The sequence below is a fragment of the Lytechinus variegatus genome, chromosome 8 (genome assembly GCF_018143015.1).
Source record: "Lytechinus variegatus isolate NC3 chromosome 8, Lvar_3.0, whole genome shotgun sequence".
Taxonomy (NCBI): domain Eukaryota; kingdom Metazoa; phylum Echinodermata; class Echinoidea; order Temnopleuroida; family Toxopneustidae; genus Lytechinus; species Lytechinus variegatus.
In genome coordinates, this window is record NC_054747.1 from 41,504,006 (window position 1) to 41,619,277 (window position 115,272).

Consider the following 115,272-nt stretch of genomic DNA (forward strand, 5'->3'; position numbering starts at 1 on the left):
ATGGGGTCTTCCTACATTAATAATGCGATATTTTTTATATTTTGATATTGTGATCTGAAACTGGATAACGATTTGAATTAGATAAAAAGTTGAGTATCTAAATAAACATGCGCTAGCCTGTTTCATATTTAAACCTAGAATCTATGCATTCTAAATACAACTTTAATCATGAAAATCATTAAACTTTGATATTCTGATCTGAAAAAAGAGTCAATTTCAGCTTTATATTTCAAGCACTTTGTAGAAAAATTGTAAGGTGGAGATGGATCGCACTTAAAAAAGAGCTTATATTATTATTACTGTGAGTTTTGACATAGAACCGGGACATGCATCCTTATGACATGTCATCATATGAAAATGATGACTATCTTCCTATTCCTCTTGCTAAGCGCGACATGAAACAAAAGGGACAATCTAATTATTAAATTAATATCACATTTATTAATGCCTAATGAGGGCGCGAAGTCTGATGATATCATGGCATAACTGGACATGTCACTTTTGCAATGAATAGGATGCATCATCGCGAGCTAAATTTTTTGATAAACTGTCATGAAAAGGGAATTTTGAGTAGTTAGTTGTATAATCAATATTTAAACATTTATCATTATAACTCGCCAATCAAAAGCGTGCAGCTCGCTAGCTGATACGTCTTGACAATCAGACCTGAAAAGATATATTTTGAAAACTTTATGGAATACACAAAAATAATAGGTACCTGATAAATCATAATTTGCGAGCGCGCAGCGCAAGCAGCAAACATTTAGACCATAAAACTGAAATTTTTACAGAGCACTTTTTAAAAGCCAATTTGTAAATTACACAAAATAATAATAGTTCGATTTCCGAGGTTAAATATGTTTTGTATATTTAATTCCAAACTTGATATTCAAACTCCATATTGAACAAGATATGTAAATCGCCTAAACACGCAATGCGAACGCGAGCGAAAATTTTATACAGTGGCACGAAAGATTCTCTTTATTTTCCAAGTAACCAAAGTAAGGTCATCTCGTCCCAAAATACATGTTTCATTTCGATGAAGAATAATATTTTTCTTAACATCATAAGAGACCTAAAATAGTAGGGGGACATTTGATATTGTGTCCCCCTACTATTTTGAGTAGGGGGGACACGTCCCCCCTGGGATTTCCGCCCATGAGCGCGTGTGAAGTGATTTGTGTATTGATATAATGAAGATAAAATAAAAACTATTTTCAATTTTCTGAGAAAATTACATCATTGATTTTTTACCATACAATATGAAGGAAAACTGCTCGCATATGACATCACAAATCAAATAATTAGAATTATAAGGACTCTTTTTTTCTATGAAGGTTTTTCTTAAACCTCTATTTTTTCTGCTATTTTTACGATAAACTTTTTGTCAAGTTGAAGTTCCTGTTGAACAGATCAGTGAGTGATGACTTCTTCTAAGACAGGTCTACTTTTATTTTCTTTATTCTACCCCCCCCCCCCATCCTTTTTCCTCTTCATCTTCTTTTATCTTCATATTTTCAACTTTCTCTTTTTTTTCATCTCCAAGCTTCATTTCCTCCTCTACATTCTCATCTACCTCCCTCTTTCTATTTCTTATTCCATTTTATTCTCTTTTCTGTCTTTATCATCTTCCTCTCCTTGGTAACAAGTCTTTCACAGAATCATTCCTATAAGCTGATAGTGCTTTATAATGTTTATGTCCCCAAATGGCAACAAAATCACACATACAAGAGAGAATAATTAAACATCTGTGTTCATTTGATCTTCTTTATATACCAAAGATACAAAAATATCAGGAATATGTTCTACACATTCATAATTCATAGCAAGAGCAAAGGATTATATCCTGAACTCTGGTTGGATTCTAAAGTTGGAATATAACTATGGCCAGCCTATTTTGAAGCAAATCAGCTTAAACTGAAACGTCACCCTGACAGAAAGTTTATTGTAAAAATTGCAGAAAAAAATATAATGGTCAAGGTTTGAGGAAAATTCATTATTAGAATGTTAATTTTTTGATTAGTGACATCATATGTGAGCAGTTTTCCAACTTATCATAAAAAATCATTATGTCATTTTCTCAGAAAACTGAGAACAGTTTTATTACGCCTCAATATATTGATGGACAAATCATTTCACACCAGCTCCTGAAATAAAAATCTAAGTCATCACAAACCATTAAAAATTGATATTAATGTACATTATTTTATATCATATAACACATGGGGCAGCTGCTTGTTTATGATGTCACAACTCAAAAAAAATTACATTTTTTAATAACTTTCTTAATCTGATGGATTTTCCTAAAAACCTTCACCACTATTTTTCATTACTTTTTTTCTGCTATTTTTATAACAATCATTCAATTTGGTTGGCTAATAGTGAAATTGTTACAGAAATTTTGCATTCGTATTTACACCGTATAGCAAGTGTTCTTGAAACAAGACCTAGCATGCTACACTGCAAAAACTCTGGTGTTAATTTAACACCAGCCTGGTATCTATATACGTCCACACCAGAGAAGTGTTAAACAACACCAGTTTAATTTTGGTTTAACCCTAAAAGCATCGGTTTGATACCAAACTGGTATTGTTTCAACACTTCTCTGGTGTGGACATATATAGATTCTGGGCTGGTGGTAAATTAACACCAGAGTTTTTGCAGTGTATGAATATATTTCTAACTGCTTAAGACATGATCAATATTCTTTCAACAGAGGTGGGATGGGGAGATGACATGATGTCCTTCCTCTCCTCTGCTAGATGATGTCCTTGCTAAACATCTAAATATGAACAAACCTATGTAGGGTCATTATTGACATAGATTGTATCTCACATCTCTGACTGAATTTGAAGAAACAAGCACAGTATCAAAATTATTTTATCAAATTCATACCACTCTATTCTTTAGAAGATGCTGTAAGTAAAAATACAAACAGAATATAAACATGATGAACAAAAAGTACTTAAACCACCTTTTCTGTTTACATTAATAATAACATCAATAATAATAAAGGGCAACATTTATATAGCACTTAATACAATGTTTCTGAACAAGGCATACTATTAACCTGGCTTTAGCATGGCTACCCTGATTCGGATTGCTCAAGCATTTACCAGTCTCAAAACCTGCTAATGTAACTTTTTCCCAGCATCGCTGTTCTCAAAAACTAATAGGACTTCTTGACTTTCCAATTTCATTTCTAGCTTTTGGCAGTTCTTTTGAAGAATTCTTCCCAAAAGCCCAGAGTCTGTGTCTCCCATACAGCTGTGTTTGGGCTATGCATAGCAAGACTCTGTCATATGGGTGCATATCTATTATAGGTGTCTTGGATACCAAATACCAATAAACTGTTAACTACAAAATATTCAATTCTGACCTTTTAAGGAAAGGCAGTTTTATGGCAAGAAATAAATGTCCAGTCACTCACATAAATTATATATTGGCTTATAACTTGTGGTTTTGAAACACTTGACATGTCAGGGAGGGGGGGGGGGTTAGCTTGAGAATGGAAATAACAACAAACTTGAAATCACAATTTTCCAAATCACAGAGGGTTGTTATTGGTGGGTGGGGATATTATGCATACCGGTAGATCATTAATTGGTTCAGCAGATGATATCTAACACCAGTGCTCAACACAAAGTACCAGAAATATGCCATAAATTTTCAAGGTCAATAGCAACATCGACCTCATTTCAAGTACAGTGCTGTGACTGGTGTTGGTGTTTTCACAACACCAGCAAAACATTTTACTTTTAAACACCCATTGTATGGGATCATATATGAAGTTTGTTTAGCTAGACCAACTTTGGCAATGTACTGTAAGGGACCATCTAAACAGTTCAATTAGCTGGAACCACAATATTCAGATATTCAGTTGGACATTTGAACATTTTACAGGATCACCTCAGAAGCTCAGTGAGCTGAAACCACAATGTTCAGTCAGTGACTCCACCATTGTAAGGGATCAACTAAACAAACTATTAAATCAGTCCAAATATTGTAAGGCATCATCTAAACACACTAATTTAGTTGGAACCACAATATTCACAAATTCAACTGGTCATTCCAGTATTGTAAAGGATCATCTAAGAGCGCTCAATGAACTGGAATCCCTTTGGCAGTATTAATAGTTCCTCTGATAAGCTCAATAAGCTGGTACAACAATGTAAGGTTGATAAGGGACCATCTTGAGTTTCTCATTACAAGCAAACAGCCATCTTGGTTTGACAAATGTAAGAGATGAGTTGTCTGATAGAGCCTGTACAAAAGATGCAAAGGAAAGACAGATAATGGTTGTGAATGGAAGGTTAGATATTATCAGAGTGAATAAGGTCTTGTTAAAGTTTAACAATTGATATACACAAATGACTACATATTGATACATCATTTGCAATAGACTGAGCAGAGGGGAGGGGAGGGGGTTAGGTAAGATACTGAACATACTCTTACTTTTTAAATAAAAATGTTATTCATGTTTCTCCAAAAATACCACAAGGGTACTGTAAAAGGGCAATTCCACAGGTTGGGACAAATCTGTAACGTGAGTAACCGACACATTCCAAAGATTTGCCAGGAGCATAATAGAATTTCCCAAGTTTTGTTTTTATACAAAGGATAGTCAGACTGTGTACTTTGTTGTGATACAGAGATGTTTAGTTCCTATCAATAATAATGGAGTTACAGCTCCAAGTATGAGTCAAGGTTTCTCAAATGTAACGTGAGTAACCGTGGAATAGCCCAAAAGCTGTTTTTTTAGCAAATTTCACGGAAAGAAGATCACCCACAAATTTAACAACATGCGAAAATTTCACCTTTATAAACACGCATCAGTACAAGAGCACATTAGCAATACAGTGCGCATTCAAATGGCCTAGGAATAATAGTGACATAAAGGCATTTCTCCCTCTTGCCTTGTGTATGCAGGGTTTCCGTCTTTGGTATCCAGGGTTCATAGCAGCAAGCATACAGGGCTGGCAGGGGTGTGAACATGATTGTATTTGGGGTTGGGCCGAGGGTGTATACTAATATGAAAATATGTGTGTATACTGCAATTTCGAGGGATACCAAATGAGTCAAAATGAGTGAGTAAAAATGTAGCAGGAGTTGTGTGTTTAATAACGAAGGTTTGAGCTTTTGTTGGCAATCAGCATAATCGCAAACTAGTTATGTCAGGGAATCCCCCTAGCTGTAGTGAGGCGTAGTGAACGCGAAGTTAGGACCACAGGAATATGAGACAGAGGCCGCCTTTCACAAAATACTAGCTTATACAGTAACACAGCATACAATTTATTTTTCACAGGAAATAATCTGACTACTCTTCTTCCAAGCAAAAGAGACAGGAGATTAAATAAAGTACGAAAATATTGACAATATGTTTTCTTATTATAACAACTTTGGGGGAAAACTGTGGACAAATTGATTACTCCAAACTTTATTACACGACATACAATTTAATGAGCTACTTCACTGTACAAATCCTATGGAATTCAGGAGTTAACCCATTTCCTACTGGTCCCTGTACAAAGCCTATAGGATTCACAGAATTCAGCAGTCAACTGGTTAACAAGGCTTAGCTAGTAACTTACCTCTTCAAAATTCTTATCCCAGCTTGAGTTAGTGATGACATAGTTGACTTTCTCATTCATATAGTTCTCAATAACCCTGTGAAAAGAAGGAAAAGCAATCAAAACTGAATGCAATTTGTGAAATCAAAATTTCATTTGACATTTTCATTCATATTGCTCTAAAAACCAAGTTGCTTTAAAATAACCTTGCAGTAGTCTATTCTTAACCATTAAATGCAATGAGGAATACATTCTCACCCATTAAATTTAATGATGAATACATTCTTACCCATTAAATGTCATGATGAATACATTCTCACCCACTAAATGTAACAATGAATACATTTTGACCCATTAAATGCAATGATGAATACATTCTTACCCATTAAATGTCATGATGAATACATTCTGACCCATTAAATGTAACAATGAATACATTCTGACCTATTAAATGTAACGATGAATACATTCTTACCCATTGAATGCAATGATGAATCTATTGATCTGCCTTCTTTCTTCTTTATCAAATTTGCCAAAGAGAAAGAATCGTTTGCTGCTGAAAAAATCAGGAAGGTCTGGGATATCTCCATCACTTGAACTTTGACCCTTCTTATCTGGGCTTCCTCCCTTCTGTTTTGGAGTTTTTAATTTTGATTGAACTCTGCAACAAGAAGAATCATATCAAACTTAGAACTAAGAATACAAAATGAATAGTGAATATACAAAATCTTACAATATTCAAAACTTAAAAAGGCACAACATATAAATGCAGAATTCAACTCTGCAAGCTGTCATGGGAGTTATTGCCAACATACAACATTGCATCTAACATCTGTTACACACTGTATTATTATATTGTGAGTTGATGGGACAGAATAGTTCTGAAACAGTGACACGACACCTGCTCCTGCAACAATTGCTCTGGGCTTAATTTCTTCTATAAAAGATGTAGGGTTAAGGTTGCAATTGGGTTTTATGGTAGATTTAGGGTATAGTGTTAAATCCAGGGTTGAAGTGGGTTAGTGTGTGGAATTGAGCAAATTTCGAGAAGAAATCGAAACATTCCCCCTTTATCTCTTGCCTCCACAATACAAGGACATTAAATATTGTGTTGAAGATTTGTACAAATTCTAAACACTTGACATTTGAGAATTGTTTCCATTTCCTACACAAAATTATAAAAATCTTCCAATGCAAAAAGATTAAAACATTTTATTGCTGATTTTATGATGCAAAATAAGCAATAACAAAAATGGTCAAGTTTCACCAATCTGGGCCCTGATATATAATGCTTAGCAATTGATAACAGGGCGATTCCTACAATTGAGTACATGGTGTATGATCAATGTACATGTAAAACTCAATCCTACAATCCATCACTAAGTTCAATGTAACAAGGCCCTGGATCATTAATTGCTTTTGTCACTCTTATTTTTTTTTATTTTCTACCGAAACAAATCCTAAGCATGCATAAGATAAAATAAATGCTTCTTTATCAATTTTTATATGAATTATGAAAAAGAATGACCTACTTTCTGATTTCATCTTCTGTATCATCCCCAGATGAACCTCCTGCTGACATCGGTTCTGTATCATTCCCTTCTTCATCCGTAGAACCACCATATTCATCATCTTCAGCAGGCTTCTAAAAAATACAGATACCGGTAATAATAAATAAAAGAGGTAAGGGTTTTTATCACTAATGTGAATCTCCTGCTGACATTGGTTCTGTGTCATTCCCTTCTTCATCAGTAGAACCTCTACACCAAGGTGCTTCCATAGGTATATTATTACCCCGGTCATCAGATACTTGCATGTATGTTTCTTGTGTTCACTGTGCTTTTTCACCATGCTATAATGGTGAAGAAAACTAATTTGGGTATTATTCCTGAAAAGTTATTAATGATGTGAGTGACATATGAGCTGATAAATCAAACTCTTATTAATTTTAGAGAATGGTGTCACAATTGGCTATCCATAATTAAACTACAACTTGAGACCACAATCGACTTCAACCTCAACTTTAGTCCAGAGTTTAAATCAAACCAGAATACAGACCAGTGCTACATAATTATGGTATCTCACCTTTAGTGTTGAGGCCTTTGTTTGAGGACTCTTAGACGGACTCTTTGATGGTGTTGCTTTTACTTGCGTCTTCTTTTCTTGTTCCTCTTCTTCTTCTTCTGATTCACTCTCATCACTAGAACTATCTTGTCCTCCTGATAATTTGTATCTATGGCAACAGAAATGTGTAAATCTTGAAAACATCAAAAGGCAATCGATGACCATGACTTTGGATGCCGAACTGATGGCCTATAAAATTTGTGAAATCACCTGCAACTCACCCAAAAGACTTGCACAGAACTTTGTGACAGAGGCTTAACGATAAATTAAACAGCATATGCTAGGTCACTTGAAAGAAGGTACCCGATTGGTCAGGTCACTTGATAAAAGAGTTGTGATTGGTCAAGCTAGCTCTTGTGGTAAATCAATTGTTTACATAAATAACACATGGTATGTGCTTTTGGTAATCAAATATACCACAAAATATGCAACCATAAATAGACAATTTATGTCGAAGATTATCATATGAGGTGAGATAACTCATTATCAATGGTATGATATATTCAACTTCAAAAAATACAGTTCACAAATACCATAAATACTCATCATTATTATTATTCATGACTTTCATCCAACAAATGAATATTGCATGCTTGATCTCAAAATAACCAAAGGACAAATGTCAATGGCAGTGCTCGTTGCTCAACCAAAAGAAAAATATTTCAGAATGAAGAGAAAATTGTTCTCGAGGCACTTCAATGACAAATTTGATCAACAGAAAAGTTCAGAAATTAATTTGTATTTCATATTTTATCTTATCAAGCATATTATTTTCATTTTCAATCAGAATTTTCTTTGCATATTCCTTTCTTTTCATTTGAAAATTTTCCAATACCAATATAAACTTACCGTCTCCATGGTAACAGGATACGTTTCCTGTAGCAATCTGTAATCCATTCTTTCTTGACAATCTTTCCTTTTCCCTTTACTTGGTTGTACTTGGGTGTGTTTGCAAAGGCACAGCTAAAACAAGTAAACAATTATTAAATCAAGGAAAAATAAGGATATGTAAAGCTGAGATCAGATTTTCAAATACGATCATTCCAACCAATAAAATCTTAAAAGATCAAAGTTGTGAATGGTGATATGAACACTAAAATCAAAATCTCTTTTGAGTCTCCCTGTAAGAACGAAATTCAATGCAATTTCAAATCATAATGGTGTCATCATCAACTGTGACTAAAACCAATTTGGACTTAACTCCGATCACATGGCTTGCAATAAAGCCAAATTCTAATAAAAGTATTCACAGCATCATGCCAAACTTCAAATGAAATAATTTAATTCTTGGAAAATTCAAATTAAATACAAAATGTGATCTGTTAAAAAAATTGGGTTGCAGTTGAATTGTTGAGTACATGTATGTGTCGGGCTTTAAAAAAAAACACACGACTAACGCAACTGCTACATGTTGATGTACTCCAATACCTTACAAATATACAATGACGCCATTGATCTGGCTAAAAATATTCACATCAAAGGAACATCAAATAGCGTTCTTCACGTGAGGGCCAATAGCCCAAGGGAGAAATGTACTATTGATGCTTCTGTACCAATAAATAAATACTCTTTATGATGGTAAAATCAGGTCAAAAAGATCAAATAAAAACAAAGTTAAAGAAACATTCTCCTAAAGAGCACTTTGGAAACTTGGTGATACTTACATGAGATGAGTAGCACCCGGGCCCCAATCTCCCTGGTATTTAGCCCCCATCTCCATAGCCTTCTGTCTTAGCTCACCCCGTAATGGATTCTGAAAACCACTCATCACAAACACAACCTTCTTCATCAGTTTCTCAAACACTTCTCCAGTGGCAGGTTGAGGCTTGGATTCTGTAATCATCACAAATGAAAAACAAGATGGATTCTTATTTGGAAGCATGTGAAATGGTTTACAAATCACAAAAACATCCTTCTTAATCAATTCTCAAATGCTTCTCAAGTGGCTGGTTGAGGCTTGGATTCTGTAATCATCACCAATATAGAACTAGATGGATTCTCATTTGAAAGCATGTGAAATGGTGTATATTTGCTTGGTCAAACAAACTATCAGCTTACTTGTCAGATAGGCATTACCTCATTTGGTCTCATTGCTGTTTGTATACTTGTTACACTAGCCTACCTTCGTCTATACTCACTCGGGGGGGGGGGGGGTTGCTGTTGCAATTTTACAATTTACCGGTAATAGATGAATGCCAGCTGAAGCAATTCAGATTCACTCCTTTTTTTAAGAAGCAGATTACCAATCGACCACAAATTTTAAATTAATTTCAAGAGATATGATTGATTTAGGGACTGGAAATAGACATACAATTGATCGCAAGTTCCTTGCAACACTCCATAATTCCTAGACGATCTTATTCACACTTCATCTTACTTTCTACTTGCTTTTAATTTACCAAAATAATGGCAAAATTTGTTTCATTATCTAATCATATAGACGTAGTGGTAGATATATAGACATAGTGGATATTAGACTAAATGTGTATAGCATAACTGGAAATTTGACACAATGGTATGGGCACAATGAAAATTAGATAAAATAGTTGGTAGACAAACTGGTTTTAGACGATCAAGAATCAGACCTTGTGGGATGAGACCAAACGGAAAGTAGGCAAGTGACAATTAGAGAAATAGTCTCTGCTATTTTAAGATCTACAATATATTGCATAGTTAATTTCCAATATTTTAGTACTGTCACAACCTCATCACAAATGATAATAACGCCCAAAGAACCTACAGTGGGTGGGTGGGTGGAGGCAGATAAAGTGAAAAATCTTAAGCAATAACGTGACTGCACCTCAAAGATTTCATTGCTAATGTGTAGTCACAACTGGATTGAATAGTGGCAGATCTAGGATATCAAATGAGAAGGGCGCACATGGCAAATAGAGGGGTAGAGATGACTTTTTCTAGATTCAGCATTAGGGCCTAATGTTAAATGGGCAGTTCTCAAAATATAAAGGAGGTATGCACCCTGCCTGGATCCGTCACTGGAATAAACTTGTACAAAGACAAAGAGGTCTGAAAAACAACTAGTTTAAGCAAGATTGTTTAGTAAATATCACACAGTCATATAAGGAAAGCTATACTGACCTTTCCTTGGGATAGATTGTTGCTTACATGGTTCTTCTTTCTTAGGCTCAACAGCTGGTTTCTTGTGGCTCTTCTCTCCCTCTTTTTTATCAGCATCAGATAAACGTCTCTTGGCTGATGGCTGGGATGTCTAGAAAAGGAAACATTTTAGCATGGAATTTTCCATGATTAATCCTGCAGTTATCAAGCTTTCAAGACAACATCTAGTCATTTTTTTCAATTAAAGGCCCATTGTCATGTTTTCCCAGTGAAGTTGACACTATTTGGATATACGTCACCCATAGTAGAACAAGATTTTCAATCAGCAGACATTATGTAATGCCCTGACCCAACCTTATCTCTTTGCTTTTCTATCTATATCTCCTTTTAATTCTCCTTTCCCCTTTACTCACGTTTTCTCTGTCTGTCTCCCTATGCCGTCTTTATCCTTCCCCATTTTCTCTTTTCTAATACTTTTCATTCATGTATGTACAATGTGCCTCATTGCAGTGGTTATAACTTGTGTACTTTAAATTTATAATGTTCAATACAATGTATGATTTTATTTTCAACAATTTATTTCCTTGTATTATAATAAGTACTATTTATATCATTTCATGTTTGTACTTCAGTGTTATTGTATTATTGTAAATTGTACACATATTCTTATTCAGCCTTTGGCTGCGAGGCATGTTTCAATAAACCATTATTGAATTGAATTGAATTAAAACTGGAAATTTCTTGCTGGTGCACCAAGCTCCCTTTCCCTGTTACAGGTATTTCCAAAGCTTTTTCACAAAGTCTGGGGTCAGGAAATAAAATTCCACTCCAAACGAAAGATGACTTTAATCACTAAATATCAATGCGGAACAAGATCAGAGTTGAATACACAATTTGTTCAAAAAAACATCAGCATTGTTGTTTGAAGGTTTGCATGATGATAACCGCACAGGCAATTTTTGGTATACAAAGTCTTCTCCTGCTCCTGTTATTCAACTCCATTCACCGACTAAAGCCAGCCTTTTCTCTTCTACTCAAGCCTGCCTACTACTCATCTTTCCACTATTTCTCGTTTACAGTCCTTTTTAAGGACTACACTCATTTTGAATAAGAATACTCTACTTCCCAACCTCTCCTATCTCCCCTTACAATTTAATTTCTATTTCTATCCACTTTCTATCTGTCCTTCCCGAGCTTCCCACATGGTGCACCATAAACCACTTCCACGATCTGCATCGTTCTTTCTCCTCTCTGATGACACTCCTTACTCTGTATTGAGAGCAGCTTTCACCAACTAACTTCACTGCTTTCATCCTTTACATCTTTGGTAAGTGTTTTATGGACCATCTATTTCTATTATGAAATTTACTCCAAACCAATCAGATGCAAGGATTTCAGTAGCTTATATCTCAAATAGTTAAGTGAAAGTCTTCATGAAATACTCTCTTGCTTATTCCTTATACTCTAAACCAGCCACCTCCAAAACCCTGCTGCACAAAATCTAACAGAAACTTAACTTTGCCATCTAATAGTAACTACCATGGTAACAATGCTCAACAGCCAATCAGAATCAAGGATTCCACGAGATACCTTTGGATGGCAATCTTAATCATTATATCAACTTTTAACAGAAAAGGGTCTGGATACAAGCTTCTTGCAAAATTTACATATAAAGAGATGACAATCAAAGTAACACATGTGTTCTAGTAGAACTGTTCCAAAGGTCTCTTGTGCATATAATTCTTACTATTGCCCCAAATGATGTGTATTATTTCATACTAATGCACCTGTTTAGGTGATGATGATGATGGAGCCTGATGAGTCTGTGGAATGCTGGATGCGGCCCTTACTGCTGCAGCTCCTGTAAAATGTAAAACATTTATCATTGAGATAGAGAGAGGATCTCTACTGGATCATAATAGAAAAAATGATAAACACTATACATTTTTTGTGAGGAATTAAACCAAGTTCATCTATGAATGAAATTTTCCGTTAACAAGTAAACACAAATGGAAAATCCCTTTAGGTTCTTTACTTCTCATGGCAAAATTCATTTAATTTACCACTACAAAGTGGAATCCATGTTTTAATTGTTCATTCTTCATGACAAAATCATAATTTCCATTAAAATCAAGTTTGAAATGGAGTTACAGGTTTCCAGAGACAGAAAGGCAATTATAAGAAAACAGTGTGCTTTGTTCCTTATTTTGTTTATCACTCAGTTGAATAAGCAAGATTAAAATGTAATAACTTTATTTACATCTGTCATCATTAGAGGAACTGTTATTGGCTCTTCAAACAAAATCATTTCATCAAAAAAAAATAATAATCCATCAAGATTACAACTGTTTAATATCACATATTTTGTAAATAATGAATAAATTTTAATTCCATAATTGAGGAAGACTGGCTGAAATACAGATTATTGTAGAAATTATTTTAAATATCAAGCAATATTGGCATGCACCATTACCTGTGAGTGGTTTCTGTGTAGGTTCAGTATCCTTGCTCTTGAAAAAACTTCCAACTGAGAGAGAAGACTTGCTTTCTTCCTTCAATCTGAACTTGCCCAGGGTAGTCTATGGAAAGAAATCACAGAGAATGCACTTAATTACACTTCATTGACAAGGTGTTAAAACATTTTAGGATGGGGTGTCTGGTGACCGGACACTTTATAATTTTGAAACCTTTTTTGTCTTTGTATTGCACATGAAAAAATATGAATTCCATTGTGGTAACTTTTCTCAGTTTTGTAGTTTTGTTTTCTATAACAGTGCCTAAGACTTTGCACAAAAATCGATGAAGCTTTGCTTGTTAACTTTTTCAAATGGCAGTTTGAAATCGATCGTCCGTACGAAACAACTGGCTATACCACAACATTTCACATAAAGGGCAAAATAATTACTTCTTAGGAAAAAATTATAGCCTTTCATTTTTTTTAATTGAACTTGGATTTTAAATGAATGCCTGTCTCTGTATTGCACAGTGAATGTTGAGTTTCATTTTAATTGAGGGGTACTGCATATGAGGGCTTTCTTTAACTAGTGCTGCTGATTACCTGCAGGGCTCACCCTACTCATTTGGATTAGACACTTTGTGCCCCACTTGTTCTTAATTTTAAGAAAGTAGCCCAACTGATTCTTGGTCCAAAATCCAATATCTGAAGTAACAAAATCATTAATTTCTTAATGAAATCAGGAAACCCGATTTTTTACAAGAGAAATTCCCTTCAATGAAAGAAAGATTTAACATTCAAGACTAGCTAGAGGCATCACTTTTCTTGATGGACTCTAGAAGACACTGGGAACATCGAATCATGCCCATAAAATTTCATATCTGCATACCAGTTTAAACCCATTTTTATGTGTCTTCTGATATTAGTGAGAGCCCTGTTGTGCAGACTTTGAGCATTCCACCACACTCCATACTAACCTGTCCTGTAGCGCCCTCTTGCTGCTCACCAGATCCAGGTGGACCGTGAAGCTTGATGAATGATAGTCCATATTTACAACGCTGTTAACAAAAAATCCATAAAGAAACTCAAGGCTATACACATTGATCTTTATAAACCACCTCAGTGTACGTTATTAGCCCTATACACCATTCATCAAGAGGATGAACTATGGTAGAAATATCAACTAATATTAACTTAGCTAAATATCTAACAAGTTGTGTATCACATGAAAGATAAAAGTATTTCCTTTGTTTTTCAATAAGATTAAAATTTTGATCAGTGATGTACGAATAATTATGAATCATCAAGTGCAATAATGTATGATTTCAGACCCTTTTATATTCATTAAAGTGCATTTTGCAATGCTCCAATTATGAGGACTCATTCTTATTATTTTTTCCTGAGAGATGAGATATGGTGTATGCTTTAAAATTCTGATACTTTTTGTTTGTTTTCTTCTTTTTGAAATAAAATTGATTTTATTGTACCCCTGATCAAAGTCAATGAGGCAACAGAAGCCTTTACCTTTATTACCTTTACAAAATATGTAATACAAATTGAAATACTACCCATCTAGATGTACATAGCCTCCCTTATAATTGATTAAAACAGATTCAAGAAATAAGTGATTAAAAAGCTTTACTAAAAGTATTTAAACTGTAAATGCAAAGCAAGCTGAGGAGTATTTCTGAAACAAATATTCAGATATTTTCACTGACAAATGTTATAAGCTACTAAAATCCTGGCATCTAATTGGCTCAGATTGAAATATTCAGTGAAAATCACTGACAAAATACTCCATGAAACACTCCCCAGATATATATACATTTTTGCAACAATGAATCATTTACCTTATTAAAAGGCTGAGTACAAACAATCTTGATGCGATCAAACTTCTTATCGGAGACAGCTTTAGAGAGACTCTCTGGTCCAAACATCCGAACACGATTCTGATTGGTATTATTCCTACTTTCTATTGGTGACATGAATGATGATGTTACTAAGATAACCTGTCATAAGAAAAACAAAATCCACTTTACAGTCTATAGCAGTAATTAATTTATGTTTGCATCTTAGCATTAAGTTAGGTTAATTGGTATATCTGGCAATGTACATGTAGCTGTTACATGTAGGTTAATTGGTACATTTGTTAATGTAGCTGCTATGAGTATTTTTGGACAATGTATCCTATCTATTCATCCACACCTAACAAAACTACAACACAAACAAATTACTAGTACGGCAACACTTTTGACCAGTGACCAGCCATGATTTTTGGGCAAAGACCAATAAAATAAAGAAATATCTGTACATGAGAAATTAAGTGTCACTGAAGACTATGAATATCCAGCATTGTAAGGCCTATTATTCATTTCGGCTGTCCACCAGACTAAAAAAAAAACACCAGTCGACAGAGACAGACAGTTATTGGTCAGTCACAGGTGGAAGACCTGCTTCGACTTAACCCTACTCTCAAAGCTAATATTTTTTTAAAATTTGTGCATTCAATTTGATGCTAGTAGTACAGTATATGTATCTTATTTTCAATTAAACTGTTTTTAATGCAGCTTATTTAATTGCTCTTTCTTTGAAATCAAAGACTGAACTCAAAATGATTTTGAAACATAATCTGCTATTACATAGATAGCCATACTGATAACATAAATGAGAGTTATTTTTTGTTTTCTGATACCTTGATTGAGCAATTACAAGAGTATCCTATGTATAAGAAACAGAATGATAACAAAGTGTTTTTAACAAAGAAACAAGATCCTCTATTAAAAAAAACCTTGCATAACCAAGGGATTCATTATTCCTGCCAGCAGCTATCTTTACTTTATCGAGGCAGAGTGTGACAATACAAATCTGTACACAACCACAAAAAGGCATGAATAGCTAACCACTTTCTTTGATAAGTCAATATTATAAAGCTATATAATTAACTGCATTATATTACAGTTTTTGAAGCAACTTAGTCATGTTTCATTTACTTAGAATTGAAAGAAAGTAAGAAGTAAAGGAAGGGGTCTATCTGACTCTGGGTAAGAAATAATTCATTTTCAGGGATTATATCTTTTTTACATTTGGGCGAATGCTGAATCCTTCTTTTGAAGGGGGACTTTTTTTGCTCAATACAGAAAATACATGATTAGTCTGCTGTACACAGAGTATTTTATTTACTCTTATATATTTTCTGGGGGCAGATCTTGGGGGTGACTCCAGAAAAGATCCCAAAGTATTTCTTACTTTAATTTAAGGGGAATCTAAGGGAAAATTTGGGCTGTGATGGTGGCAAATGTATTTCCTACGCTGAGTACCTGAAATTCATCTGAACCAGAGCTTGAATGTCCGCCGAGAATCTCAACAAATGCAGATGACTCATTGCCGACATCTATGGAATAAATGGAGGAAGCTTTCTCTAGTTGAAGGATGACAGAGACCTGTTTCTCTCCTTCTGATCCTCCTGTCCATTTCTTGTAAGAGTCTGCCTTTAAAAGATTCTCTGCCTTGTGCAACTATAATCAATAAAAGAGAAGAGGTTATTGCATTATCTGGTAAGTACAAGTGAAAATTATTGAGGGAGAAAAGGGATGGAAAGGAAGATGATGAGAACAACAGACAATAAATTGCCAACAGATAAATTCAATTTAAAAGGAGAATTTATTGATAAATATTGGCATAGTATTGCACTTTGAGCTTCCATGTCTCCTCACACAAGTCCATGAAGTAGCAGCTTTTCAGCAACACTAAGAAGCGACCAGGAGTTACATACAGGCTCCTGCCTTCATCCCGTTACCAGATGACGATGATGATAATGATGAAGATGATGATGATGATAATGATGGTGGTGATGATGATGATGATGATGATGATGAAGAGAAGGAGAGGAGGGGAAGATGAAGAGAAGAGAAAATCTAATTTTTTCATATACTCTGATATATTATGAATGTGAATTTATTTGATGAAGCAACCAAAAGAAAGCTATGCAGAGTCAGACTAAATTGTTGAATTCAAATTAATTACATTATTCGAGTTGAATATAGATCTATCTACTTCTTCTGCATTGGGTACACAGTGGGGAATGTACTTTTATGATAGTTATGTAACAAAAAAATACCTAGTACATGTATAGTCATGTATTGTATTTACCGGACACTATCATGATTCTGGACGCGCATATTACTGCGTACGAAAACAATTTTGTATCGTAAAACTTCCGCAGTTCAATTTCACAGAGCAATACATAGAACAAGATTCTAAAAACAAGGCTAAAATCTACTTTTTACCCTATTTATTTAAAAAATGACAGAAAATGCTTGAATTATCATCCAACATAGTTTGGCATTAACAATTGATAATTAAAATTGATTTTCTGACGGAAATATGGGCCTGATTTGCCGAATTTCATTCTCGTCTGCTCCTTCAATCGAATGTTCAGGTGTGGTGTATTGTGGGTGATCGTCGATGGCACCGGCTAGTTCAAGGTATACCGTGCGTGAGGTTTACTGTAATCACAGCCTGACATCAACGATCAACAGCGCATCGATAGAACTTGATACTAACAAGCATAATATTGGAAAGAGCCATGGAACATGCAGCTAAAAAGAAAAAATAAGATTAGTTAGCAAACATAAATTTATTACCAAAGCTGCTCAGATTCGATATGAAAAAGCAAGCGAAAATTTAGAATTTACTCATGATGATATGAACATGATGAAGAAAAAGAAATCATCCCAATTCTTAAATAAATCATTATTAATCAAGAATATCTTCACCTGTCCGGCGCGCGTCGAGAATCATAATGTAATTTGTCACACACGAAAATGTTTTTCGTGGAGCCTGGAACGGAGGGGTATGTGGCAAGCGCGATGCAAAGAAAATGGTTGGTATTAATTACGTAAACATAATCAGTAGAGGCGCTGGTCCAAAAATTGGGATTGTCCCAGAAAACAAGAATATAAACCAAGACAAATTATGTCTTGATAAATTGAGACCATCTTTGTTTATGGGGACGTTTTTTCTTCACTTCTCCCTACGGGACAAAGACAGCAATTAGGGCAATTGAGAGTGCTAAAAATAGATTCAGTGACCTCAATTCCCCCCAGTTCACCGTTTATTTATTATGACTTGCCATCTTCCAATAATCTTGTTATGAAACCCAATATGTTTACATTGACTAGCACTCTTGATTGGTGTCGGCAATCGACAGGTGAATGAACTTTCCTAGATTTCTTGTGTGAAGAAATCCTTATAAACTGAGACAGTCCCTGTAAACTGGGATGATCCCAATTTTCTGACCAGCGCCTCTGGCTCTACAGTACTGATATTGATAATAAAAAATATAAAATAATTTTTCCACATTCATAATTTTCATATTTCGAACAGCTAATCATAATGCGAATTTTTCTTGATTGTATTTCCTATAATTGTCATTTTTAGAGCAGTGAAATAAAGGTGTCCAGCAATAGCCTTAATTTTAGCAGGATACATAGTCATAGGCTATAGCTCAGTGCCCAATGTGAGTGAGCGTGTTCTTTTTTGGATACCCACCCCGCAGATACGGCAGAAAACAATTTCGTGTTGCGCTAGAACTTACCGTGTCTTCGCTGCTACAAGATACAACATGCTTTACTTGAACAATTGTCATCTTCACCGTTTCTTTCGTTATCTTGAAATACTAGTAAAGTCAAATATGCGAATTTGAGAGTGGAATTGACAAAACAATGACTCAATCCTCAATAATTCACGTCAAAAAATGATCGTGGCGATGGCGATCGCGAGGCTTTGTTTTTCCCGCAACATGCACCGACCTGATGATGACGTCATACTTCAAAAGGGGCGGGGATATGTACAGTATTTGATTGATTCGTGACTATGGATCCGACCATGCATGGACCTCACAGAAATACAACAATTCGTTGATGGACCTATTACAATCCGACCGATCCAAAATTATAGATGTCAGATGGAGGGGGGGGGGGTGTAGTCGGATTTCGGAAGGGTAGGAAGTCCTGTGGCTCAAAAATCTGAAACCATGCTTTTGAGAACTGAAATGAAAAAAAAATCGCTCCCAAACGCACTTGGCAGTCATTATAAATGGGGTATAGACCTAAGGCTATCAAAAACACAGATTTTTCATTTAGTAAAAAGGGGTAGTTTTGAAAAACTGGCCCGTGTTTGGAAATAATTTGGCCACGCGTGTGTACAGCAATACATTTTACTCCCCCCCCCACCCCCAGAGGGCCCTATCCATTTTTTTTAAACAAGTGCACACCTATTTACTGATAATGCATATAGCATTTCCATTTATTTGAAAGCAGGATAAAAAAGCATTTCATCAAAATCGGATGTAAAATAAAAAGTTTCGCTTAATTTCAAAAATCAAAATATGCAAATTCTGGTAGGTATGTAGGCCCAAAATGAGATGACTGATGCCATCACTCTCTCATGGCCATATACGCAACTTTGAAAACATGCATTTTTTTTATTGAAAAAATCACAAAATCCACCAAAAGTATGTACCAATTCCCATCATGATTTCACTTAAAAGGCAAAAACCCCAAATGACGTGCATGGTCGCTTCACTCCCTCGCTTTCGAGTTTTGTTCGACAAAGTTTATGCGCCCTGTCGTCGTCCCCCCCCCCCGTGAAAAATTCCTGCGAACAGCCTTGCACTCAAATTTTCTCCCTGTTGTCCTGTACAAAAACAAAAGTTTTATTTTATTCCCTCCTGAACATGCGGTATTACCAATATTTTAAAGGGATGCTCCGGGTTGAAGATATTTATATCTCACCGTATATAGAACAAAATTCACAAGGAAAATGCTGAAAATATCATCAAAATTGGATAACAAATAATGAAGTTATTGAATGTTAAAGATTTGCATTATTCCGGCGAAACAGGCTTGTCTTCATCAATATTCATTCGATGGGCTGATGATTATCCCCACTTGTTCTTTTGTATTTCATTGTATGAAAATAGGTTTATTTAACATTTTTCTACCAAGAACTAAAACGATGGGATTGATAACTGATTAAGTGCATTAGTTATTTCATCCTAATGGAGACACATCATTCACACATAAAAAAAACAATTATAATGATACCATGTCATAATGTAAGGAATATAAGTGGGGATAATATGACAACATCAGCCCGCCCAATGCATGTTCATGAAATTTTCCTGGGAAATTTTCAGCACTTTGCTCAGTGATGTGATTTTTGCTTTATTTAGTGACATATTAATATCTTTAGGCCTGAGCATGATCCCTTTAATATTTTATTCTTCAGTCAAGTTGGGCCTAAATGTCAAATTTGTAAAAATTGAAGTATTGTATAATTCGAACAATAAAAATCAAAGAAGAGTGAGTGAGGGCCATCACTGATTCTATGATTATATGTACATGTATGTCACTCAGTTGTACATGATGATAACTGTTGTGAGAACAATAAGCGATTTTGTTTTACTTTTTTTATTTTACATCCGATTATGATGAAATTTTCGGAGTTATGCTTGTTAGATTTTCTTTATTGATTAAAACTAACATTTTTCTGGAGCGGGCTTGATCTTTAGATAGCATGACTGTGGAGGCAAATTATAGACACAGTGATAAATAAAAGGTAGAATGGGCATCATCCCAATATATTGCATATTTCATATAAGCGTGCATATGCTTTTCTTGTTTTATATATACAATCTAAAATATAATTACTCCGTTATTGGTTATTAGATTAAGATGAATTTTCCAGCCCAAAGTACCATTTTAAAGGTCAAGTCCAGTCTATAGGGAAAAAAATTATCAAAACACATATAGAAAATATAATAACCCTGAAAGCTTCATGAAATCGAATGTAAAGAAAGTTATAGGGGCAGATCCAGGATTTTCCAAAAGGGGGCACATTTTCCCGACAAAAATTTGACAAGGAAACACAAAATTTTAGAAAAGTTTTCACAAAAATTTAAAGGTCAAAATTTCATTATGCCTCTCAAAGGGGGGGGGGCATAGGTCAGATATGCCCCCCCCCTGATGATCCGCCAGTGCTATGACCGTTTCACATTATTATTCACAAAACAGTAATGCACAACTCAATGTCATGAGAAGTCTATTATAACATCACCCCGTCACAGGGCCTAGCTATTTATTTTCTCTTTAGGGGTGCAAATTGCAATAAGCCTATTCAATTTTTATCGATTTGATAAATAAGGACCCTCTTGAATGAAACACAATGTTCAAATAATGGCCTTAAGACACGTCCAGGGAGAACCTTTTTTTGTGGGGGGGGGCGTTTGTTTTCTTTGTACAAAAATCCCCATCCCCTTTCATGCCCTTGAAAATCCTGGAACCGTCTCTGAACTGCCTTATTAGTCAATTAGTCAGTAAAAGCCATGATGTGCTTAAGGGGGTGGGCACTTTCAGGGGCCGCAAAAAAGGAAGGAGGAACGCACATAAAGAAAAGTAAAACAAAAACTGAAGTCTGTGAAAAGGCAAAGAAATAAAGGAGCTGATAAGAAACTTCAACTGAATGATTAATACCCCCGTCCTATATTAGCATCATGACCATGGTAATGCAGTTACCAACACATTCAGAAAATGAATTAGGCATGTCTACCCAGGGATGAAAATTCGTGCCAATATTTTATCAATGATATTCTTTATTCTCTTCAAGAATTTTAACAAAATTCCTTATAAAAGATTCCCCTTTCAACATGTTAAAATACATATTTTTTTCTGTTTTGATTGTCAAAGCCTTTCATCACGCGCTCATTTTATAAGGAGATACAAATCCTCTTCATACATTTTACAACGAATCACTATACCATGATTAAATGAATTTTTTTATATATAAAGAAATCAGCTCGCGCTTCGCACTCGCATTACGCCGATGAGATACGTATCCTTTTATACAAAATAGTCCTTACAATTTTCCCTTTTTCAGGGAATTGTATAGCTAAACTAGTGGCCATAATGTACAAACAATTTTTTTTAAAGTCAATCATGATTTGGCAGCCGAATTTTCTGTAAACACTGAGATAGATTTTCATTAAGGCGGCTGCTAAATCATGATTGACTTAAACGATAACCTTTCTTTGTTGTAGTAACCTTTTCTGTGTTGTCATATTCCGCAAATTTGTTATGGCCACCTGTTTCTCTTGTACTTCAACTGAAGTCAAGCTTGTGAGCGGGCGCCATTTGTTCCGACACTGGCAAGCAAAACGAAATTTATACCCCTTCTTCTGCTTGTAGGGTTAGGGTTAGCTGTTTTCCAAAGTTTAGTTCCACCTCCCCAGGATGCCCACCCCCCCCCCCCTTACCACTTTATTTCCAGTCCACCTCGGATGTGCACCTCCCATGGTCAACCCAGACTATATCTGTCATTTGGGTCTATGCACGCAGACTAGGTAGGTCTGACTTAGAATGTGAAGATTTATGACCATTTGGGATTTAGAGCTTACTTGGCCATGTTTGTGGAGTTGCCGTCCGATACGGACCACACCCAGAGTGCCACGCGATCTGTCTTTTGATTGACACTGTTCATGTCGTCACCGCGAAAGCAAGAGAATCCTTATCAAGGAGATGATATCACCTCTAACTTATCTCCTTATAGTTTCATCAAGGAAATCTCTCCCCACACCCCTCCTTCCAAAAAAATGATTCATTGAGGTCGTCGTTATTAGTTTTCATTCATATTGGCCCTATCGGACCATTACTAATCAAATCACTTTCCTTGGCTTGAATGGATGTTTCTTATTTATTTGTTTAAATCTAAAAATGTGATGAAAGCGGCCCATTCCTGGCCTATCTCTATAAAACCTATCACGATCGTTGCAGGAAAAGTTCTCAGCAAAAAAGATGGAAGCAAGTTACATACTTTTGAGTTGTTTCAAAGTTTTAATTCGGAGTGGCTCTCTTGGATATGGGGATTCGGTTGTGTATGACGCAGTCCCTCTACGACAACAAATCACGAGCGCGTGTGAACGACGCCAATCAATATGAATAAACATTAGTTCATTTGCATATGACTGATATCCACGCTCTGCATAGCCAGTGCGTTGTACTCTGTTGTGCTCAATGACACGCTTATTAATTACAAATACTAGCAAAACTTCTATAATGAGCATCTAATTATTACTAAATGCGTATTATTTTTTCTATATTAATATATATACACCTATACCAAGCAGCATAGAAGTATAATTTGCATGAGTTAGTTTAAAAATATGATATAGTGAGGTAGATTACTACTTACGGTCACTGGTAAATAGTGCTAAAAAACTTTGTATAGATGCTAATTTCGAACCCTTTCACACATCTTTGCGCAGAGGCAGTATCGTAGCCAATGAGGTTTATCCGAGGCGCGATTATTGCTAGTTGAAAACTTATCCCAATACCCCGCTCTGACGACGTGAAATACCGTCGGCTGTAGCAATTTTTCCAGATCTCTCAGGAGATCTCATAATTTAATTGAAAAGAAAGAACAACCTCCTTAGATGCAGCAGATTGTATAGTACGCGGAGGTCTATAGGTCTAGTATAGTAGCATGATGCCTTATTATCTATGATGAAACCAAAAGTTCCTTCTACCATAATCCCTTATTTTTGTTTTCTTTACTTCTATTTAATCAGCTGAATCAGAAATATGTTTTAATTCATTTATATTTCCAGTTGGATGTCTTCTTCATCCGTTTGAATCGTTTCAGTCATTAATTTATTTACAGACTCACATTTTCATTTGTGTTTCAGACATTATATAGCCTTATATAGTAATAATCCTTCTTCAGAGAATTGAATATTCAAATTGTAGGCTTATCATTCTCTTTCAGTAAAATATGCTGCATTGATTGAATTACGATGCTGATCATATTACATTAAGTTTAGTAAATCAATATAGGACTATTAATCTTTTTTCAGCTAAATGATATTGAATTACTTAGTAAATTGTTTATTTAGTCACTTTCGTATCTGTTTTTTTGTTGTTGTTAATTTTATGTTATATTACAAAGGTAAGGGTCATGCATTATAGAAAGGAAAAGGAAACAATGAGCAATAATTCTATAGGCCTAATAAACTCTGAAAAATAAAATGTGGTCTCACACCGAGGTGAAAGCTGAGCAGCTATCTAGATTAATTAGGACATATATACCGTTGGAAAAAAAACTATATAGGTACCTATAGAGGCCTATTATGCCATGGTCTCGATCTCATGGGAGGGGGGGGGGGGGGGGGGGTTGCGCTGGGAAATTTATACTCATTGGTGTTACTTGTATAGGGCCTATACGTTAGTGAGAAACACAAAGTATTTTAGATGCATAGGAAAATCTCGAAAACCAAATCATATGTCCTACAGAAACTGGTAGGCCTAAACAACAAATAATCATAATAATAATGATGATAATAATAATAATTCCAAATTATAATAATAAAGATAATGATAAAATAATAATAATTTAAGAATGATAAATGATAACTCGACGCGCACACCTTAAATTTAGGACTAATCGTACTTTACATGTATGGTTATTGGCACACATGGGAGTATTCCCTTGATTAACTAATATTTTGAAACATGATATGCCCCCAAAGCAACTGCGCCTCATCATACACAAGGGGCGCCTGGGGCTCTAAAAAACGTGCGAAACTCTTTGGCCTTTTTAGTGATCCGGCAAGTCACTCATCAATCACATAAATGTTTAATAATCAGAGATGCTCATAGAGATTGATTACGTATACTGGCAGAGTAGAGTGGAATAAAACAAAACAGAATGATGAAATTTATGAGGAAGTCATGATTTATTTATTAGGTGATGGGTTTGCGATGACGTGGATTTAGTAGCCCTTTTCACGTCCAATCGCAAACCGCCACTTTGCAATACGTAGAGGTCACTCAATGACCTTTTTGTACACGTTCATCTAACATGTGTTAGAGAAGAGAGCGAAAGAGAGGCGCCGGCAATTCAGGAATAGACAACTTTGATGCGAATAGATCATTTGAATTTACTTGAATCAAGGAATAGATTTCAGGGTAAGTGAATAAAGCCTGATTTAAGAGATCTGATGTGAGTATGATGGAATATGTTGGTGGGATTATGTGTGTGTTGAGTTTAATTGAATCTTGCAATCTGTGGGGATCAGTCCCATACGTTCATTCTTTTGTACCCAGAGTTTATCTTGTGCATAATGGATTGTCTACATTTTTGTGTGTGCTCGAATTGAAAGTCTTAGTTAAAAAGTATACCCAGTTGTTGTGTGTCCGGACGATCAATTTTAGAAATTCACTTGGAAAAAAATACAAGCAAAGTTTCATCAATTTTTATTACAAAATGTTAGAAAATATTATAGAGAACAAAATAGAAGATGATTGTAAGTAGTATTGAACATGTTGAATTCATATTTTAAGTGTAATCCAAAGACAAAAAAGAAGGCTTCAAAAATGTAGTGTCCGGACACCCGACCCCCCCATCCTACTTATTTTTTAATGAAAATCTGTACCTAATCGTCCCATACGTATGGTGTTTTTTTAAGATTATGCAAATGAGGAGTTTAGGCTAAAGTTCACCCGTTCTTGCATAAATTTGCATATTTTAAGTTAACATTTGCTTTTCTGATTCTGGAAAAGGAATTGGAAGAAATGAACTTTGAGTCTTGACTCTTGACTTTGGCTACAATCTAGGCCTGATAAAAATCATTTGTACATTAAATAAAAATGATTTTTGACAGCTGAGAGGACATTGCCTTAGAAGTTGGAGTTGGACTTGCCCTCCACCAAAATCATCAATTTCATATTTTGGAATTGGTGGTCCGCAATTAAAGCAAATTTGGTGGCCCTAGGCTAAAGTAAAGCAATAGAAAACATTACAATCCATCAAGACTTTAGTAGCCAAACCAGTCCACCAATTGTGGGATTTTACAGAATTTGGCTGCCCGTCTCTCATTTTTGGTTGCCCCGGGTCACTGCTTATGTTGAGCCTTGCAATTTATTCCTTTCATATAACAATCGACCCTACATGTATTTTGATATTTTATGATGCCAATATTGATTTCATCATTTTCATCAGTTGATTTATTTCAAGGAGCTCCAGATCATGGACCCACTTAAATGGTGATGACTCTGCAGGGGCAAATATCTCCATTTCTCACTCAAATATTTTGAGAAAGAAATCCCAAAGTGATCTTAAAAACATTACCCACTGGTTCATAATTCCAAGTTCTTTATCATGAAAAAAGGATAGAAACCAATTATTTCATGTTTAATTCCTTTTTTTTTGTTTTTAATGGAAAATAACTTTGAATTTAATCAATGGATTGGTTCTTAAGATGATGGATTAAGGATGAAAAATGCAAATTTTTTAATAGTTTCATTTCAAATTACTTAGAAATAAAATAAGAAAAGCATTGTGTTTGGAATGGTCGTGTTTTTCATGGAGGCTTATTTTGCATCATTGAGAAATGTTGAAAATCGAAAAAAGGCTTCAACAAAACGGTATGATAGTCAATTTTGACAAAATTTTGTCACAAGAATAGGCCAATTTTAATAAACAGGCATTATTATTATTTATTTGGCAAAATGAAGAGAACATAAAGAATACATACAATTCAGATATCAAAGAATGAACAATAAGATAGAAATTAACCACTGGATTGCCAGGGGTAGAAATAGTTAACTGAATAACTGTGGCAATACGCCTTCTGCTCCACTTCCAGTGGTTATAAACATATACATTAATTTAAAATATTAAAATCATACGAAATGTTAAGATCAGTTTAACTTAAGAAAAACCTGAAACTTCCCAACAATATTGTAAATGAATTAGTTATAAATTAATATGTAGCTATAATATGTATTAAGTGAAGAATAAACATCTAAATTAAATTAGAAATTCAGCCACTAATCTGTAGGCCTATATATTACTGGTAGACCTACTTATAAGGTGAATATTAAAAAAAAACACAGGTAAGAAAAAATCGTACCAAATTACACAGTGCTAAAATAATTCTTTAGCTGTGCCAGCCACGTCGACAGAGCGGTTACGGCCACTCCCGAGCGCAGGAACTCAGGCAACTCTTCCCAATAGCGGGGAAATGAGTTGATTGTAGAGCAATGTAGTCGCTGAGTCCTGGCCTGGAGGTGAACGAACCTTACAGTGTCGACATGTCTGGCATTTACAGCAATGAAACGTTTCACAGTGTTGCATAGTTGCAATCAATAATCCCAAACAAGGACTTTACAACATAGGACATCAAACAGAATTTTCTTCTTGAGTCGAGAGATTGCCAGCCTAAAACTCTCAGTCTATTTTCGTATGTCATTTGTTGGCGCCTTTGTTTCAAAATGGCACGAGTTGCCCGTCTCTGTACATTCTCTATTTTACTTGAAAGTGTTTTCGTGTGTAGATGCCATATGCAGGCTGACCATACTCCAGTAGTGGAATAACAATCGTCTTAAATAAAGAAACAGAATGGGCATATGGAAATGCTAAAATATTGATCATTGTATTCCTCCTTGTGGAAAATTTATCCATGATGGAAATGAAAAAAGAGACTAAGGGAACATATTTCTTCTTTCTCGGGCACTGTTGTTTTTTCCGATGAAAATTAAAACCTGAACAAATTTCTATCTCTTGCAGAGTTATGAAGTTGTCTGTAGCAAGTCTGGACTGGTCAAGCCCTACTGGTCAGTCATTGTCAGCTGGCCAATGGTCTGGCAGTAAAGTCTACAAGATCAATTTTTATTTTTGAGTAAGATCTATGTCTCTGTGCAGCATGAATTGACGTATTGGTATCTATGGTCACTCTGGCCTTACTGGTCTGCCATCCACAACTGACCAGTGGTTTAGCAGTGATGTCTTTCATTCATGTTTTTTTTCTAATAGATGAAAATAAAACCTTAAACCATTTCTATCTCTTGCAGAATAATGCAGTTGTCCAGCATGATTGGACTAGTATCTATGGTCACTCTGGCCCTAATGGTCAGTCATCCTCAGCTGACCAATGGTCTGGCAGTGATGTCTATTGATCTTGGAAGTGAATGGATCAAAGTGGCTGTGGTCAAACCAGGAATACCTATGGAAATTGTACTCAACAAGTAAGTATCAATAAAAATAATGATGATAATAATATTAAATTTTACATCTGAATGATGTCTCTATGAAGTAATATAACCTGGTCAAAGATAACTTTCCCTGAATTTAAAAATGTTTTGCAATCAGAGCAGCTTATAAGAATTTATTTTGGACTCATATTTTGAATCAGTTATCATGCTATATATTTTTATGAATTGTCTATTTCAATTAAATTCAATGATTCATTACATCAGATTTGTCATGAAAGAGGAATGCATTTCTCCCTGTATTTATAGCCAAATTTTGGTCCCGTTCCGACACCTCCATACCAACACCAAACCTAATTTCAGCACCGCAATGGATCTCTGCTTGACATCATTCCAGCATCCTGTGTCCGCTCGTAAAACGCTTACAATCGCTCCATCAGAGTTTGTGCAACGTTTCATCACCGCCCGTGCAAAGCTGGCCAAGCAGAGATGGTCCAGCTTTCAAGATTTCTGCGTGAGCCTAGCTGACCCAAGTGTCAACTAACTTGCGTCTAGTGGTTCCAAACTTTGACTGGGCATTGTTGGAGAGGTGGTGAACTTTTGCCGGAACGGATAATTGCCCACTCCTCACTTCTCGCAATATTTTTACAGCTCAAAACTTTCAGAGTTTTAGGAGGGACCATCAGCAGTGGCCTAGCTTATACGGCTTGCCCTGAACAGAGGCAACTTCTGTTAAACTGTGGTGAACAGTAAACAAGCAGTGATGATTTTGTTCATCACTTTAGGAATGCTGGACAGAAAAGTTCTGGGGGTGTGACCAGGCCTTCAGAACTTAACTATTTAATGTTCATGAGGAAAAGTAGCCTCATCACAGTCCTGTAATAACTTTGTCTCAAACCTTTGTTGGTTTTATCTTTGAACAGAGAGAGCCGGAGGAAAACACCTGTTACAATCGCTATTAGGGATGATGAGACGCTTTACGGAGACCCAGCATTATCTGTGGTAAGTGAAAATTCTACCTGATTTTAAAAAGTTAAATAGGAAAGCTCTTAAAATCAGTTCCTTTAGATCAGGATGGATATGGTCCACAAGTTACTATCTACAATGTGTGTAATGTTTGTTGTAACACAATCAGAACACTTTGTGCTGTGTTTTTCTTATAAAAAAAAGTTTGGGAAATGAATAAAGTATGATAAAAGAACAGAAATTTCATAGTGGAATTTCAAAATGGAATTTCAAAATGTAAATTAAGTACATATCAAATACATCTATGCCCTTCCAAGCTTTGCAGTAAGAATTTCTTGAATGTTCTCATAAGAAGTGAAATAAGGGGCAAATAATGGGAGGAAAGATTCATCCAAGCTGTACTGTAACATGTTATATACAATTGTGGTTAATACATTATGCTGCATGCTAACAAGATAGAAAACAGTTTGAAAGATTTTATCATCCTTACTCCTTTCCTTATGTGGTATACTGTACTGTCCTATCAAGTATGACATGCATTGTGGAATGTGGAGTTATTTATAATTCCTGATATATCAGTGTGTATTTTGCTTTTAAAGTGAAAACTATTTCCCCTGTTGTTAGCAAACAGTACAATCCTAATGAATAAATAATGCAATGCTTCTAGTAGTCATGTTTATAATTCAGTGATTATACCCCCCTCCCCCGGTATATCTATGGTAGTGTCATTGCTGAGAACGTTGAAGATTTTAAGTGCCATCTAATTGAAAAGATGACAAGATATTTTATCATGCTAGATGCCAACTTAGTAGCATTAAATAAAAAAAATGGCAAGGCAGGTTATCTTGCCTTGCCAATTTACATGTAATGCCTTCAGAAATGTTGAAATGGTAAAAGATGCGTTATATTGCCAAGTCAAATTAAATTCCTTATTGTTTTAACATGGTGAGATATGTTATCTTTTGAGACCTGTTGACTTTAATAAAAAGAGATATCGACATGATAGGATTCATTATCTCAACAAGTCTACTTTTAAATAAAATCATATGAACATGTTGTCATGGCAAGATTACATATTGGTAGCATCAACGTGTCAGTATTTTACTTTTTTATGAGTCATCTTGGCAAGGTAAAATCACCTTGTTGACATATTAAGGCTTTTAAGTTGGTGGGCAGGACTGAATTTCTAGCCATCTTCTTGCCAATACAGTCAATTAGATGGTACTGCTTCTGTAAGAGACTGAGTGGCTGTTTTCATGGGTAATTTGATGAAAGCAATAGTTCAGCATCTCCTGCCTGAGGCATGCACTCCATAATAACAGATTATGATTCATTGTTGCAGTCTGCCATGGCTTGATGATTTTCAGAATATGTTTAGATTATCGTAATATCGTAATATGGAGGAAGGGATGTAATGGTTTATACATGTACTTCATGATTGCTAGCAATTCAGGTTATTTTGTCTTCCATGGTGATGATTTTAGATGATCATTTTTTTGACAGTGATAAAAGTAATAATGGTTTGACTTGTATGTACAGGTAGATGATGGTGGTTAGCTTGCAGTGCAGTCGTGGTGATGTGATAATGATATCGATGGTGGTTCAGGTTGTGAAGTTGTGGTGATGATGATGATGATGATAATGATGATGGTGATGGTGATGATGATGATGATGGTTGTGGTGATGGTGATGAAGGTGATGATGATGATGATGATGGTGGTGATGATGACAATGATGATGACTAATGAAATAAAATGTTAGTGGTTTGTTATTACATGGTAAATGGCAATTAGGAGAAGAAGCTGGATGGCTATGCTGGTGGTGATTGTGTTGTTAACAATATTGATGGCAGTAGGGATCATACATAAACTCAAATTAAAGTAAACTATCAAATGAAGACTGAGATTTGACAATAAGTTTGGATCTTGAATAAGAACAATGCCTGAAGATGTGCCTACATGTTAGCAATGCTACCATATCCTTTATTTTTTTTTAAATATCTGTTTTTTAATTTTTTATTTTCAGTACTGTATTTTTTCATCTTTCTTTTGTTGCTAATTTAGCACTCTGCATAGTAGGAAAGTACATGTACATGTAAATTTGTGCATTATAAATCATATATATTATTATCATCATAGATAATGATCCTCAGGATTATGTAGCAAAGTTTGCTAAACACATAATAAAAATGTACATTTGTTGATTTTGTCAATACAGGGAGTGAGGTATCCTAAAAGTAACTATTACTACCTCCAAGATCTGTTGGCTAAACCTATAGAGAACCCTCTGGTAAAGTTACATCAGAAGAGATTTCTATTCTATGAACTGGGAGAAGATGAAGACAGAGGTAAGAAAAGATTTTTATCTTTGACCTGGTCTTTTTATGGATGTACGAACAGTATCAATTCATTTGCTATATACTTTATTGTGTGTAAGTGTCTTTTTTCCAAGCTTATGGTGATGTTATTTATGTTATGGCATTTATGTCATGTCATGTCTTGCTTTGTTTATAAAGATGTTCTGTGTTGCTGACATTTTGTTACATATGTAGCATTATGTATCAAGATGGGGTTGTTGGGGTTATGTATCATTATGTTATACTTTCATTTGTCATCCTGTATTGTAGGGTTTTCAACAAGATTAACAAGCAATTTGTTGTGCTACATGTATGTCATGTGACTAAGTGTTTTTACCTGGTATTTACATAATGTTACTTTGTAAAATTTCTATTCTTTTTTTCTAGGCACTGTGTACTTTAAGCACAGTGATGATGTCATCTTTCATCCAGAGGAGCTTCTTGCCATTGCTCTTAATAAATCAAGACAAAGTGCTGAAGGATTTGCAGGTAAACAGTTGGTGATTTTATTTTCATTGTTAATCTTCTGGTGTTGGCAATGTTGGGCTGATCAGCAGAGCTCCAAGATTAAAATAGGACTTGGCCGGTATTGAATTGATACCTCAGCTAGAACTTTATGTAGTTTACCCAGTATTTTCCTAAAGTAAAATACTTTCTATCTTTGATTTTCAATTGTCTTTTTGGGATCAGTATTTTGCTTAAATCAAAGTCAGCCACCTTTTGGGGGAAATGTCATACTTGTGTATTTCAAGTTCAATGTTGAAATTCTCTTTCTTAACTTTATAAATTTCCCACTGTAACCATAAGCCTCCCCAAATAAAAGCAGTTCAATATTGCTCAACTAATTGATTCACAATTGCAAAAGAAAATTATCCAAATTACATGTAGAGCATTGTTTGGGTGATTTTATCTGACAAGTACCATAGGAACTTTGGTTCTCAGCCAGTCAATATCAAGGAAAATCAGACGAAAAATGGTAATGAGACAATTTGATGTATTCTTCCATGACAGAGCAAATTATCAAAGATGCGGTGATCACAGTACCAGCGTTCTTCAACCAAGCAGAGAGGAGAGCTGTTCTGTACGCTGCTGAACTAGCTGGTCTAAGGGTACTCCAGTTAATGAATGACAATACTGCAGGTAAATCAACTGTTTACATGCTAATGTTGCAAAGGCACTAGTTGCAATTCTGCACATTTGCACAATAAATTCAACAATTGTAATAAGTATTTTTCTTTCTTACCTTCATTTAAGAAAAGCTTATTGTGTATTACACCAACATATGTTGTAGTGATTATCAGTTAGTATCAATTCAGAGCAAATATTATTAAAAAACAGTTAACATCATTTATTCAATGTGGAACACCATGTCCACCCCTAGGAAAAGTTTATTTGATTAAATAAAAAGTCAAACAAGTTTAATGCTGATTTTTATTCATATTCAGTTTATCTTTGGGTATGTACTGCCAATGGAGGGCAAATTTGATCAATAAATTAGTGTGTCAGAATCTAAATCTCTTAAGCTTGTATTGAATATCTGATGTAAATTACCCTTGTTTTCGGATATTTGCTCCCTGCACACAATGTATGCACTATCTCAACTCCCTGGGGCATTCCAACAAGAGGTTTACAGTGTGTGTGGAAAATTGACAGAACCGTTCCACATTTTTCGCTCAGAGTAACAACTTATATTTTCTACAAGCAAGTGTACCCTGTGTTAAATACTTATGTTAGATAGTTAATTTTGATCTTGATACATTATGTTATATGTTTGTTATGTATATTTGTTTTTAAAAGTGGAATAAATAAATAGACCAACGAAGGGAGTAGGTTATACTGATTACATGTAGAACTTCCTAGAAACACATTTAAAAAATGAAAATTTACCTCCTCTACAGTTGCTCTGAACTATGGCGCTTTCCGGCGTAGCGACTTCAACTCCACACCCCAGAACATTCTATTCTATGACATGGGAGCGGGCAGCACTACAGCTACCATCGTTAGTTATCAGCTGGTTAAGACTAAGGAGAAAGGTATACAAGAAACTAATCCACAGCTAGCCATCAAAGGAGTTGGGTAAGTTGGTCTATTATTCTAATTTATTACTGTATTATATGAATTACATGAAACTTTAAAGGTGTTGATAGACCCAGTGTTGAAGCTGACTGAAAGCCTGCCATACTTCTAATGGGTGGTTCTCTAGTATTGAATCAGTGTTCAGTTAGTTGAATCATCATGCACAGATTGAATGTCATGTAGTCTGTACTAGCATTATGTCAAACCTAATACTGATCTTTTTATGTCAATATGTTGTTATCAGGTTTGATCGTACCCTTGGTGGTTTGGAATGGGAGATCAGACTTCAGAAACACCTTGCTGAAATGTTCAACAAGCAAGGAAAGACAGCTAACAAGGTGGAGACGTCTAATAGAGCTATGGCCAAACTGCTCAAGGAAGCTAAGAGGGTGAAGAAAGTTTTAAGTGCCAACAATGATATCACTGCGCAGGTATGGAATTGATGATGTGAAGTAGGAATTGGTGGCAATAGGGATGTTGATAAGGAAGGGGAGGAGTAGCGGAGACATGGGGGGAGGGGAAAAAGGAGGAGGGGGAGGGTGGGGGAGAGGGGGATGACAATGAGGGTTATGATGATGATGGTGGTAGTGGTGATGATGATGGTGATGATTATGATGATATTCAGACTATATACTTATTATGTGGCAACCCTATTTTATTACAAGCTAACCAGAGAATCACTGCAGCATACCAAGTAGAGATATCAGAATTAAAAGAATCCCAGCCATATCGTTCTAACCTTTGAACTTCAACCTTTTCCCTATCAGATTGAAGGTCTCCTTGACGACAAGGACTTCAAGGGTCATGTGACCAGGGCGGAGCTTGAAGAAATGACCTCTGACCTTTTTGAGAGGGTTGGTGGACCAGTGGAAAGGGCATTGAAATCATCAGAGATGATTATGGTATGTATTCATATACAGTGTTTGTAGATCACATGCATATGATGTCCTATTCTCATAGCGCCCTACCTTAGAGGATAAGGAATATGTGTAAATTGAGTTGTTGGAGATGCACCAGTTGCAGATCACCCATACATGCAAGACGATGGCATCAGCCTGTTGAGATTTATTTATTTATTTATTTCAATATATTTAACCAGGGTAGCCCACTCAGCAATAAACTGGTCTCCCGTGGGGCCCTGGAATACATGATAAAAACAAGTATAAAACATTTAAATACATTCAAAATATACACAGAAATATTCTAAATAACATGACTCGTATCATAACAGAAAACATAGTAGCAAACATACGACATCGTTAAAAGCATGATACTAATTAACAAATTTACACACGAAGCAGTACATATAAATAAAATAAAGTAGATAGACATAAAAAGTTGATTTCAAATTTAAGAGGCAATAATAAAACTTAGAATTTAAAAAGATGCACTTTAAGTTTCTGTTTAAAGATTGATAAAGATTTTGACTGTTTCAAATTAAATGGCAAGTTGTTCCAAAGTAAAATCGCTGAGTAAAATAAAGAGTGTTTAAAAATTTCGGTATGAGTTTTTGGGGTGATCAAATTATCTTTTGCTGCATATCTAGTATTAAAACAATGAGAATCACTTGCAAAAGTAAACACATTACGATAATATTCCGATGACAGACCATTGATACATCTATACATAAAAATACACTTAAAATAGGTAACGCGGTCATTGAACGGGAGCCATTGGAGTTCACGAAACATTTCTTTGGAGGGGGTATAAAAATTACATTTCAGGATTAATCTAGCAGCTCTTTTTTGAAGCTTAATTATACGATCTGTGTGCATATTGAAACGCAGCCCCCAGATTTCACAGCAGTAATCAAGGTGTGATTGAACTAAACATAGGTATAGAGTCTTGAGGGTATTTTGGTCAACATAAGGCCTCACCCTTCTTAGCATACCTAAGCTGGCATACACCTTTTTACATACATTGTCAACTTGGTATGACCACGATAGGTGTTGATCAATGATGACTCCAAGACATTTAATCTTTGTACATCGTTCTATAACATCTCCATTAAATTTGATTATTACATTTTCCATAGAAAAATTAGATAGCTTTTGCGGTGTCCCTATAAACATGAACTTTGTTTTATCCGTGTTAAGTTTGAGTTTATTTACGTTTAACCATTCTTTTAAGTAATTCATATCATCTTGAAGCTTATGTTGAATATCTTGTGCAGACGTACTGTGAACGAATAATGTGGTGTCGTCTGCGTACATGGTAATACTACAATGTTTCAAGGCATGAACCAAATCATCGATGTATATTAAGAAAAGGAGCGGTCCAAGGACGGACCCTTGCGGTACTCCTAGCGAAACAAATTGCTCATCCGAAAGAGTGCCTCGTACAGCTACTCTTTGGGTTCTATCATTGAGATAAGAATTAAACCACGTAACCACTTTATCTGAACATCCAATACGACGTAATTTGACCAACATAACCTGAGTATCGACAGTGTCAAACGCACGCTTTAGATCAACGTAAATTGCACCTATTATTTCCCCAATGTCAATGAAGCGTAACCATTGATCTGTAAGATGATGGCACATTGACGTAAATGCACAAGGTTTATACAAACTGAGACTGATTTGAGTTTTTGAATTTCACTATTAGTAAATGAGCCTCATAAAAAAACAGGATTATAATCATAATTCAACTTCTTGTCATTGTCAGTAGAGTACAAAAAACAGTTTTTATTAACATTGTTTTGTATCTATAATGTGGAATTATATATGTAACTACATGTATTAAGAATAAAAACTGCTATATAAACATGGCTTATTTAGTTGGTGTTGAATAAGTATGTCCCCCCTTAGTTTATCTTTTAGTATTGTTTTCAATTTCATTCCATTTTCTTTTCAATAAGACAGAGTTTTCAAAGCAGTTGTGGCTAGCAATAGGGAGCCCTATTAAAACAAGTTTGTATTGGTTACATGATAATTATATGCAACATTTATACATGTAATGCTTAATACAATGTTTCTAAGAGCTGCTTACTATTACCCCTAGCTTTAGCATGGCTACCCTGAAAGGGTGCTTCAGCATTCAAAGAATTTCTTCCAACCAGGTACCCATTTACTACACCTGGTAGAGAGTGGCAAATATAGATAAACTTTCCAAAGGAAGTGAGTACTATTGTGAGATTTGAACCCCTGACCTTATGGGTTACCTACGTAATGAGCTGTAACACCTCTAATATATATATATGTATTCTGTTTAGGATGAGATTGATCAGGTTATCTTGGTTGGCGGTGGAACAAGAATTCCAAAAGTTCAGGAAACGCTGTTGAAAGTAACAGGAAAGTAAGTAATAACAATCAGCATCTATGAATTATCAGTGGTGTATTATTGTATGTTTTCATGGGAATTTTGATTGTGATTTGCTTTCTGCATTCACATCAGAGAAATACAATATAATTACACAGAGGTAGTAAATATATAACAATTCAGCAATACTCATACTCAATTCACATTTAGTCCAACTAAACCCAAATTGTATATGAACGAAATGGCTGAACTGATGGTTGTCTAAATGATAGTTGGTAATTGGACAAATTGGCATTAGACCAATTGAATATAAACCATAAATTTAACATGTAGAGTTAGAGAGGTTTGTCACAGATGGCTATTCATAATTTAAACCACATCTTTAGACCAGGAATTAATTTCAACTCAAGTTCAGAATATGGGCCAGTAAGTTTTGATTATTATCTTATACTATGAAACCAACTTCATCTTAGAATTAGAATGGCCCAATCTGTACCTGCTTTTAAAACATTATTGAAGACACATCTGTGTAGGGAAGCATTCAAGTAGATCATCATTTTTAGTGCGTAGTATAAGCAATAGGAGCAACCGAAGCTCAGTAGAGTATATTATCATATTATATTATACAACTCCCAAGAATGTTCTGTAATCTGATTGGTCCAAATCGGATCACATGATAAAATTCATTGAATTGCACTATTGCATCCAAAACACACTATCCTGCTCTCTGATGTCATACTAAATGCACTATCCTGCATCCTGACGTCAGAGTGCAGGATAGCGCGAGTTCTGGAATTATCTAAAATTATCTAGAATTTAGATCAAATTCGTGGCAACATAGCAACATGGGGGGCGGTGTATAAAACAACAATACAAGCATTCTTGTGCATAGAGGACCTAAAAAATGAACTCTGTGCTTGACTCGCCAAATGGATATACCGCACTCGGTTCTGTGTACCTCGGTGCGGTATATCCATTGGTTCTTCTTGCACGTTGTTCAGTATTTGGCCCTGCATGAACAAGCTTTATGTGCATTATTTGTATGCTATAGGAAGGAGCTTGGTAAGAGTATCAATGCTGATGAAGCGGCGGCGCTCGGGGCAGTCTACCATGCTGCTCATCTTAGCAAAGGTTTCAAAGTGAAGAAGTTCCTCATCAAGGATGCTAATGTATTCCCCATTCAGGTGAGAGAAGCGTTGCCATGGTATTTTAATAATGTGATTGTTTTTACAGCAATTTCCTCAGGGATGTCTCACAATATGTGTAATTTAAAGTAGGAAAAAAAGGAAACATTGATGGAAATAGATGAGTGGGGGGGGGGGGTTAAGAGGAAATAAAGGAGTGACAGAGAGAGCACTAGGGAGATTACATAATTCCAAAAATTGAAATAATAATAGATAGGTGGGGGGGGGTCTGTAATTACTCTTCATTTAGGAGGAGTTCATACTTTGAAGAAAAAAATGAGAATTGATACAGCAACTGTCAAAATATATGATAATGGCAAACTTATAACAAAACATTACCACTTAGCATGGCTTAAAGCAGTGATTTTGTTGTAATCTTTGTTAATAATAATAATATACAACATATAGTGCATAATACAATGTTTCTAAAGCAGTGCATACTTTCTTCTTTCTTCAGGTTGAGTTTGAGCGTGACATTGTTGATGATGACGGTCGTGAGGTGACCCGTAGTGTCAAGAGGACATTGTTCGGAATCGCTAATCCTTACCCTCAGAAGAAGGTCATGACCTTTAATAAACATTTCAATGACTTTGGTATTAAGGTCAACTATGGTGACCTTGAAAGGGTCATGAATGAGGACGATTTGGAGTAAGTGAAAGTTGGATTTTTTTTATTTTGATTTCATTTTATTTTGACCTGTAATGGTGTTAAAGAATAATAAATAAATTCAGGGGAATAAATTAAACAGGGGCTTGGAAAAATCTTAACCCCCCTTCCCCCCAAATAAAAAAAAGAGTGCTCAACACAGCCCTCGAAATGCAGAGATTTTTTTATTAAAAGATTTGTTTTATTTGAAAAAGATTACATGGTAATATATTTTGATTGATATCTTAAGTTCAGCAAGACTTTCCATCAGTCTTTCAGGGGACTTTGGTGACCACAAATTCCAGTGATCTTGGAGACTGCCGATAGAGCTTGCCAATTTTCAATCTTTCAGTGTTGTTTCAAGGGTCTTTCTTTCGTGGTATGGGCCTTAACCCAGAGTTAAATAAGATAGCCCTCAGTTTCTGAATGAAATTAGTATTGAATTAACAGAGGTTTCATAAATACCTGTTGACAAGTATTGTTTTTTACCCTGTTGTTTCAAACTGAATTGAGTGACATAAACTCATCTAATTGTGTTGAACTATTGATAATTGTCTGTTGCTCAGTAAATAACTAATTGATTTCATGTGTGTGTGTGTGTGTTTGAGTTTTGTCAGACGTGTATCAATCAGATATGATTATTTACGTCTGGGACCGACCTTTAACGTCATCATCCGAAAGACGTGACCAGGGCTCGAACCTCTGCATCAATTTGTAACTTCCCCACAGCTTGGATTACAGGCGCACGCCACAACGCCCAGTTCATGTTGAATGATAACTATATTAATGTGGTAGATTCTATAAAGTGGTGTCAGTGAATAGGGTGATATTCCCCGTTTCTAATTTCTGTGTCCTTTAGTATTCTGATATTTTCGTAAGCTACATGCAACATATGACAAACCAATGTTAAGTTTACATCTACCTAATCAGTATCTTGACTTATCTTTCAGTGCATTTGGAGCTCACAAGTTACTTGAGGTCAATCTTAAAGGAGTGAAAGAAGCGATTGATAAGAATTCTGACTCAGAAAACAAAGGAATCAAAGCTCATTTTAGGATTGATGAGAGTGGAATCTTCCATTTAGATACGGTAAGATTATAAAGTATATATTATTATTCTTTGTTTGGGTTCACCTTAGCCTATAATCTATGTTGAGGCTGCAGCTATTATCTTTGCTTTTTTTTTCATGTGATGATGTTCTGCGAAACGTCTGATGTGGAAGACTATGAACAGTGGGTGTCTGGTGGCAATATTTTTTTGTTTTACAATTAACTCACATTGTCATCGATAAAATGAAAGCAACTAACGCAAGACATACAATAAACCCATAACATGCAGTCAATAAAAAGAAAACAAAAATTAAAAAGCAAGACAGGGAGTATATAGCGGGTACTTACTCTGCAGCCAATATTTGTAGTCATATGCATACGATACATTGCTTTCATTTAGCGTAATAGCAATGACATATCTGTAGTCTCAGCCTTGATTACGTCCTAGTGTTATCTTTGCCTTTAAAGGGAAAGGTCAACTGAATTACAATGACCCATGGTCTGTCCTCATGATATAACTGATTGGGTTCAATTGGGATTTGCATTTATACAAAGGTTCCCTATATACTCGTACATGAATAGTGCAGTTGGATCTAAACATTGTGTGTAATATTGTTAGTGTATTATAATTATCTATTTGGCATCACCTATGCCTGGAAGGGAAAACAGTGAAATGAATAACTGATTGGGGTTGGACCACTTCATTACTATTAAGCACTGATAGAAGCTACAAGTTACAGGTTTTCTCCTTTTTTGCAATGGGACTTAGTTATAAACTAGGATCAAGGATTAGCCAACACAAACTTATCCACCATAAACACAGAATGGATTTTGTAGAAGTTCCTTACAAATTGATATTCCCTAGGAATCTTGGTCACGATGATGATACAAGTTAGCATGAATCTCAATATGTTTGATTCTAAATCTAGCTTACCAAGTCTGATCAGCCAAGACCAATAAAACAGATGCCATTACCCCCTCCCCCCAAAATGAAATGAATATAAAGAATGCCCGCTACTTTGGTTCTATACTTCTACTTACATGTTGGATAAAGAAAATGAAAATGAAATTTTTCATTTCCAATGTAAGTTTAGAAGGATGTACTATCAGAAATGTAGGTAAAAGTTGCTTGGTAATTCCAATACAAAAGAATTTGTGTGACATTCAAATAAGAAGAAGAAAGCTTCCAGTAATTTGAAGTTGAATATGTAATATTTTTTTTCACAGGTGGAATCAGTATTTGAAACAATGAAGAATGTAACAGATGAAACAGAAGAACAGTCTACCTTAGCAAGTAAGGGAATTATTTGAAATGAGAGTTTGATATTAACCACCGCAATCATTATCATCTTTATTATCACCACTATCATGGTCATCGCCATCGCTATCATCATCATTACCATCACCATCATCATCATCACCATCATCATCATCACCATCATCATCATCATCACCATCATCATCACCATCATCTTTCTTATCACCACTATCATGGTCATCGCTATCATTATCATCATCACCACCAACACCATCATCATCATCTTTATTACCACCACTATCTCCGTCATCATCATTATCACCATCACCATTATCATCTACATGTAGATGTTTCCATAGTCAGCATTGCTAGACATGTATATTGCATTGTGTATTGCAGGGGGTAACTGCCTGAGGTTTCCACTTTTACTCTAAGCAAACTTAATGCAATCAGCCTAAATCCTAAGACATGTTTCCGTAAGGAAGTATAAGAACCTGCAAAAAGAGATCATGAAATAATGAACCATGATTCTGTTCTTAATTTGATTTCAAAGTTGTGTGATTTATATGCCCCGGCAGGTAAAGTATGGAGGGGCATTCAGCATTAAGTTCGAATTTGGAATCTGCAGGTCAAAGCTTATTAAATATGTGAGTTGGTTTGAAATACATGTATTCAACAGATTAAAAAAAATTTTGGTGTGTAGGTAGATGACACTAAAATACAGGCTAAGTTTGAAATCGTAGCCCACAGGTGAATTGAGGGATTATTCACATCAAATGACCTCAATGTCATATCTTCTGTCAGAGATTATTATGGAAAGGGTGAGTCTTTAGGTCAAATGTCTAAATTTGTTCATCATGCATATTGGTTTCTGCACGATATTAAGTCCAATCATATTGAATGAATTTATGATCGCGTAAAGCAGGGGCATCTGTGTCCTTTTGACACGTGAAATTTCTAGTTAGTCATTTCTCTGTTATACATGTAGTGCTTCTATTCGTATTGCTCATATTTTTTTATTTTTTTAAGAATTGGGAAGTACTATAAGTCGTTTCTTCTCTGGTGGATCTACTACTGATGGAGATGATGATGATACCCAGACAGAGACGGAAGAACAAGGAGAAGGAGACAAAGATGCAGAGGAGGTAAATAACTTAATATTGTCAAAGGGATTTGGTTTAGTGGTTTGGTTTCTATCATAGTCTTTACAAGCTAAATATGATATAATCATCATCATACTTAAATTTTAATAGTTATGATTATTCATATTGTGCTTATTACACTTTGTAAGCACTTACCATTGTGATTACCCCGGTCATCGGTTCCTGGCATGCCTGCACACAATGTATGCACTTTCTCCACTCCCTGGGGAGCATTCCAACAAGAGTTCCAAGACTCAATTGCTAAGCATGCTATTAGGCTTTTGCATAATATTGGGTAGCCATTTACCACCTGAGTGGAGAGTGCCAAATCGTGGACTGACACTTAGTGCCACTGTGGGATTCAAGCACACGGCCCACTGATTGCATGGGGAGAATGTGAACCGCTACACCATGCCGCTTCCACATTATGGATTTTTGAATAAACTTGAATATCTGGTGAAGCATGAGAATATTTCCATGTCATGGAAAAGGCTTTAGATTCATTTTTCCTTGTTTTTAATTTGTTATTCATTTTATTATTTATTTTGTTACTAAATCATACCTAGTAGAGATAATGTTTTTCATACAAACGTATTTGAACTTCAGTGTCTGCAAGGTTGTTCAGGTTTATCACTTTGCATCTACATGTATGGATGAACTGTACATGGACAGTTAAATGCTTATATATGTTATGTATGCTGTTAAGCATTTGAAATGGCTGATTTTCTGTGTTTTCAAATCCTCTGGTGGCTTTTAATATATACCTTTTATAAAGAAATGTTGTTCATTTGTGCCTTTTATAATTTTTTTTCTATTTCCTATCATGCCCAACAGGAAGAGAAATCAGATGAAACAGCACCGGAGGGAAAGCAGGCAGAGGATGGAACAGCCCCTGAACAGCAAGAGGAGAACGGTGCAGAGGAAGAGCCTTCTGATGAACCCCCTCAGGAACAGGAAACACCAGAGGATGATGGGAAGGAAGAGGAGAAATCAGATGATGATACTGAGAATGTATGATGATTTTATTCAGAATACTTTCCACTTTTGGTACTTTAGCAAAAAATGAACATTTTCACCTGGGCCCGTATTCCATAAACGAGATAAGATTTTTGCTTAAGTCTTAGCAATTTGTCTTAGCATTTTGCTTGTCTAAGAAATCTTCCCTAGCGATATTCCATAAACTTAAGACATTTGTCTCAAGTCAGGCGATATGGCTAAGCCAAAGTCTCAAATTATATGACCTTCAGTGACCTTCTTAATGATAAATTGCTGCAGAGGTCACTGCAACAAACTTGCAAAAATGTGACTAAAGTTGTTTTTTCTTACAAATTTGGATTTTATTGAAACTAATTACAACTATTATATTAAGAGAAGAGCATTCATCACACATATATGGTAAGAATATTTAATTCAACTTATCTATATTTTTGTTAATTAACAAAACATTTCAATCCCAAACCGAGTGACTTGCAGTTTTTTGTGTATCAGTCCCATATATTACTTTTCATGTATTGTTTGTCAAAATATAAATTGAATATATTCCTCTCGACATCTTTACTCTAACTTCAGTTTAGACCTAGGCCCCCTAACTCCTAAGGGAAAACTTTTGTAACTTTTGAGACTAGTCTTGGGTCTAACATTAGGCCTAGATCTAGCCTAGGCCCAATTAGATCTATAATATTCGTCTGTTTGCAGGAGTATTAAACATTGTTTTTTACTTTTTTTTACTATTTCATGAAGGCTGCAAAACGTAACTTTGTTAGTCTAGTTGTGGCATGCCATAGTGGATCGAGCAACCGAGACTGAAGCTATATAGGCCTAATAGTATATCAATACATCATATAGACCTATATTAGTATTGGTCTAGGCCTAGAACAACATTCAGGACTTAGCCTGGCTTAGCCTTACTTAGGACAGGGATAGATTTACATGTAGGACTAGAATAGATCTGACTTAGAGTTAGAGTTAGGCCTAGAGTGATCTAGCCCAGGCCTAGACCAAAAGTTTAAAGCTTCTGTCTCCGACTGTATTTTGGTTTTTCTGCTAAACTACGAGTACGACACTTGACAGTCTAACAACATTACGTTGGACTAGACCCTAATCTTACCAAAAACTGATAGGCCTATGGCTATGACAAATTGACAGTAAATGTCAGAAACTTTTAAATAAATTCCCAGAAACGACGGTTAATCCTGTCTACACAGTGCTACTGCTAGGCCTATCGCTATGCATTGCTTGCCAACTACGCCTAAACTTAGATCTAGGCCTAGTCCTGACCTAGACATCTATGTAGGCCTAGATTCTAAGTAGATCTAGGCCTAGGCCTAGGTCTACTTCTCTTATAGGTCCATGTTTGTTTGGAGGAGTTCTTAATTTATACATTTTGGGGAGTTTGTTTAGATCTAGGCTAGGTTTCTAGAAAACAGGCCTAGTAAAGCCTAGACCAACAGCTCAGTCTAGACTGGGGCCTACAATACATTCATATAAAAATTTAGTTTAGGTCTAGGCGGCCTAGCCTATAGTATTATGGCTATACTTTCTTCTATTCATTCTAGATTCTATTTCTAGCCTAGCCGGTAGCCCTAACGTTAGGACTGGCTGATCTAGTCAGACTAGTCTACTGTTTGATCTAGAATCTCTAACGTAGGCCTAGATCTAGACGAAAAATAAGACTAAAAGCTAGACCCTATCTAGATCTAGTAGAAGTAGAACTATAACAATCTAGGTGTTAATAGTTATAGGTCGAGATCTAAAGTAGAGACTTGTAGACTCTATCAAAATAGAATCCAGCCAAATGTGAATTTCTTCTTTTTAGCCCCAAAGTACCGGTACATCTTAGTAAAATCCACATCGACTCAATCTCATTTTCTGGCCTCACTGTAAATCTGTCAAGTTCTTGTCGCAATCTCGGTATAGTTTTTGATTCTCACATGTCTAATCACATTTCTTTTATTTGTAGATCAGTTCGCTACCAATTGCGAAATATTGGTTTTATTAGAAAATACTTGTCTCGAAATTGGTTCACGTAACAAATTTTCCAATATAGACTATGTCTTGCAGATCTATACCTCAAAATCAATTTGTGAGCCAACTTTTATAAGAATTGGTTGAAAACTAAAAAGGGTTTCAGACCACAAGATTTTCACCTAATTTCATTATATAATATGTTGTTACCTTGGCAACACGATTTCTGATACAGACAAAAAATATTCTTGCACATTTTCAACTCAAGACTGATGTGTGTGCCAAATTTCATGAGCATCGGTTGAAAAAGATGAAGGAGTTTGAACTACAAGATTTTTGTTAAATAATATTTCGTTACCATGGCAACACGATTTTTGATACAGGCAAAAATATGTCTTAGACAGCTTCAACTCAAGACTAATGTGTATGCCAAGTTTTTAGGAGAATAGACCAGTTGAAAACTGATAAAGTAATTCAATCACAAGATTTTCATTTATTTTTGGTATTTTTTTTGTTACCATGGCAACACAATTTTTTATGTAGGCATAAAATATGTTTTGCACATCTTCACATCAAGACTAATGTTTGTGCCACATTTAATGAAAATTGGTTAAAAACTGAGGAAGTAGTTAGAACAGCAAGATTTATACATAATTTTTGCCAATATATACCGTTACCATGGCAACACAATTTCCGACACTTGCATTTATGTCTTGCATATCTTTTCCTCAAATCCAATGTGTGAGCCAACTTTCATGAGAATTGGTAGAAAATTAATGAAGTATTTTAAACGGCAAAATTTTGGCCATAATATATTGTTACCATGGCAACACAATTTCTGAAAAAGAAAAACATCTTCCACCTCCTTACCTTAAGACCAATGTGTGTTCAAAATTTCATGAAAATCGGTTTAAAAAATGAGGCAGGAGCTCGAAATGCAATATAGAGCTGGTCGGAAGCCTAGGTATAAATTCTAAAATTTTGTTGGCTGAATTACCTTGAAACTAATACAATTAAGACAACTCACAGCTGTCTTAAAGTTAGGGCTTAATTCTTAGCCATGTTGTATTTATGAAATACAGAATCTGCATTTTTAAGAAAACTTACTTAGCCATTCATCCTAAATCTGTCTTAGTCGCGCAAAAATTCTTAGCCAAATTCTTAGACAAAATTCTTAGCCAATTCTTTATGAAATACGCGTTTTGGCTAAGACTTTTGTCTTAGACAGAAAAATAAGACAAAATGCTTAGATTTTTGACTTAAGCATGCTTATCTCGTTTATGGAATACGGGCCCTGGTCAATATTTCAGTAATACAATATGGATTTTCTTTCTTCATTTTCAACATCCACTGTCTACTTTCCATTTGGTCTCATCCCACATACTTTAATCCTTGTTTGCCTACAACCATTTAGCCCATATACAATAGACCAAATTAAAAGAGGAAGAAGACCAAGTGGATTTAGCCATAAAAGTATTACATGATGTGATCACACCAAGTGATATAAACCTCAAGGCCTGTATTCTGAGCTAAAGTTTAAATTAAACCCTGGTTTGAAATTGTGGTTTAAGTATGGAGAGCCAATTGGGACACAAATCCTTAACGGTACACAACCAATTTATTAACTCATTTGATACTCAAATTGTTCATAATTGTCTGGGAATAATAATTGAAGTATTTTTTTTTCATTATGAAAGTAAAAGGAAACAAAATAGATGACATAAGAAATGTACAATATAAACATAATTTTTTAACTTTTGGCTCCCCATAATTTTAGCACAGAGTTAGACCATGGTCTAAGTTAAACCTGACTACAAATCAGAATACAGGCCAAAATGTCTTAGCCGTGTTTAGCATGGTGGAATGAAAGTTTGCTTCTTTCCCTTATGATTCCAAAATATCTCAAATGACAAATCGAACTTGGTTCAGGAATGCCACAAACCGTATATACATGTACTGTACTTTTTATGAACAGAAATCTGAGGAAGAAGGAGAGAAAGAAAGTACCAAGGATGAAGAAGAGAAGGATGGAGAGAAGAAAGAAGAATCAAAGGATGAAACACTGAAGGAAGATGTGAAGAAGGAGACCAAGCCTAAGATTGTTACCAAAAAGGAGAACATCACTGTTGAGATCCAGATCCTGGACCTGAATGAGCCGACGAGAGCCAGCAAGAAGGCATCCAGGAACAAGTTAGTAATCTTTAAAACAGTCATTTCCATGGTAATCAAAGAGCATTTCATATGAATGACACAAAAAGTGAGAAATCACTTCAGGATGATCCAAGGTATAAGAGATTAATACTTTCATGCATCCTGGAATTTCTGGTATGATGAAGCTAGTTGTTTGAGAAAGTTAAGAATAGGCTGGACTACTTGGGACATTTACAGGGGGAAGGGAGGTTGATTGATTCTAAAATTGATGATTCATTTTGTAATTAAGTCAGATATGCCAGATATTCAAGAAAATTCTATGAGAAATGTAATGTGTTGTTGAAAATGAAAAATTATGATGATGGTAGTGATGATGATGATGATGGTAGTGATGTTGATGGTGATGATGAATTTAATGATGAGGGTGAGGATTATGATGATGATGATCATGATCATGATTATCATGATGATGATGGTGATAACGATAGTGATGATGATGGTGATGATGATGAGGATGATGGTAGTGATGATGATATTAATGAGGATGAATTTGATGAGGAAGAATTTGATGATGATGAGGGTGATGATGTTGATGATGATGATGATGTATTACTTCTAACACTAAATCCTGACATACTTTTATCCACCACCACCTGTACAGATTAAAGGAACTCCAAAGAAAAGAGGAGGAGCGTGTCGAGAGAGAGCAGGCCCTCAATAGTCTGGAATCATTCATATTTGATGCCCAGGATAGGCTGTATAATGAGGATTATGAGAAATGCTCTACGGAGGAAAAGAGGGAAGATATTCGGTCAAAACTCAGCGAGGCATCGGATTGGCTGTATGATCAAGAACCTGATACACCCATACAGGTATGAGACTAAGGGGAGGGAGGGGGTCAACATACCCATACAGGTATGAGACTGAGGGGAGGGAGGGGGTCAACATACCCATACAGGTATGAGACTGAGGGTAGGGAGGGGGTCAACATACCCATACAGGTATGAGACTGAGGGTAGGGAGGGGGTCAACATACCCATACAGGTATGAGACTGAGGGTAGGGAGGGGTCAACATACCCATACAGGTATGAGACTGAGGGTAGGGAGGGGGTCAACATACCCATACAGGTATGAGACTGAGGGTAGGGAGGGGGTCAACATACCCATACAGGTATGAGACTGAGGGTAGGGAGGGGGTCAACATACCCATACAGGTATGAGACTGAGGGTAGGGAGGGGGTCAACATACCCATACAGGTATGAGACGAAGGGGAGGGAGGGGGTCAACATACCCATACAGGTATGCAGATTGGAATTAAAGGATGAATGAGGGGGGGTCGACATAACCTTTCAGGTATGGGGATTGGAATTAAAGGGTGAGGGGAAGGGGGGTACACACCCATCTTAATGCATCAATTACTTCATGATAGCATGAAAGGTCTACCAATTTTTCCAGATTTTGGTAATTTTGATTATAAACTTATCAATGTACGCAGGTACTTCGCCCAGCTGGGATAAACAACCTTTGTTACTATCTTGCTTTTGTTTACGAGAATGATATTCACTTTGTATTTGCTGTAGTCTCCCTCGCTCCCCACCTTACTGGGACTCGTTTACATCTGAATTTGAAAACTCCCATAAATTTTCTACTCCATCCTGTTTCATAAATGTTGAACAAAATGATGATTACAATCAAGGTTTCCATAATGGCAATGAATTATAAATGAGGTAATTAATTTCATATTTAGAAAAACAGTATAATGCTTCAACATTGTTTTTCATGGTCACTTGCGGCAAAATATGAAATGAAAGGAAACGGTTACTTCCTTTCACCATGACAGCTATTTGTTTGAATCATTTAGTAGTCTGCCATTCTAACTTTGTTACATTTATGAGTGCTTAATTTATTTTCCTCTTTTAAGCCATCTGTCAATTATAAGTGCTAGAGGCATTATGATGTTGGGTTGTCTGTCCGTCCGTCCGTCCCATTTTCGTCATCAATTTTGAAAGTCCATTGCAAGTGCATGAGAGATGATAGCATGACTGTGCTATACAATGACAGAAAATTTTATTTCAAAATCTTTCAGTTACTTTGCTGGAATGAAATTACATACTAAAAAATGACTTCCTTTCAAAATATAGGCATACAAAGACAAGCTCAAAGATCTGAAGAAATTGCTTAAGAACCTCGAGTACAGAGTAGATCAGCTGCGACGACGACCCGCTGCCATTGAGGCCGCCAAATCAGCACTCAACGCTTCATACCACTTCATGATAGTAGCCAAGAATGTCACTGGCGAGGACTTACTTTACACTGAAACAGAATTTGGTCTTCTAGAGAAAGCTTATAATGAAACCAATAATTTTTTTACCACTAAGTTGGAAGAGCAGGAAAGGACTGCATTGACAGAGAAACCTGCTTTAATAGTTTCAGAATTAGAGGAGAAACTTCTAAGCCTTGAGCGGGAAGTAAGATATCTCGTAGGCAAGGCAAAGTCAACACCGAAGTCAAAGCCAAAGCCAAAGAAAAAGACTGATAAAAAGAAAAATACAACAGAAACAGATGAAAGTAATGGAGATAATGGTGGTGATGAAGAAGCAGAAGAAAAAGAAAAAGGTACATTTTAGCTCTTTTCTCTTTCATTGTAAGCCACTTTTGCAAGTTGTAGCAATTATAGTTCCAAACTTGTCAAACCCCCTTACATTTTTTTAAATAATCTATTTTTTGTCTTGCCTGAAGGAAGTTCGGTGGAGACATACAGGGCTGTGAGAGTTCAGATTTTTGTTTTGATATTCAGCTTAATTTAAGCTTAGTTGTGACTTCCCTCTTTACAAAAAGTATGGGAGCTCTTTCTATTTCAGATTTTTTCAATACTCTTCAGCTTTTTTCAGATCTTTTTATTTGTGACCACTCACACCCCTGGACCTAGTAATCACTTTTCCTGCTGGTCTGTTAGTCCGTTAGTCTGTTAAAAAATGTTAAAGTTTTTGTTCAATGTGCTGTCGTGCTCTCATTTCTTTATTTCTGCATCAATTGTGTTTACACTTTGTACATATGATCCTTGGGTAATACCACATGTGTGTTCATGAGGATGATAAGGTCAAAAGATCATATGGCATATTTTATTGATCGCGATTTCAGGCTAGACCTGTGGTTTCGTGAACCACCTTCCTTAATCTGCTCTTTGTGGGAAAGTTGCAAGTTTGTCTGTTTTGCTAAATTTTTTTCACAAAGTGGGACTGAATTTTCTTAAACCTTGATCAAGAACAACAAATTATAAGTCTCAATTTTTTACATTTGGGTGATGGAAGTTATTAAAAATCTTATCAAGCACCAAAGAACATGTTTCAATGGTTTATAAAGTTGAATATAAGTTTTGAACAGCTTCATGCCCTCGCACCCCCCCCCCCCCCTGTTCAATCAAGGAAAGGTTTGATATATTGTTATGTTTTCTTCTTTCTCTTTCAACAGTTGTTATCCCTCCCCCTGAAGAAGGAGAGGAGACCACTGATAATGCACAGGATGAGGATCCTGCTGCAGTAGATGTGGAAGGGAGTGAGGAGCAGGATCAAGAAGAGCCAACTGAAGCCACACCTACCGGGGAGGAAGAACAAATACCAGAAGAGCCTTTACAATTAGAAGCACCTGAAGAAGGTAGAGTAAAGTCCAAATTTGTAAATAAAACTATTTTTGGTTTGATTTAGTAGGTTCATATACATTCTATTTTCTATAAGTTAAAAGCCCCTCTTTTAACCCTAAAACGACTGGGCTATTTGAGATGTATTGAGGATGGGGGAGGGGGCCTTTTGATCTTGGCCACTGTTCATGTGATCTCGCGAAAATTTGGCATGCACGTTCTTTACCCCATGAACTACAAGCCAGTATAAACAAATTTAGAAAGTATTATTTTTCATTGATTATGAATAAATTATCAAATTTATTCATCAAAAACATTTGCATATTAAATACCCAATGCCACTTCAAATTTACTTCTTTTTCCAGATGTCATCTTTGTAATCTAATTTAAAGGTTTCCTTAAAGGACAAGTCCACCCCAACAAAAAGTTGATCAAAATAAAAAAAGAAAAATCCAAAATTTCATCAAAGTCGGATGTAAAATAAGAAAGTTATGACATTCTAAATTTTTGCTTCATTGCACACAACAGCTATATGCACATCCTGGTCGGTATGCAGATGAAGAAGCTGATGACATCACTCACTCACTATTTCTTTTGTATTTTATTATATGAAATTTGAAATATTCTATTTTTCTCCTCATTGTCCCATGAAACAAAGTTTTATTCCTCCCTGAACTTGTGGCATTACCATTGTCATAACATTTTACGGTTAAGTTAAGTTGGTCCTTGATGTCAAATTGGTAAAAAATTATTGTATAAATTAAACAATAAAAACCAAAAGAAATAGTGAGTGATGGACATCATCGACTCTCTCATTTGCATGCCACTGAGTTGTGCATATAACTGTTTTGTGAAAAATAAGCGAAACTTTAAAATGTCATAACTTTCTTATTTTACATCCGATTTTGATCAAATTTTCAGCATTATGCTTGTTTGATTTTTCTCTATTGATTCAAGTCAACATTTCTCTGGGATGGACTTGACCTTTAAATAAGAATTGCGAAAGCCAATTATTTCCTTATGTATTTCTTTTTAGGGTTAAGTTAATCCCCTTGAAGTGTTGGTAGTTTCTGTCAAGATATACTCTTTGGTACTAATAAAAAAATATGAGTTTCATTATAATTTAGGGAACCATATTGATAAAATACTACCAGAGTTAATAAGTTTTACAAACACAGGCTCCAGTTATTAAAGCATTTATAGCCTCTTGAAGGAAGGAAAGACATTCTAATTTGATTTGTAAATTTTATACATTATTTGTTTTATTTCAGAGGTGACAGATACAGCACAAGAAGAGGCAGCACCAACAGAAGCCCCTACAGAAGAAGTAAAACGTCATGCCGAACATTCACATAAAAATGGGGATTTGTAACAGTATTTAAATTAAATGTATCTATGTTATGATGATTTACCATGAAGTGTGTTTACAAAGTGCAAGTGTGATATTATTTTTCTTGAAGCATTGTATGGTTTTACCATTTAGAATAACCACGCATGTATGTTGCAGAATAGCATTGGTCTTATTACACTCCCTTTGGTCATTCCAGATGTCGTTTGGTAGCATTCCACAAAGCACATGAAGTTTTATGAATCTTGAAACAAAGTGTATGTACCATTCACTATTTTGAATAAAACTGGTCCAGTTCACTTCCATGGGGTACTCCATTTTGCATGTACTTAGTGTGTTCACAAGTCCAAGTTTTGAAAACGTTATGGTTAGTCGTGTGGACTAATCAGTACATTCACAGACATTGGTTGTATTGCACTGTCTTGGTTGTATTTATTAAAATTGTACAGTATTGTCATACAGTATGTGGTTCATGTGGAACAGCTGCTGTATTCAAGAGTATTGGTAGTACTGCCCTTGAACATTGTTTTGTAATTTGTTTACAAAAATTTAAGGTCTTTGTTTCCTGAAAAGTTGTATTAAAGTAAGTTTATTGTTCCTTGCATTTCTGCACAGCATTACAAATGCTGATAATATTGAATATTGACAGGCAGTTGTTTGTAATTTACACAGTTTGTGGTGCCATTATTATGCCTACACTATTAAATTGTGAATTTTCCTTAATTTCTTATTGATACAATCGAAAGAAATTTGTGTTTAATACATAGGATATATCAAAAGTAAGAATAGGTATTTATTAATTTTTCATTTATCAATACTTGGTAATTTTGTACTTTCAACATTAGTTGATCAATATTTAAACAGTTTACCATTGAATATTTGCATTTGCAAAATTTTAAGATTTTACACAATTACAAATTACTAGTATATTGCTTGTGTAAAGGACTCCCAAATGCACCTTTGCCACCTAGATATTCTAATATACATGAAATGTAATCTTACAAATATCAGTTTCTTGATGATAGTAAAACCATACAGAACACACTTCATGGTAAAGAATAGTTGTAAATGTGGATTATTTTATTAGACTGATTCTTAAATTCAAATTACTAGGAACGTTTGACTCCCTCTACCTCTCTAAACTTATCACATTGGACTTGGTCTAATCCATTTGGTCTATTATCAGTTTGGTCTCATTGCCACAAAGTGGCCTAACCATTACTTGGACTGTCATTTAGTCTAATGCCTAGAACCTCAATGCATAAAAGTTGCTATCATATTAACTCTGCTATCCAATGGTAACTGCCATGGTAACGTACCTCAACAGTTAATCAAAATCAGGATTCTGTGAAAGTTACCATTGGATGGTATAGCCACTATTACAGTAACTTTCATGCAACGCGACACAGATAGACTACTATCCCTCTCGTGTATTTCCTGTTTTGCATTTTTTTTTCAAATGAAAATTTGCATCATAAACAGTTCATTTCATCAAAGATGGTGTAAAAATGGCTATAGTCTAAATGGGAGATAGACAAAATGGCAAATGGACTAGGAGGCATTTCTACTAAATGGTTAGTAGACAAAATCAAGATATGATCATGTGGGATGAGAAAAGCATAAATGAGTCAAAGTGGTTGTTAATATTACTGGATTTCCAAGGGCATTAAAATCATATATCATGTGAACCTTGCTTTGAAATTAAAAATCTTCTAAAATCCTCCACGCTTACAGCTAATAGTAGACGACCAAAAGATTACTAAAGTGCTAAAACTTGTGTTTTAAAACTCTGTTTTGTACATGTATGTGGCACATAACAAAATGAATTGTGTTGAAATTATGGATACTATTTATGAAAAGAGTTGTGCCATCGGAAAGATATACTATTCACTGTGAGTGAAGAATGTTATTAAATTAGAACATTGATAGATGCTCAGAAAATATAAATGTTTTGCACAATTTTTTTTTTCCTCTTTGAATGCTTTACTAAGTTATTATCAGTGTTCCATGAGGTATCATGTCAGAGATTACCACTTACAAATTTGTTCTGAGCCATTTAGATGCAAGAATTTCAGTAGCCTATAACAATATTCAGTGAACATCACTGATTAGTTGTTTTATGAAATGCTCCCCGGGTGTTTCATGAAAGCTGCCATCAGTAATTACAAATCTTCATTCTCTAATAGTTACCATAGCTATAGTCAGAGACCAGTGCTCAACTAATCAATACCAAGGATTGTACTGATATTGTCTGAGCAGGGAATAATTTCAGCGAAGACAGCTTTCATGTAATACCTCCCTGGGTAATGTAAGAAATCTGTTATCAGTAGATAATTATCAGTTACAGTAATAGCCTTATTAAAAGCACATAACACCTTGTAAGTCATCTTACCAAATGCATACTTCATGCAATATTTCTGCAAGCATCACTTCATCACTATTTCTCATTATAATACACTAAACAATTTGGAATACAGTAAATCACTGCGATAGAACCATTGGCCCGAATTCACAAAAGGTGGTTTTGAAAACCCATGGTTGAGTCCATGGATTATGCAGATTTCCTGGTTAAATTATGCTTATTTTACGACGTATATTAAAAATGTCCAATGCTGATGCGCACTTTTGTCACAGTGCACCAAATTGACGCCTGTTACCATGGTTAGATATGCAATTTTAATTCATGAGTCCACTGTTTTGAATTGATGCGCCTGATACACGCTAAATTAAGTGTAATTTATACAGGAAATCTGCATAAACCATGGATTCAACCGTGGGTTTTCAAAACCACCTTTGTGAATTCGGCCCATAGTGCCTCCAAAATTCTTGTTAAAAATAGGCTCTGAATTGTTACGTGCCTAATATTAAAGGCCAGAAGGTTATTTTGAAAATTATCTGGTGAACAAATGGTTTATGCAGATATCTTGTATAAATTATGCTTATTTACCACATAATATGATTTTAAAAAGTCCAATGCTGATGATATAAGATATTGTCAAAGTGCGACAAATTGATGCCTGTTGCCATGGATGAGCACGCTATTTTAGTCATGAGTCCTCTTTGTTGAATAAATGAATCTACTGTTCTGCAGTGAACTCGTGAATAAATAGTGTACTCAACCATGCCAACAGGCATCAGTTTCTTGCACTGTGACAAAAACATGCAACAGCATTGAACATTTTTCAAAATATGCAGTAAATTAAGCCTAATTTATACAGGAAATCTTTATAACCCATGGGTGTAACTCATAGTTTTCAAACCACTTTTGTGAATTCAGACCAAAGCGTATAATTATCCTCGCAATTGTTATCACTTGTAACCTGTTGCAAACTGTACCGAAGAACTTGATTGTAAAACTGTTGTCAGTAGCACTGGAATCTCCTCAGATAAAGTTTTAAGGAGTTAAATCATTATTTGCGCACAATAACTCTCCCCTCCTTTGATAAAAATGTTCTGACAACACTAATTGTTGCATTTTGTACATGGTTTTGTACATGGTTCACATTTCTTGTTTATGGTTTAAACTATTCCTTACTGAAACTGGCTGGTCCATGTACTAAGTCCTATAGGATTTTCAGAACCAGCAGTAACAGGGTTAAGCAATGATTCATGGTTTGTTTAGTACAAGTGGGTTTGTAAACTAGACGCAAGGTTTTTATTAAAGAAATCTGAAAGTTTATGGATTTTTATGTCAGTAAATCAATCTCTCTGATTATATGCACAGTGAATTTTACTAGTTTGATCATTAGTTGGTTTTATGCTCCCTGACAATTGCTATAATGGAAAATCTGCTTGTTAAGCCAAACATAAAACCTAACCTTCAAAACTCAATGAACCCTTATCCTTATATCTCCATTGTTCTGAACCAAAAACTCTATTATAATCCTAACCCTAACCCTATGCCCTCTGAGATATTAGACCGGAGCAGATGTTGTAGGAGCATATCATGTCACTCACTAGTTAATTTTTTGCCCCTTCCCCCATTTTTTTGTCACAGGAATGTTTGTGCCTACATTGATATTTATAGAACTTTCTCTGTGTATATTCCTAAAGGGCATGGCAATGATTTATTTTTTTTCAAGTTGTCTAATGAGGAAAAGTGCATGCAATCATTTGTGCTTTTGGAGCACATTGACTTTCCTTCAAATTTTTTTTTCTGTCTCTTTGTTGTTGTTTTTTGTACTTGCTTTTGCTCCAAGTTGTTTTGTTAACTGTGAAGTCTAGGAGCCCGTCTGACAAAGAGTTATGATTGATCCGATCAACAGCAACTATGGAAAGCCAGCAAAGTCAACATATAAAACACATGTTAAAAAAAATTCTAGATATGAATGCATATCCATAAATCCATTGATTTCTTGACAATTTGATGTGTTCTCCTTTGTTTACAAAGGAGATTTTGCAAATTTAATGTTGAAAAAATTTATGACCCTGATGGATTTCCATAGAGTTATGATTGATTGGATCAATTGTAACTCTTTGTAAGACAGGGCCCAGGTTTTGTGCAACTATAGTCCTTCATGTGATTCTTCAAAAAGATTTCCTCAAAAATTCACCATAAGATGAATTTGAAAACTAGTTCATGTATTGTGTGTGTTATTAATGCCTATGGTCTTGTGTGGTAGTAGCATGGACTTTATAACAGAGCGTTTGCTCCATGATACACCATGGATTCAAGAACATAGCAAATGTATTGTCAAACAACCTTCATGACGATGAACAACCAAGAAGTCTTTGTTGAATATTGGTAAATTCGAAAATTTGAATATTGGTAAATCCAAACTGCAGTTTCATCCTGAACTCTAGACAAATGATATATTGTAATTTATATCAGCTTCGAAAATTAGGGCAAAATTGCTGATCCCATTCACCATTTTACGACAATGACCTCCCAGCTGTTCTTTGTCATTGGATGGGTGTTTAAAATAAATTTACTGTGTTCTTGAATTTGTCCCCATTGCAGTTGCAAAAATTCATTGTTGGAATCGAGGAGAGAGATTTGAAGAAAGGGAACAAGAGGACTATAATAGATGGGGAAGAGAGAGGGGAAAGAAAGGGAGAGAGATAGGAGAAGGAGCTTCAGTAGGAGAGGGAAATAATATGGAAATATATGCAAATACATTATGTAAGGTGAGGTAAAATAGAATTATGAGAGAAAGAATGAGAGATTAAAAGAGATGAATGGAGAAGGGGGCATATGCAATGGGAGATCGGGAAAGAAATTTGGAAAAAATACAAATAGAGGGGGGAGGAGAGGGCGAAATCAAAGGTTATTATTGTGTTGAGAGAGAATAAAAACCGGTGGTAAGATCGATTAATTATTGAGAATAATACTTCAAATGAGACAAATCAAGATACGAGAGATGGATACAGGAGGAAAGATATGCGGAAGGTGGCCGGTTCTAGTGGAAAGATTATGAGAATTTGTAAGAGAATGAAAAACTAAAATGGAAAAAGAGACAGATCTTGGTTTCTTCGTCAGCAATGAAAGACCGGGTAAGAGATCAAAACAATAAAGAATTAGATAGGTCAGAAGATTGTGATTTAATCTTACATAAAGATATAAGCTATTTTATGTCTGATTCAACTGAAAAAGCAAAGAGAACTATTAACCGGCTTGTTCTCAGCTCTCCGATCTAGTTCCACCAAAATATCAACTTCTTTTACCACCGCAAAGTGGGCGTGTCCCGTAACTCCAGCTGTTGAGGGGGCGTGGTCTAGCGTTTACACATGTTCAACCTATGGCTATGTATAGGCCATAGAGATATACATCTCGTTCATCTCTCAAAAAGTATGGCGAGTAATTTGCCTCCACACGGTGAAATTCTCCGTTTGAGTGAAGTTCGTGAACGGGGACCTCTCATCATGGCAGGGAAATCCGTCAGAGTTATGGGAAAGTGAGTTTGACTGCTTGATATGATTGGATGATCAATATAAAATAATAGAATTTAGTTTTACTTTTAACGAAGCGATTCCCTGCCCCTGGCTGGACTGGCCTGACCTTAGTCCCACATATTGACACATGATGTTGGCCACTTCATTTACAAGTTTATGACTTGCTGTTTGCCTTGGCTTGGGAGTCCAAAGATTACTAGATCTGTCAGCCATGGCTTATGAATTTTTCTATCCATCTGATCATTTATTTTGTTTTTATTGTATGTCTGTTTTGTTTTATAAATCGAAATGGAACTTCAACTTGAATTAACTTTTATTTTTACTCAGTACTTACAATAGTGAACAGGTGAAGGGTTATTTTCTCTAAAATAAGCTGTTGTTATTCACACCAGGGTGACCAGATTTCACAAAATGAAATACGGGACAATCGACAAAGTACTCTGCATGAGCGGATCGACCGAGCCAGATCTTAATAAAAACAAATTCTACAAAGAAGGCTACACAGTGTTACCGGTGTTGGTGTTGCGAAGAAAAAAAATATACAGAATTGGAAGGGAGGAAGAACGAAAGAATGAAGGAGAGATTGAAAAGGTGAAAGAAAAGAGATGAAATGAGAATGGAAAGAAAGAAAAAAGGAATGTTAGAATAAAAAAAATGATGAAAGATAGAATAATAAAACGTTTTCCATCATTCTTTGAAATGAATTAAGAAGGAAAGAAAAAAAAGAAGTAAGGGAAGATGTGTGAAAGAAAAAAGGAGGAGGAAAAGAAAGTATGAATAAAAGAAAAATGTTCCCTTCATTCTTTGAAAGAAATACAACAAAAAAAGAACAACAGGAAGGGAGGAAGAAAGAAAGGAAGGGATGGAAAGAAAGAAAGAATAAAGGACGATATTAGAAGGAAAAAATAAAATGAAATAAAGAATGAAAGAGAGGGGGGAATTGAAGGGAAGAGAGAATGAAAAAATGACAAAATAATGGAAGGTGAGAAAGAACGAAAAGAAAAGGGAGAAGGAAGCAAAGAAAATTTTAAGGAAAGAAAAAATGAAGGGGAAATAATAGGAAATTTTAAAAAAGAAGGAAAGAAAGACAAAGAAGGAAAGGAAGAAAAATGAACAGAGATAAAGCATTAGGAAAGACATAAGGAATAAAGATAGATGGAACAAAAAGGGGGCAAAGATGAAGGATAGAATGATGAAGGAAAAAGGATATAAAAGATAGAAAGAAAAAAGTACAAATTTAAAACAAACAAAAAATCCCATAATCTAACAAATATATGTGGTGATTCTAAACTTTAATTTTATTCATTTCTAAAACATTCTAATTCTATTCGAAATTTAGAATAGAAATAGAATGTTTTTTAGAAATAGAATGTTTTAGAAATGAATAAAATAATAGAAATAGAAAGTTTAAGAAATGAATAAAATTTAATAGTGAACATTGTTAAACTTAAAAATTCAATGAAACATTGCTGCATCATACACAAGCATCCCTCCCATCCCATTTCAAGTTCGCACCGATCAAAATAAGACTAAAAAGGAAAGCTGAAACAACTACCGGCGGTAGATCTAACATTATTTATGAAAACTCAATAACTTGTTTCTCTGATAACATCACCAAATCAGTATGCCTAATCTGAGAATCTATAATTTACTTACAAATTTTTTACAAACATTACCCGCCGAGTTTGTGATTATTTTGGTGGAACTTAAAAACTGTTTATCACATGAGATTGTTTGCACCATTGAGGATCTGCTCCGTCCTATAGCTATAGAAGCCTGCCACACACAGAAAGGAGGCCAGTTTGTTTGCAATGTATTGGGTTAAGCAAGAAAATCACAGCAGCGGACTCAAACTTGCAAAAGTTTACAATTATCCATTTTATTGTTGTCTCTGCTTCATTATCTGTTGGTTATTTAATGAAAATGTGTCAATTTTCAAATGTTTTAACTATACTTTGTTCAAAATTCTGAAATACGGGACAAATAGGCGTCCCAGGAAGGGTTTGTCGGGACATAGGAGCAAAATACGGGACGATCCCGCGATATACGGGACGTCTGGTCACCCTGATTCACACCATACCATATTGATTATTTTTTAGATGTTACTGAAAAAACTATAGGCTAGCTATCACTTCCTCAGGTCTGCTGGTACAAAGATGAAGAAGAAAACTTATTATAAGTTGAATTTGATTGTAATGAATGTGCAGTTTTACAACATTCACATGCATGGAATTTCTTGATTTTATTTTCAACATTTTCTTGGGAACACTAATCAAATATCAATACTAGACCTATTCAAAATAGCTAGTTATGTGACATAGTATTTGATTGGAGAAATTTGAATAATTCAAAGTCTTCTTTTGAAACTCTGATCTTTGCCTTGTCTGGGCCTAGCTTGGAATTGAAGTCCACTCGTAAAGTAGAGAGGAAAACGGTATGCCCAATATCAACCAAATGATAATCTGTGATATCCCTGACTAGAAAGTAATGAAAAGTCTGAATGCAAAGACTATCACAAAGAACTGCATACATAATAGCCACGATTGTGTAACAGTAACGTTGTAATTGCAAACACACAAGTAAAGTTATGAAACTTATATTTCCAGCCTAGAACTGAGTTATTCAGTCACGTGAACTATGAAGTGGCATGTCTGAGGAATGACTGATTCGAAGCTCAGATGTTAAATGGCTTGATAATGTGGCTAATAATTTTTAATATAAATATTCTGATATGGGAAAAGGGAGAGTAGCAATAAGAGTAAGAATTGAGGTTTTTCTTTTTCTTTATTAAAGAATAGACTAGATCAATTCATGCACATTTCACTTGTTTATACATACAGGCTTACTCAGTATGATGCTGTCAAACAGTTAGCTGTCATACAAGCCTCAGAACGCAATGCAACCCATCGCCTTCATGTGAACACTCGTCTTATTGAACCATTCCAGTCAAGAATAGGTTCCATGTTCCAGTTTATTGGTGAGATGCCTTCAGAGATAAAGAGTGAATCAGACATGGTTCTTCTTGCAAGGGTCGTCCGATGTGTAGATGGTATTGACGTGACTATGTACTACAATGCTTGTGATGTCCAGAGGAACTACTTGGCTTCAAGAATATCGGCTGCATCAACATCTTCATCTTCTTGACATTGATTTTAGATGTTAGCTGTGACTTTCAAGCGCTCATCATGAGTTCTGTGCTGACGATGCAAAATGACATGAATGTTCTTACCAGGCTGGTCAGGGTGACAACATGCACTTGAGATGTTCAGAAGAACTTTTTCAGCATCATCAGTAACAGTAGAACGCATCATCATCTTCTGGAAAATTGATTCAAGTTGTTACTCTGTATCCAGTTAGAGCCTGACACTGTCAAGTGTTCATCATGAGTTTCATGGTGATTAGACATACATTATGTAAAAATTGTTGTTCTTGCCAGACTCATCAGGGTGACAACACTTGTGATGTATAGTCATAGAACATTCTTGGCAACATGAGACTCAGAAGGCATCATCAGCTTCTTGAAAACAATTGAAAACATTTGCGTACAGGTATACAATCAGTCTGTGATGGTCAAGATATATATCAATTATCTTAGCCCCTCTAACAGACAGCCATTCTTGCCATGGTCATCATTGTGATGTCACTTATACTCCAGAACAAGGGAAAATCACAGGGCCAGGGGGTGATTTTGTGCTAAGATAATTCAAGAGACCTGAAAACTCATAAAGGAGCCCTTGAAAATCCTTTAGCTTATCCATTGTTTTAGATTGAGGCAGTATGTCATGAAAAGTAGCCTCAGATGAGACTAATAATAATGATAATAATAATTATTAGACTTATATCGCACCAAATCCACTCTGTAGGGTGCTCAAAGCCGCTTTTTAGGAAATCATAAAAGAAATTAAGAAGAATTGAACAAATGTTTTTAGGTAATTTTTGAAAGTTTCAGAAGTCAAACACTGTTTGATGTTATGAGGGAGGCTATTCCATAGCTTAGAGGATGAGTAAACAAATGATCTTTCACCCCAGGTTTTAGAAACTTTGGGGGTTACAAGGCGCTGCTTTTCAGAATCTTCCGACACGGGGGCGGCGTCAACATCAAATTTTAACTGAAGGTTAGGTTTTTGAAATGACAGCATAACCTAGAAAGTAAATGGACCTAGTTCATGAAACTTGGACATAAGATTAATCAAATATTACTGAACATCCTGCCTGAGTTTTAGGCCACATGACCAAGGTCAAAAGTCATTTAGGGTCAATGAACTTAGACCATGTTGGGGAGTCAATATCGAAAAGAGCAGTCTCTGATTTTTTTTTATTCCCAGCTCCAGAAAGAATTCCTTCCTCATGACGATTGACAGCAGATTCATACATGTACCTGCATTAAAAAAACTATGAATTTTCTGCATGCTAAAAATTACTTAAGAAAAAGTGCAAGTCAAGCGCAAATGTGTTTCCATTGACAATTCAGGAATGTATCATGATACAGTGATATTGATCATCTAATCTACCAATGTCATCAAAGATTTCATAGGGAATGAAAGGGGGAAAAATATGAGATAAACGGATATGTTTTCATTTAATATAAGAAATGATAATAAAGTACTTAGTTTTGATAATTATTTTTATTTTTTTATTAAATTTCTAAAATCAAAGTCTTCAAGAGTTTGTAGACCATTTTTTTGTCTAAAGCGGTAAATTTGATGAATGAGAAGGTTTTAGTGGGTATACTGTCACAGACACAATCCTCTTACATGGACTAATAGGATGAAATATATAGGATCTTTTCCTTGCACCTTTTTATGTAACTCTTCATTCGCCCAGTCATGGCAAACAACAATTGTTTATGAATTTGTAAACAAGCTTTGTTATTGTATCCATCTTGATAGCAGTACCAGACCCCCCCCCATAGAAGAGGGTTGTACCATGCAGTTATAGCTGTTCTAAGTTAAGAGTGACTTCATTGGTGATTATTTTGCGCACAAGACAGGCATGATTAAAATCGGAATGAATGTCAATTTTTTTCAGATTTTTTTTTATTCATTTCTTTATGTTTTTATTTTTCCCTTTTTACCTGAAATCCTTTGCCCAAGAGCTCTCTCATGTTGTCTGTACTGCTTTTTAAATTCAAATGATAAAACTATCATGCTGACTCACCTTGAAAAAAATCAATTTTGATGTCTTTGCTATTCGCCTCGGATTTCGGCGGTTACTGAGCGACCCTTGGCTATTTTTCAGATTTTTTTTGTCAGAGGGGAATATCATGCCTGATAAGAAAGTACTACCATTGGAATGAAAGAAGGGTGTTTTCAGAACACTGGCAGATTCAAGAACACAAATAATGTATTGAAAATGAAGAGAACAGCTGAGGTCTTTGTTGAAAATTGGTGAACAAGAATAGTAGTTCCATCCTAAATTTATTAGCCGATGAACAATTGAAAATATGTTGTTTGTCCAGAGTTCATGATGAAACTATTGTTATGATTTACCAATGAGAGAGAGAGAAATAAAGAGAGGCCAAGAGCTCCGGAGGGAGGGACTTAAATTCAATCGATATGGAGATTTTGCTCCGTGACGCATGACATACCCAAGAACACAGTAAAGGTATTAAAAAAGTCTTTGTCGAAAATTGTTGAACCTGGGGCCTGTTTCATAAAGGACTTGCAACTGTTGTAACTTTGTCGATCATTATGGCAACTACCATGGAAACTTTGATTATGATTGACCGCTGAGCCCTTTTACCATGGTAGTTGCCATTATGGCAAAGTTACAACAGTTGCAAGTCCTTTATGTGAAACAGGGCCCAGAACAGCAGTTTCGTCCTAAGTTTCGGAGCTGACGAAAGATAGCAAATGTTTCGTTTGTCCAGAGTCAAGAATGAAACTGATGTTTTTATTCACCGATTAGACAAAGACTTTTTTATGTTTTGTCATGGAGATAGGGCATTTGACAATACATTCTATTTTCTTTTTAATCTGTCTGCATCAAAGAAGCAAAAACTCCTTAAAGGAGAATGAAACCTTTGGACCAAGATAGCTTGTGTGAAAACAGAAAAATCCAAGAAACAGATCAACGAAAGTTTGAGAAAAATCGGACAAGTAATGAGAAAGTTATGAGCTTTTGAATATTGATATCACTAATGCTATGGAGATTGGCACATTGGCAATGCGACAAAGATGTGTGATGTCACTCTTGAACAACCCTCCCCATTACTTTAGTATATATTTCACTTAAATTGCCTCTTTTATTACATCTATCAGTAGAACATGTATTCTTTCTATAGGAGGGCATGTAATACAGATTTTTAAAGAATACATCATGGATAAAGAGTTTGTATCACCATACGAAAAAGCAAAAAGACACATTTTCAGGGTATTTTATAGTCCATCAAAGGGAAAGTTGTTCATGTGTGACATCACACATCCTTGTCGCGTTGCCAATGGGAGGATCTCCATAGCATTAGAGATTGCAATATTCAAATGCTCATAACTTTCTCATTATTTGTCCGATTTTTCTCAAACTTTCTTTGTTCTTATTCTTTGATTTTTCTGTTTCGACACAAGCCTACTTGTTCCAAAGGTTTCATTTCCCTTTAATGATGACATTAAAAGGCCAGAAAGAGGAAAATGAGAGAGAGGCATTTTTTGTATTAAGATCAGGCAATGTCCTTCATATACACATCTCTGTACCACTATGCAAGTGTTCAAATTTTGGAGCACTTTGAACTATAGATAATAATATTCCACTTTTATACAGTGCTCAAAACATATCAACAATGTCTCTTAGCCATTTATTATTCTGGTTATGCCCATACACATGTATGCATCTTCTTTACACCCTAGGGAGCATTCTAATAAGAATTCCATGACTCAAATATTTGTATGACCTAAATCAGTTATGATATGGATGATATGAGATGAAAATGTGTATTATATGATGAAATGGTGATTTTTCATGATTTCTTTTGATTGGTTGTCCGATTAAAGCAAAATCTCAGATTTTTTCTTTTTTTGATACCAAAATCATTTCTGTACTGTAGTATTGAATGGTCTAAAAATGTCAGGATATGATATTTGCCTCTAAATTGCCTAATATGCTTCTGACATTCAATCACTTAATATGTAAGATAGAAGTGCTCGTAGCTAAAGGAAGATGTGATCATCACTGATAGAGGGCGCTAGATAAGTAATAAATCCAAATTTTCAATGACTATTAGTATGCATATTTGGATATTAGATGATGACTTGAGTATGATTCATACTGATGAACCTTTACCAAAGATTTAGACTGACTTTTAAGAAAACAAATTGAAAGTAATGTTTAATAGCCAATACAGAGATTCCTGATTGTGGTTAATTCATCCATATCTGTCATGCAAATGTCAAGTGGCTTTTCTCCTTTAAAAAAATTATATTGAGCTCATTTCCTTCTTTGTCATTTACTTCCCTCAAATTTTCTCCCTTTCTAATTGTTAAAATGCAAGTTGATGTCACTCAATTTCCCTCTTCTTCCCTTCTTTTTCTTTCCTGTTTTGACATTTTGTTTCCCCAGGACAGATTGTACTCTCTGGATTGAACCTTCCTTCCAGCTAGTCTCCATATCAGGCAAAGGTTCTAATTTATATTAATCAACTCTTGGTCTTGAAATGAATTGAGAAAGGGGAAGTGCCCACAGTTGTGCTTAAAAATTTGCTCCTTCATGCTCCATCTTGAATATAAACAGCAATCCTTCAATGTTAGGCCAGCCCAGAACAAAAAAAATGTCATATATTAACATAGCAGAACTTGGAACATTTTAAGTAAAATATGTTCATTTTTTGATGGGTTCACCAACTTTTTAGCAGCAGTGTATGCAATTGGAGTAACCCGGTACTCTGAGTGCACCATATATGTAGCTTTTATTTGATCAATATTAAAAAAAATAACGGGGTTCCCCACTCTACCCTCTGCTTAATGGCACGTAATATAAACTGCCCTGATAAACAGATAGTGTTATGTGGATGAGTGAATAGTAATTTTTATGACCTGATTATCAAGTTTCAGTTCCTGTTTAGTATCCCGGACAATGCATACGCATATATGATGACGTTCTAAATATAAGGTCTTTTTGTGATCTTTAGTTTGTTGCATCATTTATTCAAGACCTACTTGTGAATGAGAAATATTTCCCTATCATTGCTCCTAATTGCAGCTTCATTTTCATTTATTTATTTATTTATTTTCATTGTAGCTTGACCAGTATTGTGTGCGCCTCACAGGCGACTGACTGGAATACTCCCCAGGGAGTGGAGGATGTGCACACATTGTGTGCGGGAATGACTGATTGAATCCGATGACCGGGGTAATAATATATCTGTAAAGCGCTTAGAAACGTCGTTCCGATGGATTAAGCGCTATATAAAAGCGGATTATTATTATTATTATTTCCTTTTCTCTATCAATCTTTGTTTCTGTCTCATTTTATTCTACAGGTGACTCTGCCTGTAAAGTTGAGAATCATGGCTGCAAAACAAAATAGGCTAGATCTGTCTGTTTTTTCTCTCTTTCAAGCTCTTTTGTCTCTATAATTCGTTCTCTCCAGCTCTTTTGGTATCTCTCTCTCTCTCTCTCTGCCATGAAGCTGTTAATGATGCATGACTTTATAAAAATACTGGTATACGCTCTCGTACAAAATAAGATAACCAAAATTTTCTGTCTTTAAAGGACAAGTCCCCCCAACAAAATCTTGATTTGAATAAAGAGAAAAATTCAACAAGCATAACACTGAAAATTTCATCAAAATCGGATGTAAAATAAAGTTATGACATTTTAAAGTTTTGCTTCATTTTACAAAAGGGTGGTATGCACAGGTCGGTCGGTATTCAAATGACAGAACTGATGACATCAATCACTATTTCTTTTGTATTTTATTATGTGAAATATGAAATATTTTTATTTTCTTGTCATATGAATGAAGTTTCATTCCTCCCTGAACACGTGGAATTCCATTATTTTAACATCTTGTGCTTCAGGCAAGGAGATTTTAAACGTCATAACTTTCTTATTTTACATCCGATTTTGATGAAATTTTCAGCATTGTGCTTGTCTGATTTTTCTCTATTGATTCAAATCAACATTTTTCTGGGGTGGACTTGACCATTAAATCAATTTTTTTACCTGCAGCAAACTTTGCTTTGAATTGACTGTTCCAAGGATTTTCAATTCACAAAAAGATTGAGAATTCAGCATCCAAGAACATACTCCAGTCATACATAAAGACAAGCATCAAGCTTGTGTATTTGCTTCAGAATCTATTTTAAAATGTATTTTAAAATGTATGGTAGTATGAACATTGCAACAGTAATATATTAATATGCAACATTTATATATTTATTTTTTTATTTTATTGTTTCTAAGTGCTGCATTTTGTACCCCAACTTTAGCATGGCTACCACTATCAGGCGCTCAAGCATTCAAAGAATCCCTTCCTACCGTGTACCCATTTACTACACCTGGGTGGAGAGTGGCAAATGAATCCAAACACACACGTTTCATTTTTATGCCCTTTTAATTCACCAGTGATCACAAAAATATATGATAAAATTTGATACAATTACAGTGTTTGAAGCTACAATGAGATATAATCATCCTATGGAATGCCAAAATACAATGTTACTACAAATAGATTCATGAAGATTATATGGAAAGCAAGGCAGGCAGGGAATGAAATTAGAATCATTATATTTTACAATATAAAAGGGGAATATAATGCAGACATTTCATTCATATATTATCAATTAACTCGGAAATCATTCAGAAATCCCCAGATCACCAGAGGCAAATTTTGTATGTTTAAAACTAATTTATTTCTTTCAAACACAGCCAAAATTCAGGATTTTTTAACTTATATAGAATACTTTATTATTATCAGACTATACAGATGAAATGGAATGTAAACAATATACCTCGTGCTCTGTACAAAATAATATATCACTATTTAAGGGGTAGGAAGTTCATCTTGAAAAAGGGGGAAGGCCCTTTCCTGATTTGCTGGAATGTATATTACATTGGGCAATATGACTTGCAAATTTCAAAGGGGATTTTTTTTTCTCATTCTATGAAATTGAGTATAAATAAGCTCTTGAGACAAATATTTGATTGGCTTGACAAAAATTAAAATAATTCAAAGGCTGTAGTTTGAAATCAAACATACAGTCATTTTAGCAGATGTGAATTTACATATATCATGGTCAATTAAATTGGTAATAATATTTGATATAAATTTATCCAGCATCTCTATCAGCAATATTTTTGAGGATTGTATATCAACATAAGTTACAATCATGTTTTCTTCCATGTAGTTGTTTGAGAAAAGCCATCGGTCCATATTCTGAAGTCAGGTTTAACTTAGACCATGGTCTAACTCTCTGCTAAAATTTTGGGAAGCCAAGTGTCAATTTTTTTCATTAAGTTGTATGTTTACTGTGCTCTTTCCTGATTCATTGATGGTGAAGACAATCATATATTTATACTTCCTAGACAATTATGAATGATTTGAGAGCCAAATGATCTGAAATATGATATCTCTAGTGATTTATATAACAATTGGCTATCCATACTTAAACCACAACTTTAAACCTGAGTTTAATTTAAACCAGAGTTCAGAATACGGGCCTTATTGTCTAGACTTTACAGGATACAATCTCAAATCACCACTTTAATTTTAAAGATTCATGTGGTAGATATTTCAAACTGCCATGTTTTTTCTATATTTCTCATCAATTAAACCAAGTCTAAATATTCCATCTTTACTTTCAATTACAATGCTTCACATGACTTAATATTTGATTGCATAAGAAATTTGTAAAATGAATAATGAAATATAAAGGTGATCCCCTTATAATTATTTAGGATGAAATATGATCAAAATATTAAACTAATTGAGGGATGATTACATAGGTCATTCATAAACCTTTGGACAATGTTAATATGTTGGATTTTGGGATTATTATGATATTATATGGTGTGAAGCAGAGAGCATTATTATGAAAAGAATCTGTTCATCTGGGTTAAAATCTGTTTATTTAAAATCTATACATTCTAATTCAAATTACTACATAAGATAACCATAACCTACTATATTGTTCTTATAAGAAGGTCAAAATAAAATATTTACAATAAAGGCATAATTGAAACAAATCTATTCACTTTCTTTGCTTATTTACAGTGTTACTTAAATTAATACTCATTTATGATTGAAATCATCAAACTACAGAATATTGGTTTCTCCGTTAAAAAATATGTACATTATCTTATAAGATAATCAGGGATATCAAATATAAACATAATTCAAGGCAAGTTATAAACATCTTAAAGATCATACCTTAGGTCAAGCGGAATACATTTACAGAAATGGGGGAGGGGCTCAAAAATTAAGAGAGAGTTGTGAGTCAAGTTACACATTAGCCTACAAAATAGGGCAAGTTTAAGGAAAAATAGATCACAGATTATCATATGGGGAGGAACTTTCAATGCTTATACATCATAGTTTAGTTTCTTCGTTTGATTAAAAAAAAAGAATATTTAAAAATATGGATTTATTATCGATCTATTCTAGGATGTTGCGTATCAGAAGGCAGTTTCTGAATTTATACACAATTACAGATATGTATGCAGACAAGTTATACTTGTGACATCATGAGCATTACAATACACACAACAAAATAGGTTTTTATATACACACGAGTTATGCTTCACAACTTTAGTGATATCACACAATCACAAGTATTTTACATGATAAATTTTTTTGAAAAGAATATCCTTTAATTTTTGAAAAGGATGAAGAGTGATTGATGAGAGACCATAATTCAACAAACCCATTTGTAGATTGGAAGAATACAGCTCATATTTTTTCAACTTTTACACAGCATACAGATAGTATTCATGAAACAAGTTTTAATCATTCTTATTTGTTGAGAATTTTTTTAACACACCTATTGATTATAAAATCATCATTTAGGTTTTGAATCATAAATCACATTCTTTATGGCATGTACTTTGATACAATAATTGCAGTCAAATAATACCAAAATACATGTACTCTGTTAGATTTCCTGCTTACATGTAAGTTCAAAAGGGTAACAATTCTCTGGGTGACAGTACCCTTATCTTTGCTCTACTTCCTTATAGAAACCAGATAAAGTATGCATCAGAGAAGGTAATATAAGTGAAACCATTATCAATGGCTTTTGAAAGTAGATCTATTTCAGATAATTGGAGGAGTAATATGACTTTAATCTTGAAAAGCAAGACAAAAAGGACCAAAAAACTTACCATGATTTACAACTCTGTAAATAGAGTTCAATTTCGCTTTAGAATACATGTACCACAAATAGACTACCTTGAAAATATAAAAATCTTTCTCTCTAAAAGAAAAAAGCATGACGATGGAAATAACTTTTAGTGTTATCATTAAAGCATTTCCATGCATGCAGTCATATTGATAGAATTGCCCTTTCCTTGATAAAAATAGAAACATTCTGATTGAATAAAGGATGATAAAAATGTTGCAAAGAATTGACCTGATTTATTAAAGTGTATGAATTGTTATAAAAACATAAACCATGTACTTATTGTATGCAATACCAAAAGACCCTTCACATGTACTAGGACTGACTGGCATATAGGTGCCCCATATATACAAAACCTATAGATGCTTAAGAGAATCTAATAGTCAATTGGTTTAACCATGCCTCTCAGAAAGGCCTGAACGCTGTTGGTTCTCCAATATCTTGCTCCGGCCCGCCCCCCTCTTTTATTATTTCACAAAGATAGCTGTACATTGTTTTTAGTTCACAGGCATGATTTGAATGCATCACTATACAGTCGACAGACTACAATATAATAATACATCACTTAGTAGCGCATACATGTAATAAACAAACATAATGTTTCTCTATGCACAAATTGGTTTACTTTCAAGTGACACAACAAGCTGTACAATATATCTATATTTTCTGATAGCTATACAATGAATTCAGGCACCAGCAAAGACTACTGACTATGCAGTGCTGCAAGGCACTCACACACCCTCTATCTAGTCTGTAAGCGCAGACTCATATTTGACACTTAAACCAATAACAGGTATAGAGTAAAGACTAGAAGCCAAAGGCCCCTTGGTAGAGCCAGCTACAGTACATAGTGAATCTAGTCTCACTACTTCAGACTCTGTATTATACACTATGTGAATTGTGAAAGGGTCTGTGCCTTCAGACTAGGTACCCTCTATCTTTATAACCATCTCTAAATCTATAACTCTCATCTGCAATCTCTCCATTTTTGAAATCTTTGCGCCCCCTTTCATTTCAGTCTAGACATAGATATACCACTATTATCTGATTAATATTACACAAACATGAATAGAACTTAACCACTTCTTTACGCAGTATCAACAAGGAAATTACAGAATAGTCTACACAGAAGGATATATGAAGTATTTCAACACATTGGTCAATAAGTGCATGTTTTCAGACACGAAGTGATTGATTTTCTTCCCTTGATACTGTCTGTATATATGTACATATGCATAAAATATATATCTAGATAATTATTCATATCTCTGGGACATTTCAAAGTCAGTACCAAAGTATTGTTTTAAGCAACTGATAGCCTTGAGAGGCATAAAAGCAAATCAGTCCCTTCAATGTAAATCATTGTTTCTATGTAACACTCCTCTCAAAGTGGCATAAGACCTTGTCATCCAAAACAAGCATTGTTCAGTATGAGAGTAAGACAGCGAAATATAATTCTGCGATTGTTTTGTTTATATCAAGCAATATAACATGGCATACTTTTATCAAAAGTATTGGATCCTAACAAATGCCAGTATTTGAAGCCTTGGGACCATTTCATATATCTGTTTGTAAGTTAAGAGTGACTGGTGATCCTTTCTTGCTGTAAATGATGTTCACCATCAATTGTTCATTGGTGATTATCGAGCATGTACGAAAAGTTTGTAAAGTCGCTCTTAACTTACAAACAGCTTTTCTGAAACAGCCACCTTGGTCCTCATATATTAAACACATATAGGACTAATGAACATGTTCACAGACAGAGATACTGTTGAACTGAAACACACAGACTGAAAGCAAATTTGATCATGATGTTGCATTCATTGGCATATAAAAACTAATCCCCACATACCATAATCACACATTGTACACAAAGATAGGAAATAAAAACTTTGTGATCCATTCCTAATCATGCTGACAGATTGTCCTAAACTTAACTCTTTGCACGCTGAATTAGTTTTTGGGGATAATAATGGCAATTGTTTCCATGTTATTTTCTTTAATTCAAGATTTTCATATTGCATAAATGATACTTATTATCATTATACAGATGTAATCTAACAAGAGTATTGTCCTTTCTTAGCTTATCTTGTTTAAAGGTAGGGGGAAATACAAATTATTATGATTGTTGAAATTAACTGTATGAATGTGCAAGATTGCAACATCAGCGCGCAAAGTCAAATGAATAGAAAAAATAATAATAAAGACATGTTTTTCAATACCCCTCATCTATAATTCTAGTCTTCAATTGTCAAACTTCTATATGTCATGGTCCAATTTCATTCATATCCATACTCAGTCATTTCCAATTTTCATCAAGTTTAGGTTGTTTAATATTTAAGATACAAGGTGTGAAATATTAAAATGTTATCTCTCTAAAATATTGTCAACTGCTTAAATTTTTGGTTCCTCTTTATGCAATGCTAAATAACACTGGAAGCCAGGTCAAAACTGAATCTACACATGTATATTATACTGTATGTATATACATGTCAATTTCATTTTGACATTATAACACATAATTGATTCACTGTCAATTCAAATCGTTTAATATCTATAGTACATTATTTTAAAATAACAAATTCAAAATTCAAATTCATTAAAAGTATTCAGTCTAAGCCATAAAAAAACTTTCTTCAACATGATAAAGACATGCCTTGTCATTTAAATTCTCTGTTTATGTACAATTTTGAATATTCATCATTCTTTATTTATCTATATATTTTTTTCTAATTATTTTACTGGTAAATGACTATTAAAATTACAAGAAATTATCCTCTAAAATGTTCAATTTCATTTTACAGAGAGTAATCTTATTAATTAGATAAGAATCCTTCATGTTTACTTCCATAAGTTTAGGATTAATTCATGTTGAAGAACCATGATGGTTTAATATCGAAAGACAAACAATATATACAATAGGCTTTTATAAGGCCATATATTCAGATATCACCAAATATGGCATATATCAAACTATAAAAAGAAATTCAGGTTCCTTTTTCAATATTTCAAACATGCAATACATCCAGGAATCTCGGAGCATGCAGTTGAAACATGTGTCTGTATTCGGCACAAAGGATTTCATCTAATGAAACATCTCCTATGATTGGTCACTTGCTGCATTGTTAATGAAGGTTGATTTTTATCAAGGCCCCTGATTGGCTACTTCACTTTCCTTGAAGATGGTCTCCTGTCAACCTTGCAAAAACCTGGGGAAAAGTAAACACAGAATGGAAACAAGTTTGAAAATGCGTAAAATCATCATTGCAAAATTTCCTTATCCCAGGAAACCAAATGGAACTTACAAAGTACAATGTAAATGTACATGAAATCATGTCAGAAACTGCCCCTTTCTCTCCCATTATAAAAAAAACTAACTATTTCATATTCCTTATGACATTTGTTGTTGGTGTAAGAGCAAGTTCTAAGATTTAAAAAAATGCAGTGGTCAGAATTTGAAATTTCAGATCGCCTGACAATTTGGGCTAATATAGACTTGTTTCTGGGCTGTCAAGTAGAAAAAAGAATGTGCATTAAATTGGCCATCATTATGTTCAGACCTACACAATATATTCCTATAGCATGAATTGCCTTTTATGGTCACGATTGCATTTGAGTAGATGCCAGGAAAACAATATTAGGGGGTTCAAATTAGCAAAAATAAAAATCAGCTCACTGTTTTACAGCTTGCAGGTGAGGGTCCTTCTGGTCACCCCCCCCCCTGGAAAATCTAGATCCACCCCTGAAAGGGTCTGTGTCTATAGACTATTATGGGTCACTAGGCATCTCCCCTTCAATATGTTAGACAAGCCTAGAACTACAGCATGATCGAAACATGAAGTGTACTTGTTAAAGATCTCCAAATATGACAAGCTATAATTGGTTTGTAATAGTTGGGAAGTGTTTCTTTCGCATTAACAGGATCAAAGTCCAGAATTAAATGAAGCCTACTTGGTATTTTTCATCAAGCAGGTTCAATAATAAAAAGGAGAGCCTTGGGAGGGGAAATGGGAATGAGGGATGTAAAGAAGATAAAGTTCAAAGAATATTGAGAGTTATGGTCTTAAGCTTTAAATTTATGACATCATATAGTTCCATGTATTAACATTTCAAAACATCACTACAATACCTGTAATAGGAAGAATCAGCAAAATTGAGTACAACAAACATTTGCTTGGCAAGGCTTAAATGTTTTGATTTCATTGTTATTTAACCCAGCCCCCCCCCCAACATAAAACCAGCAATACTTCCCCTTTCATGTCCAGGCTGGTGGCTGTAGATCTATTTCATTTCTATTGTGTAGTCTCAAGGCTACACAACAATTCAAAACAACCCATAAATAGACTTTATGAAACTACCAGTATTAGAATGACATGGCAAAGCAAATAGGAATACATGCTCGCTTGATAAAAACTGGTCAAAAACAAACATGACTACTAGGGACCCCACCCTAATGCTTGTTTATTAAAGTAAACCTTGGCTTGTAGCCAAACAGGATGTTGGCTCAGAGAGGTGAAGTTGGATATTTCAACAAAAGGATGTGTTTACAAGAAGCTTACCTCTTTTTCATGACAGAGTGCTCCATTTCCCTCAGAGCTTTTCAGCCCCCCCCCCCCAACTTTTTTTTTACGAATTCAGATTACCGGTATACTTCTTGCAATCACAGAGATAACTCAATGTTTCCATTAAACGTAAGCATAATTACTGATTAGAGAGGGTAGAACAAGGGACATGTACTCTGTACAGATAATGGCATATCAAAGAAGTTGGGATACTTCTTCAATAGATAAATTTAATATAAGAAAGACATTCCATTTACATTTGCTGTTCAAGTACTGACTTGATGGATTAACAAATGACTTTCTCAAATATAGGCAAACTTTTAATGAAATTAGGTACTTCTCATTGACAATATTTTGATTAATCTTATTCAGTATACTCAAGGGCAGGAAAACTACACTTAACATGAATGATGGCTGATTGAATTAAGCCAGGAAAATGATTCATACATACAGTATGTGGCCAATTTGAAGTGGGTACTTCAACAAAGATTAATAAGTTACAAATTAACATGTTCAATAATAATATCCATTGAGGCATCCATAGTCCAGTTTGAAAAAAAAAATATTATTTTGAGAGGCATCATGTTCTTGATAAGAGCATTTAAGCTGTAAGATTTGGAAGAGGAGAAGCAGAAAAGAAAAAAGAGGAAGAAAAAGAGAAGGAGAATATTGTGGGGAAGAGAAATGAGAAAGAAAGAAGGAGGAGGAGAGGAAGAAGAAATCTAGAAGAGGAAGGAGAAGGAGAAAAAAGGGGTAGAGAAAGGGCGAAGAAAAATGAGAAGGAAAGAGAGGAAGAGGAGGAAAAAGAAAAGAAGAAACAGTATTAGAGGAAGGGGAGGAAATTTAGGCAAAAGAAAAGAGTGAGAAATAAGAAGATCTAAATGAGACAGGGCAAAGGGGGGTATGAAGATGAGGAGAAAGAAAAATAAAATATCCCATACCTTTGGTCTCTCCTTCTTCTTGACCGTTGCTAAATCACGAGGTAACTGCTTCTCTTGATTCTTCACATCGATGTCGGCACCAAAGCTGATCAGGTGATCGATCACGCTCACCACGTAATCCTCATCAAACTCCCTACCGGCGATGACGTGAAGCGGAGTGTTTCCGGCGTAGTTTTGCATCCTAAGGAGTTGTCTTGCATCAACACCCGGCCATTCTAGGATGATCTTGAGAATGTGAGTGTTTGGGGTTACATTGTTACAAGGTGGCAGCTCAACTGCATAATGGATGGCTGTGTAGCCACTCTTTCTGTCCTGTGGGGAAAAGGAGATAACAATCAGTGAAACATTCAAAGGCAGTCAACTGGTAGCGATAAATGAAATTTTATAAAATTTGATGCAAAAAATTGTATAATTGCATTTTTAAAGGGCTTTCATTTCTTTCAAGGTATTGCAAATTTAAGTCCTTGATGGTCATAAATCTGGTGCATTTTCTCAAACAATGCAACAATGTGCTATGGGATGTTTGAAGTGGGGTGAACTAGAAGTCGATGGTAATTTAAAGTTAATTTTCTGATTTACGTCCTCTTGGTATACTTCTAGGATAGTCTAATACACATTAGCTTACCAATATGGTCTACTTGTCACTCTTGGCCACATGGTCTAAACATTACTTGGTCTAATACTGTACTAGGACTAACTGACATTTAGTCAATGCTAGGATGGTCTGAACTCCAATTTGTCTACATAAATTTTATTTTCCCAATTTCTCTCATGAAAATTTAGTTCATAAACAATAGAGACTACATGTGGCATCAGACCAACAAGAGGGCTATACACAAAAAAAACATTTTCTCCTGCCACAATTGGCTCCATGATTGATTTTGTCTAAGATGTACAGTTAGGGTTTTATGTTTAGGTTTAGTGTAGGGTATAGTGTTGAACCAAGAGCTGAAGTTGGTTATTGTCTCCGGAGCAGATGTAATGGAACCATTTTAATTGGGCATTGCACCAAATGATTTTAGAGAAACTAGTTAAAGACGAACTAGGATTTGACCTACTGGGATTGGACCAAAGAGAATTTAGACACAATGTGGGTGAAGACCAAGTACCTGGTTGATGACAAAATGGAATTAGTCCATGTTGGATGAGACCAAACAGAAAGATCAAGGCCCCATCTTACAAAGAGTTACGATTGATCAGATCAACCTCAACTGTATGGAAATCCATTCATGTTTTAATTTTCTTTCTACTGGAATTCCAGACACTGTCCTTTGTAAATAAAGAGAAGCTCACTGGAACTCAAGAAAATTATGAATGTATGAATATACAGCATATAGAAAATATTTTTAATACACATATAATCTAGATGTTGGCGTTGCTGGCTTTCCAAAGTTGTAGTTAATCAGATCAATTGTAACTCCTCATAAGACAAGGCCCAGGTGATAAGACTTACTTGGAATGAAGGATCAGCCCCTAGGTAGAGGAGATTCTTGATAGTATCCAAACTATCAACCATCTTATCAACATACATGCATTGAGTACCATCATAGACACGGGCCAAGCGACCATGAGCTTGAATAGCACACTGCAGTGGGGACATGCCTGATAAAAGATAGAGAAAGAACAAGTGGTAGAGGGCAAATGTAACAAACAATGTAAGTACAGATCAGGAGGTATGATCACATGTGTCATCTACCCACTTCTCTTTTTCTTCTATCTTCTCCTACTCCTCCTTTTCTTTCTCCTTCTCCTACTTTTTATCTTTCATCTCCCTACTATTACTATTACTTCTCCTTTATCCTCTTCATTCTTCGCTCCTACGCATTTACAATAAGTCCATACATGTCCACAAATGACATCTGACTGCAAACATCAGAATATCACTTGTTTGGCACAGGCTTTCTACATTGAGGACCCTTGTTCAACTCTCTTTCTCAATCCTACATCACAGTCTATCAATGGCCATAACAGACTTTGGTATCTCTATGACTCTATCAGACATCTTGAACTAATATTGAGGGTACATCGATTTAAGCCCATCGCCTACTTGATCTGGGGCCGCTTAAAAATCACCAATGATCATTTAATGGTGAATATCATTTCCCGCAAGAAAGGATCACCAGTCATAAAGTAACTCTTAACTTAAATACAAAAAGCTTTATGAAACGGCCCCGTGGGTGATCTCTGTGCATTATCTATGTGAATCAAAGAGTTCAGTAGTCAACAGGTTATGAAATGCACAATTTGAGAAATCGGTAGACTCACCATTCTTATCTTCTATATCAATTTGGATGTTGGCAATCATCTTCTCACACAAACAGTGGAATATGGCAAGCAGAGCGTTAGAAAAACCTTTGGCTGCTGCATAGTGGAGAACAGTCACTTGTTCTTTGTTTCTCTTCATGATGTCTGCACCGGCTTTCAGAAGTTCAATAATGAGATTTGGTTGGTTTGTTACGATACAGATATGAAGAGGTGTCTGGAAGGGAGAATAATAATGAAACTTAATGAATACGAAGCTCCTGATTGATGATGGGAATGATGATGTAATCAGATTATAATGATGGTGGTATTCGTGATGAAAATATTGATCGTGAAGATGATGATGATGATGAAAATGATGAAGATGATAATATAATAATAATAGAACAGCTTTTGTATAGCGCATTACACCTTACAAAGGTCTAATTCGCTTTAGAAGAAAAGGAAAGATGAAGGGTAAGCTGCTGGTAATGCTTTGTTAATACTGTGTATTCTTTTCAGTTAAATAAATATGTTTTCAATGCAGTTTTAAATTGCCCAATTGTGTCAACTTGCCTTAAATTGTGTGGGATGCTATTCCGGAGTTCCGGCGTAGCATGCGCAAACCCCCGTTCACCATAAAACTTTGTCTTAACAATCGGTACGTTATATACAAGATTTTGAACAGGTTCATATTTTAAAAGTAACTCTGACAGATAAGATGGAGACATATGTTAAAAACACTGAAAAGAGAGTAGTAAGATCTTGAACTTAATACGTGACCTGACAGGCAACCAATGCAAGGATCTTTAAAACACAGACGATACAGATTCATATCTTTTTGTTCTGGTAACAACCCTAGCAGCCGAGTTTTGAATGACCTGAAGTTTCTGGAGTTGAGTGTCTGGTACTCCATACAATAGACTAAGTGGCACATGACAAAAGCATGCACCAGCCTTTCAGAGGTATCTCTATCAACATAAGGTCGAATTTTCCCAATCTTATGCAATGCATATGACGCAGATCGACATTTAGATTTTATATAATTTTGCATAGTAAAGATGATGATGATGATGAAGAAGATGATGGTGAAGATGGTTATTTTGATGATGATGATGATGAGGATCATATCAAATGATAATGATGATGATGAAGATGATGATGGTGATGATAACGATGATGATGATGATGATAACGATGATGATGGTGATGATGATGATGATGATAACGATGGTGATGATGATAATGATGGTGGTGATGATGAAGATGATGTTGATATCGAAGATGATGATGATGAGGTGCCTGAGTAAGTAATAATGATCACAATTCTGCCGACTCATACCTGTCCGATATTGTCCTGAAGGTTCAAGGCATCTCTTCTTCCACTCTTCAACAACCGATTGATGATCAGGCGTACAAGCTGTGTGTTCCCCTGGCTAATAGCTATGTGAAGAGCACTATGAAAACCAAAGAGAAATCAATTCCAATGATAATAATAATAATATATTCTGCCTTTATGTAGGGCTCAATACATCTCTTTGTGCTTTACAGAAAACCTGGTTATCAGATCTTGGCATGCCATCCCCCCCCCCCCTCTCACACAAAATGTACTTTCTCCACTCCCCGGGGAGCATTCCAACAAGAGTTTTGAAGACTCACTTGCTAGTTATACTACATGTATACGCGTAGGCTTTTGCACCCTACATGTACATGTACAGTAAAGGATACCCATTGAACAGCCAAGAGTGTGGCAAAGTGTAGATTGACGAAATGCCAAAGGATGCTAGGTCTCTGTGGAATACAAACACTTTACAAGAGGAGAGAGAGAACAGACAATCCAATTTGAAACACACACTAGGTACTTACACCAAGATTTGATGATCTTGGGTTACATCATTTCTAGGGAAGATATCAGAAAAAAATTGTTCTTTTTATCCAACTATTTGTTATAAGCTCCAGAACTTCTTGCATAGATCTGAAATTCATCTGTGAAAATTACTTATTATCTGTTTCATAAAATGCTGCAAAGTACTGACCTGTCTCCTTCCTCATCCAAAGAACACAAGACGTCCAGAGGCATATTGTTGACTAGATTCTCCAAGTTTCTATTATGATCTTGAGGGGTTGGTGGCGGTGTGACCATCTGCATTTGGTTTGATCCAGAGTACATGGTGTGCTGATAGGCAGGTTGCTGGCTGACCATTGGTTGGCTTACTTGGTTACGATTGTATGGGCTCTGAACATAGTGATAATTGTCAGGTGGAATATGACATTGTTGGCTTGGAAGCTCTGCAGTTGAGGCCATGAGATCCTCTTTGATTCGTTCAATGCTCTGCAGCGCCACTTCAGCCTGCGATGGCTGCTGTTGTTGCTTCTGATACGATGGCTGCTGCCGGTTTTGGATGATGTACCTCATTTTATCTGCAGGAATCTGATTTAAATTTACATTGGGTCGTTTGCTGTTGTCGATGACGACCCCGCTGTTGGTGCCATTTACCGAGGTGTAATTGTAGACACTGGGGTTGTGAGGCGGTGAGGCGATTCCAGAATCCTCGCTCTGGACACTGGGAGGGGAGTTGATAATCACCATGTTTTCTGGAGAATATGGCGAGTTTGGCGAGGTGGACATGCCTTGGTAGCTATCAGCTGGTGACATCATGGATTGGGGTGAGAGCTGAGGCTGTGCTGGGGAATACGCCGAGGAGTAAGCTGGAGATGGAGCCTGTTGCATTGTATGAGCAGGACTCAGAGAAGACACGCTACCAGGTGAGTTTGGGTCACAGCTATCTGTTGGAGATGGAGGCCAATATGATTCCACCGGTTCATTCCTGGTGACGGTGGTCTGCGGCCTGGATACGTTCTGCATGGTACGACCATCTGTGTGATGGGCTGGGGTCATACCAGGGGGCACAAACTTTGTATTGGGAATGACAATGATTTGTCGATTCTGTGGATGATGGGTAACTTGACCAACATGCACCTGCTGTGGCTGTTGAAATGGTTGAACACAAGTCATACTTGGTTGATTCCTAGAGTATGGTTGCATCCTAACCTGTGGAGGACTACTTCGAGTAGGACCCTTTGAAACCAGATTGTTCCTTTCCTGCACCTCCTCTTCCATCCTCTTCTCAAAGCCATCTTTCTTCTCACAACTCAAGTCCATTTGAGTCATCTTTGTGGCAAGTTTGTCAACGGATGACTCCTCTGACTGCTCTTCAGGAATCCTCTGATGCTTCTGGTAGTGGTAAGCTGCAGGAGAGCTCTTCCGTCTTCTCAGCTCACTCTCTGCACTCTGGTAGATACTCTGATCCAAGTGGCCCTGGTTGGGAATCCTGGCATTCTTCATCTTCTTTAGTCCAAGAATTTCAACGGAGCTTGCTTTTGGCTTCTCCTTATACTCCTTCCGCTTTACTTCGGCTGTCTTCTCCATCTGTTCCTCATTGGGTTTCCCATTGCATTGAGTGTCTCCCTCTGGATCTACTGTCTTCTCTGTCCCAGCAGACAGCTTCTTGTCTTGTTGTGTAACTTCTTTTCCAATAGAGGATGCTGTCTTGCACTCACTCTCCATCTGGCCATTCTTGTTTGGTGCCATGATGGTGGTAGATTCTGATGCGATCGGTTTGTCTAGATAATAAAAATAAAACAAACAGAAAGGCAATGTACATTGCAGGCTAAAATCATTATAAAGGGCTACTAATTTTGTTCAACAAGCAAGGTACATGTATTTCTTATTATTCTGCTGTGTGTAAGATATTGATTTTTAAAAACTTTCTTGATTCGTTTGTGGTAGATCTTGAAGGGCAATTCCATAAAATATGTACGTCCGATCATGTGGGATCTTCATTAAATTTTCTGTCTCTGATTTCTTGTTCTTTTGACAGTCTATAATGTACTCACATGGCCATGACTTGGTTAGTTTATGAAGTGAAGTAAGACTTGAGAAAAATGGGGGTCGGATGTACAAAAAGGTTTATCATATAATGGAATTTGCTGAAGCAACTTTTAATTAGAAATGATGGTCATCCCAAAGCATTCAATCTCTGAATTTTAAGAGCAATTTGGGTCGCAATTAGGGCGATTGTCAACCTCATCTATTTCCTTCACTTAAAGAAATATTACAAACCTCTTATCTGCAGATTAACAATACTGAAGCATTCTCAATTTCTTTGAAAATATAGATCTTTCAAGTTTTGATTGTATTGGTGTAATATGTTTGTAGGATAAAGAATACACTTTTCTGTCACCAGTTTCTGTTTCCATGATTTATTACCCAAAACTTCCTCGTTATCAATAAGGTTTGATCTCGGCCCATGAGGTCAAATCTGCTTTGAATTGCTGATGGATATAGAACATTCAATAGAAAGACACAGAAATGTCACAACTTTCTTATTTTACATGCGATTTTGATGGAGTTTTCTGTGAATTGTGCTTGTTTTATTTTTCTCTCACAGATTGATTCAAATCAACAATTTTCTGGGGTGAACTTGACCTTTATAAGTATTAGATCTACATGTATTTGATAAATTTTAAAACAAAACAAGATGAAAGATTCTCAATTTTTTCTAGAACATTTCATTGTTGAAAGAGAATTGCGCCACTTAAGATGAAAAAAAAAACAGAAATGTTATCTGATAGCACTAGAAAAAAGAACCTTTGTATGACCATGGACCTGAATGTACTACATGTACATGGTGTACAGTAGTACATCCATGTAGATACATGGTATGACTAGTTTTTTTTATATTTCAATAGTATTTTATTGATACTTTCCAATAAAACATATGATACAGATCAGTAAGGATACATTCATACATTTTGTGTTTACACATAGTACTGCAAATAACAAAGTAAGTACAGGTTTGTTACGTACAGTTATTGTTTAAAAGATACATGTAAGTATAGAAAAAAAATGACTAGTTAAATGCAAAGAACAGCCAGGAAAAGTCGAATCCCCTATGTATCATAAAGGGCAACTGTACCATGATTCTAGGGCTATGTTACACAGAGAAAGTCACTGGTGGATCAAGGGGGGGGGGACACAGCCATCCAATGCCCCCCCCCTGAGAGGCACAATTAAACTTTGTAATACATGTAACACCCCTGCCCCCCCCCCCCTCTTTGAAAGCGATAACCCTTTTTTTCTTTTTGCTTATCAAATTTTTCTTGGGGAAAATTCCTCCCCCCTACCCTTTGGAAAATCCTGGATCTGCCCCTGATGTAAGACTTATCAATCCATCCATGAGAACTGCATTTTAAAGATAAATTCCACTTCTGGTAATGATCTCAAAATGACTTTTTACATAATCTAATATAATGACCACCCAAGTGTCTGTTTGTATGAATAAAAAAATATGTGCCAAAGGATTCTGGAAGAAATTGTGTAATTGCTGAGAAGAAGCAAAATAAGCACGGATTCGGTCACTTCCGTCGGGTCTTTATTCCAGCAATATTAATACACTGTCCCACGTGCGCTTTTCTGTGTTGGTGATCTTCAGAGTGAACATTTTTCAGCGTAGATTTCAAGATTTCACAAAGTTCAGTTTATGTCACTGTACCAGATCTAGATCCTCGAAGATACTAAACTGACAATTAAGCCTGGTTTCACAGACTTTCTCATGAAATCTGTGTTTACTGCAACTACTGGCATTTCACTTTTATAAGCTACCAATAAAGTGAATGAGACAATGAGTGAACTAAAGAGGAAAGTATATTAGGGAAATTCAGTTCCCTTTTTTCTTTATTTCCATTCAACCATGGAGTATGGAGGGAAAAGGTCTATCAGAAAGAGAACTCAGATGGAAAAGACCTTGAAACAATTATTACTATTGCCAGGGTTATGACTGACTGCATGTTTTCAGTGATTTTATTCTAAAACCTCAGCTGGTCTCCAAATTTTGATTTTTTTTTAATTTTCATTCTCAAAACTTCACGCTTTGAAGGAAACTGGAGCAATTATAGTGCACATACAATATGTATTCCATCATTTGACAATTGGTCATATGCAGCTCGGGAGGGGTACATGTACATGTAAGTTACCTCCTCCCCCTAATAAAAGCACCCTACAAGCTTTATTCCAAGTCCTGCCCCCCCCCCCCCAAAAAAATGCATTTTATGAAAACAGTTTTATCCCACATTCCAATATTACAATTTAGTGGTCTTTTTTTTTGGAGGGGGGGGGCAACCAACACCATTAGAATTCATAATCTTGCACCCTCTTTTGGTAATGTTTATATTCTTTTAGTACTTTTAAAGCCTGTGTATAGCTTTGGTAAAGGGTCAATAATGTGATTGATAATCGAATATCATCTAATATGACAGTCTTACTGAAGCGTAGAGACCGTTAGATATTTTTCCAACTGCACTTCTCTGAGAAAATTTCAAATATTCAAATCTTGGATATATAGCGCCCTCTCTCGGCGATGCTTGTTTTAAATTTAAAAAATGGGCATTCAAGCACTTATCTTATAAATTTAGTGATCAGATATCCAAAAGTTACAAAGAACATATCTTGAAAGTTTCAGCCCATTCCATTATTAAGAATAGGATTTAATTGAAAGACAAAAATACGCAGATATTTTAATTTGATCGGGTGACCCGATCAAGTTAAATTTCCATGTAAAATCGCAAAATTTATCCTGTAAAACACATTTTCATTTCATATCCTCCACATCATATCTGTTATAGGGCATATCCATTCATATTAGCTAGCAATGAATTGGAATAGTGATAGGTGCATTTTGGTGGATTTACCAAAACTATACACAAGCTTTAAGTTTAGTCAAAATAACTAATATTAGAAAACTGCAAAGATAGTATGCTGGAAATTTTCATTTCATTCCATGAGCATTAAGATGGAGAAGATTTTCTTTAGATGTATACTGACCAAAATAAAATTTGGTTGTAAAAAAATATATACCCAATGTATATGAATCATATCCCTTTCCTGGATTGAAAAAGCTAGGAATAATTTTCCTGACCTTGCATCAATATTTTTTGTAGACTGCAACATGTACACAAAACATCTTTTGTGTCAAAGAAGAATTTTACTATGTAACATTCACAACTATACGAGTGACCACCAAAAATACTTTTCTTGGTAGAGACCTGGGCTTCAATTCTATTTTTTTTTAAATTTAAATGTTAACATTTTATTTCCATCTTTATTAAACCTACATGTATTTTGATGTGTTGTTTTTATGGTTTGTTTTATGACAAATGGCAAATAAAGATGAATTACAAATGTAGGCTATATGAGAGCTAATATATCTCTTCAGAAATATCTTTCAAAAACATGACAATCAAGAAACAAAATATAGACTAATGAAAGAAATGGCACATATACTCGACTTTTTTAATGAGGGTACAAAATTTTATTTGGGGAAATTAGGACACAAAAGATGAAATTTAGAGATATCTTCCACCTATCTCCACCACAGTGAGGTTTGCTGGTTACTGTTTCCGGAGTGTGAAAGAATATTTCTGATATACCATACTTTTGTTGCACCTCCTTCATAAATCCAGGGGACAGAGACCTTTAAGTTTTGTTGATTGCATTTGTAGGGATACAAATAATTTGTTTAATGATTTACCACTCCTCATGTCAGATCTCAAAGCCTGGTGTACCATTCATTCTCGGATGCATCCGATTTGTAGTACATGTTGAACAGTGTACATGTAATGACTAAAAATGATATCATGTACTGTATGTACATGTAAAGTATACAATTGTTATTAAAGCAAAATTATTCCTAAAGGGGATTTGCTTTTAAAGTTCAAGCTTTGTCCCTCGAAAACCATACACACTAGGTGGTTTCAAACCGCCTCGATCACAAGAATCCCCGTTAAATTACGAGAACTTTTTAAGGCTACAAAATACCTGTTAATTATTCCTGCATTCACACCGCCCCGAAACACATCCTTCGGGATAAGTTCCAGAAGTTACGAGCATGCGCAGTATGGTCTGATAAGCAGGCAAAGCGCGAGATTCAAAATCACTAGCCCAGCAGCCACCCACGCCGCCGCGCCCAACGACACGCTGGGCTAAAAGTTCCCGTAATTTGCTTTCACATCGCCAAAATACCTGCGACCTTGGAAAAATCCCCACAAAAGTTCTCGTAATTTCGCCAAGTACCTACTATTTAGCGGGTATTTTCTTTCGGGGAAATTACGCGTAGTTTGCTTTCACATTACCAAAATACCTGGTATTTTCTGATCGGGGTAAATTTCCCGATCAGAGAATACCTGGAACTGGTGAACTTCGAGGCGGTCTGAAACCACCTATAGGAAGATGAATCAGACAAGGCTAGTAGGTGTTACTACCTGGTAGGGAAATAGAGGTTATTGAGTTAAACCCCAGACATAGAACAAAAACAGGAACTTGATACACAGTCAAGGGAACACCAGCTTCACCACAAGCCAGTGTCCAATTGTTCCTTGGAAGTGGGAACAGGGAAATTATCCTCCAGCCAGTGTATGGAGGCAAAGACATGTAACTCTGTGTTACATGTAATAGCTCCATGGTCTGAGTTTCTACTGTAGAATGAAATCATGTTATTAAAGGGGTACTTCAGGCAGAACCTATGATTTTATCACACAAAAAATCTCTGATTTTCATAAAATTGGACAAGGAATAACAATGTTTAATGATACTACATGTACAATGTACACATATGTTTGCATCATATGCATATTTAGTCTGCTAATCGCAAATGCAAACTTATATTCTAAAGAATATAAGTTTGCATTATTTGATGGAACAGTTTTAGAGTGTACATGTCTCATTACTCTAATAGTAATTAGTAAGCTTCATCTCCCCACTATTATTTGGAACTCACTACATGAAATCATGTTAAATTAAAAAAAATTTATCTACAAATGTATTTTAAAACTTGATGTCTGATTTACTGCGTAATATTACCAATGCTACATGTATTTTACAGGGGAAACATACAGTACACAACAGATATACATTACATGTACATACACTGGAGGCCTACTTGTAATCTTAATTTCACATAAATTAAATAAAGGGAAAATACGTGTACATGTAAGAAATGACATCAGCTAACCTAAAAAAAATTAAATTTGCAGAATTTTGAAAATCAATACTTTTTATCTGATTTTGATGAGATTTTCAGCATTTTGCTGATTGATTTTTATTTTTAGCCTGGATTACCCCTATAACATGAATATAAAATAAGGTGAAGGGGGGCTGCGATGACAACATCAACTGGTTAACTGGTTCAAGGCACATTCCTGATAATATAACTGCGACTGTTTTATCCACCCCCCCCCCCCCCGGCCCCCCCAAAAAAAAAATATCAACAAAAAGCATTTTGTATACGTATGCTGGCATATGCTATAACTTTTATTGTATCAAATTTTTAAGCCAATTCAGTTCAATAGCTCCTATTCAACTTTTCTTGAATAACCTTTCCAATTCTTCCTTGGGATGAGCACTTGAGCTTTACAGTCATCCTGCTGTATTCATTTTCACAGAAAGAGGCATGGCATATATTACATTAGAACAAGTAAGTATGCCAGTGATCAAATTTGGAAATATTTGGGCTATTATTTGTTGTGCTGTATGTACACTTTTGGCACATCAACTAAATTTTTGAGTATTATACGGACTTGATTATGAACATTTTCAAGTTGTTTGAGATGAAAAATTTACATAACAAACCACAAATGATTAAAGTCAGTAAATTTGAAAACTAAGATCTCTGCAATCAGGAATTTGTTTTAATTTCCAGTATTTTGCTTGGTCGATTCTACTGTAGTCATCATATTATTTTTAGCATTTTTTAATACTTCAATTTTCTGAAAATTATATGATTGTCAATATCAACTTGTGAGTTGGCCTTTTTTTCTTCTAAAGAACAGAAATTCAGGCAGAACAGAGATGTAAATCTAATTTTCAGAAAGTTGAGGAGAATACTCCATGTACATGTAGGTGTTTCTACTTTCTTACATGCTAAATCATAACCAATGAACATTCAATGGTGAATATCATTTACCACAAGAAAGGATCACCAGTTGTTCTTTTTAAAGTCACTCTTAACTTACGAACAACTTTATGAAATGGCCCACAGGCTGAAAAAAATATGATTCAAGCCTAAATTTAGAAAAAAAATATCAAGCTAAACAATCATATATTTATCATTATGGATGAAAAATTGCAAAAGAAGTTATGGCACTTTAAACTGTTCATTAAATATGTACATGTACATGTATGTATCAGTTGTAGTAAAGAATGGTGGTATCAGTTGTAGTAAAGAATGGTGGTATCAGTTGTAGTAAAGAATGGTGGTATCAGTTGTAGTAAAGAATGGTGGTATCAGTTGTAGTAAAGAATGGTGGTATCAGTTGTAGTAAAGAATGGTGGTATCCGTTGTAGTAAAGAATGGTGGTATTAGTTGTAGTAAAGAATGGTGGTATCAGTTGTAGTAAAGAATGGAGGTATCAGTTGCAGTAAAGAATGGTGGTATCAGTTGTAGTAAAGAATGGTGGTATCCGTTGTAGTAAAGAATGGTGGTATCTGTTGTAGTAAAGAATGGTGGTATCCGTTGTAGTAAAGAATGGAGGTATCAGTTGTAGCAAAGAATGGAGGTATCAGTTGTAGTAAAGAATGGTGGTATCAGTTGTAGTAAAGAATGGTGGTATCAGTTGTAGTAAAGAATGGTGGTATCAGTTGTAGTAAAGAATGGTGGTATCAGTTGAAGTAAAGAATGGTGGTATCAGTTGTAGTAAAGAATGGTGGTATCCGTTGTAGTAAAGAATGGAGGTATCCGTCGTAGTAAAGAATGGTGGTATCAGTTGTAGTAAAGAATGGTGGTATCAGTTGTAGTAAAGAATGGTGGTATCAGTTGTAGTAAAGAATGGTGGTATCAGTTGTAGTAAAGAGTGGTAGTATCAGTTGTAGTAAAGAATGGTGGTATCCGTTGTAGTAAAGAATGGAGGTATCAGTTGTAGTAAAGAATGGAGGTATCAGTTGTAGTAAATGATGGTATCAGTTGTAGTAAAGAATGGTGGTATCAGTTGTAGTAAAGAATGGTGGTATCAGTTGTAGTAAAGAATGGTGGTATCAGTTGTAGTAAAGAATGGTGGTATCAGTTGTAGTAAAGAATGGTGGGTGGGTCCATGTTTGCTATAATACAGGCTATCCTCCACTTTTGTTTGTCATTACATTTGTAGATAACATATTGTATGATGTCATGCTATGATTGCTATCAATGCTTTTCACAATTTGGTTTACAGTTGACAGGAAATCCATGACCATGGCTTTGGCTGCCTTGAATTTATAACGCCCTACAAACATCTACCCTTCAAACAGTAAAACACAAGACTTCAGTCACAAACTCACAACCATGAAAGATATAAAAAAAATATTGAATATAACTAGTCATCAAACTTCCGTGCACTTTATATGTAATAGTCTTAACTTTCTCATGCTCCCTTCCAATTTCTTTCTTAAAGGGGAAGTTCACCCTGACAAAAAGATTATTGTTAAAAATAGCAGATAAAAATATAGTGCATTTTTGCAAGGAGTTTGTGAAAAATCCATCAAAGAATTAAAGTTATTAGAATTTTACAGTTGTAGTTACTTGATTTGTGAGGTGATATATGCGAGCAGCATTCCTACTTAACGAATGGTAAAAAAGTCAGTGAAATGTAATTTTTCTCAGAAAATTGAAAATGGTTTTTACTGTACCTTTTGTATGGATCTATATACAAATCATTTTAACACCTGATCATAGAAAGAAAACAAAAATAAGTCATCAGGAACCATTAAAAAAATGAAATTCATGCACATTATATTCCTTTAAATAGAATATGGGGCAGCTGCTCGTTTGTGATGTCACAAATCCAAAACTTAAGTTCTTTCTTAATCCTTTACAGATTCCCCTCAAACCTTCACCAATAGATTTTGTTTTTTCTGCTTTTTTACAACAAACCTTTCTACAGGGTGAACTTCCCCTTTTAACACCTGGGTCCTACGGCTACGATACCCAAAGAGTACACTGTATTGGATTGATTAATCTGCATGCTCATCAAATTGAATATAATCTCATCTTAAGTTGTTCTTCCCCTGATATACGAGGATAATGAATTGGTTACTAAGTATCTGCAGGTTGGTTGACTTGGAGTTCAATTGATTTTCTAAAAATTTATGTGATACCAACCAAATTTATGGCATTTGAACTAATCTGATTTTATCTTTGTCAGCTTGATTTTGTTTCTAAAGCTTTGCTAAACAATCGTGCGCAAATTAAGGTTACACTTTTTATGACACTTTTTCAGCCGAGCACACACTAGAATTAATTCTACATGTAGTTGATCACCATGGAATTTTAAGATCGCATTACCAGCAAAACCCTTGACCTATTCTTCTTTCCATCAAGCAAATTTGACTTTGGGATATTGCCTTCTATCTGGTATTCATGATTTTGGTTAATTATGTGCGAACTTTGAGAAATTTATTGAAAATCAACTTCATATTGTTCAAAATGTGTGCAAATAATGTTCACCCATCTATTCAAACCAGCTGAGATTTCAGATACCAGTGTAGCCACAGGCCTATATGCTCTACATGTAGGTCTAGATCTAGATCTAAAGTAGATCTAGTTTACCTTTTATATACAGCCTAGGAGGCAGCGTAGCTCAGTCGGTTAGAGCTCATGTTTCAGATAAGACCATAGACTTTCAACGTGGGGGATTGAGTCTTGCTCATGCCGAAACGCGTCTAACAAAATCTGATCATGTTTAATGTTAGCGTTACATTTAGCATGCCTCACCACTGTATTCAGTGCAGGTTTTAATGCAGTTGGAAATCACTCTGTCCATCGGAAAGGACACGATGTTGGTCCCGTGTATACAGAAAGTCACAATCTATGCTGTTCATCAAAGAGTAGGGTGTTCACATCATGTCGCCCAGTGTATTGCACCTGCCGAGTGCCGGTCCCAGGAAATATTCAGGCTAAGTCAATCTTGACTTCAGTTGACGTTCAATCATATGCCATGGTTGGCATAGACCTAGACCTATAGGTCTAGGGCTAGGCCCCTAAAATCATCATGATATTAATCTGTCGGCATTAAAAAGAAAGACGAGTCTAACTTTAGATCTACGATGGATTTTTATTCTGACGTTTTTTGCTTAATACTAGCTACCTAGGGCCAAGGCCTACACAGTAGACACAAACATGACACAACCACAGGAGTCGGGACAATGTAGATTGACAGATCATCATGCAACAAATTAACACACACCCTAGTTCATGCACGTACACAGTGAATACTGAATGCCGTATCGTACACATGATAGGCATGGCAATGATCGTACCTTTCTTCAGCTTCAACTCTGTGATGTTTTTCGATGTCGACGATGATTTTGATCCAACTAATTCCACTGATATGAGACTTGTTACATCCTCCAAATCACAATCTTTGGTCCGAGAATTATCATAGCCACCGATGGATGGCATGGTTGCGTCACACTGAGGACGAAAATAGCATCAAATTTCAGATATTTTTGAGAGGTCAGAGTTTTGAGCCTGCTTGTGTAGTAGTGAATGCGAGCCTATGCATTATGCATAAGCAGTTCTGGGATTCTCATCGCTGATTGGCTCGTTCTGAAGATAGGTGAAGAGACGGGAACGGGAAGGGAATTTCCCTTTTCTGTTACGCTGACGTAATGGCAAAGATGTGTGCCGCTTCGACCCCAAGATCGGTTGGCGAGAACTGCTTTCCCGGCTATTTTATAGTTGTTCCATCTCACTGGTGTACAGATAGGGCGGGGGAAGTGCCCGTTATCTTTTCAAAACTAAGGGAGAAAATGAGAAAAGTAAGGGGAAAAGCGAAATATGCTATAATTGTCTACGTTTTATCTCAAAATCTATCACAAAATTAGATTCAATTAAAATCTAATAAATTATTATTTTTGTCAGAAATAATTTTTTGGTCGGTTTGCTTATTTGCAGCTTGTTGGATTTTTTTCACATACGCCATGTCTGGTAACCTCTAATTATTTTACTCATTGTGCCACTGCACATCGCTTTTATTCCAATAATGAGTCACGCTGGATGATGATTGAAACTCTACTTATACTGCCCGACTCAATTAAAGAGACAGGTTACAAAACTATAATTTCCTGTGTAGACATGGTAATTTATAAGTGCACCTGTCATTCATAAACATACCGATAGCCAACCTAGTCTGGTAGCATGATCAGATTTTTCTATCAAATTTGGCCTGGAAGAAGAAATCAATCAAGATTAGTTTTGTTGTTCAACTGAGATCTATATCAAAATGATCTCAGAGTCCGCCTCATCTTCATGTCGTCTTGCCATTCTCCCAAACACTGACTACCAAGAAGCATCTCCAATAATATTTTTTTCTTTTAGAGGACCTCTGTTTATCAATATATAGCGCAATAATGAATACTCATGCATATAGGCCTATTAGATTCCAAATTTACTGGAATTCCGAGATTTAATTGGGCCAGCCGGTTTTAAGGATTTAAAGTCAATCTTTACGGAAAAAAAATCGAAACCGACAGTTAATACACAAAACAAATTAATAATGATGGTCTTTTATCATGTTTATCTCTCGGCACAGAGATGCGCTGTGCTAGATGATACCAAGATAACCGGTGCATCGATTTGAAACTTTCCTTTACAAAGTCTCTGGAAAACATCGATTTAAGATGTCGATGGGTTCAAGAAAGTCAGAAGATGGAGATTGAACTAGAGGCGGGGCAAAAAAAATACCAATCCTTATTATGCCAGGGGTACCCTATGTTCTGAAGGGTATAAGAATGCAGCATGTTTACCGTCACCGACCGCAACTGCAGGGGCTGCAGTAACAAATTATATTTTGATGGTCATTTTTCCGGGGAAAATGAGCTTAGGAGACTGATGACGTCATCCAATCACTATTTATTTTGTATTTTATTATATAAAATATGAAATATTATAATGTTCCCTTATTTCATTGTCAAGTGAAATAACGATTACCCCCCCCCCCCCGAACATGTGGAATTAGCATTGTCTAATACTGTACGGTTCAGTCAGGTTGGTCCTTATTGTCAAATCTGTAAAAAAATGAAATGTTGTATAATCCAAACAATATACAACAAAAGAAATAATGAGTGAGGGACATCATTGACTACATGCATTTGCATGTCACTGAATTGTGCATATCACTGTTTGGTGAAAAATAAGCAAAACTTTAAAATATCATAGCTTTCTCATTTATTACATCCGATTTGGTAAATGTTTCCGGGTACGTTATGTTAGTAAGTGATTTTATTCAAATCAACATTATTTTTTTTTATTTAGTCGGTCCCGATGTATCACAATGATTGATACTCATCTGTGAAATATTATTCACACACTATTCAATAATAGATTTGGCGGTTCTTTGATCTATTTTGGAATGATTATGGACTAAGAACTGAAGAACTTTCACTCTACTAATTACAGGGATTTAAAATAAGTCCAGATGAACTGTAGTTAGGGATTTCTGGATTTAGTTTTAATCCTAAAGACTTACATTTAAATCTTAAATGATTTAAATTTAAATCTTTCGAGATTTAAAAATGAATCTTAAGGTTTCAAACTAAATCCGGAATTCGATTGGTCCCTAACTACAGTCCATGTGGACTTATTTTAAATCCCTGTAATTTAGAGTGTTGGGAGAGTGAAGGGAAGAGTACCGATTTTTTATTATTATTATTTGAGGGGGGGGGGGTCTGTACAATGTAGGTCTTGCCTAACTTGAATGAGGGCCTACAATGAATGAATGACAATTTAATGGAAATTCTATCACCACCAAGCCAATCGATGAGCAAAATACAATAAACCAATAGATACGCACAACAACAACGGGTATCATAGGGTGGGTTTTGGGGGACTTCCCCTTTCGTGTCTTTGTATGCATTGGACTTCCTGTCGGAAGTTGAGTCGAAATATGACTGTCGGTATAGCTAGCTTTCTAAAATTTTAATCCATGATGTAATGTCCGGAAGAAAACATACTATGCAGTGTAAAAACCATCGACTATGTATGATTGGTGTCGCAATTGATTTTATTAACTTTAACCTTCATTATCTTAGGCATATTTTGTTCTTTTCAAAACGTCTTATATTACAGACTATTATCATTATGTGCACTAACATAATATGAGGCGTAGATGGCGATATGCTACGATTCCTTTCTTTGCAGCTTATTTTTTCTATCTCTCTATATATTCTAATTTTCTCCCTGTTGTCCTGTGGAAACAACGGAAAATGTAAAACATTTCGTTGTTTGATACTAATCATGGTTCAATCAAGTTGGTCCTTACTGTCTATAAAAAATAATATTACGTGTAATTCAAACAATTAGTGAGGGACATTATCGACTGTCTCATTTGCATGTCACTGAGTTGTGCATATCACTGTTTTGTGAAAAGTAAGCAAAAATTTACAATGTCATAAGTTTTTAAAGGAGAATGAAACCATTTATACATCCGATTTTGGTGAATTTTCTGTTTACTTGTTGTATTTATCTCTCTTTATTCAAATCAATTGTTTTGGACTTGTCCTTTAACCTCTAGACCACAGTTTAGTGGCTGTATCGTGACCCCGATCTCATTGACCGTTTCATAAATAGATTTTTGACCGCACCATTAAATTTGCTTTGTCGGGTGTAGATTGAACAATGACACAAAATAACAAATATGAAAATAATAATTCATACATGATAATGAAAAATAACGATGATGATTATTGATTATAAAAATAAGACGAAGCTAATTAAGAGGGGCACAGTAAAATAGGTATCGTAGATCTCTACTGATTTTTTGAATAAACAAATAAAAAATTACATTAATGCATAAAAGTCAGTACCGATGAAAAATACATGTAAATATGAAATTCAAATTAAAAGTCGCAGGAGAAAATTAAAATCCATGATGAAATTAATGAGTGCATAATTAGTGTAGTTGAAAATAAAGATAGATAATAAGTTGTAAAATTAATTAAGGATTAAAACGAACTAATCATTAAAGGGTGATCGCGCGATCACCAGGAAGCAGAAAATAGACAACTAAACAAATCATAAATTACCAACTGCTCAAGATATATCAATAGCTTATTAAAAGTACAATGAAGAAGAAAAACAATTCAGTTGAGAGAAAAACGTTATAAGGCAACACTGTAGGAAGTGGGAACATGTAAACACAAAAGTCATTAAAGGTCAAGTCCATCCCAGGAAAATGTTGATTTTAATAATCAGAGGAAAATCAAACAAGCACGATACTGAACATTAATTTTCATCAAATTCGGATGTAAACTAAGAAAGTTATGAAATTTTACAGTTTCGTTTATTTTTCAGAAAATAGCTATTTGTACAGTCTGGTCGGTATCAAATTTATGAGGGATTCAACTCTGACCATCACTACCTATTTCTTTTTTTTCATTGTTTTAATTATACAATATTTCAATTTTTATAGATTCGACAATTATGACAGACTTGACTGACCCTTCAAATGTTAACACAATGGAAATTCCCCTATGTTCAGGAAAGAATAAAACTTTGTATCACAAAAAAATGAGGGGGAAATTAGAATATTTCATATTTTAAAAAGTACAAAAGATGAGTGGATGACGTCATCATTTTTTCCATTTGCACAATCTGTTTGTGAAAGTAAGTGAACTTTAAAATGCCATAACTTTCTTGTTTTACATCTGAGTTTTATGACATTTTCAGTGATATGCTTGTTGGAATTTTCTCGCCTTTTTTTAAAAAAAATCATTAAAAAGGATGAGAATGGGATGAATTTCCACACAAACAGTTGTGGCTGAAGAGTACGGTACCATTGTGAACTGCCCCCCCCCCTCCCCGACCTCCCTTTCCCTTTTCTGTGTGTTTGTTGTTGATTTTTTTGGCTGTATATGTCTGGGGGGGGGGGTGTTTGGGTGTATGTATTTGAGTATGTCTATATGTGGGGGGGGGGGTGTTTGGGTGTATGTATTTGAGTATGTCTATATGTGGGGGGGGGGGTGTTTGGGTGTATGTATTTGAGTATGTCTATATGTGGGGGGTGTTTGGGTGTATGTATTTGAGTATGTCTATATGTGGGGGTGTATGTATTTGAGTATGTCTATATGTGGGTGGGGGTGTTTGGGTGTATGTATTTGAGTATGTCTATATGTGGGGGGATGTTTGGCTGTATGTATTTGAGTATGTCTATATGTGGGGGGGGGTGTATGTATTTGAGTATGTCTATATGTGGGGGGTGTATGTATTTGAGTATGTCTATATGTGGGTGGGGGTGTTTGGGTGTATGTATTTGAGTATGTCTATATGTGGGGGATGTTTGGCTGTATGTATTTGAGTATGTCTATATGGGGGGGGGGGTGTTTGGGTGTATGTATTTGAGTATGTCTATATGTGGGGGATGTTTGGGTGTATGTGGGTGCGTGGAAAGTTCATTAAGTTTCATTAATCAATTGGGCAATGGGATATGACTTTTTTTTTTGGGGGGAGGGTGATTTGTTTATTACTACTGGAACATGCCTTTGTCAATTTTTGTTTGTTATGATTGGCTGATTTACCATGATTTTATACATTATTTTCTGTGTTTGGATAGACTGCTGGCTAGCGACCGACGGGTTTCCATTCTCGGCCGATCGTGATTGGTCAGTCTGTGTGTTCCGTGTGTATGTGTGATGGGAAGCGTGCTGCACAATCATTGGCGGCGGAAGCAAAAATATATAATTAGGGGGGGGGGGTCTACCTGAAATATTGTGATGAACACATGTAAAAAAAATTGACAAGCAAAACAAAGAAGGAAAAAAAGTCATCCACCTAAATTTTAGGGGGGACAAGAGACATTTTAAGGGGGGTTTCCAGAATTTAGGGAGGGCGCGCAGGAAACAAAATTGACAAGCAAAAAAAAAGGTTATCAAGTTAAAAATTTAGGGGGGGACGGCCACCCATCCCCCCCCCCCGCCGCCTATGTGTACAATATACATCTACATTTACAAATAAAATGTAAATTACATTTAAATAATTGTTACTATTTAATAAATAATGATTATATAACAAATAATTGTGCTATATAATATTGTTACATTCGGCGCCTCATAATGTTTCATCGTGTTCGCCTCCTGTTCGTGAACTACATGGACAATTTACTACACCAACACCGAACTTCCCTGGGGTTGGTGTTGGTGAATAGTTGCACGTAGATCTTCAACACCAGCTGTAATGCTCGGTCCAGCAGCGCAGACGACATTCAACACCAGAGCTCAACACAAACCGCCGGAAATACGTCATATTTTCCGAGGTCAATCCCAACACCAGCGTGATTTCAAGTACAGTGTTGTAGCTGGTGTTGTCCCAACACCAACACCAGATTTCAACACCGTACTTGAAATCACCCATTTAGCTACAGATCTAGCCCCTTTTACAATTATGAGGCACTTTCTTATAAAAAAATTCTTTGCCATTTTCATTCACTTTGAAATGGGGATTTCGACCTTTTTTCTTTTGGTATCATCAGAGCGACTAAAATATATTTGATGAGACAACAGAAAAATAATCAAATTTAGGAAAAAAATGATCTACCTCTATTCATTGGCGGCGGAAGCCAAAAGTTTTAGGGGGGACACAGGAAACAAAATTGACAAGCAAAAAAAAAAACAGGTTATCAACCAAAATTTCATGGAGGGGGGGGGGCTACCAAAATTTTTTGACAAGCAAAAAAAAGGTCATCAAATAAAAATTAGAAGGGATCGTCCCCCCCAACCTATGCCTCTATTGCATATATGCTCTTCAGAAGAGTTTGTGTGCAAAACCATTCTGAATTTTTTTTCTTTTCTCCCCTATTTCAATATTCTCATGTGAAACTAGATTTTCATGATACTCTACCATGTAAACATAAAATTTGTTATAAAAAAAATCTGCCTGTCTTCATATTCTTAAAAAGATTTCTATAAAAAAATACCTTTGTGGATTCAGCCCCTTTTGCAAACAAACTGAAATGGAACCCCTTTTAAAAAAGGTTACTTTTTCTTTGCCATTTTTTTCACCTTTAATGGGGAATTTAAACTTTTCTTTATTATAGAGCTATCTATACATTGGGACAACAATGTCAAATTTGATGAAAAGTGGATCTTACCCATTTTGGTATTGAGCTCTTTAATTATGCATATGCTGGGGAGGCATAACCCTAAAATGTATCTATGTTGATTATATATCTCCTCGAGAAAAAAAAGGGGAAAAACCTTTGTCTAGCTAGGCATGAAAAGACCGTCGATTCCAATATTCCTATTTTGAATTTAAGAAAATAATAAAAACACAAATAAGAATGCTGAAAACTACGTAAATCGGATAGAAGAAAGTTATGACATTTCAAATTGCATATGCACATAGTGAGTGGGCTAGCTTCTTCATCTGTATGGGGTTATCATCTACACTGTTAAACTGTTTTTTAACATCTGACTTTGACAATCCTCTCTTTAAAGTGTGGTTACACAATAAATCATGTTTCCAAGTACTATGAGGGGCAAATGAGGGATATACATATGAGATGGGGCATATATCCCATGGGGTCGGGGTGGCTGAAGCACCCCCCCCCCATTTTCTCTTGGGTTGCAATAACACCCTCTGGATATAGTTGGTTCAGGCATATCCCCTTTTCATGCCATTTTCTTTAAGTGCATTTGTAATTTAATGAAATGAATTTTTGTTGTTTATATTAACCAATCATCATTGAAATAAATGTACATGCATCTTTCTCGGCACATTGTCTCTAGAGCTCTCTCTATTTTCTAATTACTACCGTGTCATCTATTTGTACTTTCTCCTCACTATATAGACATGTATGATTGGTTAAAGCATGGACCCTACTGAAGTGTGAAATAAGAGTCTGAATGTGCAGCCTACTCATGCCTTGTGTACAGAAGGTATGGAACAGCAAGTTTTGTATGTATTAGGCCTAGTCTTTGCGTGGAGACACACTTGTTGATTAAAGTTCCAATCAGGGTCTGTGCCTGCAGACTAATTCAGTGCTTGCAGAATATTTCTCCCTTTCCACCCATCTCTAATTCTCTCTCACACACACATTCAACCAGCATCACGTCTAGTTACCTATACGCGGAGGTCTTCCCATATCACACCAGTCCTTAAGTCCCTTCATTGGCTTCCTGTTCAACATCGTATCACCTATAAAATTCTTCTGATAGTATATCGTGCGCTGACCTTCTCTTCACCAGAATACATCTCATCTCTTCTTGATTTTCGAAAACCTGGTTGCTCTGGTCTTCGCTCTTCTAAGACTTCTCTCGATTTCTCTATTCCAAAAACCAGACGGTCATGGGGAGATCGTGCATTTGCATCAGCAGCTCCCCGTCTATGGAACAATCTTCCAACTAAACTAAAAGACTGCAGATCAGTACAACATTTCAAGGCCAGTTTAAAAACTTATCTAATGGCCAAATTGTAAGTTGTACCAGTAGTGAGTTAAGTTTATTGTAAGCACCTTGAGCACCCTAATAGGGTGGATATGTTTGCGCATTATAACTGTCTTATTATTATCACACTCCTTACACACTCTTACTTTCTGTGAATAAGCAGATTGGCTTAATTTTCTTTTTTTGAATCTCAATAAACCAGTATGAATTGATTTGAATCTTACATTGTTTAACATCATTGACTTAATATCTGTTGTCTGATCGAATTAAGTAAGGGATGTTTAAGTAAATTGTCAATTCGTCCACTGCCATCTCGTCCACTCACTACATGGTCTACCTTCATATAGTCTAATGCCATTCCGTCCATCAACATTTTGTCTTACAACCGTTTGGTCCAGAAACCATTTCGTCCAATCACCATTTCATCACTTCGTCTAATCACCATTTCATCTATCACCATTTCGTCTAATAATCGGTTGGTCTAATACCCATTTTCTTTTCATTCATTTTGCCCAATTAAAACTTTTCCAATTAGACCAAATGGTTTATGGACTAAATGGCTATTGGACCAACTGGTTATTAGACGGAATGGCATTAGACTAAATGAAAGTAGACCATGTGGTGAGTAGAGGAACGATGACAGACCAAATGATAGTACACGAGTTGGTAATTAGACGAATTGGCATAAGACCAACTATTCGTGACATTTTCCCGTAAAACACTTCCTATATTCAGTGGCATAAACACCACACATGTTAACCAAAATTAACCTATATCCCACCCTATCCCCGAGGTACCATTATATGATCGTGGGGAGGGGGGGGAGGATAAGCACAATATCATATACAATTTATCTATATACATACTCAGAAAACACAGAATAATGTTGAGTCTGACTAGCTCTTGATGTCATCTTTCTATTTATTCATATGCTTTTAGTGATGCTGGCCTTCATCAGGTCAATAATATTAATAATGATAATAATGTCATTAACTATAAAAGTACTTACCGGTACTATATACATGTAACGATATACATTCATTTATCAGGAATAATTCATTCCAAATCTCTAGCTCAAGTTCCCTTTAAGCATCCAGAGCATTTTAAAGAATTAATCCTGCACAGGCCCCTAGGCATGATTCACCTCACCTGGGTTGAGTGCAGCACAATGTTGGCAAATTTCTTGCAGAAGGAAAATACCTCACGGCTGGGAACCCTCTGATTGAAAGAAGTCATAACCACTCAGCTGCGACATCCTCACAATAATGAACATTTATATAATTATGATAATATTGGCTGACCTTGAGGGGAACATGGCCTTAGACGAGGGCAATGTGGGTCTTTTAACACACAAGACCTTAATTTGTGGCATTTTACATACAGGTAAAAAAAATGCACTCAATACATGTAGTATAAAAAAACATACCCTAAAAATGTAACCTTTGTTGTTAAGATTTGTCTTTGCCTTTAACTCATTTCATATACTCGAATAAAATTCTAACAAAAAATCGTCCAAAAATTATCAATTTCCTATGCATTTCATGTTTTTAAAAATTATGTATTTCCTTCTTTTTTCAAATATTTGTTTTTTATTGTTTTTTTTATCTTTGTCGGGGACCCTTTTGCGATCATAAGTAAAAATAATCACACATTTATGTATTGTATTGACTTTTATACACGGAATCACGTTTTCGAGCAATTGTTGGACTGACATGCGCTTACAAAATTTTGTGTAATTTTGTAAGCGCATACCCAGGCGTCACAAATTTGGTCTCAAAAGATGCGCAAGACTTGAAAAGAAAGTCAGCGAGCAGCATGGTAAAAAAAAATTGCGCAGCGGCGTAGCAACAAAACTTGTCAAATTGACCACCCCCCCCAGTTTAATCAGGGTAGATCCCAATAATGATTCCCTTTTTTCATTCTGATCTCACCTTTAACCAGTAAGCAAATGGTTTTCATTGAACAAAATATTGACTGTTTAATACTGTCTCTTTATAATTCTTTTTCATTTTCTTCTGTAGATTAAATTGATAGTTTTCCTTCATCAAAATCTATATGCACATCATTTTAAACGACTGTTCAGAAGCAACTTTTTCAAGGCTCGCAAAAATACTATCTCCCTGCATTTCTGTTAATTCACTCCTTTTTTTCTTTATACCCTAACAAATCCATTATACTTTGAGCCATCAAATAAATTCATGACAGGCATCTAAACTGAAAGATGGTATATAATGTACTTATTTACAGTAAACACACATACGTAATGCCCGTGATGTGATAATTACTCACCAATTGAAAGAGGTTTTAGGACATTTCGTCTTCACTCTACTGAAAATTAGCTTGTTCGCATATTAAAATCATTACTTTATAGATATTGAAAAAATAGTTCTTTAACTGAAAGATGGTAGCAGTATGTGCATGAATGTTCATAAACCTAGCCCTTAGTGGGGGGGGGGGTTCAAACTTTCAGATCAGTATACATGTATTGCTATCATCCCCCACAATGCTCCGACCGGATTTATGTCAGTGACATCTAAGAATGTGAGACCTCAAATATGCTTTAGATTTGAAACTCTTTGAACAAAAAGAACATATATATGGCCTTTCTCCCGTATGATTTTTCATATGGTCACTTAACTGTCGTTTTTGCCAAAAATTTTTCCCACAAATGGAGCACAGATATGGTTTTATTCCCGTGTGTTTTATTTTGTGAATTCTAAGTTGCCCCCAAAATGAAAAGCACTCCCCGCACTCGGCGCACTTACATGGTTCTTCTCCTGTATGGGTTCGGATGTGACGTTTGAGACAATGAGCTTTGAAGAATGTTTTCTTACACTGAGTACACTCAAATAACCTTTCTCTTGTATTCTTGTTCATATCACTAGGTTTTTCTTGCGTATGAATCTCCATGTGTTGATCGACATCAACTTTTCTTGTAAAATCTTCCTTACAGATGGAGCATAAATATGGTTTTTCTCCTGTGTGTTTAAGTCGATGATCAATAAGACGTGCCCAGGAGGTAAAGTTGTCGTCACATAAAGAACACTTTTTTGGCCACTCTACATCGTGTGATCTGACATGCATCCTCAGATCAGCTCTGTGGAATACTTCCTTACACTCAGAACATTCATACTGCCTTTCTTCCGTATGCATTCGCATATGGGCATTTAGCAGAACCAATCGGAAAAACGCTGCCTCACAAACAGAGCACTGGTACTGCATTTTTTCTTTGTGAATTCTCATATGGCTTTTCAGCTCACCAAGCGTGTGATATGATTGTTTACAGACAGAGCACTGATGCTGCACTTTTTCTTTGTGGATTCCCATATGGCTTTTCAGGTCACCAAGTGTGTGATATGATTTCTTACAAACAGAACACTTGTTTGGCCTCAACACACTGGGGTTCTCTCCCTTGTGACTCATCATAATATGGTATTTGAGCTGATCAAATTTGGCAAATACTTTCTTACAAGAAAAACACTCAAGATGTGATGCCATGTGCCTCTCCAGAGCGGCAGAGGATTGGAACCGCCATTCACAACTGGAACACTTATAGTACTTTTCAATGCACGCATCCTCTTCGGAACTCTTATCTTTACTTGAGCAATGATCTTGCTTTTCATTTATATAAACCACCACACTTGATTGAAGATTTGAGTCATCATCAAAGAGTTTGTCGCTAACTTGCAACCGTTCCTCAGCGTGGATTGTTAAGTGATTCCTTAGATCGTTGTGTTTCCGGAATCTTTCCTCACAGTAGGTACATTTGTAAGACTTATCTTCCCAATGGATCTTCACATGGCTCCACCAACAATCCCGGCTTTTGAATTCTTCATTGCAGATTGAACAACAAAACTTATTTCCTCTGCTGTCTGTATTCCCATCCAATCTTTTACCATCGCTATTTAATACGGAGGAACTCGTAGTAGCACTCTCTCCTTCGGGAGAGTCCACTTTGTTTGGTAAGAGAGACTCACTTGATGAGCTGCTCTCTCTCTCAGTTAAATCTGACTGGTTTCCAAGATGGAATTGCAGTGGAACCTCCTCTTGAAGATGTTTCCCATGTGACCTGTCACATGACGTATCACCTGATATATCCCCAGTGTTTCCAGTCCCTTGAGAGGTGCACTGAATACTTGGATTCCCACCTAAGATAAAAAGAGCAGGGAGAAACAGTGACTTACAATTTAAGATTTATCCCAGACATATTTTGTTTGAAGTTTGCTTTCCTTATTGAACCATCGATACTGACAATATGGTGAAGATGTTTAATACTGAGGAATAAATAGCTCTCACTTTAAGCTTTACTGGTACAAAGATAAAGGAGAAAAGTAATTAAATTGAATTAATTTTACAAATGTAAAATTTGCAATATTTTGTGTCAAAATGTTATTTATCATCATTATAATAGATATGTCACAAACTCTATCAAAACAAGCTAAGAAAACATTTTGGGGTCTACAATCTTTATTAGTAGAAGGCTACATAAACAATATTTATCAAAACTGAAATCCAATCTAAATAAAAATTGTTAATTGCTGTAAAAACTAAACAAAAGAGAATGAAAACAAAATATCGGTGCAAATTGATACAAATTCATACAAATTTTGACAAACAACACAAAATTTCATAATTTTTGTACTGTTCAACAGATCCCCCTTCAATTTTGACATTTTTACAGCAAAAGAGAGCTGTAGTCCAGCCCCATCCCCCAGAACGAAAACCTCATGAAATCGCAGTACATGCTACAAACACAAACTACAATCAGTGTAGGAGAAAAGGCCCAAACCCTAAGCCAAGGCTTCAATACCCAAGGCAAAGGCCCAGGCTCAACATCCTCAAGGCCAAGGCCCTCTCCTTAAGGCCATGGCTTTGGAAAAGTAGGCCTTATTTAAGGCACCTTGGGCCAAGACCGAGCATCAAGGCACTACAACACTGACTACAAATACAGAAACAAACCTTGATTGCTGCATAATTGTGGTTCATGCAGAAAAGATCCTTCATAACTGTCTGCAGACTCTTCCTTTGTATTAGAAATCAGGCGTTCCTCTTCAATATCAACAGGCTTTTCCTTTATAAAGGATTGGAGCTCCCTATGTACTGATGGAAGGAAGGAGTCACAACGATTGACATTGGTATGACCATCGGTGTCTTCAGGTTCTTGCTTTATAACGAATTTGAGCTCTCCTTCTGACAGAAGAACCACCATCTCGTTGCTATGAAGACCATCACCAGTATCCTTGGTATCACAGAAATCATCACTATTGGTGTTTTCAGGCTCCTCTACAAACTTTTTCTTCCTTTCCTCTGATGGATCAATCTCCATCTCCTTCCTCTCAGTGGTATCATCATCATTCTTTTCATCGGTATAATCATCTCCTGCACATTCGTCTTCCATCTCCATGGAATTGGTCAGATGGTTTCATCTTGATGACCTTGTATTGTTGATGGAGTGTTAGATTCAACGTCATCTGACCTTTGACCTTCCTGATCTATGTGCATCAGGGAAGTCTCCATTGTTGCATCTGCTTCTCTAGAATCGTGAGATACATTGTAAAACAGAAAGAGAATATGGGTAAAATAGAGATCACAGTACAATACAAATTACACAATGAAACCAAATTGCCTTCAACAAGGCAACAGCGAAAATGTATCTCATCCATTTTCACCTACAAATACACATGACCCCTGCAGGACTTATTAAAGTTCAATTTCATTATTTTTAGAAGGCCACTTTAGCTTCACAATAATAATAATAATAATATAGGATATTTATATTGCGCACATATCCACCTTGTTAGGTGCTCAAGGCGCTCCTATATTACCCGGCTAAGCTAGGCGTTCATAGCGCACACAGCTTCTTAAGGAATTACTTCCTACCGTTACCCATTTACCTCACCTGGGTTGAGTGCAGCACATTGTGGATCAGTTTCTTGCAGAAGGAAACTACGCCATGGCTGGGATTCGCACCCACGACCCTCTGTTTCAAAGTCCGAAGACTAATCCACTGGGCCACAACGCTCCACATGTACATAGTCCATAGTCTATAGAATGCATGCACATTTCTACATTTTTATACAACTTTTTAAAACATTTTTATACAAGTGCAGTGTGCGGAAAGGATAAAACAAAAGTTACCATTATGTGTTTTGACTTGCTTTCGGCCTTCAAAACTTTAAAAGTTAAATATTAAAGCCAGTCAAAAAGAAGGGCATCGCATCCATGCCCAGCCCCAGCCGGTATATTTACAATATTTACAAATGGCACGTATTTAGCCTTATATACTTGGCTTCAATATTGTACCCTTTGTTATGCATTTTGTTAATTACTGCCATGAAATTATTTGCTCTTGCACCGTTCATTATGTTTATTCCTATGCTAGTTTACCAACTGTACTCATGCAGATTTTTGTATGTCGATCATGCTTCGTCTCTTTATTGCCCCCCCCCCCCCTCTCTCTCTCTCTTTCATTTCATTCTACCCCAGTTCTCTAAACTCTTTATTCCTCTTCTACTTCTTCTCTCTCCCTCCCCATCTCTCTCTCTCTTTCTCTCTATCTCTGAATATTGTATACATGTATTTGACAGTAACTTTGATGCTATATTTTTGCTTTTTGTGTTACTTTGGAGCATGATAGTTATTGTCAAGTTCGTCTATTGTTTATTTTCTGATATGGTAACATTTACGTTTTTACAATATATTACACAATTCCACCTCCTCAGGCTTTACTATATATCTGATAATTGTTTGTTTAAATAAATACACGAACATTCCATATTGACTGGATATTATAATTACACATGAAAACAAACACTCCTTATTGTTTTAATAAGTAATGTTTCTAAACATACATGTATATTGTCATTTTATACCGATTTTATTTTTGTATATTTAATTTTGTAAACCCCGATTAGTGAGGAGAGCTTCATAACAGAAACTAGTTTTTCTTTTAGTCATCCTCAGGCACTAGTCGGTGGTAATTTCTCCTTCTTGTACTTATTCTTGATGTCTTTTGCCTGGAAATAAAATAAATAAATAAAATAAATAAATTCATCTAATACTAATTCGTCCAATTGCCAACTCGTAATTTTGGCCTACTAACAGTTCATCCATTCCCCACATGGTCTACTTTCATTTAGTCTAGAATGCCATTCCATCTAATAATTCTACTCTATTTATTTAAGTCAACATTTATCTGTGGTGGACTTGACCTTTAAGGAAAACAAGTATTTTGGATTAACAAACTACAAAGTCATTGTTTGCTGTCTCCAAAGTACTTGGTGCGCATAGAGCCGTCCCAAGTTCCATGGAGATTAAGCCTACACATAGTAGAATAACTTTTACTCTCCAGGAGCCTCCTGGCTAAGTTTGCCCCGGCCCGAATGATGGACCTCAACACTTGTGTTCGGGCTGCCCCAGTTGTCAACAGTCAGTCTGCAAGCCCCTATGTTAATGAGCAAGATTTATCCAAGTTCTCTCGTGGCTGAATTCATATCCCGGTCAAGTCCAAGAATTCGCGCAAGTTACATATGGGACATTTCAGAGGCTTCAATGACCTTAAAAATAGTGTTCAATGACTCTGATTAGATTGAATACCCTAATGATGGTAGATATCTAGAAGAATAATCATGCAAAAAATGGTGACACATGACCTTGACCTTCAAAGGAGAAAAGATGTGCCGTTACGTATGGGACACAGAAAAAAATACAATTTTTAATTTTTTTTTTTCAAGTTGAGAATTCTCTGAAAGTATTTCAGTTAACAACTTGTAACCTAGTGTGATAGAAGTCACAATACTCTAGTACAGTGTATATCTAAGGTAAGTTTCATGTCATAAGCCAAATCCCTCTAATTACAGACTCTAATTAAACAAATTAATGACATGTTACGTATGGGACAGTTATGTATGGGACATTTTGAAAACGTACAGTCGTACACAGGGTGACCAGATTTCACAAAATGAAATATGGGACAATCGACAAAAAAGATCAACAAAGAAGGCTAACACAGTGTTAGACTTGTAAAAAAATATATAAAGAATTGGAAAAGGAGGGTGAACGAAAGAATGAAGGAGAAAGAAAAGACAAAAGAAAAAGGTGAATAGAAAAGAAAGAAAAAGGTGAATAGAAAAGAAAGAAAAAGTAAAGGAGAAAATGAAGGAAAACAAAAAAAAGAACGTTTGAATGAAATGAGGATGAAATAAAGAATAAGAGAGAAAGGGCTTTCGTAATTCTTTGAATTGAATGTAGAAAAAAGACAAGTAAAGGAAGGGAAGATGTATGAAAGACAATAAAGGAGCGAAAGAAAAAAGTACAAAAAAATGAGGAGGAAAGTAAGAATGAAGGAAAGAAAAATGATTCCTTCATTCTTTGAAAGAAAGACACAAAGAAAGGAGAAAAACAGAAATGGGAGGGAGGAAGGAAGGAAGGGAGGTAAAGAAAGAATAAGGGAAAAGAATTAGAAGGAAAAATAAAGTAAAGAAAGAAAGAAAGAAAGAAAGGAGGAAAGAGAGGAAAGAAAGGAGGAAAGAGAGGGAGGAAAGAATGAAGGGATATATTAAAGATAATGAAAAAAAAATAATTGAAGGAGAAAAGAATTAAAAGAAGGAGAGGAAGGGAGTAGGAAGCAATGAAAAAATTTAGGAAAGAAAGAATGAAGGACATAAAAAGGGGAAATTTAATAAAGAAGGCAGGTAAGAAAAAGGAGGAAAGAAAGAAAAATGAACAGAGAGAGGGAGAGAAAGGATCAGGAAAGAGAGATAGTAAATAAAGATAGATGGAACAAAAAAGGGCAGGCAGAAAGGATAGAAGGATGAAGAAAGAGGGATAGAAAAGAAAGAAAGAGTAAAAAGTTCAAACTTCAAGCAAACAATGAAACAATCTAATCATCTAACAAAAATCATAATGATTTTTGATGTTTTTTAATTATGTTTAAAAAATTTTAACAAATGTTTTAGAAATGAATAAAATTTCAAAGTGAAACATTGTCAACTTAAAACTTAAATGAAATATTGCGGCATCATACACAACAAGACACAAAACAAAAAACCTAGACAGCTGGCAGCCGTCTGTTTTGAGGAGTTTAACATTTTTTAATTTTTTAATTTGAGTGAAGCCAACCGAGTTCAGCTGAACAACCAACATAACAGAGACCGACCGAAGCTTTTGGTCTAGGAAAAACTATTGGTATTGAAAAAGAGACGCACTTGGCAATTTGAAACTGTGCTTATCGTAAATTGAAAGTTACTTGATATTAGCTTTCCAGATATTTAAATTCATACATGTACGATACGGCTTCGCTGCTTATCCATCTCGCACTCCGACTCAACGATGTCGACAGCCGAGCTGTCACAATCACCAGCTGATCGCTTACAATTCTGTGCATGCCTAGTACACGTACCGTAAGATGCATGTGGTCTCGTTACCAGCTGTGCAGTCTAATCGTGCACGCGTACATAAGCCATGCGGCAAGTGCGTCAACAATTCTTAAAAAGCCTGTGCTAAAGACTATGCGCACTCCGCATCCCATATTGCATTGCGTGTTTATTTACAGTCGCGAAGCTTCCGGTGTTTCGGAAGGCTCGGATATTGCATCAACCATTCAACTTAAAGGTCAAGTCCACCTCAGAAAAATGTTGATTTGAATCAATAGAGAAAAATCAGACAACCACAATGCTGAAAATTTCATCAAAATCGGATGTAAAATAAGAAAGTTATGACATTTCAAAGTTTCGCTTATTTTCAACAAAATAGTTTTATGAACGAGCCAGTTACATCCAAATGAGAGAGTCGATGATGTCACTCACTCACTATTTCTTTTGTTTTTTATTGTTTGAATTATACAATATTTCAATTTTTACGAATTTGACAATTAGGACCTCCTTGTCTGAAGCACAAAATGTTAAAATAATGGAATTCCGCATGTTTAGGGAGGAATGAAACTTCATTTTACATGACAATGACGAGAAAATCAAAATATTTCATATTTCATATAATAAAATACAAAAGAAATAGTGAGTGAGTGATGTCATCAACTCTCTCATTTGGATGTAACTGGCTCGTTCATATAACTATTTTGTTGAAATAAGCGAAACTTTAAAATGCCATAACTTTCTTATTTTACATCCGATTTTGATGAAATTTTCAGTGTTGTGCTTGTTGAATTTTTCTCTTTTTATTCAAATCAAGTTTTTGTTGGGGTGGACTTGTCCTTTAAAGCTGGCAAGGGCAATATAAACGATGCACTTGCTCCGGCGCCGGAGAACGTAATTGTGTGAAGTATTTTTTTACATTGTCGATGGTATTTTATTGGGGCCACTTTAAAATAGTCGCCCCAAAGCATTGGGTTTTGAGAATTTTTAGGGGCGATTTTGGCTGTCATGGGGGCGAAATCGCCCGTCGCCCCCGTGTAATTCCAACGCTGACCTTACATGAACTTTGACCTTGATCATGTGACCTGAAACTCGCACAGGATCTTCAGTGATACTTGATTACTCTTATGTACAAACTTGTAAGTTTCATGAATCAGATCCATAAACTTTCAAAGTTATGATGGTAATTCAACAGATACCCCCAAATTGGCCAAAGTTCATTGACCCTAAATGACCTTTGACCTTTGTCATGTGACATGAAACTCATGCAGGATGTTTGGTGATACTTGATTAACCTTACGTCCAAGTTTAAAGATAAATTCCAGTTTTGGTAACGATCTCAAAATGACTTTTTACAGAATCTAATATAATGACCACCCAAGTGTCTCTTTGTATGAATAAAAAGTATGTGCCAAAGGATTCTGGGAGAAACTGTGTAATTGCTGAGAAATAAGCAAAATAAGCGCGGATTCGGTCACTTCCGTCGGGTCTTTATTCCAGCAATAATAATACACTGTCCCACGTGTGTCTATCTGTGTTGGTGATCTTCAGTTTTTCAGCGTAGATTTCAAGATTTCACAAAATTCAGTTTTTGTAACTATACCAGATCTAGATCCTCGATGATATTCTGACAATTAAGCCTGGTTTTACAGACTTTCTCATGAAATCAGTGTTTACTGCAACTACTGGCATTTCTCTTTAATGAACTAGGTCCATATATTTTCTAAGTTATGATGACATTTCAAAAACTTAACCTCAGGTTAAAATTTTGATGTTGATTCCCCCAACATGGTCTAAGTTCATTGACCCTAAATGACCTTTGACCTTAGTCATGTGACATGAACTAGGTCCATATACTTTCTAAGTTATGATGTCATTTCAAAAACTTAACCTTAGGTTAAGATTTGATGTTGACGCCGCCGACAAAGCGGCGCCTATACAGTGCGTATAAAAAAAAGTTTACACTTTGAAAAAGCCCTGGGAATGAAAAAATATACACGTGGGTAAATTTTTCACATATATTTTTGGGTTTGGGTCTCATCTATCCAATGAAAGTAAAGGTTTTGTCAGAATGTTACACTTGAGTGCTGTCCTTTTTTTGTAAAGCTCGCAGAAATCTGTTTGCGCAGAAATGCTCATTTTCACGCTGTGTCAAGGGAGAAGGGCGAAATCAAACTTGCCCTGCGAAACATTTCTCATACATTTACCTTGCAATTGTAGTCAATTGAAATCAAACGGACACATTCAAGCATTCTGTAACAATCTTGCCACCCAAATTGAAATTTTACCACTTAGTAAGCACAACCTTTACCATAAATCTGAGGACATAACTGAATCTGAACAAAAGTTTATATCAGACATCTCCAGCATTTTTTCATGAAGTTTTTATCATTGAAAGTGGGTTTATACGTTTCATTTTTCATTTAATACTTATTTCTCCCACATTTTCCAACTTTATTTTCATTAACAAAATGAAAATAAAGCCCAAGCCATTCCATGTAAATCACAGCTCAGTGTAAAGCAAATATTGTCACGATGGCCTCGGTGTGTGGGGGAGTGGGGTGGGGCGCAACGCACACTTTCAAGTGTCTGTGGGCAAGGAAATAAGTCAAAAGGGTTAAAAGATATCTTTAAATCAATTTTACTAGCTACATGTAAATTCCACTTTTTCTTCATGTTTAAGTTCTACTTTTATTCGCATAATTATTTCAAAGTTCTGCGCAAATCATTTTTCACAAACTTTTTAAAAGTAAGTGGTGCTCACTCAAGCGGAAATATTTTTCGACAGTTACATGTATATCATCATTTGCTTTAATGGATCTGTACTAATGTTAAAATGTGGAAAAATCTTCAGAATATTACAAATGTATAATTTTACAGGATTTTTTCAAAGTGTAAACTTTTTTTATACGCACTGTATAGTCTCACTCTGCTATGCAGGCGAGACAAAAACACTCCTCGAATTTCAAAACAGACGGCTGCCGGCTGCCAGTTGTTGCAAGCAATGGCCAAATAAAAAGAGGTGATAATATCGTCCGCTACAAGCTCATTAAGAATGCAGAATTCTAGGGAAAGACTTCCATATGTCCCCCGGGGGGGGGGGGGGAGGGGCACTCGACCAAAAAAGTGGTAGGGGTGTGCCGTGGTCGAGACAAAAAACGGGGGCCTTGGAGCGGGCTTATTGTAAAGGAGGGTCCTCGGAACGGGCTTCGGAACTACAATTTTGTGAAAACGGGGGTCCTTGGAACGGATCCCCAGCGTGTGAGTACGTGCATATGCACCCCTATATGGAACGGGCGTGCGTGCATGATGCAGATAGCGCGGCCTCCGGCTCCGCCAGGTGCGCTTGCGCAGAGACGATGGTCGGACAGCGCTTGGCGGCCGCTTTTCACCAAAATTGCAGCAGATCAATGCGACCGGAACGGCCTAACGAAAAATATGCGAAGCTTTGGAGCGGATTTCTTTATTCTTTTTTCTCGATAAGAACAAAATGCTATGCCTTGGAGTGGCTTTTTTTTTTCTCAATAAGACAAAAATGCTAGATGCCTTGGAACGGAAATTTTGGTGTAAAAATGGGGGTTCCCTCCGCGACACATACCCACTATGCATTATATACTGAGTGCTCCCCCCCCCCCCCCCCCCCCCGGATGTCCCCTCCACTAATTTTAAGAAATACTTCTCCAAAGCCCCCTTCTGTCTTTCTCTGTTTTCTTCTTTTTTTTCTTCTTACTTCAGGTGGGAACTTGGATTCGAACCTCTCGCTGCAGAACGAAGCATCTCCAGTCTGTCGCCTTACTCACTGAGCTAGCAGGAATTGTTGAAAGCCATGGGTTACATAACGGTTATCAACCGATATTATGACTAGTCTACTCTCCAAGAGTATTGGGTATTTATTTTTCTGACTAAATAAACCGATGCCGTTGGGAATTACACACACTTGAATTTTTGATGGAATAAAGCCATATTTTGGTATGTATCTGACTTTTCCTTCTTAAATAGATCTTTTAGAGAGTCAAAAGAGGCCTAAGCTTTCGATCCTAGCAGAATCTTCGTCGGAGGCAAACATGACAAACATGTAAAGTGGAACAACCATAATATAGACCACAGACATCCAACAGCAACACTAGAAACAAGGAGACAAAAGGGGCATTAGTGAGAAGAGATGACCAATCAGGTTAATGAAGGGGATGCAAGAAAAGGAGTAGGCAGACACAAAGGGAAGTTAGTGTAAGTAAGGCCAAAAAAAGACCTCAAGCCAAGAGGGATTAAGATATGAGGCAGGCAACATCAAACAGGATCTGGAATAAAACAGTGATAGAGGGTATGAGGAAGAGATGAATAACGAGAATTAGTGAGAGGTGGGTCAAACCGGTAACAAAGAAACTTAAAGGCATAATAAACTGGTGCAAGGAGAAAAAGGGAAAGAATGGGGAACAACTGATCAGGTGCTCTTTCATACTTTCAAAAAAGTATGAAAGAGCAATAAACAAACTAAGAGAAGAAAGTAAGTGTAAAAATAAATCTGTAAGTATAAAAGTATATAAATATCCAAAAGGGAATGTATATGAACAAAAAAATATATATGGTGTAATTGATATTGTAATCTGCTGGGTGTGAAGGGAAAAAAAACAGAAGACTATATAGTAGAAGAAAAAAAAAACCTGTAGGGCCTATAGGTTCTATATGGAAGGGAAGCAAATTGCCTAAAGGGTAAAAGCAAATAAAGAAGTGTTACGAATCGTAACAAAATGGCCGATCGAGACTGGGGTAGAAGGAGAGAACTTTTCGTTTTTTGAGGTTCCAGTTTGTGCCCAGATGTCAGGAAACTGCCACTCGTTAGACCTTCATCCATATAATCGTGGTGAGTGCTTGATTTCTGTTTTAACTATTTATTCGGAGAATTATTTTGACCATACTTCACGCTCGTCAGGTGAGTATGCCTTACACGTGAGGTCCTGGGCTCCCGCCTGCTACGCGGGCGGGAGTGCCCTTGGTTAATAAAGAAGCTGATGCTGTATGAGAGAGGGGGTGTATTAAGAAAAAAAATACTTATTAGTAAACATGAAAATAAGCAAAATAATTAAGGGGTAAATCTAAGAGGTGAGTTGAGAGAAAAAAGAAAATACATAATTATTATATCGCCTGAATCAGGGAGGAAAAATTTGAGCTGAGCTTGAAAATAAGCAAAATAATTAAGTGGTAAATCTAAGAGGTGAGTGGAGAGTTAAAAAAAATATATAATAATTATTATATCGCCTGAATAAGGGACGAAAAATTGGAGCTGAGCTGGTATGAGATATGGGAGGAAAGTAGAGCCTAGAGGCAGAAACTAGATCTATAATGTAACTTATCTAATCTAAAAAAGCTGAGGGAAAAAAGTAGGGAGATATGTGTAGGCTAGACAGGAATAACCGTCGTTTCTGGGGATTTATTCAACAATTTCTGACATTTTACTACAATCCCCATTCACCGACGGTAATGTGTCAGTACGAGCCTGCATGTGTAATCTGGTCCGACAATTCGGCGGACGGGTTTTGTCCAGATATTTTACTTCTTTTAGATTCTAAATGACATTATATTATCTTGGACGAAGGTCCACTATTTTCGTTAGACTCTAATCTTTCTATTGATACTATATACATTTTATAATATTTCGAAAATATACGTTACCGACGAGTTATTCCCCGGGTTATTCCTTATTTTTTTACTTTCTGCCGGAGAGGAAAATATGGCAGCCGTCAACGAGTGGTGCTTTTATCAAGGCTTTCCGATTAAATTTTCGATATCTTGGCCAATCAATGCGAGCGACAAGTTCCGAACGCACGCACATCAATATGTCCAAGCGCAAAGCAGCGGCACAAATCGCGATAGGTAGCGACTGGTAAATACGTCTGTAATGATGATGACGTCATCCAAGATGGCAACTTTCGTTGACCAACGAAAGGATCGAAGATGACGATGTTTCGATCATCATTTCAAAAGAATTAGCGGTAACTGAGGTCTAAGACTAAGGTACGATATTTCTGAATTTTAAACATTTTTTTCGTAAATATGGATGTGATTTCTTTTTCATAATATGACATTTTATGTACAAAAAAACGATCGGAAAATCGGGTTTGCGCTGTTAGATCTAACGTTACTGCTAAAATACGTTGTCTGTACGTACGGGC

The 115,272-nt window shown here is 35.7% G+C and overlaps 5 protein-coding genes and 1 non-coding gene across 6 annotated transcripts; 3 read left to right on the forward strand and 3 right to left on the reverse strand.

Annotated features, from left to right (window-relative positions):
- Window positions 1-2,341: 2,341 nt before the first annotated feature.
- On the reverse strand, window positions 2,342-19,041 carry LOC121420526 (DNA repair protein XRCC1-like). Its single transcript, XM_041615196.1, has 14 exons — window positions 18,821-19,041; window positions 16,542-16,739; window positions 15,075-15,233; window positions 14,202-14,282; window positions 13,243-13,348; window positions 12,557-12,630; window positions 10,791-10,920; window positions 9,359-9,527; window positions 8,544-8,657; window positions 7,656-7,803; window positions 7,103-7,215; window positions 6,046-6,231; window positions 5,592-5,667; window positions 2,342-4,264 (listed from the first exon to the last, which is right to left on the reverse strand). The coding sequence occupies exons 1-14, from the start codon at window positions 18,869-18,871 to the stop codon at window positions 4,151-4,153; spliced, it is 1,719 nt and encodes a 572-aa protein (XP_041471130.1). The 5' UTR covers window positions 18,872-19,041; the 3' UTR covers window positions 2,342-4,150.
- Window positions 19,042-23,533: 4,492 nt separating this feature from the next.
- Window positions 23,534-23,674, forward strand: LOC121420920. The gene has a single exon (XR_005970907.1). It is a non-coding gene; the product is annotated as a U4 spliceosomal RNA (small nuclear RNA).
- Window positions 23,675-25,094: 1,420 nt separating this feature from the next.
- LOC121420527 (hypoxia up-regulated protein 1-like) lies at window positions 25,095-54,000 on the forward strand. Its single transcript, XM_041615197.1, has 21 exons — window positions 25,095-25,244; window positions 28,131-28,304; window positions 29,192-29,270; window positions 31,452-31,581; window positions 31,978-32,079; window positions 32,602-32,730; window positions 33,489-33,666; window positions 33,911-34,097; window positions 34,434-34,568; window positions 36,881-36,963; window positions 37,979-38,111; window positions 38,569-38,759; window positions 39,707-39,845; window positions 41,033-41,099; window positions 42,093-42,208; window positions 43,040-43,216; window positions 47,145-47,359; window positions 47,982-48,192; window positions 49,464-49,938; window positions 50,794-50,976; window positions 52,231-54,000. Exons 2-21 carry the CDS (start codon window positions 28,135-28,137, stop codon window positions 52,329-52,331), a joined length of 3,201 nt encoding a protein of 1,066 aa, XP_041471131.1. The 5' UTR covers window positions 25,095-25,244; window positions 28,131-28,134; the 3' UTR covers window positions 52,332-54,000.
- A 4,073-nt stretch (window positions 54,001-58,073) lies between these two features.
- On the forward strand, window positions 58,074-62,063 carry LOC121419499 (CST complex subunit TEN1-like). Its single transcript, XM_041613952.1, has 2 exons — window positions 58,074-58,201; window positions 61,040-62,063. Exons 1-2 carry the CDS (start codon window positions 58,098-58,100, stop codon window positions 61,341-61,343), a joined length of 408 nt encoding a protein of 135 aa, XP_041469886.1. The 5' UTR covers window positions 58,074-58,097; the 3' UTR covers window positions 61,344-62,063.
- Window positions 62,064-73,539: 11,476 nt separating this feature from the next.
- On the reverse strand, window positions 73,540-91,843 carry LOC121420528 (NF-kappa-B inhibitor zeta-like). The gene is made up of 7 exons (XM_041615198.1): window positions 91,614-91,843; window positions 80,308-81,895; window positions 79,614-79,728; window positions 78,296-78,509; window positions 77,484-77,632; window positions 76,031-76,342; window positions 73,540-73,736 (listed from the first exon to the last, which is right to left on the reverse strand). The coding sequence occupies exons 1-7, from the start codon at window positions 91,753-91,755 to the stop codon at window positions 73,695-73,697; spliced, it is 2,562 nt and encodes an 853-aa protein (XP_041471132.1). The 5' UTR covers window positions 91,756-91,843; the 3' UTR covers window positions 73,540-73,694.
- A 9,834-nt stretch (window positions 91,844-101,677) lies between these two features.
- LOC121420529 (zinc finger protein 678-like) lies at window positions 101,678-105,141 on the reverse strand. The gene is made up of 2 exons (XM_041615199.1): window positions 104,691-105,141; window positions 101,678-103,879 (listed from the first exon to the last, which is right to left on the reverse strand). Exons 1-2 carry the CDS (start codon window positions 105,133-105,135, stop codon window positions 102,255-102,257), a joined length of 2,070 nt encoding a protein of 689 aa, XP_041471133.1. The 5' UTR covers window positions 105,136-105,141; the 3' UTR covers window positions 101,678-102,254.
- Window positions 105,142-115,272: the final 10,131 nt, after the last annotated feature.

Bases quoted from the DNA above. Each gene is read 5' to 3' on its own strand.
- LOC121420529 (XM_041615199.1), bottom strand. From the start codon at position 105,135: ATGGAGATGGAAGACGAATGTGCAGGAGATGATTATACCGATGAAAAG. The intron at 103,880-104,690 runs GTTTGTTTCTGT...TTTTTATCTTAG, and splicing joins ACAATTATGCAGCAATCAAG to GTGGGAATCCAAGTATTCAG.
- LOC121420528 (XM_041615198.1), bottom strand. From the start codon at position 91,755: ATGCCATCCATCGGTGGCTATGATAATTCTCGGACCAAAGATTGTGAT. The intron at 79,729-80,307 runs GTCAGTACTTTG...TGGTTTTCATAG, and splicing joins TTGGATGAGGAAGGAGACAG to TGCTCTTCACATAGCTATTA. The intron at 77,633-78,295 runs GTGAGTCTACCG...ATCTTTTATCAG, and splicing joins TGATATAGAAGATAAGAATG to GCATGTCCCCACTGCAGTGT.
- LOC121420526 (XM_041615196.1), bottom strand. From the start codon at position 18,871: ATGACAATTGTTCAAGTAAAGCATGTTGTATCTTGTAGCAGCGAAGAC. The intron at 16,740-18,820 runs GTAAGTTCTAGC...TATTGATTATAG, and splicing joins CTTGTAGCAGCGAAGACACG to TTGCACAAGGCAGAGAATCT. The intron at 10,921-12,556 runs GTGCATTAGTAT...TTCCTTTTCTAG, and splicing joins CATCATCATCACCTAAACAG to ACATCCCAGCCATCAGCCAA.
- LOC121419499 (XM_041613952.1), top strand. From the start codon at position 58,098: ATGGCGAGTAATTTGCCTCCACACGGTGAAATTCTCCGTTTGAGTGAA. The intron at 58,202-61,039 runs GTGAGTTTGACT...TTATACATACAG, and splicing joins TCCGTCAGAGTTATGGGAAA to GCTTACTCAGTATGATGCTG.
- LOC121420527 (XM_041615197.1), top strand. From the start codon at position 28,135: ATGCAGTTGTCCAGCATGATTGGACTAGTATCTATGGTCACTCTGGCC. The intron at 32,731-33,488 runs GTAAATCAACTG...CCTCCTCTACAG, and splicing joins AATGAATGACAATACTGCAG to TTGCTCTGAACTATGGCGCT. The intron at 48,193-49,463 runs GTATGAGACTAA...TTCAAAATATAG, and splicing joins AACCTGATACACCCATACAG to GCATACAAAGACAAGCTCAA.